The sequence below is a fragment of the Colias eurytheme genome, chromosome 1 (assembly GCF_061535395.1).
Source record: "Colias eurytheme isolate Ceu_HAF_F1 chromosome 1, ilColEury1 Martin Lab GWU primary, whole genome shotgun sequence".
NCBI lineage: Eukaryota > Metazoa > Arthropoda > Insecta > Lepidoptera > Pieridae > Colias > Colias eurytheme.
The window spans coordinates 9,682,735-9,794,082 of record NC_142980.1 but is presented as its reverse complement, the minus strand read 5'-3'; the positions used below and the strand labels follow the sequence as shown (position 1 = coordinate 9,794,082).

General features: G+C 32.5%; 7 protein-coding genes and 1 long non-coding RNA gene across 9 annotated transcripts; 3 read left to right on the top strand and 5 right to left on the bottom strand.

Moving 5' to 3' along the window:
* Positions 1-1,295: 1,295 nt before the first annotated feature.
* LOC149911188 (uncharacterized) lies at positions 1,296-4,052 on the bottom strand. 2 transcript variants are annotated; one of them, XM_090111671.1, is made up of 3 exons: positions 3,870-4,052; positions 2,539-2,877; positions 1,296-2,429 (listed from the first exon to the last, which is right to left on the bottom strand). In XM_090111671.1, the coding sequence occupies exons 1-2, from the start codon at positions 3,942-3,944 to the stop codon at positions 2,569-2,571; spliced, it is 384 nt and encodes a 127-aa protein (XP_089967797.1). In that variant the 5' UTR covers positions 3,945-4,052; the 3' UTR covers positions 1,296-2,429; positions 2,539-2,568. The 2 variants fall into 2 exon arrangements, with proteins under 2 accessions (XP_089967797.1, XP_089967873.1); XM_090111747.1 differs by lacking the exon at positions 3,870-4,052 and adding an exon at positions 3,365-3,613.
* A 1,139-nt stretch (positions 4,053-5,191) lies between these two features.
* On the bottom strand, positions 5,192-7,962 carry LOC149911187 (uncharacterized). The gene is made up of 5 exons (XM_090116307.1): positions 7,900-7,962; positions 6,724-6,894; positions 6,389-6,618; positions 5,678-6,308; positions 5,192-5,419 (listed from the first exon to the last, which is right to left on the bottom strand). Exons 1-5 carry the CDS (start codon positions 7,960-7,962, stop codon positions 5,192-5,194), a joined length of 1,323 nt encoding a protein of 440 aa, XP_089972433.1.
* A 673-nt stretch (positions 7,963-8,635) lies between these two features.
* Positions 8,636-12,063, top strand: Ubc7 (ubiquitin conjugating enzyme 7). Its single transcript, XM_090103943.1, has 5 exons — positions 8,636-8,860; positions 9,158-9,239; positions 9,321-9,439; positions 9,582-9,722; positions 11,492-12,063. The coding sequence occupies exons 1-5, from the start codon at positions 8,782-8,784 to the stop codon at positions 11,611-11,613; spliced, it is 543 nt and encodes a 180-aa protein (XP_089960069.1). The 5' UTR covers positions 8,636-8,781; the 3' UTR covers positions 11,614-12,063.
* Positions 12,064-14,238: 2,175 nt separating this feature from the next.
* Positions 14,239-24,458, top strand: LOC149911185 (autophagy-related protein 13 homolog). The gene is made up of 6 exons (XM_090103912.1): positions 14,239-14,639; positions 14,818-15,166; positions 15,328-15,523; positions 15,764-15,929; positions 16,613-16,747; positions 19,541-24,458. The coding sequence occupies exons 1-6, from the start codon at positions 14,457-14,459 to the stop codon at positions 19,763-19,765; spliced, it is 1,254 nt and encodes a 417-aa protein (XP_089960038.1). The 5' UTR covers positions 14,239-14,456; the 3' UTR covers positions 19,766-24,458.
* On the bottom strand, positions 24,349-40,416 carry LOC149911183 (uncharacterized). The gene is made up of 20 exons (XM_090103925.1): positions 39,908-40,416; positions 38,671-38,822; positions 35,402-35,588; positions 34,668-34,913; positions 34,448-34,576; positions 34,238-34,367; positions 33,728-33,867; positions 33,412-33,566; positions 33,045-33,229; positions 32,687-32,850; positions 31,986-32,211; positions 30,107-30,218; positions 29,355-29,471; positions 27,976-28,087; positions 27,783-27,901; positions 26,219-26,326; positions 25,941-26,071; positions 25,760-25,820; positions 25,030-25,257; positions 24,349-24,503 (listed from the first exon to the last, which is right to left on the bottom strand). Exons 1-20 carry the CDS (start codon positions 40,215-40,217, stop codon positions 24,420-24,422), a joined length of 3,096 nt encoding a protein of 1,031 aa, XP_089960051.1. The 5' UTR covers positions 40,218-40,416; the 3' UTR covers positions 24,349-24,419.
* LOC149911184 (uncharacterized) lies at positions 36,534-38,047 on the bottom strand. Its single transcript, XR_016456950.1, has 2 exons — positions 37,469-38,047; positions 36,534-37,342 (listed from the first exon to the last, which is right to left on the bottom strand). It is a non-coding gene; the product is annotated as an uncharacterized LOC149911184 (long non-coding RNA).
* Positions 40,417-40,517: 101 nt separating the features above from the next.
* On the top strand, positions 40,518-77,373 carry Nost (Nostrin). The gene is made up of 14 exons (XM_090103902.1): positions 40,518-40,696; positions 65,298-65,493; positions 71,805-71,890; positions 72,819-72,962; positions 73,041-73,122; positions 73,202-73,332; positions 73,531-73,725; positions 73,798-73,933; positions 74,006-74,170; positions 74,504-74,656; positions 75,085-75,237; positions 75,546-75,885; positions 76,396-76,548; positions 76,796-77,373. Exons 2-14 carry the CDS (start codon positions 65,374-65,376, stop codon positions 76,909-76,911), a joined length of 1,974 nt encoding a protein of 657 aa, XP_089960028.1. The 5' UTR covers positions 40,518-40,696; positions 65,298-65,373; the 3' UTR covers positions 76,912-77,373.
* A 4,449-nt stretch (positions 77,374-81,822) lies between these two features.
* LOC149911181 (transmembrane protein 198) lies at positions 81,823-110,910 on the bottom strand. The gene is made up of 10 exons (XM_090103890.1): positions 110,670-110,910; positions 105,417-105,640; positions 105,222-105,332; positions 103,885-104,036; positions 93,649-93,721; positions 92,755-92,846; positions 89,215-89,359; positions 85,524-85,660; positions 84,812-84,985; positions 81,823-84,241 (listed from the first exon to the last, which is right to left on the bottom strand). The coding sequence occupies exons 2-9, from the start codon at positions 105,595-105,597 to the stop codon at positions 84,812-84,814; spliced, it is 1,065 nt and encodes a 354-aa protein (XP_089960016.1). The 5' UTR covers positions 105,598-105,640; positions 110,670-110,910; the 3' UTR covers positions 81,823-84,241.
* Between the last annotated feature and the right edge of the window lie 438 nt (positions 110,911-111,348).

Sequence of the window (111,348 nt, the reverse complement as noted above, 5' to 3'; positions counted from 1 at the left end):
TCATGTATTGGCTTGTTTAAAGTAGATAGGTCGAAACAGTCAGTGATTGCTATAGTCCTTTCCACCTAAGATGATTTCTGTGACACATCGATTTTTGACACGTGTAGAGATGTCGGTTACTGAAATCGTATCAATTGTTTCTGATAATCGATAATATTCTATATGAAAATGAAATCGATTTGAATAAAGTACCAAAATTAGTTTTTTCGGCAATTCGCCAACAATTAACTAAGGAAACTTAGCAAACAACAGCAACAAAAAGTCAACAATAACAATTAGTAACAATAACAGAATACCACGTAAAGTATCAATATAAATAATGCAACTTGTATACAAGGCTGACGCACTCGTACAGACGATTGACTCGATTGACAAACGATCACAAGATGGGCGCCGATTATATGATTTTCCAACTCTATGATTTTTCAACGATCCATTTCATGTACACGAATTGCGTAGGTATTATATTTTTGTGTTATTTTATTTTATTTTTCATTATATTAAACTAAACAATACTGTTTTTTATTTATAAGCTTACGATGTTTCATTTTTATATTTTTGGTAATAATGCCGCCATAAAATAAAAATATTATGCACTAAAATTATTTTGACTTTTTAAACATAAAATACGTAATTCGGAACACGATGAAGTGTCACAGGAATCATCCTAGGTGAAAAGGACTATAGTTTTGGTAATATTAGTTAATTATGTACATACGTAAGTATTATTCAAGAAAATAACAATTATAATTTACTAGTTGTGTGGCGTGGTTTCACCCGCATTGCTCCGCTCCTGTTGGTCTTACCGTGATAATATAGGTATATACTTAGCCTACTAGATTTCCGCCCGCGGCTTCGCCCGCGTTTGCAAAGGAAAACCCGCATAGTTCCCGTTCCCGTGGGATTTCCGGGATAAAAACTATCCTATTTGTTAATCCAAGTTACTCTCTATATGTGTGCTAAATTTCATTGTAATCGGTTCAGTAGTTTTTACGTGAAAGAGTAACAAACATCCATACAAACTTTCGCCTTTATAATATATATTAGAAATATTAGATTAGATAGCCTTCCTAATTAAATGGGCTATCTAACACTGAAAGAATTTTTCAAATCAGACCAGTAGTTCCTGAGATTAGCGCGTTCAAACAAACAAACAAACTCTTCAGCTTTATAATATTAGTATAAATTACGTTTTAGGTAATTTAAATAATTTCCAAAACAACGAAGTCGAATGTAAGAGATTGCGTTAATAATAACTAATGTTTGAGACAAATAGGTTGTGCAATGAAAAATCATTATAATGTTGACACATTTATTAAGAGGGAATATATGAACTAGGTTGACATCCACGAGAGAGAATAACTTGGACAATTGAGCCGTAATCAAAATGGAAAAATGTCCCTATCGAAACGTCATGCAATCGGACTTGCCACGCAGACTTTCGACAATGTTTTTTTTTTCAAATCTAAACTTACAATCTAAAAATTATAACAATACAAATTAATTTTGAAACCAAACAGTTCGTTCAAAAGTTAGAAAATAAAGGAAAACATATCTTAATGAATGACCTAAACTTTTTGTTTAAATTATAAAAATATCGAAAGCTATTTTTTTTTTTTCATAAATTCGAATAATAATTAAATACGAAATTATAGCATAGACAAATATAATTTATTAGTCCATGATTATAGTAACGATGGTAATTTTCCGTAATTTTTATAATTAATAATAAGTGCAATAATACGCAAATGGCAAAACCAATTCTTTAACGCAATAATAATATGTATTAATAAAAAACCAATAATGATTGAATTTCCTTACGGATGAGAATATACCTCAACCCTTATGCAAAACAACCACTTTGTTAAAGGTACTAGGCATCGGCAGAGAGATCCAACTCCAATGGATCGATACATCGATGCCTAGAACCAATAACGTATATCTACAAATTACATCTTATCTAATTAAATACATATTCTTAAATACGCTTACAATAAAATTAATAGGTATACAAAATAATATTATAGGGATATTAGTCCTGAATCAGTTGCAAGCAAAAACATATTACAATTGCAATGCAAATTTTTTTTAAATATGGATCTAATTTCATGATACATATAATATACAATAATTCGCAAATATAATTTGGCTTACAATTTATAGGCGGAAGGGAATAAATATATACATACAGTATACATGTTTTAAAGATTTAGGTACAAATAGGTGCATACATAAATATATATATGTATAAATAATTATCATTTGTACTTACCCCTTTAAATATATACATACATATAAAAGAGTACATAATATGTATACCTACATATCAAGGTGTAAGTACAAATAATAGTCAGGGTATCTTAATCCTAAAGTTCTGAAGTTCAATGTAGTCTCTTTTCCAAAATGATATCGGCTTTAATCTCCGTACTCTGAAAAAGAAAAAAAGAAAAAATGCCATTTGCCATAGTATTAACAATAATAAAATTATATTCGCTTGGATGCATGTACAAATGCAAATAAAAGTAATTGTTTAGTTACCTGTATTCTTCTCTGATTTTCTCTGTCAATTTACTTGCTTCCGCAGGTCCTCTTGACACGGCGGTAAGCGTTATACTCTTGGTAGTCCTCCACGGGTTGATAAATTGGCACAAGAAAATTGTGGCGCCCACGGCGGGGTATGTCTTGCTCATTGTAGAACCTGTTGGACGACAAGAACGACCACTCATAGGCAGCTTCACGAACAAATTTTCGGAGCTCCATCGGAATGTTATTGAGGCTTGCCAGCCCGATCTTGCACATAGCGCATTCGACTTCATTGTTCGCATCCATTTTGTCGCGATTCATAGTATCTTCTGATTGATTTAATATCAGGCTACTCTGAAAATCACATAAATTAAATTTTAATATTATTTTTTAGGAAACATCAAGCGCTAAAATAATATCGACGTAAGTATAAAATGTTAACATTTTGACTATGATTTAGGCATGGTTATTTTTAAAGACTTAAAACAAGCTTAAAACATTACGCGCGGCATTTTTTTGTTTTTGGATTCAACCCTTGCATAGGTAGGTTACCCTTGGTCGGCGGATGTAAACAAATGTAAATCACGGCCAGATCGGCCACATGTGTTCTGGTCGAGGTTAAAAGTTTTAGTGGGCACGGTGATGAGAAAAAATGCTAATGTTTTACAACACACCCGTCCGCATCGGTCGATATCTGGGGTATCGGGTGTGAATTGCGCAGAAACAGAACGCAAAATTTATGAACAAAATTTTGTACGAACACATGTGTATTCTCAATTGCGTTTTTTTATATAGTTATTGATTTAAGGAGATTTAGGAAGATATAAGTTTTTAAAATTACCATTTCACTTTCACAACCACAAAAAGCGATATTAAATTTCTATCACAATTTACGAGATTTACGATATATATGAATTGACAATATATTTTTTTGAGATTAAATTAAAGGATGTCTGTTCAGGATACAGCCATCAGCGCGTTCCCTTTGTTTTCACTGCATCATCGTACTCGGTTCTAAGAAAATATACAAAAGACTGAAATGTAACCGCGTCTCGGCCACACGCTCCGTTGTTTTGACTACTCGTCATTGCATTACTAAAATATCCCCGAATAAACAACGCCCAGTCTATTGTGGTGGTTATTGATCGCGTGCCCTAGTACGACGCATGTCCTCTAAAGGATCCCTTTGTGTCGTCCGTAGATAAATTTGAAGGCCAAAATTTCATCTAAATTAATACAGTTTTCAATTCACATTATTCTATCTGAGATATGGGATAACTATTAAAGTAAAAATGAATACAATCAAGGATAAATTTATGTAAATGAGTGGTGTATGAAAAACTTACCTCACAGCAAACACCGGCAGGCTCAAGTGCTTTCAGTAGACTGGAATGGGGTGACTGGAAACGCATTGATTGCATCTACTGCGCCATCGCAGTGGCCATGCAAGCATTGGTTGCAAGTTTATTACAGTTCATCGATATTTCAGATGTCCTAGTAATAAAGAAACTAACCGGCCAACCCTCGCGTCCGACGTACCTTGGTATAAAACACATACTATTTTGTCCTACTCTAACAAGTACTACAAAATCTCTTTCCACCAAATGCGTGTTGCTATGCCGAATACAATTTTCAATTTATCCTCATTTTTATTTACAATTTATGCTGTTTTAAAATATGAATCCTGTATGTATTTGTACAATTCTACTTTGCATTTAATAACTTCATTTTTATTAATTAGGTACCTACAATGTCTACCAGCCATACCCAGAATTCAGAAGCATTATACTTAAATAGGTCTTTCGTTGTAAAAATTATGTTCCCATTAATTGATAGATAGGTAATAATAATTATTATCAATATATTATTTCTCTCTCGGCTCTCTTTTCAATAGTAAACATATAAAGTTACAAAATATAAGTTGATAGTGAGGATGTTTACTGAAGATATCGCAAACATTTTCAGTATATCCTTACTAATATCGCCAAAAATATTATAGGTAAATGTGTAAGTAACTGCCCGTAGGTGTGTTTGTCTGTCTCATTTTCGCGCCTTGAACGGACTTGGATGATATATTTTGTTGGTACAGATATATGTAGTTTGAGACCTAAGAAATGGCTTATGATAGGTTTTATCGCGGAAATCCCACCGGAAAAGGAACTATGTTTTCCAAAGTTTTCCTTCAAAAGTTTTCCTTCCGAAAGCGTGGGTGGAAAGCTACTTATAAAATAAAAAAAACATATTTAAATCAATATTTATTTAAAAAACAAAACGAACAGTTGTGGACAAGAAACTTGAGCAAAAAAAAATACAACTTACTAGAAAATGATTATATTATTAATTATTCTAATAAATCAATCCTTAGTGATATACTTAATCATCAAAAATCATTACTTGTGGGTCTTAAGCAATAGGATTCTTTATTCTGATACGAGGCCGGTAAGGACTCTAATTCTGCGGCGTAATAAATGGTTTCGCCATCTTGTACCGGCTCAACATTAGCAAAATTCAGAAAATCAATAAGATCCTGCTGCTCTACAGCTTGAGTAATTTGTTCAACTAATCAACATTTATTTTACAAAACATTTGTTGACAATGAAATTGAGCAAAAAAAAATTTTAACAGCTTACTAGATAATGATTATATTTTAATTATTCTAAATAAACCACTACTTAGTGATATGATCATCAAAAAACATTACTTGTGGGTCTAAAGCCATAGGATTTTGATACGAAGCCGGTAAGGACTCTAGTTCTGCGGTGTAATAAATTGTTTCGCCATCTTGTACCGGCTCAACATTAGCAAAATTTAGAAAATCAATAGGATCCTGCTGCTCTACAGCTTGAGTAAATTGTTCAACTATTAACCTATTGGTCTCGCCAACGTGCGAGCGCATCTGGTAGGTATTTTCGCCATCTTGTACTCCCTGAACTTTCGACAAATTTAGAAAATCAATAGGATCCTGATGTTCTACGGCGCGGGGGAACTGTTGAGCCGCCAATGTATTCGTCTCACCGACAGGGAAACGCATGTCGAAGACGGTTTCAGCATCTTGCCCAGGCTGAAGATTCGTTAAATTCAAAAAATCAATCGGATCCTTGTTCTCTACAGCTTGGTCGTATTGTTCTACTATTAAACCATTTGTCACGCCTACATGCGAACGCATGTGAAAGTTTAAGTGACTACTCTGTTTAAATCTCCTCCCACAAACTGGGCACTCGAACGGCTGAATATTTGTATGTGTACGCATATGCTGACGTAAGTGCACTGACTGAGAGAAGCACTTACTGCATATGACACATTTAAATGGCTTTACTTTAGTATGTGTACGCAAATGCTGATCCAATCCCGCCTTTTGAGTAAAGGCTTTTGAACAAAACGAACACACAAACGGACGTATGCCGGTGTGCATTCGCATGTGTTGCTGTAGCCCTCCCTGCTGAGTAAAGCGTTTAGCGCAAATAGAACACTGGTGTGGTTTCACTTTGGCGTGTATTAAACGATTGTGCTCTTCGTATCTAGTTCTTTCTAAAAAGACTTGTCCACATAAGCGACATGGAAAAGTTATGTTATTAGTCATATTAAACTGTGTTGGCACACATTGCCAATTAGTGGAAATATCTCTATCTAGCCGTTTCTCACATACTTGACAACGTAACGCAGCCTTGCGCCGCTTCGTATGTTTTTCACGGTAATGCAGGGAATATTCGCAACAGTTGAAGAAAATTTGGTGGCATTGCATATCTGGACGATACGATGAAGGAAGAGTACAAGTAAATGGGCCCCTGGATAAAAAACAAAATATTAATCAAAATGTCAAAAAATATATATAATACATAGTTATTTTAAAATGGATTGTTTAAACCTTAAATCTACTGGTGCTTTCGGAGTTTTCATTTGTGTTCTTCTAAGAACTCCATCTAGTCTAGATCGTTTTGCTGCAGATATACCAATGTCATCTGCTTCTAACTTCACTATGATATAGCTTGTGTCTTCATTAAAAGTACGTTTGGATAAGTTATTCTCGACGACACATGTCTCATCAATCAATTTATTTCGGGAGATAAATTTGAAATCTGGGCATTTTTCTAAAATCTAAAAAAGAAACAAAATTTGTTGTAACATTAAACAACTAAATTACCTATACGATTTTCAACCTTTCAAGTTTCAACAGAAATAAAAATTAAAATAGATACTTACTTGATCGTTTCTGGGGTCGTTAATTTTTTGTTCTGTTTCACTGTCTGAGACATCAGCATCATCATGCTGTAATCTCGTATGATTTTGTAAGGCTTTGCTGTTATAAAATGTTTTTTTGCATATACGACACTCATATATCGCCGTTACTTCGTCTTGGCCAGAGGGATTTCTCTACAAACCATAGGTAGGTATGATAAATCAGTAAACTATTAGATAGAAGACCTACCTACGAAAGTTTTTATGACAAAATTTTTATTCCTCGATTGGATAAAAAAACATGTAACTAGGTAGTTAGTTACAGTAATAAATGTCTAAAACTATGTATGATTATATATATTATACAGCTTACAATATCGATCGTAAGAAATTTTCATAAGGAATATCGAGTATTACAAGAAAGGAAAAGTTTCGTAATTCGGTCGGTATATTTGTTTTTCCATATCTATTGTATCGATTTTCATTAAGGGTACCTAAATAGGCGAATCAGCCTCCTATCCAACTTCCTACCAACTATGAAGAAAATCTCAAACATATCTAGGTAGGTACTTAGGTTATAATATAAAATCGGACAGCGGTCATGGCATCATCTAACTCCTGCAGTAATATTACCTAATTACTAAAAATTTATACTTAGGTAGGTAACTAGCAAACCGGGCGAACTCCGTTTCGCCACCAGAGACACCTTTTCTTTGCTATAAACCTCACGGACCTTTCCAACGAATGCAAAACCGTGGAAATCGGTTCGTGTATTCTGGAGTTATAGCGTCAGGAAGGGAAACCCGACTATTTTTATATAGTACTTATAGTTAAATAAGTTTAGATATAAAAATAAAAATATTATAATTATTATACTTAAATTAAGTACTGTCATTACTTACGTAGGTTATCTAACTAGGTAACTATTATAATAAGTCATGGCAATTGGGAACACTATGAATTTTTGAAGTGAAAACTTCTTTAGCGGCGTTGGGTATAAAATCTTAAACTCGCGTCAGGACACGTGGCCTGATTCAAGTTTTCACTTCTACCGGCACTCCCGGAGTGCAACCCTTCTTTTTTTATATTAATTTAATCCTCATCAACTATATCTATCTACGGCGCGGCGGCGTAAAATTACTTATTACAATAAATTAAAAACTCATATAAATTCATAATAATGAATCAAGGGGTACCTACCTGGTTACTAACATGATCCAAGTCATATTCTCTCGTGGAATGGTTAAGCTGTTCCCTGGCCATGTTTACAAACCGCGCTTTTTTGTAATTTTAGGTACCAATAGTTGCTTGTCGTACACTAATCAAGGTTTGAAAGGTAAACGATGTAGGTATTTTATAATATTTCTTATTTTTTACAAAATTTGATTATTATAAACAATTCGATCAATGATTATGTATATAATTATTGCAAAATATAGATTATAACGAAAATTTAATTTTAAAAATCAGTACAGATTATCTGAATATTTCTGCAGGACAGACAACAGATAATTTATTGTCTGTACATTCATATGTAGAGACCCATGGTAGAGACTAGAGATAAAAACACAGTAAAAATATATCACTATGCCTATTATTAATCATTCTTCTTCTCAGCTTAAAATATAATTTTATACGATACCTTTTCATCTAAACGCTTTGTTGCAGCCTGATAGAACGACAAAAAAACAATCAACTATCGCATTTATAACATTGTATACCAGAAAACACGAGTAGTCCTATATTAGTAACATAACACACAGGCTTGTTTTATGTTTATGCAGTTGATTTATGAATTAATGCCTTGATTAATGCTAACAAAATATGAACCTACGTGATAATAATTTTATGGTATTCTATTGATCTAATATATTTTTTTATCTTTTTTATTCAAATAAAATCAAAGTGTCAAGTGTCAATTTAACATCAAACTGACGTAGGTCTATTTTCAATTTCATAGTAAGGTAGCCAGGTACTTTCTCGTTACAAACCAATCAAGAATTATTAATTGTCAAACTTATTTATAACAATCTATACGATAAAGATAAAATTAACATTTGATCTTATATTATCATCGAGTTTATGGGATCGTCGGGTAGACACAACGCTGAAAATATGATGGCTGGTTCAGCATTGAGACGGCTTATGGCCGAATATAAACGTAAGCACTTCAGTGACCCGTTATTTTTCATTAATTTCTAATTGAATAAAAAAAACCGTTTTAAATCAATTATTAAACATATTTGGCAGTACAAAATTAGGTCTTAAAATTTTATTAAAACCAATGATATGTAAAACTAATTTACTAAGCAATACTTTGCAAATTCATCATTACTATCCATTCTTACAATTAAAATTTTGTGTTATAAAACTTTTTTTCTGCCTTATTCCATATATGCTATAGATAAAATATTTATTTATCAGTGTCATTAAATGGATCGAAAAATTTTATCGACAGAGCTGACATTAAATCCACCTGAGGGTATAATAGCAGGACCAGTGAATGAAGAGAACTTTTTTGAATGGGAAGCATTAATAACGTATGTAAACCCAATTATGTATTTCATCTTGCAGTAATAAAAGAATGTGATACTTAAACTATTAACTGAGAATTATTTCAGAGGCCCAGAAGGAACATGTTTTGAAGGAGGTATCTTTCCAGCCAAGCTACAGTTTCCCCCTGATTATCCATTAAGTCCACCAAAAATGCAATTTATCTGTGAAATGTTTCATCCGAATAGTAAGTCATTTAAACTTATTACCCCACTTCTATTAAAAAAATCTGTATATTCTTGATTCTCAATTGTTAGAGTTGCCAAGAGTCCAATTCAATGAACAATAATTTAACATTTTATATTATAAATTGTCAAATATTATTCCAGTTTATGCAGATGGACGAGTTTGTATATCCATTCTACATGCACCTGGCGATGATCCCATGGGCTATGAAACAAGTGCAGAAAGGTGGTCTCCTGTTCAAAGTGTGGAGAAAATACTGTTATCTGTAGTCAGTATGTTGGCCGGTAAGTTTACATAGTAATGGAATCCCAGTTGTCATCTTGCCTCCTTTTACCTGTGCAGCAAGAAGCTTATATCTAATACACTGGAGATTTCAGTATGAACATTAACTTGTTACCCACTTGCCAAGTTAGGTGTGAAAGGGATAAAAAAACATACAGGCGTCATTCAAGGTCATACTTTCTTGTTACAAGTTAATGTTCATACTGAAATCTCCAGTGTATTAGATATAAGCTTCTTGCTGTGCAGATAAGATGAGCAATAATAAACGCAACCACTACCGCCAGCCAGACAGCCTGGATCTAATCAAAAGATTGAATGAGCCAATATATCAATAAAAACCTACTGTTCTAAAATTCTTGTTTTTCAAACATAGCTAGCTTCGCATACCATTAGTTTCATTAGTTCAACAATTTATTCAAGCTGGAACATTGGAGGTTATTATATCCTGTATGGTCTAGAGTAATTTTAACTTATTGCGCATATGTAATTCTTTAACTTATGTTAAGAGGCTGACAAGCAGTGGCGTGCATTCCATAAAGACACTGCCTACCCTACCATTTACCAAACTCTGATCAATATTTTATATGCATAAATGAAATTCACAGCGTCATTAAATTTTATTAATTGCGCAATGTAGTTATGAAATAAAAATATATTTCAAATATATTTTAGATCCATCTATCGGTATTTTGGTAGCATTATTATCTAATTTCTATAACACCGGCTCGGCTCAAGTCACTATTCATGCGCTGCACTAGCGCCGCCACAGGACCCAGTACGTCACGGGACGGCAAAGACACAAACTATCCGTGTCTAAGTTTTTATATGTGTGCTCTGCGTGTCTACGCATATTTTATATGTGTGCGTGCCTATAAACACGGCACACTGATGTAATAAAACCACGCACACAAACACACAAGGTAGGCAGTGTCTTTTTACGAAGATATACGAATTAGGTACGAACCGAATTCGGATTTCGGAACTACATCGAAAGTCGAAACTGAAGTTGAATATGCGACCAATTTAAGAAGTGTGATAATGTATACAATTTTGTAGCGGTAAAGACCATCTGCAAATAGTATCATTATTCGTTTGTTTTGTTTTGGAAATAACAAACGTTTACTTTGAGGTTAAATTTGTTTTTTGAGAAAATTAATAATGTTTACTACGACAATTTGCAAGTGAAGTGTTTTGAGAGTAACTAAATAGATTATGTATATCATCAGTGTATTTTGTAAGATAATAAGGCATACCTAATTTAACGAAAAATTCTTATTTTTGTTTTATGAACAAACTTTTATCAAACAGAGAGTGATAGGAAAAAGGCCGATCTATAAATGGATCTATACCGGAATTTGTAATACACAAAGGTAAAGTTAATCATTAATTACATAATATAGAATACTAGTTAGGATATCATACCTACTTTGACAATTATTTTATAGATAATATGACCTATGTTCGTGATATGTTTTCCATTATTTTGCGGAAATACTATGTATCTCCAATCAAATATCAGTACTGCAATATGAAATATTAGTTTTTATGACTTATTATAATTGCAATATTTCTGCCTACCCTGTCCAAAAACTCTGTGCACGCCCCTGCTGACAAGACCCAATTTTGTTAAAATTGAAGTTATTTGAACACTGTCCAATTGTATGGGAGTAAACGAGAGTGCAATCACTGTTACTGGTATCAAAATTGGGTCTTGTCAGCCCCTTAAAGGTTAATTATAGGTTGCTAGTAAATTATTTACATTTTTTTTCAGAACCAAATGATGAGAGTGGGGCAAATGTTGATGCAGCTAAAATGTGGAGAGAAGATCGAAATCAGTTTAATAAAATAGCAGAGAGACTAGTCAGAAAAACTTTAGACTTACCCCCACCATAACACATTGAAATGAAACATTACAAGACTAGAAAAGGCACTGTCATTAGCTGTTGTTATTATATTTCTAAGACATACGTAATAGAAATGTGTACTTGATATTCATATTGTTAATTGTGTGTTTTATATGCCACCATATGTTATATGTTAAATATATTATCCTTAATTTTGGGTTGTATAGCCAATTTAATAATAGATTATATATTGATAGCATTACACAGTGTCTTAATGCAATAACTAATGCAATATTTTCGCCCAAATTAAAAATTTTTAAAGAACAGACAGACTTGAAACAGTTTGTAGTTATTAATTATTTGTAATGTACATAAGGTTGTAAAATAAATTTGATAAAATGGTTTTTATTGAAATGTATATATTTTTTTAAATAAAATACTAGATTAAAAGTCTGGCTGTTGGTCTTAAATAATGGTAATAAACAATTGAGCATTTTAATTTATTAGTTTCATTTGTTTGAAAATTTGAGCCACACTTCATACTGATTTAGTAGTCAGTAGTGTGATGATTACTAAAATTTACTATGAGATAGAACAAAAAGCAAAAAAATATAAAATAAGCGAATGTTCATAAATTTCTCTCTCGTAAAGATAATAATATAAAGTGCATAGTGTAAGTTGTAACTGTCAAGTTTTAACAAAATAAAAGGTCCACAAAAGGAATAGTTAGTTAAATTCAGTTCTTATAACTCGAAAAGTTTCAATCACACTCAGTAGCTCATCATAATCTGTGTTATCTTATATATAAATGACTAGCTTTCCGCCCGCGGCTTCGCCCGCGTTTTCAGAGAAAAACCCGTTCCCGTAGGATTTCCGGGATAAAACCTATCCTATGTCCTTTCTCGGGTATCAAAATATATCTTTACCAAATTTCATGCAAATTGGTTCAGTAGTTCAGGCGTGATTGAGTAACAGACAGACTGACAGAGTTACTTTCGCATTTATAATATTAGTATGGATCACGTATGGATATTCGTAGTTTAACTCCTCCGAAACAGATTGACCGATTCTCATGAAATTGTGTGTGCATATCGGATAGATCTGAGAATCATACATATATCATAATCATATCTATCTTTAATATCCATAGGCTCAGAGTATTATAAAGAGTAACGCAGAACGTTTTTCTGCCAGCTAGTTATTCTCTCATATTATGTTAGATGAAGTAAGGTACATATAAAAATAATAATACGCAATAAACAACCCCCTGTCTCCTGTAGACGTAGTACTTGTTTAAGAAATAATCTAATTTATGAAATCCGTTGATTTTATATTTTTGTGTAAGTTTTGTGTAGAACTGACAAGAAATAAATTCTTTAGTGCACATTAAACGGTATTAATAATTAAATTCCAAACTAACTCAATAAATTATTCTCTAGATCACTTTTAGACTTCCTATATATACTTTAGTTAAATTACCTAGTCATTATAATGTAATATAATATAGTAAAAAATCGTTCTGTGCATTTATTTTATAAATATTTTTTATCGAAATGCTAAAATATATTATCGTTGAAAATTATTTAAATTTTATGTATTCTGTACGACCATAAACAATTAAATACCACAGAGCCATCTGCCTTAAGCGTCTTATTCACGGTCAATCCTCGACGTACGTCGGCTCAAGGCCGCGGTGCTGGATGTATCCTACTGACGATCGTGCGCGCATCAAGCATGGCCAGGGTTGCCAACTTTTATTTGAAGAAATAGAGTATATCTGATTTTAAAGGAGGTAAATAAAGAGTAAATAAATATTTTTAAAAATGTTTTTTTTTTGTACTTTTTGCAGTAACTAAGAATTTTTCATTATTTTTAAATGAATTATATGAATCCAAACATTCCAAATCTAAATTTATATATTTCAAGAGCTCATTTTTAATTAATTTTTAATGAAGCTCGGTTTCTCTCTTCCCGCCACTTCACATTAATGACCGAAAAGACTCTTTCAGTAAATGCTGAAGTGGCGGGAACAGAGAGTATATAGCTAATCATTTTTTTTAAACAAACAAATTCGTCAAGACATTTTTTTTTAAATAAATTGCCATTTTTCTGCAGTGGACTTTTGCATAAAATCTGTGTTATTCAACAATTCGCCTTGGAGTTCTTTTAAAATAATAACTTCTGAATATAAACTGTCCATGTGTACTAGGTTGATCCAAAAGTAATGATAATTGGGTATTTCCTGTGTACATAAAAATATAAAATAACTGTTTCTTGCTTGTTCATGCACTCACTACTCACTAAGTTATCACAAAAAAATTATATCAATAGGCCACGTTTCCAAGTATTTACATTAATTTCTGTTGGCAACACTGATCTGCTGTACAGCAAGCCTATTCACTGTCCATCTGCACGACGTTCGCGGTGGTGGGGGTGCTTGCTGGATGAAAAGTTGGTCGTGCACATCCAGCAAGATAATAATAATAATTATTGACGTACGTCAACGCTATTCACTGTCGTTTTGCGTCGTGCATCGTGTATGACCTTGGCGGGACGTACGTCAAGATGGACCGTAAATAAGACGCTATACTCACCCATAGGCCCATAGACGAAAAATTGATTATGGTGATGTGATCGTGTCGTGATTTTACCTTTGGGTTCCTTCTGAGGTTCCTTCACATTAATGTAGGTTCAAAATATACCTTTAATTTTAACAAGAAATAATAACATCGACTATAACGATTTTTCAATTGTCTTTAATTGGAAGAGGTTGATATTATGGGTTAACATGTGCCACGATAAACCTTAAATATTGCGACCAATAACAATATGTATTCGATGCGCAGAAAGTGGGTTTTTGAGGGATAATAATTTTGTGAAATACATACAGCAATGTCCAGTTCAGAAGCTCAAGAAAGATTAAAGTTATATAAGTTTACAAAGATATTGACTTTGAAAGTTGCTCAAATAGTAGTGCAAAGTCGGCAAGGTAAAAAAATAAGCCATGTTTACAATACGTCTAAATTATCAGAAGATATAACTGATGCGGCAGCGTCGCCAAACAACTTACAATGGGTAATCACTCTTATACATATATGAAAACATATTTTATTTTCTTATGCATAAGTATTAAAAAACATAACAATGAAATAACATACATCATCATGTATTTCACCAAATGTTTAGTAAAAATTATCAATAGCTACATTAATATTACTCAACAAAAACATAACATTAAAATTTTCGCTTTCAGTTTAATCTATCAATACCAGATGTTCCCGAAGTAAACAATGACACAAAGCGAGTTTTAAATGGCGAAGTAGTTGAGGCATTATCAAATGTGTTGTGTATAGAAATTTCTTTGAGAACTAATGATGGAGATGACATGGTACTGGAGTTGTGGACCATCAAGATGTTGCCTGGCTGTGACGCAACCATTTCATCAATATCTACTATATACTATCGCATGAGCATAATGCTGAAATCCACCCTCAGTATATCAAGGATAACACCAGCCTATAAAATGTCTAGGCTACAGAATAAGGATAGTTATAAAATCTCACACAAAATATATGGTGGCAAGCCAAATTTTGACCTATTAGGTACGATCTGCCATTATTAGCTTGTTGAAACCATTTTCTGAAATAGAGTCAATAGAATTCATTAATAAATTGGAAATTTTAAAATTGTACAGATGCTATAGTATCCAATAAGGAAATAAAGGAAATTGTATGTTTAATTAAACATTGACAATATATTTCAGGTGAAAAATATAAGAACATCAAAGTGAGTGAATTACGCATGCCAATCGGTATGATTCAGATTGAAGTTGTTTATAGAACTGAAATGGCGATATTACCTGAGGCGCGAGGAAGAGCACCTAGTTATGGGGAAGTTCAAAATATATCTAACAGTGATATTATGGTTAAAAGCGATCATTTCCCCAGAGAAAGTCCAAGGTATGTCTAAAATTACAACAACCTTAGATACTATTAAATGTTGAAAATTATTATTGTTGGAGTAAAAAAATGTAAAGCTTTCTAGAACGCTATGTCAATATTTTTTACCTAAACTCATTATTATTATTTAAGCAAACTTCCCATGTCTCTAGAAGTTAATAATAAATCAACACACTCAAACTTAATTCATATTAATTAATTCAGAATATTAATAAATAAATGAATCATTGTTAATTTCAGGAAAAATAACAATGAAAAGAAGAAAGTAGATCTTTCTAAGCCTTTGACAGCTGGTGCGTTTGTAGATGCAGTGAAAATTAAAGAATTACATGATGCTCTCAGTCAACAGTTACCCCCTGAACCTCCTATGGCTTGGCTTCTTGCGGAGAAAGACAAAATGGAGAAAGTAAGTTAGCATTTAACATAGTATCACTAAAAATTACTCAATCATATAATAATAATTTTATAAGGCCATGGGCAGACGACAGACTATCCGTGACGCACTTTTTAGTCTGTGAAAATAGAACCTATGAAATTATATGCAGTAACGCACACGACGCGCAAAAAGTCCGGCGCACAAAAAATCCGTGTAATTCGGGCAGACCGCACCGCGCCGCTCCGCACAAAAGTGTGTGAAAAGAATTGAACGTTTGCTTCAACGCGCGCTAACGCAGACGGCGCACACTTTACACGATTTCCATAGCGTCTACGTCCCTACAGCTCTGCCGACAAAATGATCGAAGATGTGCGTCGTGTGCGTTGAGTCTGTGAAAAATCCGCGACCGACTTTTTGCGCGCCATGCAGACTTTTTGTGCGCCGCAGACTCGATCGCACAAAAAGTGTGCCGTCTGCCCAGGGCCTTAATGAGACTTAACTTGTAATGCATATTTTTAAGTGAAACTTCTTTACTCGCTTTGGGAGTGAAATTTCAAGGTCGCGTCATAGCAATACTGTCACTTTATGGAGTTAAGCGAGGATTTAGGTATCTTTGAATCTTGACAAAGAAGTTTCACTTCTGACACGTGTCCTCGGCACACGCTCTTTTTCGTATCAATTCAACCTTTACGAAAGAATATTTAAATTTTCAGAAAATGAAGCTTCTATCAATGGCTGAGGTGCTTGCTAAACCTGGGCCAAGTACAGAAACAACAAATGCCCTGGCACAATATGCTAGCAAAGCGGTTGAAATGCCAAAGCCTAAGGACAAATACTCAAGTTTAATGGTAATATTTTTAATACTTAGTAGACATTATTATTAATTATCTGAACCTTAAGAACCTCACATTAGCATAGCTATTTCCTATTTATTTTTATACATAAAACTCTACATTTGAAATTGCTTATCTTTTTTCTTCTAATATTTAATATGCTCAGCAATTGTAATATAACAGTGTATAAAAAAAGTGTGTATACAAGGAAATCTTTAGGTCACATAATTTGTATTAATGTTGTTACAAATACATACATTGTAATAAAATTAATACATCATATATCGTAATAGATAAATCGAAATTTGCTTATGTAAGATCCACTACTGTTTTGTTTTATAATACACAGTTATGTACTGAACCTGGCCTTTGTACTAGATGATTCACTCAGGAAGTTAATCTAATGAATAAAAACTTCTCTGTGGCATGTTAATTAGATCAGTTAACCTACAATTGCAATGCAAAGGAGGCTTTATTTCATACTAAACATCAAATTATGGTGATCCTGTTTATCTGTCACATATATACAATGCATGAAATAAAATAGGGCATTGCTTTGCGAAATTTGTGGTAAAATGCATATTATTTGTAAGTTTAATATTATAGCAAATTCATATACATGCAATTTTTTTTCTATCTTACACTTGTATTCATTAACTGATGCGAATTAAATCAATTCAACAATTTATGTGCCAAAAATAGTGAATTTCAACCATATTACTTTCATGACAATTATCTGCGCCAGTAAAAAATATATCTATACTAATATTATAAAGCTGAAGAGTTTGTTTGTTCGTTTGTTTGAACGCACTAATCTCGGGAACTACTGGTCCGATTTGAAAAATTCTTTCGGTGTTCGATAGCCCATTTATCGAGGAAGGTTATTATAGGCTGTATTTCATCACGCTACGGGCAACAGGAGTGGAGCCACGGGGGTGAAACCGCGCGGAGCAGCTAGTAAAATATATATTTGAAAAAATTAAAATTATAATATTGTTTACTTAACTTTAAAAATAACTAACTGCATTATATGGTATGTATATAAAAAGAGAACTATAATATAGTTCAGCTAACAAGTAGGCTGTATATATATGTGATTTGTTATATTTTATGTGTGGCGAATAAATATGATACCTATAAGCATAAAATGTTAATTTTTATCCTTATCTTTGCCATAATGTATATGATGTTAATATACACTTAAAACAATAATATTTAAGACTACAAAAAGCTTATGCGAAAGCTTTCTTGGCATGGCTTGCTTAGCAATTGTTTTAATCAAAATAATTGTATCCATACTACATGACTGTATTATATAATATTATTAATATTATAAATGCGAAAGTAACTCTGTCTGTCTGTCTGTTACTCAATCACGCGTAAACTACTGAACCAATTTTCATGAAATTTGGTATGGAGATATTTTGATACCCGAGAAAGGCTACTTTTTATCCCGGGAAAATGACGCAAGCCCGGAAATCCTACGGGAACCGGAACTATACGGGTTTTTCTTTGACTGCGCGGGCGATGCCGCGGGCGGAAGCCTAGTATGTATATAAAGTATTGAATATATCCTACATATCATTTAAACAATAACCGGGAGGTATAGTTATTCAGTAAATTCGTTCAACGAAACAAATGGGTATTGTAATATTCACATATAAGGCACAAAAAAATATAGTTCATAAACATTTTATGTTATCAAGCATGCACAACAATATTATAAATGCGAATGTAACGCTATGATATTTTCTTATCTGAACTTTAATTAATAAATTATCTGAACCGTTAAACTTATTTGGATTTTAAACATGGATGGAATGTTTGAGAAAGAGTACTTTTTTATTGTAAAACTTGAAGAGATATTGTAATTTATTATTTATTACGGAGCCGCGGGCGGAAAACTAGTATTTTAAAACATTTGAAAAAGCTGTACAAGATTTTCCTTAGCATATTCAGGTTACTCTATCTTAATATATATAAATCTCGTGTCACAATGTTTGTCCTCAATGGACTTCTAAACCACTTAACCGATTATAATAAAATTCGCACACCATGTGCAGTTCGATCCAACTTGAGAGATAGGATAGTTTAAACACGGGCGAAGCCGGGGCGGACCACTAGTAATTTATAAGATCTTAGTATATGAAAGGGCAAAACTAGGTGCTGCTTTGATTGTATGCAATTTTAAAGCAATGCGAGAGAGGTTTTTTTTTGTAAACAACTGAAGCGATGGAACAACCTTTAAAATATGTGTATGAATAGTAATTTAACTGCCAATAGAGCTACTGTACAATTATGCTATATTGCGAAATTATAATATGAAACATATAGAAAATGAGAAATTTTAATATGTTTAATATGTTTTTTTTTTTCAATTCTTGTTATCTATTTTGATAAACTTCGTGATAATAAAATCTACGACAAAGTTGTTATTTTATTATAAATTTTTTGTGTTTATATTAATTTAGGGAACAATTATGTGTACTTAGCGAATTTGTGGAAATTATCCTTAAGCAAACCCACCATGATGTTTACAAAGCAAACTATGTTTGCGCCATGATTGCTGTGCATAATACGATATGTATAAAGGCTGGGCAAATTTATTTACAATTCACGTTATAGTATGACTATATTATTATTCCAAATTAATGCGAGAATTTAAATATTTTCTTTACTGATCCGATCAAGTAACCATTTCTAACAAATCTGACTGTACTATCATATGATTTATAAACCTTTATATCCTCTAACATCTATTATATTAAATATTTAAGTCGTTATAGCGTATAAATCTCTGCTTTCCAGGAGTTTCCATTCGCGGACGGCAGTCCAATAACGGAGCTGGCCAACTTCTACCAGGAGTGTCTTCAAGCGCGTTCAGCCAGTGACGCCTGGGATATTGAGTCGGTTTCCACAGACTCGGAGACGCTCAGCCAACAACTGAAAATGTATGAAGATGCGGTCCCAGAGTTCGATAATATGGTCGAATCCATGTTCAGTAACACGGAGTATGGATCAGACCACTCTTAAAGCTAAGATGTGATGATTTGTTCAAAAAGTTGTGGTAAAATTGTTGTGAGATAAGTTTCGTGTAGTTTTCAATGGGCCGTTTCATTTCGTAAATGGTATTACAAGATTACATGATTGAGAAAATTGAATGGTAAAATTTTGTAGAGATCAGGTATCCTATAAAACATAGAATATAGTCGTTTTTTATCAAGCTTACTTCCGCTGTTGTTGACTGATAATAATTGTCAAATTATAATGTACGTCGATTTATTAATACAATGTAAACCATTTCAATTCATTATACAAAAGAAATAAGAATAAATTTTTAAGTATAGTAGACATTGAAATGTACCTCATACTACGCAGAACTTATAAAATGCTCTCTCACTTTCATGTGTTCATAAAAATCAGTCTCCCAAGTTTTTGTTGTGAACGTTTTTGATATAAAATAATAACAACAAATAATAACAATACAATACCCAAAATATATTAAATATTTTGAAGAATGAAATATATTTTTCGTCATTTATAATCATAATCCTATTGAATTTATCTTTTAGTACACTTTATATGATGTAAAGTGTATGGTAAATTTAAAATTATGAATCTTTATTTCTATCGCTTTACAAGATTTTTTTAACGAATTTTTTGAACTATAATTCCACCTTAAAATATTTTAAATCTTGTTTTGATACTATATTTTTAGTGAATACAATGTTATATCCAACAATTATTTGGATTTTTATGAATAAGTCTTGCTATGATAGATAATAAAATATGTTTATGATATCATCAAAACTCATGACATTTGTTAAGCGTGAAGAAGTAAGATGGGACTTCCGTGAATGATAATTAAATAACTACGAATGTAAATTAAAAAATGGTTTCGAAATAGAAATAAAAAAAGAGGCTCAAATCACTTGACCTTCCCTGCCATAAACTCTAATCCCTCCTAATAATCTCAGTGCTTCAGAATCACATAAAATAGCGACATCACAAAAGTCGTGTGTATTCTCGTAGTTTAGTACTGCTCATGTATACATTATATCAATTATTATCATGTTGGGTGTAGAAAATATTTTAATAAACGTAGAAAAAATGTAATCAAATTAAAATATATTTTAGTCTAGGGTGATCGCGTCGATCAAATATTACAATGTTGATGTTGAAATTTGATATATGTAATATGTTATTGCATTCCAATATTAGAAGAATTTTATGATCGACCTTTAGCTGACTGCAGAAAAATTATTGTAAAATATTTTAAGCAAATGCTATGAATGTTGATCAAATAAATGTACAACTATTATATTATATGTGTAAATGTACAAGTAAACAGATTGATATTTTAGTGTTACTTCAAAATTTCGGCTCATACGAAATCTTTACCTTATTAATACCTTTATTCATTTATAATATAATGAAAATTTTAAAATTGCTGTTTGGCGTTTAGCAGAAAATAATGAAGATATTGTAGCACCTGGGACCAGGGTATTACAGTCGAGTAAGGTTTATGAACATAACCATACAAAATAAATAACTATACTTCTCATATAACTTTTACTCCATACGGAATCTTAGTTTACCAGGGTAGCATATAAGTTCAACGGTGCATTACAACGGTATAATATTTAGTTTGACGATTGGCCGCTACTAGGTAGTGTTGATAATAAATTGTCTACTTCAAAGTTCCAATAGAACACTATTTTTGAACCTGCAATAGATATACATATTACAATATTAATTTGGCCATCATAATATGGTTTTTACTAAAGGTTGGTCTGAAATCATAAAAGGAATGATATAGCGAGATGATACGACTGAATTTCGGACTGTATAGGGTTATGAATAGACGGTAAGCAGTAAGGTAGGAAACGTTGCAGAGATAATAAACTAAAACGTTTTAGGAATCGGGACACAGGCATGAATTCAGTTGTATTTCCATTTATACAGATAGTTTACTCTAATGCATAATTATTATGAGACTGGGCTTGAATTGGGAGGTTAATTTATTTTCACCTTAGTCTGTAGATTTGTTTATTACGTTAGCTATTATTATTATTTTCAGTGCCTTATTCTAGGAGTGTATTCGGTTGCTTTGTTTACAAAAAGTGCCAATAAAATGAATGTAAGTTATAAAAAATTAAACAAATAGCGCTATGACTTCAGAAATTGGTTATGTTTAATGTAATGTTAGTTGTTAACCCGCTAATGTGTTAATAAGTAATTTATAATAATGTTACTAGTCAAATTTTAAAGTCTAGTGAAAAGGCCAATTGTCAAATACGTGCGTTAATTGTAATAACGAATTTAGTAGATATGGTTATGCGTATTTTTCTATCTAGCGCTTCTTTCTTACTATCAGTAGAAAATTCAATAGTAACTAGGCCTAAGTATCTATAACCTTTATATTTTACTGGTTTTAAATATTTGTTTTTAAGGGGACTGTTATACATATATAGTGATATAAGCTAATAGCATGTCTTCTAATTCCTTAAAGTTTACTGCAAGAATCAGAAAACTAATATGTTATGCTTCAACCTTCAGGATATATGTTTAGTTGTATAATTCAACAGTTTCACATGTTGCTTAAAATTTTAAATTATGGAAAAGAATATCACAAAAATGCCTCCAAACATCTATTAATTATTGGAAACCGTGCTAATAAAGGGTCAATAATACTTCATAAATTATTCTTCAAGAAAAATAGATTTCGACTATGTCGCGGATTTTTATTTTTGGGCATAACATGTACTTATGTGTGACCATCACGATGATTGTATAGATGCCTGCGTTTTAGCTCTTGTAGTCCCCTTTTAACGTTTTACTGCCTTGATAATTTACACCCTGTGGGAATAACAATTTGTTTTATTGTGTATTGTTTCCTTTCAAGTGTTTTGTATATTTAAAGTTTCTTTTATCGATATCGATTTGTTTATTGCATGTTATGAATATAAGAGCATGGTGATTATATTAAAACGCAATATATACTGTAGGAATGTTTGATATAACGTAGACAAACGCTTCTATCTTTATGATAAATGTGAAATTTCATACTATAATGAGGTCAGTGTTACAGAACATTTATGCTCACTAGTTATATAAAATAACACTATGAATTGGTTTCGTGCCAAACTTAGTCAATGTACAAAGTACAACAATAGCCGTAAAATGAAAATTTAACACGTATCGAGGTAGCATTGTGATCAGAAACGGATATTATAAATTATTCGACCTTTGATTTGATCGTTACACTTTCAATAAAAATAAGCAAACTTTAAACACTGATAACACTGATAATGACTGTTCAACTTGGTATTTTAGTAGATGTTATAGATTCAGTTTTTATTATTCTTCTGAATCGATTTTAATTTGTGTGTAAAATAAAATTATTCTTGTATACAAAAGTACAGTCATATTTTTGCGATTATTCGAATGTTCCAACTTGCGATAATAACTCCATCATATCATATAATTACCCTAAAATGATGTGTAAATAAGAAAATATGTTAATGTTATTAACAATGTTGAAAAATGTTATCACAGTTTAATGTAAAAAATGTTCTGAAGTTTTAACTCAGAAAGGAAATGTATACTCCGACAGTGCTCTATGTAGTTTGTAAATACACCATATTGTCACATGTGCTCTCGTCAGTAATTGCGTTTTGTTATGTACATAATAATAATTTTATGTTCTTTCTTTCGTAATTGTTTGTATTTATATTTTATCACACATTATGTAACTTTTACTGGATCGTATACAAACTTAAGCTTGATAACTGAACTAAATAATTATGTACAATATAATTTTAACACAGTGCGGCTTGCAGTTTAAGCTAATAAATTATTTTTTTGAACTTTCTTATAGATTTATATTTTTAACACAATGTTTTAGCGTAGTATTTAAGCCATGTTTTTTTTATAAACATGAAAAATATTTTGTACAATTGAAAAATGCTCCATCGAAGAACTGCATTTATTGAACCATTAGTTCCTAGTTGTAACTGAATCGAGACAAGATGTAACCACAAATATAGCCTGCAAGCATATTTTCATGTAATATTGTTGCTTTTCGCTGCGATTTTAGTAAGGTCTGACTATTTTTGGAACTATCGTTTTATTTTTTTCTGAAGTGCTGTTAAAAAAATCTGTAAAGGAAAGCGTCAAGCAATCCTATTTGTGAATATATTTTCGTTAGCACAGTGTACAAAAACACAATATTGCATTATATAAATATTACTCAACCAACTTATTTATCTTACATTACACATACCAAGGTATGATGCTATTTATACATGCTATTGTAACTATTTTTATATTTCTTACAAATTATTATGTAAGTACATACCTATATTTAATTATTACGATGAATGTTTCTTTGGTAAATTGTATTGATTACATTTTAAGCTTGGTTTATATTCAGTAGGCTCTGTATCCTATGATATATAAATATATTTTGCGTTTTAAAAGATGGTTTTTTTTACTTGTAGTAGCCGAATGTTGACGAACATCATGATATAAATTAAAAAATTCATATGATAAAACATTTTTTGGGAATTTTGGGGTACAAACTAAAACTTATTTTGAAAACAAAATGGTTTTTATATAATATGCAAGTTTTATTGACAACAAATATTATTTTTTAATAGTGATCTTATTACAAAAGTTCTACACTTCAAGCTGACGAATAATCTTCTTTGGGCCTCGGCTTGTTCTTGGGGTAGATACTATATACCTTTACGTACTGTCCAGTTATATTCTGAAAGAAAAAATATTATAATATTTTATGAGAAATCGAGACATATTGTTACTCATTTTTGAAGCAAATTTTTCATTTTTCTTTTTGTCTGCCTGAATTAACTACATAATATAATCAAAGTAGATTTAAGTAAATGTGCTAACTGCAAAAAATCTACCAAAGCTTATGTAAAATAAAATTACTATTACATAATGTGTATTCATTTTAATTTCAATACACTTAACGGTGCATTTAGACCAAACGAACATAGAGCTAGAGCAAGAGCATTTTTTCGTGATCTTTTAGTGTAAACGAAAACTCGTATTCAGTGTTGTTCAGTATTAGAACATTGCATATAATCTTTTCGAACACACCAAGAACACCTAAAAATTCTCTATGTCTGTTTACACTAAAAGAATTTGACATAGTGGGGTTAGAATGAGCATTCGCTCGTTTGATCGAATCGTACCATAACACGTGGTCGGTGGCCCGTTTGCGTGGATCCTAATACTTTAAAATACCTACTAAATAAATTATTGCCAGAAACCTGATCATCCAAAGTCGGTCCATACGTCCGCAAGACAACCGTTTGCAGGGCTTTAGCGGCGGTGTAACGTCTGTGGTGCGCCCGCACAGCATCGTGTAGCATGGCGTGCGTCAACTGCGCACGGTCCGCGGAGCGAGCCACGCAGCGGACCTCGTTTAGTGCGTCGAGTGCTATGTTCAAGCGCACGCGGGCTAGGAAAGCGTATAGGGAACTTTCGTCCTCTAGTTCCTGTGTGGAATAATTTATTTGAGAAAAGTAGACAGGCGATTATATCACTACATAAAATAAAGCTTCCCGCTGCCTCTCTGTCAGTCTGTCCATATGTAATGCTTTCTTCTTTAAAATCACGCGACGCGTGTTGTTGCGTTTTTTTTTTAATAGTCTAAAGATTGGTTCTAGAAGATGGTTTACATGTACCTTCAATACTTGAGCATTGCAGCAATTTGAAGCTGGTGCGATTCATAAATAAATTATAGATATCTAGGTACTATTTACACTTTCACTTAAAACATGTACGTGTATTAGATATAGCATTAAAACTAACTGCTAGCATAATAATAATAAGAAATTCGTATTCGTTACCATAAACGATTTTAATTTTTAATGTTGTTTTGATTGTTAGAATGTCTTCTTGAAAGTGTACACTTGACGCATGAGTAATCGGATAATGGTTAAAATACAAACGTAAATTCATAAACAGCATGATTTTGGTAAGTAAAACTTCGCTTGCCTTTTTTCTATCCTTTTCAATTACGTCCTCTTGCATTTGTTTTATTTCTTTAGTCCAACCTCTAAAATTAATTCAATATTAAATCTAAATTAAACACATTATAGCATAAATGAAGTACAATGCAATAGATATTTTGTATTGAAAGTTAAAACATCTCCAGTTAAATATTTTAAAAATTTACTTGCAAATGTGTAAAAACTCGCTCAAGACAGTTTCATCGTGAGGTAGGTATCCCTGACTTCGGACCTTTGTTTCATACCAACATTCATTCAATTTAATCGTCAAATAGTGTGAGCACAAAACAAGTATTGTCTGGGAATTAAATAAAATTATTAAGAAATGTTTCGCAATAATAACATAGATAACTGATAGAATTTTCTAGATCGGTTCCAATTAATTAACTAGTGAAGATTAAAAATAAATTTTATTATATTTATTAATAATTCTTACTGGCCTCACCTCATCTTCAGGTGTCAATTTAATGTTTTTATACAAATTGTAGGTTTCATCAGCGATGTTCACTTTATACGCTAAATCTTCTGAGAGTAATTGAAGTAAAGCGTAGGCCTACAACAAAATTAATAACCTTCAGCTAATCATCAATGACCAGAATTGTCTTCATTGAAAAGCAGAATTTTTTCTGTGTGCAGACTTATCAAACTATTTCTTATAAGTTATGACAATTGCTTCGTCAGTATATAAGCGTAGGTACTTAGATACTACTTCGATAGTATAGGTACGCCATTCATAAACGTTTATGAATTATGTGAGCTATATTTAATTTTAATGTCTGCAGTTTTCAGTACTAAATATAATTTAGACTGGTGGCATTGTAAGGTTGATAGGAACCTAAGCGTCAACACAATACTATACCATTAGGTAGCGAATGCTAAAAAATAACTAAGGGTATCATTTAATCTATCACCAATTTAATTAGTTTTGTGTTTCTTAAATAATAGGGTTTGTCCTCAAAATAGTAGATCTGTCACCAAAATGTAGTCACCAAACAATGCAAAATCAGTTCCACAATAAATCACCTAAAATCCTGAGATATAAGGTCTAGTACCAAATAAATGTTTTTATATGTATTATAATAGGTGTGTCCTAATAAGTATTTAAGCAAACTAATTTAAAGAGATCACCAATAAATCATATTATGTTACTAGAAAATTGCATTAAGTTCAAATAAAAAATTAGGGTTGTCATCATCGTTTCAACCAAAAGATTCTGCTACCTTACTAGACTCCCAAGGTTCTAAATTTCCACTGGTAGTATATATTATATTTAAATTTAGCAGAGTAGTAAATAAAACAATTAAAGTCAAAATAATTAATATTTATTGTTTAAAATAATTACCACTGAACAATCAGCGCTGGTTTAAAATAGCTGGCTTATGGCTAGCAGAATAGAAGATAAAACACTTAATTAAAGTTAAAATAATCAATATTTATTCTTAATTTTTAAAGCGCGCCAATTTGTCTCCGCCCCTTTGATCATTTTTTCATTAAAATTATAAATTGATGTATTAAATTGGTAACGAATACTATTAATTTCATATCTGAACGAAACAAAATGTTACTACTGTATTGGTGACAAAATATCAAATAAAAAGGAGTCGCAGTCAGGGATCGATAATCGATTTATTTGGTGACAGATCTACCATTCTGAGCACAGAGCTATTATTTAAGTAACAAAACTGTTATTATAAGAACGAAGTTTATATTCATGTAAATGCAATATAATTTTATTGGTTATCGATCTCTTATTTAACACATATATTAACATTAATTTGATAATTGATACCTGGGAACAATTTTTGTTTATCTGAGAACGAAAATATTTCGTGGTGATAGATCTATTTATTAGGTGATACAACTTGATGACAAATATAAATTTTGGTGATAGAAAATATAGTTCCCAATAACTAATAGCATGACTCATGAGGCATCTGGCCAATATACACAATAATAAACATACTACATGGAGGATACACATACAACTACATGGAGGATAGAGACATCACCTTGGACATCCTTGACCCTGCCATATCGACTGCGGTGTAGCAAACCGTAGGATCGCTGGCTAAATCATCCCCATCTAAGATATTTCTAAGAGTTGTAGATAAAAGTGGACATTCCAAATCTGTAAATTATTCATCGATACATTTAACTATAAATCGATTAAAATATTAAAAAATCATATAAAATATAAATTACTTTCTAAGACTCCATATTCGTTAAGGCGAACGCCGGTAGCCAAGCATTCGTCGCGAAAAATAGCCGCCAGCAGTGTAGCGATCGTCGACCCACGTTTCACAACATTGGGATACTATAATTAATTGAAAGCCCATTAATTCTCTTTATAACTTCCTTTCTAATTTAAAATAATATTTTTAGCTGCTATGCAGGAATCTGTTCCAGCCACGGGCAGATATTCAGGATATTCTAGAAAATTCTGACTTTTCCGTAAATACGATACTTCGTTAACTGGAGGCCTAATACCTATATGTTACTAAGAGGCAAATATATACATTAGGTATACCTACAAATTATGTGAAAAATGCAACAGTAAAAAAACAATGCAGGAAGATTTCGAGCAAATCTTCTTTATATTAAACTAAATTTCAATAAAAATGTTTAGTGTTTATATTAAGAAAAAAGCATGCCCTAGAATCTAGTATTATAAAACTGAGTCTTACGTTTGATCATTTTATTATAAACAAAAGAGCAGGTTCAGCTCATAGGGGTGATTTCTACTTGACCGTAAATTTATTTACATTCGATCTGTACAAAAGAGGTTAAATGCCTATATTCCTGTTTGTGTATCAGATCGTTTTTAATGTGACCTTCATATGGAAATCCCATATAATATTATACCGTTTATAATTTGTAACAATGCTGCGAATACTTAAATCAAAATATTTTCTCTCATGGAGACTAGGTGGCGCGTGGCGGCGATGAAGCTGTTCTAACACGCGCTAGCGATTTTTTTTTGGTACTAGTATAAGAAAGCCCTATGCCAATCATCGCACTGTCGAAAAATTTTTATGATCAATTTCATTGAGCATTTTTTGGCGAGCGATCTACGTTAGAGTAGCAGAGCTTGATAATTATTATAAGCAGAAGTAGGTAGAGAAAAAAAGTTTTCCGACTTTCTACAATGTTTTTCTAATTTCAACACGAAGCACTAAGCAGCGAAGGGCGCAGCTTGTAACTAATAACAATTCATAGGTTTCTGATAGAAAATTTAAATATTAGATGTACGTAAATAAGTTCTCGCCGTTTTGGACATATTATTATGGCAAAGTTTTCCGTTAGAATCCGTAGATGATAATCGGCATGAAAATTAGCTTTTTAATTGAACAACAACTTATCACTATTATATTATTAACTTCATGATAGCATTATATTTTTTTCATCTAAATGGTACATGTTTAATTAAAAGAAATGCTGTGGCGGCGCATCGATTACTTCTAGAAGCAGAAGAAGAAAAAATCATGAGAGCAACAGTAAAACCAAATATTCACGGGGAAATAATAGCTCATGCTGCGTATTGATTTATGCATATTTTTTTACCATAATATGTAATGGCTTACTGTGTTAGAGGCGCCAATATTTGCTCTCCACGTGATCAGCTGGCCCACAGCTTCTCCACTCCTTGCAATATCACAGATGACAGCCATTGTAATACATTGAATAGGTGCTCTTGTCAACTGTAACATAATTTGGGAGATTAGAATGCAGAAATAGATGCAATTTTTCCCATGGTGGACATTGGTATACGCACCACATTAATTTATGCTTTTACGCGTTTAATTTCACTTTGTTAAGTATTGGTTATTATTTCGAATAAACAATTTCAATTTGAATTTCTTTAGCAAATCTGAAATAAATATTTTAAGTGTGACTTGCCTTGTCTTCGAGTGTCTTGCAAAATAAGTGGTTTTAGGATAAAGAAAGTGGGCCTTCAAGAAAAAGAGTGTATTTAGAGAGCAACTCTCAAAACCATAGTATAGTTAAAGATTATAATTAAATTATTTTTGGTATGCTGGTAGTTTGTCAGTTAACGGATATATCCGCAATATTTGCTAAGCTTTATTAACCAAGTGACTCTTGAGACGATTGTTTGATGAAATTATTTCCATGTAGCGGATGTATTCACCCAACCATATTCGGTTGAAATTAATAAAATGACTTGCTTTTCAAATAAGATCATTGGGTCTTAAAACTATTTTTTTTAACACTATTAAGTAAAAATTTGTTTTTGAAATATATTACAGTTATTAAAAAAAAACTTCTTAGTTCTACGATGCTTTGACGGAAATGCAACTTTAAAAATAAAACATACTGTGATAAGATCGAGAAGTTTGTAAACTCCATTTTGTGATACAAAAAATGTTCTATATTCCTTTTTCCAAACAATTCCTTCCCAAATAAAATTTAATAACGCTATCATCCATCTGAAATAAAAAATTAAAAAAATTAAAATTGACTTTTATCTGTAGATAAATTATTATAATAATAATTACACACGATGCTAAATATGGATTTACTCTAGCGTCACTAGAACTTATTAGAATTGGTCGATTAGACGATATCGAGAAAAATGGTCCTATAATGTTGCCAATTTAGTGGTGTTTATTTAGTGGCCATGAAGGAAGGGAGTTAAATTATTCCAGATCGTCAGATATGGGGGGATTTATAGGTAAGGACAAGGTACCCTTATTATATCTGATCTAGGCATGGGAATAAGTAGATATAGAGGTTTTGAAATCACAATCATAATATTTATCAGGAATAAAAATACCTTGTACAGACAAGTTAGACAGAGAAAGAATGTTTAAAACTACACTTTATAAACCCTTTTCATTCATGTTGTCTTGGTAGATTTTGTGCAAATCTGCACTAACGTGAGTGATAGTGCAAACGTGTGGAGAAGATTTAACTAAAATGCGAAAGTAGACTAAATAAACTAACTAGAAAATAATAGTTCGTGCGCTAAATGCATAAGTGGGTCATGGAGATTTTTTAAATGGTACCTAAGTATCTCACATATACCACTAACCAATAGTATTATTTAAAAATACCACATACAAGACATACATAACTTACATAAAATTTACTCTAGCTACGTGTCGTAGGTACTGTGCACTCGATTGTGTGCAGGTATATATAAATTTATTCTACCATTAATTTAATACATAAATTCATATTATAGTAACATAAATATTATGAAAATGTACGCGAACATCATGAATCAATAAGATGTGTTGCAAATATGACTCCTCCTCAGTCCTCATTCCACACATTCCACCCCGTTGCCGATGCCCCCACAACCCACGATCAATAAATGCATCGAAACTGTACTTCTACCTAGGTCATACGTTCCTAGTACTTCAGAAAAACTTTTTTATAGTTAGTGCTATGTGAAAACTTTAATATTCAACTTCCATAAAGTTTTGCGCACAATTTTTTACTTCGCCGTTTGTTCTTTTTTGTGTCACACCAAAACTATTGAACCGATCTTAATTAAAAATGACATACGTACTATGCTTAACTCTTTTTCAAACTTCATTATATCATTTATAGTGAATGTTTTCGTAAAAAATCGTTATTTTATGTTAGTTATTTTATAACCCTTGATAGATTTTTGCAGTCAAAAGTTGTTTTGATCGGCATTATAATAAGAAATGCACATTTTTACACACCTAGTAAATATCTGGTATATATTGTGTACAATGTACAGTATGCTGTATTAACGTACCTATGTACTATGTACATATCCAAGTTCTATATTTTAACTGAGGTATAGAGTTTGTTAAGTTAGGTTTTAATTTGTTGAGTTAGACGCTTGGCTCTACATTAAATCTGCTAACTTTTTCAGATGGCAAGGCCCACAAAAGCCATCATTTTATATGAAAATGTTTTGGTGGAATTTCATTTCTTTTTGTAAGTTATTTTTATTTGTAGAGGTTTTTGCTATACCTATATTTTTTGTATTGTTTTCTTGTATATCGGAGAGGCTATTTAAAGTAAGGTTGTTTAAGGTAAGTTTATCCACTCATTCTTTCATGTTATTTATTTTTATCTCCGTCATCACTACTTACAAAAATACAAACTTATCCAACACGTCTGTCAGTCATGTGATTTTCATTCAGTTTTGTGGTTATTATTTTAGACTACGCGGGAAGCCGCGTACGGAAAGCTAGATTATAAGAGCATATTACTTTTCATTTATAATCAAATGTTTGTCCAAAGCGAACAAAATGTCATTTAGCATTTTCCTGGCGAGTCTTCCGATAGTGATGGGCCACTTTATGTCAGGGTACACGCAGCAACTGATTTTAGCGTTCAACTCCACTGCACTTGTTAACAGGCGAAGACATATCGCTATTATAGCTTGGCTTTTCTCCACTGGTGGTGTTTTTTGTTCGAGTAGAGTGTAACATAAATCTACAAAATATTATTTGGATTATCGTGAAGGTTATTGAATTAATAACCTACCCACATCTATATATATATATATATATATATATATATATATATATATATATATATACATAATACATATATATAAAACTTAAAGGTGACTGATATAGTGATCTATCAACGCACAGCCCAAACCACTGGACGTATCGGGCTGAAATTTGGCATGCAGGTAGATGTTAGGACGTAGGCATCCGCTAAGAAAGGATTTCCCGAAATTCTTGCGGGAACGGTGGAAAACGGGGATGCACGTACAAAGTCGTGAGCGGAAGCTAGTAAAATATAAATTAAACAGTCGTTGCAAGAGTCATCAGATAAATAATGTAGAGATTTAGCAGTTCCCAAGTAGCCTACTTATATTTTTATATAGGAGGATTTGTAATATTTTGAATTAAGCAACGTATGTATATATGTATTTTTAAAGTCAACATCTTAAACTAACGCATTAAAATTATTATCCCATGCGTGTCAAATAAATCTTGAATTGACTCCCGTCGCGTATTAATATTTCTGTTATGTATCGAAACTTGCAGCACTCTTAAACACCAGTAGAGTACTGATAATTCGTAGGGGTTCTCTGAATACCACTCAATGTACCACATTATTCTAAAAAACAAACAAATTTTGAGTTTTCCATGTTACCTACGTATAACCAATTTTTTTACACTTTTAAATTCATACGCAATTTTCAAGGAAAAATCTCTTCTATTTCAATTAACCCTAATGTTATCGAATGCTATTAAATTAGATAATTCTCGGTTTATTTATTTGAAGTATGAACTATGAAGTATGTTTATTACCTCATAATTAACCCATATCGTCTAATAACTTTAGGCGGCATCAACGGGATGGTACAAACGAGAGCTTGAAGAGCGGTTTTTCGAAGTTCACTGAAGAGAGCTGTGGACCACTTCGCTCTTAAACAAGAAAGTCCCGGATCTATCATATACATTAAGCCCAACAGCCAGTACTGGGATTCAATCATCTGCGGTAATTGAAACTATGAAAGCTCTGATTCTCCAAGAAAAGTTAATAAGTAATTGCTTCATGGTCTAAATAAACCTCATTAGATGGATTTTCGATTTGCACACGTAGGTTTGGTCTTAAATTAAGAATTTATCGTAAACAAAACGCCATCTAAAGAGAGTAGTATTACTATTCACTTACAAATTGATTGTACGGATAGTATTTTATCAAGTCGACAGAGAAAAATATTAGTATCTTTTTGAATTGTACATCTAATTGACCAGTATTAAAGTTCACTGTACGCGTCCAATCTCGCCTTGGCGGTACCTCTGTCAATACTGCCAAAGACATTACATCTGAAAAAGAATGATATTATAGTATTTTATATATTATAGCCACACCTTAAAACCTATGTTATCTAAAAGCTACTGTTTGAAAACCTCAGGTGTTTCACTTCACCTAGTACACTATAAGTCAAAACAGTAAAGAGAGAGGATAATAAACAACAGTAATATACCAAGCATTATCAACGAAGAACAGGCAGTTAATCTTTCACTGAAGCACTTAAACAGTGCAGTAGCGATGACAGTGAGCGTGATCCTCTCGTGCCTGTGCTCCCGGGCCCTGCACTCGTATCGGAACGCCCAGACGAAACATCTGGCATGAGATAACAACCCCTAATTGACACTGATTGATAGTAATTTCTAGAAGTCGGTTTAAAGCTTCGTTTAAAGTCCAATATGAAGGGTTTCCGACATCTTAAATTGATCCGTCACAATATGCAGAAAAAAAAATAAAACATTAGCTCTGGCTAACGTTATAGGTTTTTTAAGAAATGCTTACAGGGATACCTAAGTGCTCCACTCTATTCACTTACTTAATTAAATAAACGTATACAATATAATATGGAGAGCACACCTTGGAGAGTAGTTCTCTATTTTTAATAGTTTTTTCTGTGCTACCTACTCGTGTTTAAAGGAATTTACCAATTTATATTTAATACATGGAATATTATACAAGCACTTACTTTTGAGCATAGTTGTCAGGGCATGGCAATAACAAACGTTGCTTTGGATTTCTACTCAAAAAATCTAACGTAGTCTTCAAAAGAATGAGTAGTAATGATAGCGTATTCGACATATGTACGCTGCTGTCACCTAAGAATAAAAAAATCATTTATCATTTAATTATAAAAATACTAATAACAAAACATATCTACTATCGGAAGTCGATATACCAAGTTTCACGTTAATATCCTGTGGATTTAATGGATTTATATCATAATCAGGCAATGCTCTTTCCGGGAAGTAAGGATTGAAACGATAGAAAATGTTTTCAATTATATTCTCTTTCATCATAGAGATACCTGGAACACGGAATGATATCGATATTCAGTCGCAGTTCGCAGTCAGATGAACTTATGAACAATTGAATAACGTAGAATTGAACATCCTTACAGTTATCCACAGAATCACAGGCAAGAAGAAGAGCCATTTGCAGAAATGTTGGAAATCTGTGTGAGGTAGAAATAGCTAGCATTCTAACTATTGTTACATAAAGGAATGGTCCTGCGGCAGACAGCGTATGGCGGAGTTGAGCGGCCCCATTCCCTCGCAGAGAATCCGGCGCTGACAACTGCCACAGCAATCCCTTTGATACCAAATCAAATAAATCATCATCCTGGATTTGCATTAGAAGATAGCCTTAAATGAGAACGAAGACATTAAAAAATGGTATCTCTAAACAATGTAAACGCAGCAATACTGAAGTAGTAGAGGTCGTAAATTATACAATGGTGATAGGTAGTAGGTACATGTACACTGTGTACACCATAACCTTCGCATACCGTATAAGAAGTAAAACTCCCCCGTGCACTAACAAGGTGGATACTGTCCTATATGACCGTTTACGTTAAATGCATACGTTAGTAGAATATTAAAATTTATGCACCTTTGTTATGGAAAAAAAATACTTGGACTTAAAAGAATAAAATGTAATTTGTATACCTATCATTTCATTCGTTAATGACCTGGTAGTGTATATCTACGTATTCATAATTTTGACGATGAAAATATTATTAGTATCTCAAAACTACTAATATAGAAACTAATATTAGAAAGTGTTTCAAAAATATATTTATATTATTTTTCTTATTCGTTAAGTAAATAAAAATAAAAGCCTAAACTAATACCTAAAAATCCAAAATAATTCTGTAACGTCTCAAAATATTTTATAACATCAGAAGCGACTAATAAAAGTATCGGCTTTTCCACATTTCTCAATAACAAGGTTAGTCCTTCCCTTAATTGCGGCTTTTGTGGCAGGTTAGTGATTAAAAAATCCATTATCAAGCATACACTGCTCAGGCTGTCAATTAACTGCATCAGATTATTAAGAAAATTGTTAGTTTATAACAGAGTAATAAAATAACAAGGAATTATGTAACATTTTACGTATAGGACCTTAAATATTTGTTTTAGGGGGAATTATAGAAGGGCCTTTTGAAAAGATATAGCTCTGATTTCCTGAATTTCACGTATAATTATTTAAGACGATACACAAAAAAAAATCTACTGCTTGGCGGGCGGAGTCTAATAGCTCGCTATCGCGAACGCGGGTGTGCGCGAAGTCGTTCTTGCAAACTCGCCGCGCTGCCGCTGGCCGACTCGGGACAAACATGTATGGAGTCGTCATACAGTTATAATTTTCTTATACATATATTTAATTGTTGATTTATTGGTTTTATTTTCTTGCTTATAAACAAATAATCTTCTTTTTAACAACTACTTAGACATTATTAATAATTATTATTATTTCGTAATGTTTACTTTATTACAAAATAATACAGGTTATAAATAATCTTTAAAATAACAAAAAATATTGTTACTCTGAAAAAATGAAATGGTACTCAATAACGCGGACTACTGAATGGATTTAGATAGAATTTGATGCTGACGTAGATATTACGTCATGCCCAGAAATGAAAGGTAATATTTCTGAAAGAAGTTATAAACCCTAATTCTTCTCAGTCAAAGTCAAGAGTGGAAGATATCACTAATACAGTAAAACTGATGCGAAACTTTGGATGTTAATTTGTATATTTTTTTATTAGTTGTTACTTAATCACGTCAAAACTACATTACCAATTTTGATAAAATATAGCTAATTGCCTGGATTTACACATAGGATACTTTTTATCCGAACTGAACACTTCTGTGGGATAAGACAGGATTCACGATATAATCTAATTCCACGCGGGCAAAGCCGCGGTTGGAATGATATTTTTTTAAATAAAAAAATTGTTTAAAAAAAAACACAAAATATATTGACGCATGTATTTATTTTTTGCACTCTATTATAATTGTAATTATTCATTACAAATAATCAAAATAAAATAGCCAGAACAAAGTTAGGCCCTGGTAGGGTAGGTAGGCAGGTACAGCAATGTGAGACGAACACTGGCTTATTTATACCAATAATAATGTATTATAAACATTAAATTAAGTTTACTTTCTAACAACAAAAATACATAATATTAGCTAATGTGAAAGCGAATCAACCAATCATCCCACAAAAATGAAATGTGCACACAAATATTCATCCAAATCGGTTCATGTCATTAGGAGGAGTGACTGCAGCGCCATCTTCCGGGCCCAATTGTGTTTCCAGATCACCCAGGAACTCAATTTAATATACTTACACAAAATTTTTCGAAATGAAAACTCACATTACTATGTAAATATGAATATAAACCTGTTTTATTACTAAGCAATTTCCCGCACAGGTGTAGTAAGTATAAATGAAATAAATATCAACATCAAATTCTTTATACAACATACTTATCTACCACCTTCTAAGAAATGTAATTCTTGAAATTATTTCGTATTTTTTTAAAATATAGTACTACTCCAATGAGCTCCTGTTCCATATTATGTCCGCCATACTTCCACTAAGTTCACCATGATTTTTTATTTCTTTGCACTTTGTTGCTTTTTGCTAAAAATGGAATCATGCGATAAAACCAGTAGAGCTTTGATAACATACATTTTTGACTGAATAAAGGTACTTACGAAGGAGTGGATTCACATTGTGAACAATCAGTGGGTTTATTTTCCTTCTGGATTCCGGATTTCTGAACAGATTATTTATGCTATAAATGAAAAAATCTTACACATTCGTTATGTACTTAAAACAGGGGTACATATCAAACATCTTCTATAATACAATTATCATCAAATTTAAAATAAAACCAACTTACTTCATTAATTTGTTCCAATTGTAAGCATTCTTTTTCCTCCAACCTTTATGTTTCTTCTTCTTATTTTCTTTATTGTCCCCATTTGTCTCATTTTGTCTTATCGTGTTGTCACCCTTTTTTACGATTGCGCGAGCGACACAAGTTCCCCGTGTGACGGCCGTAGCGGGAATGACTCGTGCAGCGATCGGGGTAGGAAGGTACAGGGCGGCTCTCGCTATATTGGCTGGTCGCGCGCTAATTTCAAGTATTTCTTGTTTATTTCAAAACCATCGCATATTTCAAAATTCTAACACGGTAGACGTATAGGTTGTATATTTTATAGTTAATATCCAAAAAGTCGTAACTTTACGTTTGTTATTTTGAAGATGCCAGAGATTAAAAAAAAATAACAATGATAACTTTGTATTTTTTTTCTATCGAGAAAATATCATGGAATCATGTTTCTAAAACGGTAGACGTATTGTGTTACTATTGAACTTTCTTGTCAAGAATTTTCATCACGACAACTTTAATAATATAAAAATTACGAAGGTTTGAAAAGGGCCGTAAATGTTAGAAAAATTAATTCATCACCTTAAATTCATACGCAATATGTTCAGAGACTCTAGACTTGCTTTTTGACATCATGCAATGCATCCATGCTGCTACTGCGTATCTGCATTCTATAATTACTTTTTATTTTCATGATGATGCGATATTTTTGGTATTTGTTAATAAATGAGCATAAACAGTACGAAGTTTTTTTTTTACGAAGTAAAACCTAGGACAGATTTTAGAATGTATGTTAAAATAATCCGTTCGCTGCAATTCAACTTGCTCACGCCTGAAGTTTTTTGCAGTCTTGTCGTGCATTTTGAATATATAAAAGTATATTTTTGCATTTGGTTTTCCCTGTTTCCAAGGTAGTGAATCAACAAATCTGACTCGTTGTATGGTCATAAAGACAAATTAAATTATTAAACGATATTTAATAGACACACATGGTTTATTAGGATATCGATTAATAACAATGATTAAGCTGAGTTTCTCCTAGAAATCGTTAAATCTCTTTTAGGCAAAGATATCACTTTTAAGAATAATGATTTTTTTATATTACAACAGCAAATATTACCTTCAGTAAACTTTAAAACAACAGGAACTGCTACATGAAACTAAATAATAAAAATTAAAATGAATTTAACAGATTTATTCGAAAAGGATACAAATCCTCCACTGGTGGTCCTTGCAAAGTCACGCAAATGGGCTTCTAATCTGTCTATTTGCTCGCCGGCCACAGGGTCCAAGACCATAAACTCTAGCATCCTCACCATATCCCATCCTTTCGCAGGCGGACATTTGTCGTTCCAATTTCTATCTGATAGATGCGGTAAGGAGGTAATTAAAAAAATACACTTAAACACCTGCGCAGTTTACATGAATAAAAGAGATTTGAGTTTAATAGTAGGTAATGAATATGAGGTTATTTGGTCAGTAGCGCGTATCATCCAGTTATAATTAAAATTAACTAAAAAAAAACGAAAAGAGACAAGAGATATTATGATGAATATAAGCATATTCCACCAAAATTTAGCCCAACAACTTGCCGGCGATATGGATTATGAGCATTTAAATTATAAATAATAATTATTACACGCTCTCCCGGTCTTTAAACCCTCAAAATACGTAAATAAAATACCACAGTTGGCCTTCAAGCTTTAGGCCAACGACGCGACGTTAAATTTATTAATGCTGACCTATATAATAAATAAATAAGTCGTGAATTCTGCGTTTATTTTGAAATATGATATTGGAAGAATGGTTTTATCATGAAGCCCTGAAAATATGACTTAATTATATTACGTATGACTAGCTGCGCACTCCGACTCCGTCCGGATAGAGTTGTTTAAGTTGAGTCCAAGCGGAGACAAATCACACAATAATTAAAACCCTTCGAGCCATTCTTAAGTCATAAGTAATGCATCTAACACAATTTCCCATTAAAATAAGAGATGGATGGATATAAACAAAGAGCAATAATAATGGTAAAATTTTGCATTTCTACTAAAACCAATAATGACGAGCAAGCGTCTAGCACCCTATCTAAATGGCCATGATGACAAATTGCTATTGGTGCTGGTAAATAGTTTCATGGACGTTACAACCATTGAAACTATTATAAACTTCAAACAATGGAAAGGTTTGCGGGTCAAGATAGTGGCACGCGAGAAATCGTAATAAAAATATGACGGTAGAATTAAAGGGTATGTGGGTGAGGGAAAGTCTAATTTCCAATGCAATAGAAGGAACAGTATCGATCATTTTAGTATTGTTTACTTTCTATTTATTATATAGTTCATACGTCTTTAAATGTCGGTACTACATTTAATACTTCGGAAACAGTAATGCCAGGAAATGAAACATCCTAATGCTCATACAAGACATGAAATACTGTATACTTACCTAATGGTATTGGATCCAACTCTTTAAGAAGGTTTCTTTTTAGTAGACCTTCCTCAGTATACAATTTACCTTCTGGACCATGAACACAATGAAATGTATCGGATGATCCAGAAATTGATTCGGGAATATGGAAATATTCATCTTTAGTTATTTTATAAAATGTCTCGCCATGTTCTTCTTTTGCAAAGAATTGGGTATGTGATGAGCTCTTAGAATCAAAGCAATCTCCTTTTGCTTTTTTAGATTTATCGAATTTAGATATAGTCTTAGCTTGCTTTGGCGTAGTAAAAGCTGATTTCTTTTTATCCATACTACTTATCTTCTTGTGAACAGTTTGTTTGATACTGTTTTGACAAACTTTTTGATGACACCTTTGACAGTGTCGAGTTTCATTGTCATATAGGCTGTAAAAAATAAAATAAATCAATAAGGAGTCGTGCTTACTCTATTATGTACGAGCAAGTGTACAAGATTCTGGAAACAATGTGTTGTCAGAACTCTTTTAAAACAACGGGCGAGACGAATCGGTCAACTCCCCTGCGCGGGCGCAGCATAGAGCATGTTCCGGCGCAAGTTGGACCAACGCAGTGACAGCCGCGCAGTAGCTCTTCGGCGTCGCTACGCGGCGGTTGTTTTATTTTATTCATTCTCTCTCATTACCACGTACCACATGTTAATTCATTAGTTTTCCTTGCGAGAAAACCAAGTGAAATAGTTTTGCGTTTACGCATTTGTGAGTGAGTTTATTTCCTGCGCTTATCATAAACATTCAGCGTCAGAAGTTTTTTGGTAAGTTGTATTAACGTATTTTTCTGTTTGTTTATTTATACATTCGTATTTGAAGCATTAAATGTTTTTTAATTACAATTTTGTAATTTAAATGCATTCACATTCCTTGATATTAAGTTGTATAATATCTGTATCATTAGCAATGAACATTCATACCGATGTAAGAGCAGCTCTATTGGATCGTTATATTTTAAAATTCAATAATTAAATATTATTATTGGCCTGCTCAGTAGGTACAAACTACAAACCTATACCTAAATATGAGGTCACATTAGTTGTTTGAAAAGCTAGTTTTGAATTGTATAAATTGACAATAATATAAAAGTAAACATTGAACTAGTTGTATCGTTAATAAGGGCACAGGTGAACAATTATATGCTTCGGTTGACAGGTGTATGAGTGAATAGTGAGGATAGTATAAAACGTGACTTGTGACGCACCGCTCTGTTAAATGCTTTGTAAATTAACTGAACGATCTATAGTTTTACTTGCTGTATATTTACAATCAATTATTATTGTAATGTGAAAAACGTCATGGGTTTTGTTAATAAATACAATCAATTTATGACTCTATAGTTAATACAAATTTCATGTTTTTTCTAGTTGGTCACCAAAACAAATAATGATTAAAATTGATTAAACAATCCATGCTATTACTAGATCCAAAGTAATGAAAATAGAAGTTATTTTTCTTTAAAAACATAATAAAAATAAAGATGCTATTTTACCGACCAAATTTGTTCGATCGTCGTTATCGACTATCAAATATCAATAACAAACATTCGGCTTTGTTATTACCTTCTATTAGTTGTACTATTGTTAGTACACACCAATTTTTAAACCGTTTTATTCTATGTTTTATTTGTGTACTATTTTCGTAGAAAGTTGTTTTAATTAACATTATTTTATCGATAACAATTCAAGTAGGTAGCTACTCATTAATCAAACTTTAACATGTCACATGTCGCCATAAGATGACGAATTGACATCATTAGTGAAATCAAGTGAAATGATCCCGATTCAACATCAGTCTAGGGATTTGTAGATGAATAAATGTTAAAAAAAATATATATATAGTTTGTCTGAACCAGTACCTACCATGTTATCTAGCCTTCTTTGTGTGCGCTCACTTATAAAGGTCAGGCTTATGGACGAGGTGGCAAACGAATTTTAGCTAGCATTTCTTCATAATTTCGATATATCTATTATAATATATAAAGTTACGTAATATAGTACGTAATTATGTATAATCACAGAATAATAACGAGTACCTAACTAACTATCTAATGTAATACATTTACATATGTATAAATGTAGAGCTAATTTTTTTCATCGTCGCCGATGGTTGCGATATATATTAACGTCGACGATGATTTAATACAGTTTGCCAAAATTTTTATTTTGGTAATTTACGTACGTTCTCATTTTTGTGATAGTGAGAGCTGATAGTGTCACTATATCACTGTGTCTAAACTATGTTGTTAGCCGACTTTAATATTTTATATTACTGATCAACATATATTATAAAAATTTAAAAACAACAATTCCAGTAATCCGGTTAAGTTATCAAGTACCAAAACAAACAACCTCGGAAGCTGAAAATACTTACAAAAGCATCAAATTATACAGTTCCACGTGATGCAGTAATGAAAGTATTATTATCAAAGCCTGATAAGTACCATCTCCGCATGATTGACGTGTTGTTCTAAGATTATATCGCGATAGTGCTGAGAATCTGTCATTGATAAAAACTTTAAGATAAATGTGGAAAAGTCTGCGAACATTGTGCATTGTAGTTTCCTCTAGTTACTATTTGAATTAACATGTAAAGTGAATATAAGTGATCATTATGCCGAATTTGTTAAAACGGTACGTGACATTTGATTTTTAATGCCATTGTGTCTATTCTATATTAAGTAATTTCCTCAAAAATAACCTGTTCAGTCATATATTTTTTATTTTATTGTATAACTTGGGGGTGACATCATATTCATACATTTATAATTTTATTAATTAGGTACTATCTAAAAAGAAATATTCAAGAATTATTAACTTTCCTCGTGCATTCTGCATTTCACTTAGGAATAATAATGATATTTCGTAAGATTAATTGTATAGACATAAAAAATATTGCACGCCTTTTTAACGAGGATGTTGTGAAAGTAGTGATTTTAATTAACATTATTTTAATTGTAATAAAGCACATTTAAATTCGATAGTAATGCAAAAACAGAAAAGTATAACAGCTCTTTTGGTATACATGTTAAATAAGAGTTTTGACTCAATAATGAGTGTAAAAGAAAGTGTTAACTATTTGTAGCTGGTTAAGTAGCGAGCTGGGAATGTGTTGAATTATTTATATTTGACGGGACTCACGGTCCGAATCTGCGTGGGGAAGATTTGCGACGCATTTAGATTTTAGACAATGATTGTGCAATTTTATTGTTGTATAATTGCATAAAATATTTTATGAATATAACACAGACTCGACTACTTGTATAAATATTTTTAAAGACTTCTTTATCTACTAAGTTGTGCATACGCAAACAATATTAGGTACGTATTGATGATGAAGAAGGAGGAAAACTGAAACTGTACATAAAACAATTTTGTTTAAAAAAATAAAAAAGAATCGCGTAGGTACACAATGTCTACTTCTATCTTCTCAAACGTTGTCTTATTTTTAAGTTCAATAAACTTACAGACAGGCTTTTTTCTCTATGGTCACAGATTAGATAATAACGACACATTGTGTCAAATACACTTTCTATTACCGACTTTCATTATGTAGCATTTTTTTAATAATATGAACTTAGATATGAAAAACGAAATGTATGATATATAGATACGTATACATGTTTTGTACATCAGTATTTAGGTTATACCCAACAGGTAGAATAATTAAAATAATGAAATATTTTATCGGTTTCCTACATGTAATCCCACGTTTGCCTTGGCTGCTTCAAAATAATTAACATTAGCTAATCGGCCAAGTCACTAATTGATTTACAGGTACTAGTTACAAAAGTAACTTATATTAGCTAGTAATATATTTCACAAGCAATTTTTTATATCGTTATTTAGTATTATTAAATTTAAAAGACATATCATTAGAATTCTTTACGTTGTTGTTTCGGGTTTCCTGCAGTTATCTTTCCATCATGCATACATAAAGTAGATAGCGAATTATTTTAAATTCTCCAACATTACATTATTTTTACTATTCAGTGAAATATAAGAGAAATTTTTATGTTTATTTAGTAAAACGAGATGGAGAGATGGATAAAAATGTAAATGTTAGTTTACAGTGAGAGCCGAAGTGCAAATTAAATTTATAACTACTTTTATGTCACACAGTTCAAAACGTGAGAAACATAACGCATAACCAGGAAAGCGGTATGTTATAATTATTCATTTTATACCACCTCACAATATTTCGAAACACTTGAACAAATATCAATGAACCCTTTTGTTTGAAGCACTTGTATCGGAAGAATAATAACAATATTCTAATCTTTTCCCATTGGATGTGTTATGTATCCAATTCTCATTACACCTTTCTATCACGTATGCGTCGAGTTTAATGATTCTTATACGGAAGCTAGACTTTCTGTCACACTATGCATATTTATTAGTATTATAAACTGTATTATTATGCCGGTAAATATTGAACGTTGACTATCGAATATTAATAGGAAATTAACTGTTCAAAACGGATTAATTTTACATTTTGCATTGTAGGTAATTAATTGTAGATAACTACATCTTATTACAAGTTAGTAGTAGTTTGGTACATTTATACATTATGTTTACAAGTTATATAGCAAACGTTTATATAACAAAAATAATAGAGATATCACAAATGCATCCCATGGGTCATAACCAACGACTAGGTATAATATAATGTCTTCGAGCAGCGATCAAGCAATAAGCCATAAATACCAACGATCATTATCATGCATACTGACATTTAATTGAAACTATATAAGTATGTAAAATCACTTTTGCGGAATGTAGAACAGTCATTATCCTATACAGTTGTAAGCTGTGTGCTTATTATAGGTACGTGGTGGTATCTACTTTACTCTGGCAAGAGTAGCAACTTAAATAATACAAGACTTAACCCGAAAATATTCTAGGCCATCAAATTTCAAATCCTACAATCTCATGATGTGCGTCGTAGTTTATGATAAGGAAATAGACGTAAGGGTGACTGATTTTATGATATATTGTAACTTACATTCGAAGCCTAGCGTCGTAAAAATAAATGTTTGGTTTTGTGACTTGTGCAAAATTTTATCGAAACAACATACTTGCATTTTTTTCTTAAATATGTATCTACTGGTATAGCTAATTACGTCAGGAACAGTAAAGATAAAAAGTATTTAACACGACACCTATAAGTTCATAAAAGGTTTTCGACATAGTCACGCGGCAATGACGACGTGTCAAAACGACTGCAACTCTCTTGTGTAACATTGTGTCAATAGAAAACTCGTTAAGGACGCTGTCACAAATCTGCGTTACTCAAATTTAGGTATCTAACGACGTAACTTTGTTCGCGGCAATATCACGCTCACGTAAACATAGCGCATTCCATTTTATAGACCATCTTCATACTTGATATTATTTTTAATTTTTGATATTATGTATTTTTATTGAAATTGATTCCAGAAGATTACTAGGAACTTTAAAAATTCATTTTGTTACTTTTATTAGTAGGTACGATCCTAATAAGTATGTTAGTATATTCAAACAACTTAAAAAAGTGTGACTATTTTACATCATTATTTCATTGAATAATAATCTATGAATTGTATACAATATCAAAGCTTTTTAAGAAATGTAGAATTATTATCATACATACTATGATGTTACCGGCACTGTATTAAATCCGGCATTGTATACAATTCTTAGTAAATGTATGTTATTCCGAAAAATAGTCGGAATGAAATAAATTATAGGTATTCGTCACATAACACATTACCTAGGATACTCTTAAATCTGAACTTTTCCTACGTAGCAAACACATTTGCAAGTGTGGGTAGTTTTTGGGGTAGCTATTAACCAATATGAGGTCAAAACTAAAATCCAAGATGGCGCCGACGAAAATTTAACATCTTTTCGTCATGGGTGTCATTTTCAAGGTTTTGGAGTAGCTCTTAACAAATATGAGGTCAAAACTAAAATCCAAGATGGCGCCGACGAAAATTTGACTTTTTTCGTGATGGGTGTCATTTTCATGGTTTTTGGGGTAGCTATTAACGAATATGAGGTTAAAACCAAAATCCAAGATGGCGCCGACGAAAATTTGACTTTTTTCGTGATGGGTGTCATTTTCATGGTTTTTGGGGTAGCTACTAACGAATATGAGGTTAAAACCAAAATCCAAGATGGCGCCGACGAAAATTTGACATCTTTTCGTCATAGGTGTAATTTTCTTAATAATAAAGAAGTAAACTAAAATAAAATAACAAAGATTTTCGTCGGCGCCATCTTGGATTTTATTTTTGACCTCATATTGGTTAATAGCTACCCCAAAAACCATGAAAATGACACCCATGACGAAAAGATGTAAAATTTTCGTCGGCGCCATCTTGGATTTTATTTTTGACCTCATATTGGTTAATAGCTACCCCAAAAACCATGAATATGACACCCATGACGAAAAGATGTCGAATTTTCACCGGCGCCATCTTGGATTTTAGTTCTGACCTCATATTGCGTAATATCCACCCCAAAAACCATGAAAATGACACCCATCACGGAAAGATGTAAAATTTTCGTCGGCGCCATCTTGGATTTTATTTTTGACCTCATATTGGTTAATAGCTACCCCAAAAACCATGAAAATGACACCCATGACGAAAAGATGTCAAATTTTCACCGGCGCCATCTTGGATTTTAGTTCTGACCTCATATTGCGTAATATCCACCCCAAAAACCATGAAAATGACACCCATCACGGAAAGATGTAAAATTTTCGTCGGCGCCATCTTGGATTTTATTTTTGACCTCATATTGGTTAATAGCTACCCCAAAAACCATGAAAATGACACCCATGACGAAAAGATGTAAAATTTTCGTCGGCGCCATCTTGGATTTTAGTTTTGACCTCATATTAGTTAATAGCTACCCCAAAAACCATGAAAATGACACCCATGATGAAAAGATGTAAAATTTTCGTCTGCGCCATCTTGGATTTTATTTTTGACCTCATATTGGTTAATAGCTACCCCAAAAACCATGAAAATGACACCCATGACGAAAAGATGGCAAATTTTCGTCGGCGCCATTTTGGATTTAAGTTTTGTCAAATTGCTTTACCCCACCAATCCGTTCAACAACCCATAAAAAAAGAGGATCTCAGTCAACATAATTTTTAAAACATAATTTTAAATTACAAATAACTGGAATATGAAACTTATACAGTTTACCCTTATAAAGTATCAAATATTTCAAATCACGAAAACGACAGTATACGCACAATAATCTTTTTCTAATTCGTTTTTATTTTTGGGACGAGGAGCGATACACCCGTCCTTCCAAGAGCGCTTCTGAGCGCGGTCTGACGACCCGCGAGAGCAAAATGTATGAAGAAATCGACAAGTATTTTTAATTTAGCTTATAATTGAAATAAAATTTTGATTTAGATACAAAAAAAATATCACAATCTATAAAGGACTATATATCCCTCAATAATTTATAGGTAAGAAGATAGATTAGGCTTTTAATTTTCTTAAAAGTGTACCGGTTTAGACCCCATTTTTTTGCATTTTATGCCATCATTGTGCTGGGAAAATAGTATTTCAGTGACAATTTTGTATGACGTCGTACAATTTTTATAAGATGATCGTAGAACTGAATATATTATCTTTAAATTAAGATATTACTTTGTTCTCACGTGTAAGTGCTTTGAGTTAAAATTGTACCGTAAAATAGCGGTTTTTGTTAAAAATCTGTTATAGCACCCTTAAAATGGATAAATGCATATGAAACTTAACTATGTAATCAAGGTTCCTTGTACTTACGATAAGTGGCCCTAATTATGAATAAATTTTGAATATCAACGATGTATATTTAAATTTTAAATATTGACGAGTACATACATCACTCTTGTAGATCGCATACTAGCACTTTAAAACTAGAGAACTATAGAGCATAACATTTATTTTTAATTTAAATTTACCAATGATTTTCTTTACAAATAATGTTTCTTAAAAAAATAGTAAACACGATAGTGAAATAAAATTAAACAATATATAAAGGCACTTACTGTTTGTAGGTACTAAAACAGCCGAAATACCAAAGGAAAACCGTGATGAAATCTTCTATTTAATTGCCTCTATACAAAACTAGAACGCGTGAATTTGGTTATAATTAATAATTTACGCATCTATTACGTTTTTAAACGGCAGTTATTATATAACGCTATTTGTCTTATAACGATTGTGTAATGCATGTATGTTTGTTCCGTAGTTTCGTACGCAGTATGCGCAACAAATAAGGTACTTCACAATATACAATAGTCGACTAATTTTGCTTCTAAACATAAATAGAAAATAAAAAAAACATAAACAGAAATCTCTTGGCAGGAAATACGTCTCATAGATAGTATTTTTTTACTTTTCTCCAATTCAAAAATAGTATTAATAATTTATGGATATTTTAACATTTAACAAACACACTTTTGATTAAACTAATTAAGGAAAACAATGCAATAATATTACAATCAAATTACAAATATGATATTGTATAGATCAAATTGTTAAGTTAAAATATAACTTTCATGATTTTTACAGTTATCTTATAATATTTTAATATAAAATTATTCTAATTATAAAATCTGATGATATTGAAATTATTTAAATTAAGTCACATGCTGTTTCGTAACTATATTTATTAGTAAGTATACGAGCCTATTTTGTATAGGTACATATTTTTATCACAACGTTAACTTAGCAAAATGCAAAATTAACTTTCTACTTTCATCTCAGACATAGTAATGAATTAATAATAAATTTAGTTACTTATAAAAACGTTAAAAACACACCTGCAATAGTCTTTTGGGTCTGAGAAAAGTGAATTGATTATATTTAAGTTTCAAAATTCACTTATAAGTTATAACAAACATAAAAGTAATTAAAATTAAGAAAATAAAAATAAATGCTGAATACATTTTATACAGAATTGCAGTTCCTATTCCTGAAAATAATTATCTTAGTATTATATAGACACTAGGTTTCCGCCCGCGGCTTTGCCCGCGCAGTCAAAGAAAAACCCGCATAGTTCCCGTTCCCGTGGGATTTCCGGGATTGCGTCATTTTCCCGGGATAAAAAGTAGCCTATGTCCTTTCTCGGGTATCAAAATATCTCCATACCAAATTTCATGAAAATTGGTTCAGTAGTTCAGGCGTGATTGAGTAACAGACAGACAGACAGAGTTACTTTCGCATTTATAATATTAGTATGGATATATTTTAGTGATTTCATTAAGTGTCTATGTCGAAGTCATCAAGCAACTGTTTTGTATTTACAATTACCGGCAGCCCATTGTCTACATTTTCGACTATTGTTACCGCACTCAGGAAGCGATTGTCATTTTTCGCTGTATTTCGTTTATCTATGTACATGACCTCATTAACGGCAGATGTTTAACTACGCTATGTAAATTCGGCCAACTAATACATAAAACATATTTCTATTCAATGTTCGTTTAGCTGTTCTCGGTAGGTACCTACTTAAAAGTTAAATTCTTACGAAACATTGCGCCCTAACAGTAAATTAGATAATATTGTCAGACCGACCTATCTCAATAGGCTTATAAGGCTTACCTTCTATAAATATTCATACAAAATATCAGAACCCACTATAAATAAAATTATTTATTTACCTTAATAAATTTATGTTACCTCCATTTTCTACTTATCTATTGCGAAGCCTATAATGGTTACACACAGTTCTATCTATACTTCACATGTCTATAAGGTGTTAACCAGCTTTAGGTCGTATTTTTATTTGTTCAAGTTCAAATAAGTGTTAGTTCATCGCACTCATTGCTTCTACTGACCTCGATTATGGCATTAGCGCTACGATGGCTATTTGTCAACTAGTACAGCCGTACAGTTACTTTGTAACCGCTAAGGGATCTGATCCAGGTGTCGTGTATCTGTTCCGCTTTCCACGATTATCTCTCTTGGAGTAATACGAGCTGAATGCCTTTAATCCATTCCTAACGACCACATGAATGCGTTACAATGGTCAAGAATAAGTCTTTGAAAGTTATATTTAATACATTTTGCATTATATATCACTATTGAGAAATTACACAGTGTACTCATGTAGTTAATATAATATAACTAGCGGTCCGCCCCGGCTTCGCCCGTGGTACATATGAAAAATAGATGTTGGCCGATTCTCAGACTTACCCGATATGCACGGAAAATTTCATCAGAATCGGTCCACCCGTTTCGGAGGAGTATGCAGACTAACATTGTGACACGAGAATTTTATATATAAGATGACGTATAACCCAGTTGCGTTCAGTCTATTACCATCTATTTCGCTCGTCACACTATTTCACATTAGGACACCGCTGCTAATTAAATTACTGCGACCTTTCTATTGAAGTCAATTGTCAGTCAGAACAAGCGGTACATTGAAGAACCTTTCCCATTTACCAGATTGCAAAATCAAACCACATAAAGGCACACTATATCTTCTATCACTAAATCGTGCGACCTGGCAATCAGCGGACAAATTGCTGGTTAGGATAATAAAAGACATCCAACAGTCATTGAATTGTTCATTGATTAATTAAGACGAACTGTGTTAGTGCGACGGCGGTAACGACTGCAAAGAACACGTTTTAAATAACATTTTCACGTTGTGTAGGAATTTGCATGACTCGAGAGAAACAACGGTTTGTAATAGCGAATAATTGGCCGCCGTTGGAAAATAATTATGTGCGTTTACTTTCCTTAACGTGGATGATATATTTTGTGGTATCTGGAGACAATGCGTCTGCGAACGCCGAGAACGCAGTGAAAGCGTTTGTGGTTTTATAATTTATTTGCATCTACAGATGCTTTTGTAAAAAATAGATTGTAATTTAATGTATACTGAAGCAGACAAATCTAATTGGATTGGTGTCTGGATTATAAAATAACGGTTAATACAGTAAGTCAAGTTAGTAAGTACTTAGGTAGGTACCTAGTTATTACCGATTTTTTTAATAAATATAATAATAATTTTATTAATAATTGATTGGTTATTTTATTCAATTTTATATTTGGTGCGATACGATAAATGCGACGAACACATTGCCATTATATTTTAAAGGCTTTTATGGTGACGACACAAGTGAATTGTATTTAGGTACAAGAATTTTCACGAAGTTTTTCGTACCAATCGATCACATTTTCGCGATTAACGAGGCCAGCGAAGCTGTTATTTGCACAAACCGGCGGCTATAATTTTCGGCTCCTTATCAGATGTTCGCGAGGTCAGATCGGAGCAGCAAAGGCGAGGCTTGTGTGCTTATTTTTAACGTTTTCACACTGTCAAGGGCACGCCTTGCAATTAGCGATATAAGTAGGCAGAGTTGTAGGCGAAATTCATTTCATGGTATGTTGATTGCGTATGCCGATGTGTTATAATTGATGAACATATATCCGATATGATTGATACTTTCTAAAGCATTTTTATATAATTATGTTTCTGTTTTTTGTCAAAAACGTATCCAGTTAATAATATTTATTTGAATTAATATACATATATGTAAAGAGGCAAATTACATTTTTTTAAATAATTATTTGAGTTTGAGATTCAATTAACTAGATCTCATAATAGCTTTATTTCACTAAATCAATACAAACTGACTCTATCGAAGGCAATGAATCGAAGGCATCGTATTTTCCTAAACTCATCTTGTTCTATCTATAAACAATCCATACTAATATTATAAATGCGAAAGTAACTCTGTCTGTCTGTCTGTTACTCAATCACGCCTTAACTTCTGAACCAATTTGCATGAAATTTGGTATAGAGATATTTTGATACCCAAGAAAGGACATAGGATAGGTTTTATACCGGAAATCCTACTGGAACGGGTTTTTCTTTGAAAACGCGGGCGAAGTCGCGGGCGGAAAGCTAGTGTTAAATAAACGGACTAGAGGTCCATTATACCGCAAGATTTGTGTCACATAAAAGTACGACAATCGAGACAGTCACGATCACTATTAAAGTGGCCCTCTTTCGCACTTTCCTATTACATATATACCATTATATATAACATATATATATGTCTATTGGAATACACATTAACCTTGAGAAGAAAGATGTGTCGAATTTATGATGACCATACAGTCAATGCACATAAATCAGTCAACCCAGTTCATGTTGTCTATAACGCGGTCAATGTAGAATGTGATGAAAACATGTTCTAATAATTAAAATATAGGTTCGACTGAATTAATACCATATTAAAAAATGACAATAATTTTTAATTCCAGGCCTGAATATGATACTTATAAGGGTAAAGCAGACCGAGGCTCTGTTCTGACCTACATATTAAAAAGTATTCAAGTCCAAATTAATTAGTATCTGACAGAAAAAATTTATTTGACTCATACCTTAATTGTCGTGTGTATCATATAACATGCATTTATTGTTTTTTTTAAACTAAAGAATGGATAGAGATATAGAATATAGATATACAGATTTGCTAGTCAATCTGCGCGAACCTATCGCGACTCGCAAATTCACGCGGTTACAGTAACTTTTACACCTTCACTGCAACGCGTTGTTATGAAACATACGTAACACGAACTTAAACCAGATTACCATGTTGCAAATGCAATATCTGCCGATCTTACCAAATCTCTCTGTATTTGGTAAGAACAAAGTCCACAGCCACACAGCTATCGCCGTACCAATGACCTCAAAATGTTAAAAGTTAAACTGTGATTTAATTTAACTATAACTTTTTATATTCGCTGTTTTTGTCACAATGTATTGAACATAGGAAGTTATTACTTGGCAGTCGTAAAAAAGCTAAAGTATTGCTCATAATGAACTCTTGTTGGCGAAGGTCATCGCAAAATTTTCGTCATTATATTGAAAGATTATGTTTCTCGACATATTTTATACAACCTTTCCAATCTCATTATATCAAGGAGATAAATAAATATGTAATGAACTTACCCTTGTGTTTGTTTAAAACAAGTTTGATTTTCGTAGAAACAACGTTATTCCAATTAATGATTTCTCTTAAAGAGAAAAATATATTAATATTATATTCCTCATTAAAAATGAATAATACAAATGTGATAAAAAATGTTTGAAACATATAATGTAAAGTTTTTGTTTCTATAGCATATGTTTCATAAACTCGTCCTGAGTGCTCGATATCGTCTTAACAACATCCCGTTCTCACGGTCTGATCCAAATGACTTTCGTTTTTTATCCATTTATACTTTTTGCTCAAATAATTACTCCATATTGGAAATTCACGCTACCAATTCTCTCCTCGTTCAAAGATTACTTGAGTTGTTTTTTTTTTGTCTTTTGTTTATACAATAGATGCCCATTACTAGTTAATCCATTTGTTTTCTAACTGGCTTAATAGATAACCTTTCGGACTCGGAGAACACGGCCGAACGCTGCTTACATAAATTATTATCTATTGTCTTGCTCTTAAAATATGGAGTATGAATCTAATTGCAAGAGAATAAATTAGGTCATAACGATTTTCTACAGTCAATTAAAGTTATTCAAAGAGCGCCCAAGCAGAAACAGACAGACTCACTTCAATATTTATAATTTGCGAAATTCCCCTCCTCATAAATCCAGCTCATTCGATCTCAGAGCTAACCTCAATACCCATAATTATTATTGTTATAAATTTCCAATATTTATGTGGTAGTAAAATAAACAACGAAATTGTAAATCGTTCATTTTTAATTGCAAAAACATTCACGGATACTTAAACATTATTCGACATTATTAAAAACGTTTTGATAGAGAAAGTTTTACTTATATTATGTAAATTGTAAATATTATACATGGTATCATCATTAGGTATATTATATAACATAGTCAAAAATAAATTCAAATAATTATAACTAATTTATGCGTATAGTAATTAGTATATATTATTAAAATATGCAAACTAGACATTATGTTTACCATAAAACGTCAACATAATATTGTATGAGTTGATGCCATAATTTAATTTACGAGATTTTACTCCGATAAAGAGTGTAGTTTACTTTCGCACTTCTAATGTCAGTACCTATGTATGCTTATTAACTAACTAATTCAGATACAAGGGTAAAAATTAAATAGGTTAATATGTAATAACAATAATTACCTTGGATGCAAATACGCAATGCTCGGTGATAAGGTTACTTAACCGTTAATAAAGACATAAGTAACAGGTACCTACTGCATTGGTCGATAAATATTTTCAATACTTTTATCGATACAGATCTGTCACTTATCGATACAAATGTAGAGATAATAGGTACAGAGTACTGGATTGACTTGAAAATTTTGTATCTGATTGAACGTGGCCCGACCTTCAGAACTGGTGATCGTTTTCATTTTTATTGTGAAATCCTATATGGAAGGTTGTCGCCTGTCGGACACAAATTTTAACGGAATATTTTAAACCTTTTCAATATTCTTGGCACCCACATTTCTGACTCACTAGCATCTGTCACTTATTAAACTTACCTACTATCGAAATACAGCCTCAATAACATTAAATAATTTGGAAAATCCAAAAGTGCACGCCTCATATTTTTTTTTTTAATAAATAGATATTTATTAATTATTATTTTTGTTTATTTGATAACAATTAAACCACATCGAATCAGACCCTGAAAAATGAAAGGGTTCTATTCCTGAGCATACTCAAGCGTAAGAGAAAAAAAAAGACTCGATTAGTAAAGTATTTCGGTCGCTATCGTGTTAACAAGAAAAAGGATCCGCACATACAGACACACGGACGTCCAAGACAGAACTTTTTTAAACTGTTTTTTAACTAGTTTAAATAACAAAAATGACATCAAAAATATCATGAATGTTAAAAATAGTGTTTTTTCTTAATATGTGTGTGTATGTATTATCTTACAAGTGCAATGTATGATACATAAAGACATTTTAAGTTTGAAAAACCGGCCAAGTGCGAGTCGGGCTCGCGCACAAAGGGTTCCGTAGCAGCAAATATAATAAATTACAGTTAAATCAACCTATCTCAAAAACTATAAGAGATACTTTGATCAAACCAAAAATCGTTGAAAGAGTTAATTAGCATGCATCACCTCTATTTTTTTTAGAATTTTATACCCCGTAGTTATAAAAATAGAGGGGGGGGGGACATACTTTTTACGACTTTGAGAGCTGATATCTCAAAAACCGTTCACTTTAAGAAAAATGTTTTTTAGAAAACTTTATATCATTTTAAAAGACCTTTCCATTGATACCCCACACGGGTATGTACATCGAAAAAAAAAATTTCATCCCTCAGTTACATGTATGGGGGGCCCCACCCCCAATTCTTTTTTTTACTATTTAGTGTCATATTTTTGTAGCGGTTCATACAACACATATTCCCATCAAATTTCATCACTGTAGTACTTATAGTTTCCGAGTAAATCGGCTGTGACAGACGGACAGACGGACAGACGGACAGACGGACATGACGAAACTATAAGGGTTCCGTTTTTGCCATTTTGGCTACGGAACCCTAAAAATCAGATGTTTTGCGCGAAGTGACAGTAGTACCCACCTCAACGCTTCGCTTATGAGGCGTGCAAAAAATAAATTTTATTGATTACTGTAGGCAGAGTAAGATTTCACGATAAAAACCACTCGACACGTATATAGATATCCTAGAATTATCCTGTGAGTACCAGGAGTCCAGAAGGACTAGGAGCCTTGTTATAGAGTCTGGCATTGCGGCGCGTAACACAAATACGGCGTGAAGGGAGGGTCACGCTGGAGGTCAGTACCTGTTCGCGGGAATTAAATAAAAAGTGTGACAGGTTGTGTACAGGATGTCCATGAGCGTGCATCTGTAGAGCATGTGTGAATGACATTTGGGTCCTGTCTCATTAAGGTCCTGAGTCCTGACTCGTAATATAACCTTTCCTAATAACAACACAGTCTATGTACAATGTACATATAATCGCAAAGCCTTATTTTGATATGAATTCCGTATTTGAAACTTTCCACTTACACAATTTTATAATTCTTCATTCGAATGTGCTTACCGTTTTCAACTGATGTTTCTATATTCAATTTGAATAAACACAATATATAGAAAAGAATTACCTGTTTTATCCCATAATTTAATACTCCAGATCGATCTCAAAGAACCTTAATCCCCCTCTTAACTGGTTGAACTATAAGAATTTATACGTTAACGAGCGATTAAACGTGACCTTGATAAACAAACGCTGCTGGAAAACATCCGCAATAACTAGTCGCGGATGGGCCGCGAATACAATTCAATATTTAATTAATAAATTCTAAAGGGACTTTATTTCTCCAAAAAGTATTGTATGAAAGATGAATAAACTTAACATTTCGCTCTTTTAAACATCATTTGAAAAGATGAATAAACATCATCTGAATTTACTATCACAATAAGATCATAATAATATATACATATAATACTGTAATAATGGCTTGTTCGCAGAATTTTCAAAAAGACTATCTAAATAGTACCTAAACATTCACGTTACAGCATTCCATTCTAATTTTTATTTAAAAACAATATTATAATGCCGATTCATAATATTATTGTAGGACACGTGCACGTTTACAATACAATACTTTCAATAATTACCCATAGTAGAGACTATAGGCACCTATATATAGTCCCCGTCAAGGGGGGACGCCCTTGTGCATGTCGCTGCCAGGGTGAACCTTCAGTTCACCCCCGCGTCCGCGTTAAAATGTAGAAGCCCTTCTGGCTAACATTGAGAGACACCACACAAAAAAAAAACCTATATATATTTTAAAGTCTGTACTAAGTTAACATTAAATACATATTATATGCAAACCATTTATATATTGGTACAGGTGAAAATTGTTGTATTATCCAACACAATGTTATTGTGTAAAAATAAATGTTAAGACAATTGCAGAGAAAAATACACAATTTATGTAGTTGTTACATTACTCATAACATAATAATGAAACTATAATCATATAAAATGCATAGCGTGATTTTCTCGTACCTTACGACTAAAAAATGATATTGAAACATGTTTCTCAGTTTGTTGTTAAGTATTTGATTAGGTATCAGTTGCATCAAACGTTTTATCACAATTGGATTATAGGAAGTTAAGAAATGCCAGGTTAGGTTAGAACATTCATAACGAAAGAGGTAAAGAGCAAAATTTGCCGCTGTGGTACCATTTCCTTGTAATAGCTTCGATATTTCTAATTTTATATTGTTTATATCCTAGTATCAGTCAAAAGATTTGGTTCACCTTTTTTAAATCCTTATCACATTAATTTAGTAAAAATAAAATCTTTATTAGATAGGTACCTGAAAGATAGTTATAATGGGTTCAGTTTAGAATGAAAAATGATTTATGATTTTTAGTCTATAATTGATATTTATTAAAACCTGTTATTATGAATAATTTTCAGTTAATCACATTAACCGCAAATTATATATTTTTAAAAGCGGTGTCGATTAAAGCTTTGCATAAAATCGTGTCTTGTTTTAAAACAGCATATAAAATTAAAAGATTGATTTCGAAAGGTAGTCAAAAGGGCAGCCGCTGTACGATCGCGGACACGGCCTATATTTTCGAAAGTATATACCTATATACATAGTACCCAGTAGGCATGTTTGTGTAAATGAACATTCTCCTTAAACTTATTTCACAATGTAATCGTTGAAATTATTTCATTGTGCAGTTCGAACAATGCATTTATCAGATTTTCTTCCTACTTCCAAGTTCTATTACATTTACTTTTACGTTTATCTAAACTAATTTGTTCTAAAACCTGACATACAATTAAAGAAAAAAATTAAAACATGCATGTTTTCTTATGATGAGGATACATCTCATACATGATTAAAGTGATTAAACATTCCAACTAGATGAGAAAAACTGAATGATTCATATTATATCCTACTACTAATAAAAAGGCGAAAGTTTGTAAGTATGGATGTATGGATGTTTGTTACTCTTTCACGTAAAAACTACTGAATGGATTTGAATGAAACTTTACCACAATATAGCTTATACATCAGAATAACACATAGGATAGGTTTTATCCCGGAAATCCCACGGGAACGGGAACTATGCGGGTTTTTCTTTGAAAACGCCGGCGAAGCCGCGGGTGGAAAGCTAGTCTTATAATATATATAAATCTCGTGTCACAATGTTTGTCCTCAATGGACTCCTAAACCACTTAACCGATTATAATAAAAATCGCACACCATGTGCAGTTCGATCCAACTTGAGAGATAGGATAGTTTAAACATGTAGGTTATAGGTACCACGGGCGAAGCCGGGGCGGACCACTAGTATTTGTATAAATACTAGAGGAAGTAAGTGCAATCTGCACTCATTTATTTCACTAAACAAACAATCCCGTCTGCCATTAGCGATTATTAAAATAAAAAAAAGAGTTGGTTGTGCTATACAAATAGTCTTCCTCGCTTGGCATTAAACTGAGAAATCATAACCTAGCCTAAACCACCCGGAAATGTTTGCATTTACAAGATTTACACACTGTTAACACAAATAAATTATTAATATCACATATTGCAATGCTGATACGCTTCAACTAGGACCGTTATCGGCCCGCATCGGTCCACTGCATCTGTGCAAGATGAACATAATATCTTTAAAAAAAACAATGTTTCAATAATTAATATCCACTGAGCGCATACATCCGGTATAACTTATAAGTAAATATGAAAAAAAATATTATCCGATGATGCCTGTAGTTTGTTCGCGATAAGATTAAATTTTCTGGTAGGTACTTAAAAGGTCCTACACTGAATTCAGAAATAATGAACATTTAAAAAGATGTATATCTATTGTATAGTACTAAAAGTTTACAAGAGTTTATTTTAATTTAAATAATACATTTGAGTTAATGTTTTAAGTCCTTTGTATTTTTAGAATAAACTAAAACATATTATTATAATGATTTAATTAAGGTTGTGTCACTCAGTCAACGCGTATCGAGTAACAGACAAGCGGTTCGTTTCCGCTACGCATCCGCCAATGCCAAAAGTAATTGAAAAATAATTTAAAATATCTAGTAGGTAAAATAAACCTTCCAATAAGGAAACAATGATCAACTTATTATTATATAACAAAGCATGTGCTGTTACGTGATAAATGTTTGTGTTCGGTACTTTGTGGTATGACGATAGATGGCGATAGCGAATATGGTGGAAGGACGAAGAATTAAATGGGTGATTAAAATCATAATAATAAATTTCAGATCCTTAAAGGAATAAGGATATTTATTATATAAATTAAAATAATTATAATTTATATTTTATATTATGTGTATGTAGATATTTATGTAGTGTGATTACGGCCTTTTCGCCGCGTAAATTATGACGTTCGAAAGGTCATCCTTAAAGGATCAAAGGACGATTTATTGCGTATCCTTGGTACTAGGAGTCCATAGTACTGCAAGAGGTTTAAAGTTCGATGCAGGTGATGTTGTGGGTGGTTGGGAGTGTGGGGAGCGGAGGTGTAAACTGCAATCACAACAAACTCAGTGCATCTATCGCGCGCTTTCTATTTAGCCGGTATGATCGAGAGCGATACAACAGTATGGTCGTTCGTCATTGAAAACTGGGGTGAGGCAAAGGGTGTAGTACCTCCCAACTCCACATGAGGATGGCGGGAACACAGTCAGGATACAAGAGATACCTAAATAATTATCCTTAAATTAAGTTTACTGAATCGAACTGGATTTTATTTGCTTGCACAGTAATCACATTAATGCATTTTAATTTACAGATTAATTCGGCTTATACATACATATATTTTCTTCTGTCAGGCTTTGTCGCGTATCAACGGGTATATTGAGTGCGCATTTCAACGGTCACTATCAAATTAATCCGACTTTTTCGTTACCAATAAAAAGCTTTTATAATAACTAATATTGAATTACCAGTTTAATCACTTTCAGTTTTAATTATGAATGCATATATGTGATAAATATTTATGAGCATAACAGGTCGAGGAAATAAATTTATATAAGGACTTTAGCTAAAATAAATAAAAAGGGGTCTATTGAACATGAATAGACTATTTTCATTTTACTGATTTTTTAATAAAAAATCGTAATTTCATACAATACATACAGACTTTAATCCGAAATGCTTCTGATCTCAATAGTTTTTTTTTATCTTTTTTAACACCAGGATGTTTCAAATTTTTTTACCTATAACATACGTAACAAAACAATAAAATAGAAGAATAATGTTACATTGTATAATGTTTCTTCCGTTTATATTTCATTGACATTTATCATTTTATTTATCACACAGTTGGATTAAATAATAATTGGTTATAGTCTATTCTCTCTCGTTTGATATTGATTAAATTTCACCTATCAATTTATGGCTATATGCATAAAATTAAATTAGATTACAGAGACGGAGCGGTCACCTATCAATCAGATAATGGTAGCACGCGACCGTGGTGACGTCATGTGACGTCACGGTCGCAGTGAAAGTAACAACTGATCTATAAGTTCGGTCTTCCACTTTCCTCAGTGCAATTTGATTGTCATTCCAATTCGATCCTCGTATACGATTTCGCTCTGAACGTGCCGCTCACTCGAATCGACCATTTCCAAGCTGCACAGATAAAAAATATGTTTCCCCATTTTCCCAACATTTTACATTCATACATGTCATCATGTCATGAAATCAAATTATGTTTTGTACATTAATCGAAATAAGGCAGTTTCATATTGATTCATTTCAGCATCTTAGTGTCTCAAGGTCGATTATTGAGACGGTTGATTTCTACGTAATCATAACCGAGGTTTAATTAAGGTAACACTTCCTGTAGACAAGTTCGTAGGAAGGAAACGTAATTGTGTTAAGTATGTCTTAAATTAAATATGATACAAGGTCTTTTTTTGGACTTCGTTTTTTATAATAGCATTTTATCGAACTGTTTAGGACTTTTTTGAGTCGCACTCTACAATTCAATTCAATTGTCTAACTTCTTTATATTTACTTCTAGTTTTAAATCATTACAGAAGTTCACACATAAGATAGTAAAGTAAATAATTTATTATTTTATTTTTATTTGACTAGATTTGTGATCAATGTTACGAGTATTATGTTTACTAATGTTGTTAGTGTTGTTCAAATGAGCGAATTGTTATTAAATACTCGAAGTGGTTATGCGATTAGATCTTTATGTTGATAGAAAAATATTCTTCGTCCATTAACAGCCATCATGTTGTTTATTACAATTTTTATGTTAAAATTCTCTTCACATTGGCATATGTTTTTGAATTTGGATGTGCACTTATAATTTGGCACCTTCCCAAATGAACGTTTCTATTTTAATGTTTAGAGGTATAGCTAAAAGAAACTCAGATAATCCGCTTTTTGTGCATCGATTTTAAAGCAATAGTCAAAATATTTACACAGAAGATCAAAGGTCACTACAAATCGCTGTCCGTCGTTTAGAACGGATGGTAACAAAGGATATGAAATGATAGATTTAAATAAGGTAGTACGTTTGTAACGGTCGCGCGTCGGTTATATAACGGCCGACCATGCAAATCATTTTACCGACTCCGACTTCGATCTAGCAATTTCAACACAACGAAATGCCAGTTTAGCGGCACTTTATGTAATTGTTAATACAACAAACACTCAGCTGGGCAAATCGAACAATCAGATGTTAATGCTCGCGGGTGGTAAGATTCAAACAACTCTAAAGTTATACAAATAATATCGTAAATATTATTATCTAGGTATACGATCTCCAGTCGTATATAAATTTCAAGCTTATGGTTTAGGTAAGACGAGAATTGTGTCGTAGTAGAGTAAATAGGTACCTACATTACACAGCGTGCACAACATTACAGAATCAATTTATTTACATGTATAATTCATTACACGTAGATACCATAAAATATTACTAAACCATCTCCAACTGTCCTTTAGTTTAATTTAAGATCCAATCGAATGTTCATTCATAATTTATTTCTAGTAATTAGAACGACTATAAATCAACTGTCTTCCGCGTTAAGCTTGCGACATTTTGAGGTCTGGACAATTCGATCTAAGCAGAATCTTATTAGCCTTTAGCGAAACCTCACAAGCCCTCTCGCCGGCGGTTTCAAATATCGCTTCATTATTCTTCATTTTATGTTAACGTTGGTTATTACTGCAACTTCGATCGAGCGGAATAAACATCATTATATTATTTAAATGTAAATATCCACATTAATTTCTATACAGATTTAAGTAGTGTCATGGTCCAAACATAGGTACATACTAGCAAAACATCGACCTGAGACAGAGGGACTTTCTTATTATTAGTAATATTATGTGGAAACGAGGTTTAAATTATTAAAAGTTAAGTAGCTTGTTACAAATACTAAAACTGGTTTAGGGTAAATAAGACTTTAATTATAATTTATAATGCGATGAAAACATTTCAAATTCAACAGTATGCTTATCTTTATTCATCTCCAGTCAAAGATTAATCATTAAAGAGTTTATCTCACATAACTTAAGGCGTTGCAAAACAAATCTAACCAGTTTACGAACATTAGCACCGTAGAGCTAATTTTATTTACTGAAGCTGTTGAAATGTTTGGCATTCACAAGTCTCGAAAGATATTACTTAAAAGTAAAACTGTGTGATTGCTAAAGAAATATATTTCTTATTTGAATACGATTAACGAATGTTATTGTTTGAATTTAATAAGTTCGTAGAACACGTATTATGACATCTAATGTTGCTTATAAAACGTAATGAATTCATGATACAATGTCGTGTTACTAATGATGTTTTAATGAACTTGCGTTTAATTCGTTATCATAATAGTTTTATAAATTTAACACTAATGAATAGGTAGAGTCACTGAATATACCATACAAACAGTAGATATAAATTAGATACTAACCTATCCAGCAGATACAAATATTTAGGAACGGATTATTGGCGATGACCAACTCGATATAAAAAGTAACTTATGACTATATAATATATATATAAGTAGAGTAGATGACTGACTCTACATCGAAAAACCTTACAATAAAATAATTAATTTTCTATTTTTTTAAACTTTGCCTTACACGTACGATCGAGATACGGCTACTAAAATAAAACATGTAATGATTAAAAAAAGACGCACCAAAAATATATTATTACAACCTTTGAAATTAGTAGGTAATTATCTATAACACTTTTTAGTTTAAATATTAAAAATGTTAATGAAGAACTCCAATAAATTGATATCAAGTTACTCATCATACGTTACAGTTTGATAAACTTTATCAAAACGAGTTCACTAAAATACCGTCAAGGGAGGAAAGCAGGAAGCATTTACGGAATCAAAATGGTTTCCGGTTTAGTTGTTAATTAGATTCGATACAATTCACAGACCGGTTCAAATGATGGATGAGTAAGAAAGAGTTACGCATAGGAAACGTGATTCATGGTTTTGCTAGTATTGACGATCAGCTTCTTAGAAACAATTATTATTAGAGTATTTTTTAAGGTAAATTTCATACTCCTTTAGTACCTAGTTAAGGTCTACGCAGAAGAACTGCATGAGGTAAACCGTAAAGTACGTTTTAAGAAGCATTAATTTTACTCTTTCTTAATAACTATCTGATACAATTCATATTGAATAGCTTTACCGTTACGTATAAAATATATATTAATAAATAATCTAAATTCTAAATCATATCAGTTTTTTTTTTCATTGATAAAATGTTAGTGACGTTGTTTAATTTTAGTTATTAGTTATGTTTATTGGTATTTGACGTGTTGGTTTATTGATTCATGTTTATTATTAGGTACAATTAAATATTTGACCTACTTGAACAAGATTGAAAAATAGATGATTATTTTAAAATTATTTTTTGATGACTCAAAATATTTAAGCGTTTTATTAAAGTCAAATTAATACATCAATTCAAACGAATTAATATGTAATAAATGATATAAAGTACTGCGCATCGCAAACAATAAAATACTTAATAATATATCATCAATTTATCGGAACAAGGAAGATCACATTATTTATAAGCACATTACAGTCAACCTTCATCTTATAGTTGCCATGTTTACAATACCTATAAATTGAACAAAAACAAAAATTGTGTAATGGCAAACGGTTACCCAACTATTAGGATTATCTCTCTATCAAAGAAATAACTAACATGTCCAATGTTAAGTATATGTATATGTTTATATCTTCCCACCACCCATGCTGGTCACGAGATTTGACTTCAAGTCTTATTTATAAAACAATATTTTTAGCTTGAAGGGATTACAGTTTGAATCGTCTGCTATCCTCTTAATTAGGGAACTTTCGTATCGCATACAAAAAATATTCATTTCGAAGAGCGAGGACGCAAAAAGGGCAGCAAAGCGGATTGGCCACTTGGCTGGATGTTAAAAATATAGGTGGTATAAACTATAAACAAAGAAACGTGTTTTATCTATGTCTTTTTCACGTACGCACCGATATGCGTATATTGCCTTCGTTTTGGTTTTATCGGATTATAGGCATTATGTTAAAAGAGTAAATATATGTTTTAAAAAATACGTTTATGTGTCAATTATTCCTCGGTATCTATAAAAAAAACAATGATCATGTATGCAAAATTGTTTGTATATTTTGTTCTGATATTTAAAAAGTATCATTTAAAGCAAGATAGTCGCGAACGTCAGTCATATAAATAAAACTACGATGTAAGCTTGGCTGATCTCTGAGTAATTATAGAAATATGTCACTAACGGAGAGCAGACAAGATCAAATCTATTCAAAGACCACATTTCGTAGTCGTTAGCTGCGTTTTAATAAGAAATTTTAATAATAGCTTTTATCGACGATTCAATTCACATCTTGTTGCACAAAGAGACCGTTACGCCTAAGACCGGGACCTTTGTACATATATTGTTTTATAAATATAGAAAAATAAAACAATATTGCGTACCGACACATACCTATTATATAAATTTTGCGATGCATGAGCATCTACTTTCGTAGTACATATTTTAAATTACTACAATAGTAATATTTTGTATCGTAAACTGTTGTTTACAATTCTATGACAATAGAATAACATTGTATTATTTACTTGAGCTATTTTGCAATTTACACAACATTTGCTGTATCGACTAGATGCAGTACTATTCTAAGAAGCAAATACTACTTACTCATTGAAATCATCAATTTAGTAATGCTATGCGATTTGCTAATCAACACAGGAAATATCAATTCATAATACAGAAGGACCAGATATGTAACTTGGCTCTTTCTATTGCATTTCGTAAAGCTCTAAAACTTGTCTAAACAGCAAAAACATTTATGTTTCTTTTTGTTCTAGAACGTTCAGTGGCGGCAGTAGCAAAGAAAGTGTTGGTAATGCGTCGTCGTCCCACGAAGATGATGGTGGGGACACCATGAACCGGGAGAACGTCACCAACAAGATCGCGGCTGGTATGGACCGTTGGCAAAATACGATCGAAGATATGATCAATTTACGTTCTTCTAATAATCACGCTTTTAAAGACAACTATTGGGTGAGTGGCTGTTGTTTGTTGTATGTTAAGTAAAAGATTGTATCGTTGTGTTTGCAGTGAGATGTTCATTCTTTAGATTAGATAAAATGGAAGATAACGAAATTCGTTAATGTTTTAATTTTAAATGTAAATAAATACTTACGTATTATCACTTATATTATATCTAAGTAAGGGAATTCCAACATAACAAAGCGATATAACAACCATATATTTCTTATAGAGAAACATAATAATCGAGTGTAGTGAGTGCAGTAATAGCAAGCATCACGTAAGAATCCAAAGAAAGCACAATCACTGTTAGACAAATATTACGTTTCAACATTTACATCATTTTATGATACATTGTCGACGTAATGTGAAAAACAATTATAATGATTGTTGTCGAGATTCCACGAAACGGTTCGCTAGAAGACAGTGAAAGTGTTTCGTAAATGGGCCAGTGGATTAAGTCAATCGAAAATATAATAAGTGAAAGGTATTCCCTATGGCATTAGATCATTTTTGTATTGAACGCACTCGCGCTGATAATGTCACATGGTCATGTCATACATACTTCAGCTATATGTAGCCGTTATTATTATTTATAAGTCGCTATATTCTTATTGGAATTGCAACTTCGTCATATCGTAGTAATTACATTGAATAAAAACTAAATATCATAACCGATATAGAATTGTAAATTATAGCTTCATTAAATAGGTAGGTAGGTATGTACCTATATATTATATTGTAATCATGAAGACAATGCTTTGAAACTTCGTTATCAATGACTGCAATCAGGTTTTCTCAATCGCAGTCTTTCTTTGTCTATATTAATAATATTGCAGTAATAAATACACATCGACCCGGTCATTGTAGACAAAGAGATTAATAAATTAAAAGTAATATGACTTTGTCTTGAAACGATTCTCGTTTTTATGAAATCTCAATTCAATCTGGGTTAATCTAGCTATAACCGTGAGATATTTTGATACATGGCTTATTGTATAGTATTTAGAACTAGACGCAACTGTTGATGTCGTGAAAATAATACGTAATATATTATTTAAAACTAGGTGGTATGGTTTTATATGGCATAATATGTTACATGCTCTTACACTTTATTGTGGTACATTGCTTTCAAACAAGACTTACAAAACAATTTCAGTAACTCTTTAGAAGTTATGATTTATTTTGTAACACTTATCATTAGCGATAACATTTATTATTGAATCATATTTTACCAATTAGAATTAAATTATTCGTAGCTCATTAAGTTTCAGTATTGAGTAACGTTATTATAATTAGTATTATGGTAGGTATAAAAATAGCTATCTGACCCAATTTACTTGGAAAAGAACTGTACTAAAATCAATCAAAATAAGTATATTTTTTTAAACGACTTTTCTTTTTAGTTATTATTAAGAAAAAAACATATTCACGTCCTTCTTCAAGATGTAATCTACCACTTTACCAATTTAGATTGTAATAGATATTTTAACTGGTTGTGCGCATAAAGGTATAGGTTATACAAATAGAAATACAGACATACTTTCATATTCATTATAATAGCATGGATAGATATGAACCGCTTAAATGGGTTATGCACCTACGCAAACAAATGTATATTAGGTATATTATTTCAAGCTATCTTATTAGAAACAGCAAAATGTACATTATAAGTTACCGAAATATTACTTTAAATAATGCTATTATATATAAAATATGGCTATGATGGTATCTTGTCATGAGCTCGGCCATTAACCGGTGAAAGTATATGATACAATCAAAATAATTGGAAATCAAAACGAATTCAGGAAAGTGGTAAGCATTATACGCAATTGTAGGTAGGTAAATTATGAACTTACATCTTTCACCCGCGACTTTTTCCGTGTTTTATGGGAGCTTTTAACGTCAACGTCTCCATTAAATAGGTTCGCATGTCATGTCCTACTTTTCTATGAGAGCCTCCTCTAAATAAATCAAGGTAGTACGAAGATAATTTTTGAAGTGAAAACTTCTTTAGCGGCGTTGGGTATAAAATCTTAAACTCGCGTCAGGACACGTGGCCTGATCGAAAAAGCGTAAGACGGATTTTTTTTAGCCCTTAGGTATATTCCATGCGTAAGACGGATATACCATTCCAAAATATCAAACATGCTGAACGTTAATAATCAAGTTTTCACTTCTGCCGGCACTCCCGGAGTGCAACTCGTCTTTTTTTTAGTATTTTGTGTTGTCTTATAAAAGTGAAGTGACTAGTTACAATTGAATATTTCGAAAATAAATAATATGTCAATAACAGTATCGTCAATATATGAACATGAAGAGTGAACGCCTTATTATAGTCTTTTTTTTAATAGGTATGTTCGCTTTGGAACAATGAATAACGAATTAATGTAGATTTTCTATTAATAATAAACATCCAATAAAAATACCTGAAATAGATACTTATTTTTTATAAATATAATTTATGTATAATGCGGTTGGGAAAACTCGAAAATAGTGTAGACCAATACTTTCGTTTTGCGAAAGATAATTTTGCTGAATAATATAATTAATTTTATTTCTCACGTTACATTCAGTTCACAAAGTATACATTATTATTTAATTGAAATAGAGTCGGAAGTGTTGTATAATTATGACATTAATATTTAATAGGTCTCGTATAAAAGAAAGCGTGTTTTAAATACTAAGTAAACAGGTAACGTTTTTAATTGAAATCTAAGCTGGATAGAAAAAGTAGAAATCTCGTTCCGACTGCCTGCACTTGCTTTTCAGATCAGCTTGATTTTGCTCTATTAAATCGTGATTTACTTGTACTGTTATGAAACAATATTACAAAGACATTAATGTTTTGGCGACGGCTGCCCCTAAATATTAATCGGATACATACGAATGGTATTATCATCGTATTGTAAAACGCAAAAATAAAGTTTTATAAATTATAAAAATATTCGTAAATATTGTATATTATCTAATAAATTATCTAAATGATCCTAACAGCACCAACACGTTTGACATTTATAATAAAATTCGAAGGCATATGTCGAAAATCATCAAAACATTTTCTACTTCATAAGCAGGAAATCGTATCCATTGTTGCAATTGCAAATTACACGTCCACTACTTACCGCCTTATTATATGTTATGTAACGGCTCTTGCCTCCAAATGCTTCAGGCATCGTCGATCAAAGTGACATCGTTAAAACTAAGTATAACTTAGTTAACCTATGATTCACAAGTCATCAATTTAAGTAGGTGCATAGTCAGGTTTTTACCCGATCTACTAATTAATATAATAGCCTACTATTCTTTACTCATAATTCATTAAAAAATCAAACGAAAGTAGCAACAGAACAATGGATTATTAATTTAGCATTCGTAGAGAAAATAACCGTGATGTTATCTATTTTATGAATGATTTGGCCTCATCAATAATGATCTGAATATTAATTCGTGAATTCAATTGAACTAGCTGCAGACTTTGAAGGATAGTCATTTGTTTTATTTTGCTGATTGGGTAATTTTTTCATATTTAGTTTTGGACAAGTTAAAACCGAAACCTTTTTCAATTATTAATGATAGATATTATGAGTTGTGACCCGTTTGAGCGCACTATAATGCAGCCTATTGCACTAAAATAGTATTGTTCGTATGAACATGTTCGCTATTGTTAGAATTATCTTTCATTGTGGTAATATACCGTAACAATATCTTTTGAATGTAATTTAGTATCTGTTCTGGAATTTGTTTAAAATACCTAAGTTAATTCAGTTTGTTTGAAACATGATGTTTGAGAACTTCCTTCCAATAAGTAATGCAACTGCAGTCTGCACCAAAGGTGTTGTAAAACATAGATAAAATTTGTTACACGGAACCTTGTGTTGGTAGTGTTGTGAAAACGGGTCGGCAAACGTTAATTTAGATTTTAAATTGATTCTAGTAGACATTTCGGTTAATCGGTTAGCTTTAAAAGCTCAACAGAAATCTCGATGTAAATTAATTTAAACATAGTTTTACACATTTAACTTACCTACAAATTTTAAGCACCAACAAATTACAAAGGCCTGCAAATCCTTTAAATAAGAAACTATACGTAATTCAATAATAAATATTATAATTAATTAGTTTAAAGAATGTATTTTGTAATCGTATTTTCAAAATCATAAATGCCTCGGCGCTTCCTCGCGAACGGAAACACGCGCCATCATCACTATTCAACACGTTTTACTCGAAATCGACGCAATCAATCCAAGTACATTGAACAATAGACTTTATGTATTGAATAAATAAAACCTTATATTATGTGAGACATCCCTGGAGTGAAGAAAGTCTACATACTTCTACCTATACGAAATGTAGATTGACGAAGGTAATCTTCAATAATTATTTAACTATAAAATTAATATAAGTTTACATGTTAAATATTTGTTTCACAAGATTCAATGATCATTAAGGACCAAACAATTGTAATAAAAGTGTCAAGGAAGAGGAGGAGGATATTTTATTTTGTTATCATAGGAGTTATTTTTATATTTATAAGTGACTAGCTAACCGCCCGCGGCTTCGCCCGCTTTGTGTAATACCTAATAAATAATATACTAAAACCTTCCTCTTAAATCATTCTATCTATTAAAAAAACCGCATCAAAATCCGTTGCGTAGTTTCAAAGATTTAAGCATACAAAGGGACATAGTGACAGAGAAAGCGACTTTGTTTTATACTATGTAGTGATATATAAAAATAACTCCTATGATAACAAAAATAGGAACAATTAAAAAATAAATGAACAGTATTAATATAACTTACCTACATGTCCAAGCTCTCTATGATATGTGAAACGCATGAAAGACATACACAAATATGCGAAAGTATCCCTGGCTCGGGAAAACGTAAATACGAGAGACACATTACACTAGTTTCACTTACTTTATTTGTAATCAAATACTTACATTAATTAATTGAGATTGCGACCGGTTTCATAGTGCAATTCCATCGAATAGTCAGTATTAGTACATTGATTGTACCAATGTTATTGGGAAAGTGTAGGTATGTCAAAGACTAGTCAATAGAAATTTTATGATCTTACAAAGAAAACCTCTTATCATGATTGGCCTCGTTACTAGCCTTCAGCTTAATATAGGTTAGATCTGCTTTGACAACATTGAATGATACCTAAAAGTAAAATAAATATATAGGTAGTTTACTGTTAGGCCTCGTAAAAGCATCTATAGTTTGATATATGGCAACTGTAGTGGGCACTGGGCACAATTTTAATCCATTGATATACCGTTGTGGAGCGTGACCAGTGGATAAAGAATTGTACTAGCGGACGTGAATAATTCATTTTGCGCCTAGTGAAATGCTATATTGAATGATTTCTATTGTACGCTTGACATTATCACCCTTTCCAGAGAAATATCTTTTTTTTTTACTATGATTTTTATTTACTATTGCTTAAATAGGTACAGAAATAGTTCAATATACTATGCCTTTTTACCAGATATTTATTTATATTAACGAATCCTCTGGGGTTTCAATTTCTATTATTTCTTCAAAAATACATAATGTGATTTTTTCGTATAATAAGGCAATTATGAAATTACTTACGTTCCAATCCATCTTAAGTAATAGGTTAAAAATGTAAATAAATAAAAAGAAATCGATAAAAATCAATACAAAAGGAGATCAAGTATCATAATTATGACAGTGACTATTAGTTGCACGCGAGATTAGTGCGGTAAATGCTAATACTGTTTAATTATACGCTGAGATATAAATAGAGATGTAGTTTTGTATTGATAGATATTGTCAGTGGGTTTGTAGGCTTAATTCCACGTTATTTAATTAAACTTCAAGTGTAGTGCTGTAAACAACGCGTCGGTCTTTTGTGCGCGTGACCCGTGTGTATCTCAATGTGCCTAATATCTTTATTGAATTATTATATTATTTGGATAAATAATATGCTAATGAAGTGGAATTATGTTCAAAATGTCTTCACCATTAAGACTTAAGAATTTGGAATACAAACTTTAATTGATATCGTTAGAGAAGAAATGCTTATTCGATTCTGGATATCGTTGATTGAGGTAATTTAATGCCTACCTTTTCTTTTATTTAGATATTATAGGTATGATGTGGTTTTGTAAATTAAGTACTATCCCTTTATCCACATAGGTACGCAGATTATTCTACAATGCTAAAACGTTCTTTATAATATTTATAATATAACAAAACCTAATACCTACCTATATCGACACACCTAGTTTTAATACTTCTATTATTGATTGATTAGAATCGTTTAATAAATGCATAAATTCTTGTTACAGGCACAAAACGGATTTGACGAGCTACGTCGCTATGTAAAACAAGGCAGCGACTTTAGTAAGGAGCTGGCGTGTATTCTACAAGAAAGGTAAGTAATAGACGCTCGTTACCTGAAAATAACATTACGTTCTAAAATACTACAATATTATGTGGAATAGATAATGGGGGTATAAATTATGTTGAAGCATACACTTGTTTTACCATATCCCAAGATAAACATACAGTAAAGCATGCTATTAAAGTTAACTTCTCATTTGTTTACACTCCAAATGTAGGTAAATTACCTAATACCTACTAAGTACGAGTTGTGTAATTGTGTTATCGTTACAAAAAAAAATCACCAATCACCATATTATAAAACTTTAGACTTATTACGTTCACGTTTCCAAATTCTTGTTAGTCTGAAAACATAAGTATCATATACAAGATCGATAAGCCTTCATATCGACATCTGAATTCGCTTTCTAGAGACGTGATGATCCAACAATGCAGTATTGTTTACAATTGCAAGCGAAGGCTTTGACGACTATTTTCACTTCTCGCAGTATATATATAAAGGTTTCAAACGACCTTGTCCGCTTGTATGCGTTTAAATTACAAGCAATTAGTAACTAAAGAGCTAATAGCCGTTCTAAAACATGTTAGAGGCAAAAAGTTACCTCATTTTCATAAACAATACCTTTATAAAATTGGTATGTGATATAACTATGTTTCTAGTTTTATATAAAACGCTAGCGGCAGTCGAACGTAAGGTTACGACAATGGCCACAAAATCATAAATAGAATGTCGCGTGCCAAAGCCAAGTGGGCCAAGACGATTCAAAAATAACGCATGCAGTGAACTCTCGCATCGCTTATTACCTTAAATAAGAATAACATAATCGTAATCCATGTAACATTTATAAAAACATAATTACGTTACGCCACAACGATTGTATTGGTTATTAACTCTTCCGCAACCCTTTTTATGTTAATGCATTACGAGAGCAGAGATATAAACTATAGAAACTTTCCAGGGTTGAAGCAGAAAATTATTACTCAAAATGTTTGGCAAAACTCGGGACGAAGTTGAGCAAAGCGTGCAAAGAGAGTGTAGGCTCTTGTGCAGATGCGTGGAAACATGTCGCAATGGAAATGGAGAAACGTGCCGAAATACACAGGTATTAAGCATGATTGAATGCATCGTTTAAATTGTTGTTACGTTTTATGCACATTTTTTTAATTAACGTGACTTACAGGAATTACTCCAGCGCACTAACGGAGGAGTTGGTTAAACCTATGAAAAATGTAATCGACAATCAGTTGAAATTAAGAAAGAAGGTGTGTATTGCAGTGCTAGGATTTAATTCAAACAAAAAAGGAAATACTTACTTAAAAATAAATTTAATTAAATTTTCAGATCGAAGGCAATGTTGATAAAACAACAAGAACGCTTTCCGATTGGAGATCAGCAGAAGTCAAATCGAAGAGGCAATCTCATGCCGCTGCAAGAGAAAACGAAAAACTCCAAGACGCTTCTCTAGAGATTAGGTTCGGCTATTTATCATGAACTTGACGAAACAGATGGTAGATTTTTTATCAATGTCGTCATCTGTTTCAGTCAAATCTTTCAGAAGGATCCTTCAAACTAACTAACTTGCCTTGCGATTAGCTATGCGATGTATAAGCAATGCGATTGTTGCCATGGGGGCGTCGAGGCCAAATCATTATTTTGCATTTTGTTTACAGCCGTATGTCGCGAAGTTCAAGTATGGGCCATATTCCGCATTCCATCTTGAGCGCCGCTCGCGCAGAGCGTATAACAAATTCGGCAAATGAACGAGATGCTGCTAAGCTGCAAGTCAAGAAAAGAAAGACTGAAGACGCCGTCAAAAAGACTGAAGCGGAATATTATAACGTATGTGTTCATGCGGAACGAGCAAGGTAATATCCTTCACAGTAATATAAATATTAATGTTACTATTACAGCATTGGTAACATATATTTGCTATCCAGGCTGGAGTGGGAGACGAGCGTAGTGAAAGGAGCGGGTATGCTTGAATCTCTGGAAGAAGAGAGACTCGCGCAATTAAAGAGCTCAGCCGATTGTTATCTCAGGTTGACGGCCGCCGTTCCACCGCAATTAGCGGAGGTAAGTGATAAAACATCGTAATAAGTAGAAATTTAAATGGTTGGAAACTGATTGTGTAACTGTGTTTCCCAGGCAACGAATGCTTTAGTGGGACCGATAAAGAATGCGAACGCTAACTTGGATATGAGAGTGGTGCGCGGCGTGCGGTCTGCGCCGGCGGGCGCGAGCGAGCAACTTCTTCCCGACTTCTATTGCGAACACACAACATTGGCAATGAATCGAGAGCGTCGTAAACAAGTACGCATCACTGTTATGTAATTACCCTTGAAATTATCGCAATGTCAACGAAATCTGTGAACGCTTAGTGAGATTGTAACTACGTCATCCATATATAAATGCAAAGTAAACTATAAAATTGATGTTGTATTTCGCAATATACTTAGTCAATTAAATTCTTGTAGTGATTTATTTATCTACTTATTTCAATCATGTAAGACTCCTTAATCCTTATACCTTTAACATATGATTAGAAAATATACGAAAATACAAAGTATATAGTATATAGTCATTTTTTTAAATACTTACTGTAATATAATAAGTACTTATTAACAAAAATTTATTAACTTTCAGGCTTTACTGAAAATACTGCAACTAGTTAAGCAAGATATCGAAAGAGAAAGGAAATCAAAGCAAGGATTAGAAAAATTATCAATGGCTATGAAGCAAACGCCGACGTTTGGAAATGACGACTCTCAACAAAATGTCGCAGATAAACTGTACCATGTAAGTATTATCATTGTATTATCACTGTTTAAACATTAACTTCAAATTCAATGAATCATACTAAAATTTCCTAGGAAGTTATGACGGTATAGGTATTGCATAATTTAGATGATGAAGCCGTGTGATTTGCAAACTCAAAGAAAAAGTTTGTACATTGTTACAGATCAAATACAAAAAATAGTTTTGCAATTCTTATACTTTTTATCTTTCAATATTTGAGTTAAGTTTCAATAGAAACGCTTCAGTGCAAAAACCTACTCATTTTATTATCTATATATGCTATAACGTTACTTTCCCAAAATAATTATTAAAATTGAAAAGTACAAGCAACAATATCAAATAATATACAAATCTTTATTAATTAACGTAGTGGGTGTGTATACTCAAATCACTTTCACCAATAAATATTTTCAATTATATCATTCCAGATGCGAGCAATGCTCACATATTTAGAAGCGATCAGATACAAAATAACGTCGACTTTAAGCGAACTGGACAGCAGACAAGCGGTGCAGCACCCTCTGGCAGCGCACATTCAAGTTATAAGAGATAAACAGGGCCTCCAACAAAGTATACTTAAAGTAAGTACAAAATTATATTAGTGAAGAAAATTATAAGACGCCCAGCGGCACCTAGCTCGTTAGAAATGACAGCAAATTGGATATTTCCTATTGCGTGTTTAGGGTGTGGTTGACGTAAACGAGCTAAACAACACCTGGATATTTACGTAGTCTGAGAACATTATAGATAATATTTACTTTCCTCGTGTTTATTCTGAAGCTCTCCAAGCCATAATGCAAATCAATACTTATTCATAAAATAAGTAGGTATTTGATCTAAATAATAATGAGCCAAACAGGTTTTGATGACAATGTTTATATATTTTCAGGTCCCGCCATGGTTGCAAGCGGACTATCAGAACGAAGTCAACAAGAACTTACAACCAAATTACACTGCTCTCACCAAGAGCGTGAACGGCGGTGAAGAGAGAGAGAGGCGGGACTCTATCATGAGTCGAGCGTCTAGCAAGTTACGCATAGAGCACCTGTCGTTCAGAAGGAACACAGAGCACAAGAGTGCGCCGACCACTCCGATATGCTCTGAGCTTCCATCGCCCACTGTGATACCGCCGCCCACTCCGGAAGCCCCTCCTCCGCCAGACAGCCCTCTGGACTGGAGCGAGCGCGGCGCTGGGGATGGCCTGTCCAACCAGCATGATAGCGACTTTGGTAAGGCATTGTTTTAGTCCTCCAGCAGTACTCATACTTATGTTAAGCGTTATAAGATACACTGAATGCTGATTAGTGATTACTAACGCATAATTTATTACATGCTTATGGAGGCTATTAGCTATATATGTATAATGCTACCCCCTCCATTTCTAATAAATATGGTAGTATCGGTCTATATCCATACTAATATTATAAATGCGAAAGTAACTCTGTCTGTCTGTCTGTTATTCAATCACGCCTAAACTACTGAACCAATTTTCATGAAATTTGGTATGGAGATATATACCCGAGAAAGGACTGCGAAATACCTATTTACCTTTTATTGCGAAATAATATGTACCTACGACGGGCGAAGCCGGGGCGGACCTCTAGTAATTAATAAAAAAAATGATATGTGTTTTTGCAGGTATTTTATACCACCATAGTTACCACCATATTATATGGCAGTTTTTTTCAATATTTGAAGAATAATAAAAACAACATGCTAATATTTAATGCTGTTTTCAGATGAATTCTCGTCCCAGAGCGATAGTTCAACAGATTTGAATTGTTTGGGAAAAAATGATGGAAGCGATGAAACACCTCAAAAATACATTGGAAAGTGTCGGGCTTTATACACTTATGAGGCAAGATTAAATGATGAGCTGACATTAGCCCCAGGTAAATTTTGTAATGTTCAACATGTAATATGTATATACTATTTAGTAATTAAAGTATTTATTGATATTAATGTAATAAGGTGCAATGCGATTTTGTAATATTAGCATATTTTAAATAATAATTGATATTATGTACTATGTATACTTAAATAAGTGTAATGTATATATTTGTGTGACATCTGACTAATTGCGGTTTATTTTACGATTATTCTAATAACAAATAACATCCGATGAATATTAATTTACAGGTGATATAATAAACATATATGAAAAACAAGACGACGTCTGGTGGAGCGGGGACCTTAACGGAAGTTTCGGTATATTTCCCTCGTCGTACGTCGAAGAAATAACATCTTGTATATAAGCGGGTATCATTACTGCATTTAGCAACAAATGTTATACAAAAAATCGTTATTTTTGTACATATAAGTATAATTAAGCTCACATCGAACCCAGTTGATTGTTTACTAATTTATTTCATATATCTTTGTTGTAAGTATTGTGAATAAGAATTCGACTGCACAAAGTGATACTTCAATAAAGAAGCATTAAACTTAGTTATATTGATGTTTAGCTACTTTATTTGTTGTTTTTATTTGTATCATATTTATTACATCTTACACGCATTATTTTTCTCAATAAAATAATCATTATATATCAATTTTATAATTTATACATGTATAATATAGTATGAAGTATTCATCAATTGTATAAATTATGATTAACTCGAAAGTGTCGACCTTGTGACATTGTTTTATGTTTACTTAGATATACATAGTCTTTAAATAATACCAAAGTATTGTATGTAATAAAGTTATGAACGCTCGTTAAATATTATTATTTCAATATTAAGTGGGAATCGATTAAAATGAAGTAGAATATAGGTACGTAAGAACGTACATACAATCCCTATGAAGCTCCTTCCTCTCTGTCTACATATCTTAGATATTAGAATAATACCAAACCTACTAGAAAATAAGCTACATGGTTTTATAAAATGAAAACACATTTGAGATGACAACACATCATTTATTAAAATATTGTTTATACATTAGGGTGTTGGCAAAATCGGACTAGTCCAAGGATATCTAAGGGTAGAATACAATATTCATATTAAGTAAACCAGCAATATTATACGGACAAGCAGTGCTACGCTTATATAATATTTAATTATCTGCTTCGTTGTCCTCATAGCACTGAACCGAATCGGCATTGATTACAAGAACGGACACTGCCTGTCCATGTGAGACCAATAATAATAATATTCTTATCATTGCGTTTTTCTTGGGAAGATAGCAAAGTGGTTAAAGGTTATGCGTTCGGGGCATCAAAATCACAATCCATCCTAGAGATGTATCTAAGTTTAAATTTTTATACGAAGAATAAGTAGCAAATGACAGTATCGCAAACTTAATTTCATATAAGCTTAAACGTAGAGTAAATTATGGTAAGATAAATGAAGCAAGATCGTGTAAATGGATTTTTGGCAAAAATACGTGCTATTTATTTAATTTTTAATTTTGATGCGGACGGCCGTAACATATTCAGCTTTTATAATTTTGATCAGTGTCATTCTAAGTAGAAAAATATGTGTTATTAAATACTGTTAACATTTCAAGTTGATAATAAAATAATCTACATGCGAGAAGTTATCATATGTTGCAAAAGCGTCATCATAAATTTACTTGAAATTTAATCCATCTATACAATCGTGCCCCGAATACCCAAATTTATAGCGTATATAATTAAAATTTTATTTGAAAATAGACACAATAAATCAATGAGCAATTTCACTATACTTAAATAATAATAAAAAGACGCATTGAAAATGCCTGCTCGCTATGCCCATTTCAAAACGAACACTTATCATTTTTGCCCAATTTCTAAAAAACCTGACCGTGTAAACGACAGCCAATCTAAGGGCAAACACTTCTTATTTTTACATTATAATATAAAAAGAGATGGTCTCAATATCAGTGGAACAACAGCGTCTTTTTCACAAAAGACATTGTAAAAAATGGAATAATAAACATACTTGTATCTATAACTACACATCTATTACATATTATACATACATGGATATTATGGCAAAATTGATTAAACTGTTTTATCGTTAACTACAAGTATTCGTGCTTCTTAAAAATAATATTATATTTGCTGAAAGAATTTGAGCAACGCTTTTCCTCGAGCGAATGATTAAGATTTTTTAAGAATAAATACGGATAAATTTCACGTATTTGTAGACTGGATCAGGAAATAAGGACCATGCATGATCCTTTCAATTATACAAAATAGTAAGTATAATGTTTATCATTAAATTGATTTATGCAACAAAATACCCCGTTGTATGTGGTGGAACTCTCAGAAGATATATTATTGAATAACAAGGATGTAGGGAATTAAATTGTTGCTATCGTTAAGGACATACCTATTATTAAGTAGAAAGCTGGTAAAATTCTGTTCTTCATCCATACTTTTGAGATAAACGTATACGCAAAAGAATTGCTCAAACCATTTCACTTATCACTTAAAAATGGCCAAATTACTCCGACAACAATTCCATCAAACAATTATCTCCTACAACATTAACTTATGAATAATCGTTTATCGGATAAACGATTAAATTCCCACGATTATTTGGACCGGTCCATGTTACTGTACAATCTAGCTCAAGCTAACCATACCTAATCGTAATTTAAAAGTACATTTAGTTACACTGCCACAGATTGAAAATATTAAATCCAAATATCAAGAACAAATTTTACTTCAAGCGTATACATACAAAATATGGATTAACAATAATCCTATATTTAAAATGTATATAAGTATCTGTGGGAGTGTAAATAAATTATTCTTTATGGTGTAAGGTGCATTAATTATTCCCGTTGTATTCTGTTATATTTATGATTTTAGATTATTAGAAAAGCAGGGATCTGTTTAAGTGTTTTATTGGGATTTTCTTCGCTTATGTCATCAGAAATACCCATTCCTATCATTATAACTTTACATTCATTAACACCTACATTTTAACTTTTACATTAATATTACAATTACTTATTAAAACATAGTAAAACAGACAATGTTATCCCTGCTTATTATGTCGCATTTACTTATAAGAAAAATAAGATGTAAAAATAACATTTCTGTATTTAAAGTGACGTAAGCACTCTGAAACATCGTTTAATCTCTTACAGGATAAAAGTCACGTTCGCGAGCAAAGCCGCAAGAAAAACTGCTAATGCGTCACACCTGTAGAATAATTATGTTATCCTATTATCCTCGTCTAGTCAACCAGGCAATATTGTATTATTTGTGCGTATTTAATATGATTTATTAAAGCAGTTGTGTGCAAAGATTGGTATTGAACAATAATAGAATTCCATTTTCTTTACGGCGCCTATTTTAATGTAATAGCAACACGTGGTTTAACCACTGACAGACGCGTTAAAAAACACAACCAAAAATTTTAATACAATCGCAAAAGCAAAAGTTAACATTGGAATAAAAAATAATATTTTATTGTATGGTGTTGAGTTAAAAGTAGAATACACACTATTAAACGGTTGAAGTTTATAATAACCAATAGCGGTATAGTAATATGGTCTCTGTAATAAAACCATTAAAGAACTCTTTACGAAACAACGAGAACAATCCGTGCACCTTGCAATACCGTATGTACACCTTTCATCTTCGCCATCACTGCAATAATAACCATTATGGCTCAAGTCCAGAAAATAGAATTCTTTTAAACCTTATATACAAAAATATGCATTACCCTACTACATGGCATCTTTACTGCAACTACTTTGGATACCCTACGATTCCAAACAGAACTGAAGACTTACAATCTACGTTATTTTATGCAAATCATGCCGGATTTTATTCATTTTGAATTTGATGTCCAAAGCAGTTCCGCACTATGATATTCACTAAACTATTTAGTACCATCATGCGCGTACATAAAATAGATATAACATTACGAGTAATACACACCTACAAAGAAAAGCTACAAGTTACGTAAGTGAAATACATACTACATATAATACAAAAGACACGATGAAGCAAATGAATGCTTCATCTTCATTTGAAGTGAATTTATTCACTGTGCACTGGTGAATGCCATTAAATAATAATATACATTTAATATTACTTTTCGATTATTATGCGGCCCGAGCGACCGTAATGTAGGCGTTAATTGTGTCAAGCGTGTTCAAAAAATTACACAGAGGACACCAAATCCGAGTCACTACGCTTCGCTCAATGTCAGCCTACAAACATTATATAATCATCTAGCAGTACATACTTAATCATAAAAACTCAACATCAAAAGCCGCGATCATATACTTTTTCCCCCGAGTAAAGTAAATGTATAAATTTTGAACTTTTCTATCACGAAATTTTTACTTTCATTAATAATAAGTAATATTTATCTTGGCAGTGACTAAAACCTTAATTTCTATTTGGATTTATAATTTGTGTAACAGTTCTATAATAGAAACCCCATACAATAAAATGAAACATTGTACTTTAGTTATATATAACTTACATGCTTTAAACTATTCTATATCTTATAATAACCATTATATTTTAAGATATTGAACAAAGTGATAAAAGAATATTCGTGAAAATTATGACTTATAGTGGAGCCAATTTAATAGGCAACATTTGTTGTCTATCAATTTTTTCTTCATAGGGTGGTAACCTGCATAAAAAGATCGATTAAAGTGAATTAATCGATACGGACTTGAAACATTTGTCAATCGAACTTGAAACACATGTCAATAATTTATGATAATTTTTATTCCCAAGTAATCAATGCATTCGATTCTAGATGTCAGATTTCGATTTTTAGAGTAACGTCTCTGGTATTTTAAAAGAAAAAAGGTTTATTGACACAAAATTGTAGCGACGTCAGTTCTTTAAATCAGAAATTGTTTATTATGTTTAGAATGGTTTATCAGTAAAATCAAATCCTAAAATTACTTATATCGGTTATTATTATAATAAATATGTAATCGTAATTGAAAAAAGTTAAGCAAATGTGCAGTTCTAACAAAACGAAATATCATGTTATTCTATGTTGTCGTTACTAGGTTACGTTGTTGAATTTTGTTGAACTGTCAAATGTTGCCTATTAAAATGGCTCTACTATAATCATTTCAACAATGTACATAAAAAAGGAAAAATTTAATAAATAAATAAACGATGAAAATTATGTGTGATGTGATGTAGTGATGCGGTTAAAAAGGGTGAGGAATTAAAATAAAACAAAAAATATAAATAAATCAAGATTAAATTTGTAAAAATACAAATAATCAAATATTTAACATACAAATGAGGAAATAAAAGTGTGCCTGAACAGATATAAGTATTGGAAACATGCATTGGAAAGAACATTTTAAAATACAAAGTCATTTAAGTATTAATTAAAATCTCTTCAGGGACACATGTAAAAATAAATGCGAAACTAAATTCTTTTCAAACCACGAAGGGAAGGAACATAGGTACATATAATATTGCATTATTCATAAAATGAAATTTAACGTAGACATATAACTAACATACCCAAAAAAATTAACATAGTCGTGTGATGCATTGAAATTTACAAATGGACGAAGGAACTTAAAATTATTATGAAAATATATTATGAAAATATCTAAGAAAGTATAAGACTAGATATTGAGCGATTATATGGAAATGTAATGATAGATCAGTTAAAATTACCTCGACCTCGGCTAAACTTATCCAACTAATACCTATATACAACACATATATGAGCTGTGCTTTGTTTCAATTAATTTTCATCAAATGACACTTAAAATTAGAGTTACAATTGAAAATATTTACACGTCTATAAATACGGTCACAGTATATTCTTAGTCCAATAAATATATAATAATAATCAACGTAATGTAAGAAGCGTCTGACTTTTATAAGCGTAGTAATAAGCAAAGTAACGTATACGGATCTTATATAATTAATAAATTAACTCTGTTGTGCTTTTAGCGCAATACCAACTAAAATAAACTTTGGCTAAAAGTAAAATATCACACAGCGAACAGAATGTATGTTCATCGACTATGAGCAAAATATTCCAACCGCTCGAGGCGAATAAATCAGAAAACAATATAATAATTATATTTACACGCATGCTATATGAAAAAATAAATATTATTATGCTTAGCATTCGAAAATAAACATTTAATGCAGATCAACCAAATAATAGTAACGTTTGCGTCGCACGGTAGTACAGCTTATGATACGTTTACGTCCATTTTAGATTATTATCACTTCTAAAACTAATACCCTTCATAAGAGTGAACCCATCACAATCGCATTGTGCTACCCTCGCTGAAACTAATTCGCAAAAATATATACCTAAAATAATAAACTGGCAAGATTTGTAAACGCTACTAAACATTTCAAACTAAACTTTAACAATTCGTTAAAATTCGTAACACAAGTAAAATAATAATATATAAAAAATTGTATCACATGTTTTTGCTCCAACCGGATATAAAACCCTAACTACCGATCAAAAAGACAATCCACAAATTTGTGTGCAACGTATTGTCGGAATCATTATTACGATCGAAACGATTAATCGATTCGAATATCACTGTATCGATTTCAATACCATGTACGAGAGAAAAATATTGAACATCGAAGTAATCGTTTTAATCGAAATTTATCACTATTTAGTCTGATACCAAATGTGACGTCGGTATCATCGTAAGGAAACTTATACTATTGGCAGTGTACTAAGTCAGTATGAACCGCTATACGAACCGAATTATTATGCGTCACGAGAAACATTATTACAGCAACAATATCGTATTAAGTAATTAACGCTAATACAATTAAACATTTTTAAAAAGTGGAATATATCATTACTATTGAACTTCTATTTTAAAATGGAATGTACACGTTTCATTTTTGTTTTACTCGAGTCATCAACCTTGTAGTACTGTGGCACTTTTAGGCATTTTTTTTAACTTAGGCCTTAACAATATGCAATAATTAAGACCTTTTTTAACTCCGAAATGAAGACAGAAAAGGTTTTTCATAAATCGATACAAAATTGATGAATCGAGTTACAACATCTCGTCACAAAAATATGTATAATTAAATTCTAGGCAGTATTTGCTGTGTAATACATATATAAAATAGTCGAATGTTCGGACAGATGATCGATGGAGAATGAATAATTAATAGTTATAGTATAATTTAAGACCTAGAGACATAGGTTGTTAGGTACAATATGTAAGTAAGTTTTAAACGCCAAAATATTAATTATGTTATCATGAATTATCATCATATTATACAAGTTTCTGAATTAAATATTACTAGGTATTGGCGATTAAGCGAGATTTTCTATTATAATCAAGTTGAACCAATTTTATTTAAAATTAGTGACTTGAATATTTTATTAAGAATTAAAAGTACAACCGAGATCTGAAGGTTTATATTGAAATCATATTGTATTACCTAACGACCTATCCTCTCATAGATTTTAAATACGACAGCTTACACTTAACTTACAAATAATAAATTCATATCGAAGAATATGCGGTTAATTATAATAGCTACACATATAATTATGTAATAATATAAGAGTGAAATTCTCTTAGGATAATACTGGATAATTATGAAAAGAAATTTAACTCCCCTTGAAGAGCACGTCTTTGAGATACCTGAAATAAACAATGACACTTAGCTAACACTCGAGTTTGTAGACAATGAGCGGTACTCTAATACAATTTCTAATAACTTATTAAAAGAATAAGTTATTTTTGTTATTGTTCAAATAAAATAGATGTAGGGGTCAGCGCATACGGGCCACCACGAAACATATAAAAAAATATGTAAAGTGGTTGTCGTTGTCCACCGGCTGTGGTCGGTGTTAAGAAGCATTTTTGATAAAAACTTCAAAAGTAAAATTTACATAAAATCACAGCTGCACAGCTTCTCCTGCCCCCATTGAAGTATTATCTTCACAAGTTGATAAAAATAAAAAAAAGACGGGTTGCACTCCGGGAGTGCCGGCAGAAGTGAAAACTTGATTATTAACTAAGATTAACGTTGAGCATGTTTGATATCCATCCGTCTTACGCTTTTTCGATCAGGTCACGTGTCCTGACGCGAGTTCAAGAATTTATACCCATTACAGAAAAAGTGCTCAACGCCGCTAAAGAAGTTTTCACTTCAATAAAATATTTACAAAAAACACAGCTCCACAGTTTTATCTATTCCCCTACACTCACCTAGTGCGCGCGAATCTGGTTGAGATCGTCGTCCGAGTCAGTCGGCGGAGCGTGCTCGGAGCCGGCGAGCACAGTGAGGTGGGTGGAGTCGCTCTGCAGTGTGCTACACTCGCCGCCGGCGCTGCCGCCCCAGTTGCCGCATTGTGCCTTCTTCTGTAGCGCTTGCACGTATGACTGGAATGGGAAATTTATTTATTAAAATATAGATATCACAATAGAAATACATGTACTTAATGGTTTTTAAATAAATCTATATTCAAGTAGAAATCTCATGTCTCAGTCATATAGCTAAAAAAGGAAGATTACAAGAAATGCGATTTCTGAACTCGATTAGCATCGAAAGCCTGTATAGAGAAGATGCGCTCTAATCTGTTTTACTTATCGTTTTTCTTTACGGTCAAGTATTCAGCCATGTGTCTTTCATTTAATAAAACCGATGAATCACGCGTTCACCACTGTAGGTACCAAGTCTCCACAATCTGTAACTATTAACTAAAACTGACCTGCGATATGACGTCACCATGCGCCGTCCGCACCTCGTACAGGTATCTTATATCTTCATCTCACCAAGCGAGGCGGCTGCGCCTTAAGACGACGTTTAAGGCGCTTATACCTGGTTATAATATTTCAGGACAATTTTCACACACGGCACGATCTGATCCCATACTAAGCTTTCGCTTGTGTTGTTACTAAAAATATTCCCGCAACTGACCTGCGATATGACGTCACCGTGCGCCGTCCGCACCTGGTACAGGTAGCGGTACTTGCGCTGCTTCATCTCGGCGCGCTGCTCGCGCGTCACCGGGCGAGGCGGCTGCGCCTTAAGGCGACGCTTTTGGGCGCTTATACCTGGTGGAAATTATACACGTGGGGTAAATTGTAAGAAATATAAAATTCTGTTTGGATGAACGGTTCTAGATTCAATTTTCAAGTATCTTGAGTTGGATGGACAATTTATCCAGGGAATATTTAGGCTATAATATGTGTACTATGCTGATCTATGTATAGGTTTTTGCGGCCTGTAGTTTTAAAATTTAAAAAAGGAATTAAAGAACGGCAAAAGTCATCGCGGTCCAGAGAAGTAGATAGCAGAACTTATAGCAGTCGATAACTCGCCGTAAGCTTTAGGGCTTTTACAGATTTCAACTTAGCCATTATTACACCAGGAAAAAATTAACTGACGCACAAGCTCAAGTTTATGACTTATAGACAACGCTGATTGTCCGTTGACTAGGGCTTCTAGACAATTGGCAGAAGAATTCGCTATCGTTATTCATTGACATAAGCTTATGACCTTCTTATGACGTTTTGCTAAGTATTCGAATCGTTATGAAAAAATACAAATTGCGGCAGAAAATCAATATATATGAATTGGACACCACTGCTACGTTTTCTTGTGGGGTTCCGGGTTCACAATCCATGGATTCTCTTAAGATAGACGTATCAGAGGCCACGGATCAAATTCAACCGGATATGCAGCCCTTAAAATTCGATTACTCGGATGCGTGCCATCGTAAGTAAATCGTAAATCAAATTCTATACTAAATGGCATATGGAATTGTCTTTCGAATAAAAAAAAAAGAAATTTGTGAATAACTCACACAGCCCGTTTTATTGTATTTCATAATTTACCCGTTCTTACTGAAAAACCTTTTATAAAAAAAGCCGTGTTCGTTTAACAACACTAGGTATTTATAAAGAAACGACTGAACAGATTTTATTAATCTTTGATTTGTTGGATTTATCTCCACCTGGACTAGGATGATAACTTGAATTTTATAAAACTAAAGGAGAAACCGAATCTATCCCGAAACATAATAAGACAGAACTGTTCCTTTAGTTTTTTTTTGGGAATTAATGATTCGAATTTCGTTTGAATTTATCAAATTCATTATTATGTTCAACAGGTCATTTATAGAGTACGGCTTTAGGCCATACACTAATGCTCCGCTCATATTTGAGCGGGGAAGAAATGAAAATTGTAGCCTAAATATTCCTTTTGAGAGCAGGCGAAGTTCCGTGACGCTACAAATTGGACGCCACTGTTTTTGGAAATGTTGCTTAAAACTGAATTGATAATAGTTGCCCTAACTTTGTACAAACTGTCCAATAAGTTTGTACTTGTGAGCGAAGTTAAAATAGTCGTTAAGTTTTTTGGAAGTTGTCACTAGAATGAGAAGTCGTTAAGTATTCTGAAATTTTCCAATTTGTGGAGCGATTTTATTTAAGTTGTTCTTTCCGTGGAAGCAACCGCAATTACAATTTATGAATAACGATTTATATTAAGAAAAAGCCGATTGTATTGGTTCTCATGTTATGATGCTACGAAAAAGATGGATTCCTTTTTGTATCCATAGACTTTTCTTCTATATAATCATTGATATGTTCAATACAAATATTATAAAGAGGAAAGGTTTGATTTTTTGTTTGTTTGTTTGTTTGTATGAATTGAATAGGCTCCGAAACTACTTGGCAGATTTGAAAAATTCTTACACTGTTGGAAAGCTACATCATTTCTGAGTGACATAGGCTAGGTTTTATCCCGGAAATCCCACGGGAACGGGAACTATGCGGATTTTTTTTTTAAAACGCGGGCGAAGCCGCAGGCGGAAAGCTAGTGTTCAATATTTATTCAAAACTTTATAAAACATGGCTATTCAGTACTTCATTTCATACTGCTATTCAGTAGTTTAAAACACTGATAATTATCTATATTTGAAAAAGTTACTCAGAATCAAAATCGATCGATATACAATTAGATTTTTAATTAAATCTTTATAAGAAACAAGACGTTGGTCTGATAAAATATTTTAAACATATTTACACATTATTTAAAACGGCATTTTATTTTATTCTCAAACAAGCTAAGATTTTATGAGAACTTAGAAAGAGTTTCCTGGAAAACATCTATTTCTTGTAGTCAAATGGATCGTATTTATTCTTCCTCTTCTGAAAGAAAATCTCTATTTTAAAAGCACCACTTTACGTCTTCATTAAATATTACAAATAAATATTGCAAACCCTTTATTTCGCAAAGGTATTTATCACACCGAATCCATTAAAATTCCAAAAACTGCATTGAAAACTCAAAAACAGATACGCGAGAAACCGTTTCACATTATTTATAGTAGATATAAATGACTACCGCGTATCAAATCCTCCGAAAACTATTACAGTATGAAAAAGTTCTAATATAAACTTCACTGAATTTAGAGAACTCGCGACTCACGACCGTCGATCCCGAAGCGAGAATACGAAATAACCCTTTAATCTCGAATCACATCTACTTATATTATTGTCATCCTATAGAAATACATGATTAAACAGCGCGCGCACATACTATAACATATTCCAATAAAGGAATAGAATCTATAAAATTACTAGCTACATCTACATTTTAATTTAATATGATGAAAAGGTAAAATTTGTGTTATTGTGTGTACGGAATGAAATCAAAAATTACTCTCGATTTTATAAATTCTTTTACCATTTGAATATTAAATTTTGTAGTTATAGGTACAGGTATTGAGAAACTAGATATTTGTTCGTGGATTTTCTCTTGTGTATAAAAATATCGACTATCAACCGATTAGATTCTCCCATGACTAAGCTACATTAAATTATAGTGAAGAATATTCTATAATGTATTTAATAACCGTAGCTCAATCGACAATTAATGAACTATACCAAATTTAATGTACTTCAAAGAAAGCGTGGTCATTGGGTATTGTACTTTTATTAAATACTAGCATTCCGCCTGCGGCTTCGCCCGCGTTTTCAAAAAAAAAACCCGCATAGTTCCCGTTCCCGTGGGATTTCCGGGATAAAACCTAGCCTATGTCACTCAGAAATGATGTAGCTTTCCAACAGTGAAAGAATTTTTCAAATCTGCCAAGTAGTTTCGGAGCCTATTCAATTCATACAAACAAACAAACAAAAAATCAAACCTTTCCTCTTTATAATATTTGTATAGACATGTACAGATTGATAAAAATGCTATAAGTATAAATATGTATGAAATAAATTTTTAATTGAATATATCTGGGAAAAACATAATTTTTTTTTTTTTTTTTTGCCATTTTTTGGCAATTTTGCACTTCTAACTCACATTGCATCTAGTCTATTCCTGTTTCAAACTTCACCAAAAGTGGTTCAGTTGTATTGGCAAATTAATGATTCATACACAGGCAGTTACTTTCACATTTTATGTACTAAATTTTTTAAGATTATTTTAATTATGATTTAACTCAAAAACTACCTGTAAGTATTTCAAAAGTTCCTTCATCATTAGAAAACTACCTACATATTTACCTCAAAACATAGGAAATTTTTCATCCCGTTCACCCCAAACAAAGCCGGAGAAATTGGCTAGTTAAGAACATAATGTATAGTGTAGTACTCACTCTCTTCATGGTATATCCCCGTGGCGGTGAGAGCGCACTGTGCGGTGAAGCCAACTATGGCCACCGTGGGCCAAGCGGCCAACGTCAGCCAAGAGATGGTACACGGTGGCGGAATAGCTGGCTCTAGTTTTGCACGTTCCCATACCTTCAGAAACGTTGAAACTTCATTTATTTGCAAATCAGAGATATTTAAAATACGCAGAAGTGTAGGTACGTAATTATTACGATTGAACGTAGAGATAATTTGCAAGAATAAAAATCAAGAAATAAAAACATTGTATGTATACAGAATATACCTAATACATATAGCTTTCACTTATACATAGTACGAAGATAAGTAATGCCATAAATAAACGTTTGTTTGTTGTTTTTGCAAGCGATAGCTAAATAAGTTAAGGCAATTACACGGTTCAACGACCTTAATGATTCTGTCACTACATTTGAATTTGTTTTTTTAACCGCCCTCTATAAATATACATCGTTGTTGAAATAAAAGTGACCAAAGATTATGGAATTGTATACTGTATCGTATTGTATCGTAATGTGTTAGTGGTTTCTACCTAATTTATGTTTTCTCTGAGAGGCAGTAACATATTACATTTATGAATAGTAAATATTGTGTACTATGTATGTTGTAAATGTAATGTAGGAAGACTCATCTTTCAACATTAACCGTTATAAGCAAAGTCTCTACTACATGACCCATTCTGGAGACCTTAAAATGACTAAGCAAGTAATTATAAGTTCTAGAGTGGGGAACAGTTAAGAAAACATCGATTTAGAAATTAATTTTATTCAACACGGACTCTACTATATTCTGGAGACCTGGTGATGGCTAGGGTGGAGAACATCTCACCTACAGAGATATAAAAGATGGAATACATTATTTGACGTAATTCTATAGAACGGCCTCTACCATGTCATGGTGTATCGAATGGTAATGGTGACCAGGCAAATGTATTTAGCGTTCTCTGTATATCTCTTCATACCTAGTAGGAATATATGCATGCAACCTACACACACCGAAAAAAATAGGGGAACGGACAAGAAATCACGTTTTTTTCGACTTGTTATGTATTTTGTAGTTAGTTCGGGGTTAATTTTTTAAATCCCTTACGTCTTTGAAATGATGACGAGAAATAAAATGTGTTTCGATTTTTAAACATTAAAATATTATACCCCTTTAAGAGTTTGGTGCCTATTTATCGACTATATAGCAGCTTCAAATCAAAAATATTATAACGTGTTTTAAACTGAGTTTTTTTTTCTACTGTTTATCTTTGAACACATTACAAAATGAGTGATTTTCCTGCGACTGAAGTTACCAGAGCCTATGACTATGACTGATATGGGTCATACCTTCCGTACAAAGAATACAGTGTTAGTTGTGTCGGTATCTATAAAAACTCGCATAGTTCCCGTTCCCGTGGAATTTCCGGGATAAAACCTATCCTATATTACTCGTGGATAATGTAGCTTTTGAATGGTGAACGGAATTTTTAAAATCGGTCCAGTAGTTTATGAGCCTATTCATTACAATCAAACAAACAAACAAACAAAGTTTTCCTCTTTATAATATTAGTGTAGAAGAAATCATCGGTTCACCCAGTTAAAAGTGCGGAGGTAACGGAACCAACAAAAAATTCAGTTGAATTGAGAATTTCGTCCTATAATGGCGTCGGCTAAAAATGTTGCTATACGTTTATGTCAGTTTTGACTTTCCTACGATTTTATACAATAATATAAAATTAAATGATTTTATACAATATAAAAAAAAATTGCTGATTTTCGGCGGTATGGCGACCATTTGGAGCAGTCTGAAAAGTATGGCATGGCGATTTTCGTACATGGCTACTGGACGATGATTACCTGTGCAAAAATTAGCCTGGTACAAATGGTCGAATTTTTTTTTAAATCAACGCATTCACGTCGGTATTGTGGGCTGTAAATTACACCGGAAAAGTATGGCATGACACTACCGCCTACTTCTTTTTTATGGGCTATCGGTAAATCCTAAAATTTTTGTGTTACAAATCGTTTGCCTTCCGTAATTTATCCGACGAGTTCGACTAACGCCCTCGCGACTAGTCTGCCGGTACCACTGTTCTGACCATGATTTTTCTTTTTGTCATTGCGTACTAAGACCACTGTAGAACCGCCATCCGGTTACAAATGACCCAAAATTTTGTGTCAGTATCTCCCGGCTTTGGATTGTTTTGGACCCTTAAAATATACGATAGAACAGCAATTAATCTTTTTTAAAAAATATTCAAGGCACAGGGAAAGTCTGGTTACTGTTTTATAGGTATGTGTTTTCTCATAATATTTTACTGTCAAAAATTATCAACACTGGATATTATTCAATGACGCCTTTCAAAAACAAAACTAATTTACAAACAGATTTTTATATCTTTACATACCTATTTTTAACTTTCATTTCATGAACTGCTCATGTAAATACCTATTACAATCTGGTTTAATTTAACAAAACATTCAATTCGGTGAATTTTAGCGTTATTTTGCAAAAAAAACCGCACGTACAGTCCCCCGTCCGAGTCGAACTGACACCGTCAAATTTCGTCGAAAATATGCAATAGAGGTGAGGTTTTATGTGGGTTTTATTATAAATTCGAGTTTTTTCTTGATAATTTAACGATAATAATGAAAATTGAAAAAACAATCAATACAAATTGTTACAAATATCATAACATATTTTTTGGTATAAATTTCATGTATAAATATGTAGCCGTTTTCCTAACAAAATGCGTTTTATGTTCAAAAAGGGGTTGATTTCTATGTATTTTTTTTATGTTTAGGCCGTTCTAAACTGAAAAGTAAACAATACACTTTGTTAATTATATCCTTGAGTATCACATATATTTTTTTTAAGACAATCGTACCAACAGTTTCCTCAACAAAATTCAATATGTATAAGGTGTTTTCCGGTTTTGACCATAGTAATCCCCTTAAAACAAGGTTAAAATTATCTTGAATAATGTTATAATAAGTATAATTTATTAACAATATCTATTAGGAAAGTGTCCTATGAGTATCTTTGTGTCTATGCCAATTTATACGACAACGGTTCAATGATTAGGTAGTGCTAAAAATAGAATATAAGATTGAATACATATTGCAAAATTTCGAAGTATTATGCAGCCATTCTCATGGTTACGTGTGGGCGTCACTAAGTCAAAGATTATATTTATATCTTCCCCATAAATGTTCAACGATGTGATCAACTTTTCGTATTTTTAATCGCACGATAACAAGTAGGCCAAAGGTCAAACGAGAAAAGAACAAAAAATTCAAATTTATGCCCAGCACTCCACGGCCTTGTTTATGTAAATAATGATAAAACTATATTAACTGTTATATTTATAGCTTTAATGAAAATCTTCCAGAACTATACCTACTAAAAATACTTAAGTTTTGAGAATAATTTCGTTTGTTTCTTCATTTAATACAACAACCACAATAATAACAATTATTTATTTACATTTCGAAAAACAAGTTATCATTTTTATCACAATTACTTACCCATTTTAACATCACCATTCGTTCAATGAAGTAATCCAGAGAAGTGGCTATAACCGCACCTCCATACACACTAGTACCGAATATTGTTAGAACTGCAAATAATACAAACAACTATTTACATAATAACTGTAAAAATATAAAATTCTGTGACTTAATTCTCCCGAAACACGTTGACAGATTCTTAAGATTTTGTGTATATGGCCCATGATAGGTCTCATATTATTACGACTTAAAAATCGTCATTATTATTGGAATTAAGAACTCTTATAAATAATTGGGGATTTTTGGGAACCAGTTCTAATATAATACGTGGAGATGAAACTTAAGTGTCTTTGAGAGACGCTTACCTATACGCTAATTTCATTCTAGACCAAGGTGATAACCGCGTTAAGCCTCAGTGTAATTTAATTATTTGATAAGCTTAAAAATGTTCTAGTATTTACATAGAAAATATTTTACAATTAAGAACTTATAGATTGAAATTTTACTAAACTATTGAACACGTGATAAATATTAATTAACTGAGAATGCTGCTCTATGAAATTGGATAAAACTGTACTTAAAATTCGCCTGGTTTTAATCCGCACAAAATAATGAAGTTTTCATCAATGTTTTGGAACATCAACATAGTTACCTATCCAATATAAGTTGGTCCAATAATAGTGTAACTAAAAACTTTTAATTGAAACGATAGCCGGGATCATAGAACATAACTAAGCTAACTAGGTGGACTAAACTAACAAAGTGTCGTTGCAGATAGCAATAAATATGATACAATATTATATATGATAGCGACAGATGAGTCAGTCCTACAACCCGATTGTGTGATAATGCCTTATCAATATCGAAAGATGTAAACTAAACACGAGAACTGCAATAAAAGATTAAATTTACCTTTCTTCCAGTACAGGTTGAAAACTGCAAAGCATATTCCAGATAAAAGCAATACTACCACGCAAAGCCAGTACTGAAACAAACAAATACGTTTTTATTATTATATAGCACCAGAGTGATAATTAATTATAATTAATGTCACCTTTTTTAGGCTTTAATTAATATTATAATTAATCTATCAACAATGATCCCACCTGTTTTGCTTTATATAGAGATTTTGATTAGCCTATATAGATATTAGACATAACACAATAAGAGAATATGACGTTTCAATTAATACAAGTTCTATATTTCTCAATAATTGGCTATTATTATTAATATCGCCTAAAAGTTGCTATAGTAACTGTTAGTTATGATATATATAATAGAGATTATTCTGCGACGTGCATCGATACAGCGGTATTATCAATAATAATATACATTTAATGTTGTAGCAAACATACGACACAAAGTGAAATATATTTCAATCTAAATAAATAATGCTATCCGATGTACTCGAAACATTCGACGAACCAGCCATTTCCATAGAGATCGATTCGCAAAGCCTATTGCATATTGTATCAGACGTAAACAACAGCCCTACTTTGCCCGACTAGACAATTTAAACTCACTTCCATGTATTAGACACTAATTAGGTATTTAGTCGAATGCAAATGCCACTCCGTGGGCGGTACGGTATCTGAATATTATAGCTGTTGTGTATTCACATACAAGTATAGTATGTTACGTACTCATTATACACGTCACATGCAGTCAGTAGGTGTATGAAAGGGTGCAAACCTAACACAGCGCATCTTTTCCCTGATCAATAATACAATACATCCGAGTGATGCAGTCACTAATGGGTGTTATTCGTAACTTTCGGCTTACGGTCTACTCTCCATCTTCATAGAAACACATACATAGGTGACAAACAAACTTTGCACCAGCACATTATACATACATGACTTCGCTAAGCTGGAAAGTGAAAAGAATTCGCAAAGGAATAAAATAATTAAGTACATTGAAATTACATTTGTGACTCGTCTGGTCGAGTGATATTTTATTAATTACAACATATTATAATAATAGCATTGTGTTTGTATCACCATATGCAATATTGTATTATATAATTGTAATAATTAGTACAATACTAATAAATTGTCAACACTACATGGTACATTGCAATCAAGGAATCAAGGACGGAAGGAAGGTGTTTCAACTTTCAAGGAATCGCAATAAAACAAATCTTTAGAAAATATAAAGCGATTCTCGCAATCGCGTGTCCTATATAAACAGGATGTTCAGAACAGCACAAACGTGCCAATTAATTGATCATTAGTAATTACATTGAATTAACAGATTCCGATGAAAAACAGACTACCTTGCAGTGTACACGAAAGTATCGGAGCACTAATAATAATTATCGTGAATTATCTGTAGGTACATTATATAATCATCACTAAATTTAAAAAACAAATATTCGCATAGCAAATTATCATTGAAACGATAGCACTTTTATAGATAAGTGAACACACGTCAACGCCTTTCACGTATTACTTTCACCTTTACTTTTACATCTGTAGGATTGTTAACTTTATATAGTACTAGTGGTCCGCCGGCTTCGCCCGTGGTACATATTTCTCAATAAAAAGGAGCCTATGTCCTTTCTCGGGTATCAAAATATCTCCATACCAAATTTCATGCAAATTGGTTCAGTAGTTTAGGCGTGATTGAGTAACAGACAGACAGACAGAGTTACATTCGCATTTATAATATTAGTATGGATAAGTGAACAATTAATATTATATTGAATTAACTTAATTATTATAAACATGGTTAATTATGTGTGTAAATTTGTAATTATATTTCAGTTCACCAATTATAATTCTATTAAGTACTTACTTGGTAATAAAGAACTATGCATATGATTCACCCAAATATTAAAGAAAATATTAAAAAAGTTTCATAAATATTAAAGTATTCTGCCTTTTCCATTTCATCTACTACTTTGATTGCTTAAAGTAAAAATATTGTGAAGTAGTATATTGAAATTATAGCATAAAACTTTTCAGTCCGTTTCACTTTTTAAATGGAACTTTTTTAATTGAAAGCTCCGTTTCGAGAAAAACATTTCTTGTAGGTACCTAGTTACGTATCAAATACAACTGATATTACAAGCGATAAAGATTCGCTATTCAATATGATATTTAATAAAAGATGCAGTCAATAATTCACCTATAGGTGTTAAATCATTCGTAAAATTTCACAGAATCGACGAAGAAAATATTGCATTTTCAAGAGCTTCGCGCGCCGGCCTGAGTGCTCCTGTGCGGATCTAATAAATATTTTATTATTAAATTACTTCCAAGCCACCGCGCCGCTAAGCTAATATAACCCGTAGAATTTTTTTTAATGTAAGAAAGTCATTAAATTTGTTGTGCCGTAAGTAGATTATATCTGAGGATCGTTTTAAATATATGAGATGTATATTTCGAATCATCGTTCAAATATTTGATGGCTAATAGAGCCGACTGTGATTTATGAGTATACCTATACTATGAATATGGAGTGAAAAATCAGCAATACATCTCAATATAACCAGATTTCCATTCGACTGAGTTATCCAAGTGCACACTCTATCTCAATAATTCAGCGTCCGAACGTCACTTTTGATCGATGGGAAACAAAGTGCAGTAATGTGTCATTAATTAATAATGGCATCAGGCAAGACAATGGATAGATTCACGTGAATATAGTAAAAAATGTAACAGACAAAAAAACCACCAGACCTAAAAAACCATCCCTAATAAATTCCGAGCAGTGAAAATGGTTGCTCGAAAAAATGTAGGTACGTCGGAACTCAGCTTATTAAAACTTTACTTTTCATGTCCATCGTGTAACTCGGGACATTTAAACTGCACTCGGTAGAGAATTCGTATGCTCTAGACGTCTAGATAGTATGATAATCGTTTTGACAATCGTGAATAATTTACTCCACGAGGTAGGCCGTAGGATGGAATATAAAGATGGCAGTCAAAACTTACGACCTATTTAACAATGCAAGAAATGTATAAGTATTTGAGAAGTACCTATGTTAATTAAATATTTAAAACACATCACCTACATTCTTTCGGTACGTTGAAATCGGTTTCAAAAATTTATTTCATACCAGTCAAATAGGCGCTAATTGCAAATGGTTTACGCCCGTAGCACACCTCCGCTGCGATACCATGACCGCGGAACCGCTAGATGAATTCCGCTGTGATCAAGTGTAGTTTGATTAGTGGAACCGGCATCGGCGAAACCTCATGTGAGTCAGTCAAGAATGTGGTCAAGAAGCAACGATCGAAGCGAAATGACGTCGTTATCGGAGTCAGAGGAAGAAGATATATTATTGTGGACTTTAACTTTGAAAAGACATAAAACTCGTAGAATTTGGGTGCATGAGATTAATAAAAAAGACAGAAATTAGGAGAAAACCTACTATGTAAAGAACTCGAGTCCCATGAAGATCGTTTCTATACATATACATATGTATTTTTAGAATGACCCCTCAGAGTTACATACTCTTTTACAATAACAATGTAGTTCCGCGTTTTATTTTTGTCGGTTTTGACAAACACGCGCGAAATCAATGCGGCACCGCAAACAAATAGCGGCGTGAGCGCGGTAATGTGGCTGGCGTTAGAAGAGATCTGCGAAACCGCGCGAAGAAAGTGATAAAAAATAGTTAGATGTATGTGTTAGAACAGGCAGTTTCGCTACTGTTCCGCTTCTCGTACACGGGACAAGACAGAGCGAAACTACTGCGGTTCCGCTGTTACAGTTCTGCAGCGGAGGTGTGCTACGGGCGTTATTCTATTCATACTGTAACCGTTAACTAGTGCTATTGTTCTACCTGTATAATATTATCAGTCTTTCAGTCTAGTATATGTATAGTATATCACTAAGTTATTAGCTATGTAGTGCACGTATCATTGCAATTGAGCACGTTATTACGTAGTTACAGCTCCTTCTCAATTGCTTCTATTCAATAGCTGTGACGATCATTATCTAGATATCGTATAACTATTATCTTATGCTGTAATGATTTATTGAAATAGAACTAAATAATAAACAAATTTTGTCTCGATATAATGAACTTATAAGAAGCCAGGGTTAACAAAATTATCTTAATGAAAGCATTGAACCCATCAATTTACCAATTACATGAATTGACTTTACAATTAACTTTAAAGAAAATTCAACCATTCCATTGAATTGCCTTTTTTCTTTTTACTATGACTTATTATTTTAGTTTAGGTACAAACTATTAATTTTACTCAGATAATACGATAAAATATTATAGCTACTTACGCCATCTTAACATTATTGTCGTTTATAAAAATTATATTTTCTTATACTTCAACATAAGCCGATTTGCGTCTAATTAAAAAGGATTAAAGTTAGAAACGATTGAAAACCAAGCTTGACCTATAAAAAGACTTCTAGAGGTATTTTATTTCAAGGCGCACTAAGCCCTTTGAAAAGCCTCTCTTCGTTATCAACGAAGCGATAGGAAAAACAACTTCAGACATATATTTGCCAAATGCTCTGCAAATGTTTGTGTAAAAAATATTCTTATTTATTTTTAATTTGCAGAGTAGTTTCTCAAATAAAACCTAGTATTTTCTTTAGTCAAAACTAAGGTCATAGAATTCGTAAGTAAAATGGTTATTAAATATGTACCTACTAATTCATCTATAACGTAAATAAAATGGAAATGTAGCAACAAGTTCTACAGACGTAGACTTAATCAATAATTTAACATCTTTTAAGCATAAGCAGTCTTCTGGTCGGGATTATGGAGCTAATCCGTCTCTCTAATTAATAAGACTTGAAAATGAAACAAAGCGTGACTTCGGGAGAAAATAATTTACAAAGGACGAGTTCGATCCGAAAATAAAAATCTATAGTCGTGGCGTACCCAGACCTCGGTGTACCTCACAGGTCATCGACTGTCCTGACCCTAAGGTTGTAACCTGGATGAAATATTTTAATAAAACATTTATTAAACTTTCTCCCACACGTTGAAATAGGTTCGTTAGACACATTATTTTAATTCCAAGAAACACGCAAGTAAAACTTAGCTCGAAAGACGCATTTACACGGCTTTCTTCTATTAAAGCCATTGGTTGGTAAAATACAATAGAAGCATAATCGCACCGACGCCACGTAGAAACAATAGTGGCCACACATCTTTCAAGTGTTTATGAACAATCAGGTCATCGCGATACGAGGAGATACATTGAACACTCTGCAAACAGTATCTAAACGCCGGTGACATTTGCTTCAAATAAAAGAAAAATCTTTTGTAAAGAATTTCTTTGTTCGCTCTATGGGAACTCGGTCTATAAAATTATAAATAAGAGTGGGTATAGTATAATTTTCAATTTCCATTCATAATTAGGTATCTAAAAGTCGGCGTACCCCAACTTTACTATTTCGGTAACACATGTCGTCGACAACTTTGCTAATTAAAGCCGCCTTGATCAATATCAATTGTGAATTCTTAGACTCGTCTTTTTGGTGTGACCTATTTTGTCAACGATGAAGGTAGGTAAACGGTTGCAACTGTACAAAAATTGATGGGCATATCTTTGTAACACATTTAAATAGAATACTTTTCTCAGTTTGATATTGAAAGTACCGTTCATGTACTTCTCTTTAATTTTCTATGAAATCTAACAACAAATAAACTTTTCAACTCACATATTAGGTACCTATTATATTAAAAAAAAAATCGATCAGTGAAACAGATGTATGAATAATGCATCTGCCCCCTACCCCACTACGGGGACACGGGACTTCACTTTATATTAATACGAAGAAACTAAATTAATTATCTTAGAATCAGACTCTGAGTTATTAAATTCATCAGTGATGTAGCATAATTATTATTTTATGTGGCGTGATTAAAAGTATAATAAAATACGTTTATTATTATTGAAAGTTTTACAATCTATGCTAGATTTTTCCGATTTCGGCTCTGCGATGCGTGCAGTTTCGTGTTGGGTAAATATTTGTTGGATTAGCAAATCGAGTTACGCATTAGAAACCAAACTGGGCGTTCGAGAAAATTCAATGTAAGTAATATTTTCTAGTAAAGTATCTATACTTTGATAACATTAAAGATAACATCAAGGTTTTAATAAATTCCCTGAATGTCTTTGCCCTACGAAACCTACGCTAGTCTTTGATCTTTTCATCACATCAGCCTATTCCCGTCCACTGCTGAACGTAGGCCTCTCCCAGATCTCGCCACTTTTCCCGTTCTTCTGCATATCGCATCCACCCAATGCCGGCCACCTTCTTTAAGTCGTCAGTCCAACGCGCCGCAGGGCGTCCTACACTACGCTTGCCTGTACGTGGTCTCCATTCGAGTACATGCCGACTCCATCGACCGTCTGTTCTTCTACACACATGGCCAGCCCACCGCCACTTCAACGTGCTTATTTTGCGAGCTATGTCGGTTACTTTGGTTCTTTGTCGAATAACCTCGTTGCGAATTTTATCAGACAAAGAAACTCCTAACATAGCTCGCTCCATAGCCCGCTGCGCAACGTTGAATTTATGGATGAGTCCGCATGTAAGGGTCCACGTTTCGGCTCCGTACGTCATTACAGGTAGGATGCACTGGTTAAATGCTCGCGTTTTTAAGCTCTGTGGGATTTCCGACTTAAATATGTAACTAAGCTTGCCAAATGCTGCCCAACCTAAACGAATTCTTCTGCTAGCTTCCACGTCGAAGTTGTGTTTGCCTAGTTGAATGTTATGGCCAAGATAGATGTAGTTTTGCACAACTTCTAGTACGGATCCACTCACGCTCACGGGTCTAGGGACTATGTGTGCGTTGAACATGACCTTAGTCTTGTCCAAGTTCATCTTGAGACCAACCCGCTGAGAAGAACTGTTCAGATTGTTTAACATTTCATCGAGCTCTTGCACGGATTCTGCTATGATAACTATATCATCTGCAAAGCGCAGATGCGAGATGTATCGGCCGTTAATGTTGATTCCCCGTTCTTTCCAATCGAGTGTCTTGAAGATGTCCTCCAACGCACTTGAAAAAAGCTTTGGCGATATGACATCGCCTTGTCTTACTCCACGTTGCAGTTGAATTGATCTTGTACTCTGTCCTTGTACTTGAACGGTCATCGAAGCGGTTTCATAAATACATCTCAGCACCTCGATATAGCGGTAATCAATTTGGGCTCGCTGCAAAGAGTCCAATACAGCCCAAGTTTCAATGGTATCAAAGGCTTTTTCGTAGTCAACATATGCCAGACAAAGAGGTCGGTTATATTCTTCTGTTTTTTGAATGATTTGTCTCAGTGTGTGTATGTGATCTACGGTACTGAAGCCTTGTCGGAATCCTGCTTGTTCAGGTGGCTGAAATTCGTCAAGCTTACGAGCGACACGATTTGTGATTGCTCTTGAGAACAGCTTGTATACATGGCTTAAGAGGGATATAGGACGGTAGTTTTTCAACGCTGTTCTATCACCTTTTTTGAAAAACAATACCGTTACACTCCTACTCCATGTTTCTGGGATTGAACCGCTGTGGAGGACAGAGTTAAAGAGCTTAGCGAGTTCCTTTATTAGCGGAGATCCTCCAGCTTTAATGAGCTCAGCTGTAACTCCATCTTCCCCAGCAGCCTTATTATTCCTAAGCTGCCCCAGTGCTATCTTGATCTCGTCCACGTCGATATCCGGCAGTTCGTCTGTATAGTGGCGAGTTAGCTTGGCTCTTGGATCAACCGCAGTAGGCATTTCAGGCCTTTGTGTTTTCTGTCCATATAAATCGCTATAGTATCTTTCGATTTCTATAAGTATTTCTGGTTTCGAAGAGACTATGTTACCTTCAGATGTTATGAGTTTGGTGATGTGACAATGGGAAGTATATGGCTTAGTGAAGACTTTAGAGCCTTTGTTGTTTTCTATGGCCTCTTTGATGGTTTTTGTATTATTTTGGCGGATGTCATGCCGAATACGTTTTTTCACTTCCTTATTCAGCTCTCGGTATTCTGAGGTATCTTTGTTACCGCATTCTCTCCTCTTGCACATCAGATCTAGAGTCTCGCCAGAAAGCTTCGATTTATGCTCTTTCCTCGTTGGTCGAAAGTATTTGTGTCCCACCTCACGAATTATCCTTACAAGCTCATTGCTAGTGGTATTAACATCGTCGTCGTTCAATGGCAATGCTTCAAATCTATTTTTTAATTCAAGCTGGAACTTTTCAGAAACATCCTGGGTATAAAGTAGCTTCGGACGTAGAGTGGACTTCATCAGGCGCTTACGCTCTAGCTGCACATCAATATTAAGCGTACCTCTTACCATTCTATGGTCACTTCCGGTATTAAACCTACTGATCGCAGAGACATCGGTGAATATGTAGCGCTTGTCGGTAAGGATAAAGTCTATCTCGTTCTTTGTTATGCCATCTGGGCTCTGCCATGTCCACTTTCTTTGAGGCTTCTTTTTGAAAAATGAGCTCATACTGTATAGCCTCTGGCGCTCGAGAAAGTTTACAAGCATTCGACCCCTTGCATTTCTACATCCATAGCCGTACGGACCCACTCTTGTTTCACCCCATTCTTGAAGTCCAACCTTAGCATTGAAGTCACCCATAACAATCTTAAAATGTGACTCAGAATTAGACATAGCTTTAGCTATGTCGTCGTACATAGCTTCGACCTCATCGTCAGAGTGCGCAGACGTTGGAGCATACACTTGGATAATCTTCAAGGAGTACCTTTTGGTTATCTTTAGTACTAAAAACGCAACTCTACTAGACACACTCCCGATTTCTACTAAGTTGTTGACGAGTGACTTATGAACAACGAAACCAACACCGCCTTGGGAAAGTTGGTCTCCCTCTCGATAGTATAGTAAGTGGCCTGACTTTAGGGTCACAGTGTCCTCTCCCTGTCTTCGGACTTCAGATAATCCCACAATGTGCCATCTGATGTGGCTAAGCTCGGTCTCAAGTTCCGTGATGTGTTCGTCTAGTCGAAGAGTTCGTCCGTTATACGTAGCCAAGGTCAATCGTTTACGGTAGCCATCGTTAACCCGGGGATTCCTAGCACCCCCTGCCCCGCCGTTACCTAGGTCGCTACCATGACCAGGAATAGCGGAGCGACCGGGAACTGGGGGCCGTTTATTGGATGCAACTTTCATATTCTTTTTCTTATGATATGGGATGTAAGGGGATATCGACAGACATCTAGATAGCCCAATTGCCAACCTTACCTGCTCGTGGTACATCCTGCTATACAACGGACAAGGCACTGGCGACCGACAAATGGCGGTATAACCATTTCTAAATCTGAGACTTACAAATCTAAATGATCGACAATGGGCAGCAGCATTGCCGATTAAAATAAGTCTCACTGCGGTCACCAACACGCCTGCCCAGCGCGGTGACTAGGGCATATCCTCCCAGATATCATAAGAAAAAGAATTTGATCTTTTCACTTACAAGTAAATCGAATCGATATCAATCAGCCGTGTAATATTGTTTAGAGTGCACACAATAGATTGAAACTATCCAATGCATATATGCATTTGCCCGTATGAAAATTTAATTTACCCTTTTTACAGTGTGACTCATGTTTACCGGAATGATAATGTGATTTTCACATAGCATATTTACCTTCAATATACTCTAAAAGCTCTAAAATATAAAATCAATAATTTACATCTTAATAGTTTTAGTTTTGTTTATTCAAGGGTTTGTTGCAAATACTCGGTAATACTTCGGATTCGTGACTTATTATTTGGTGATTCACTGCAGAGCAAAAACGTTGACGCATCCAATTCTTGCCATATTCATATGTAATTTTAACGTATGACGCAAGATATATCTTAAGTATTTCTTAATCGTCCTTATGTTGTCGGCAAGCCTTTTAAAATATATTATGCAAATATGCAAATCGTATCGTCACACTTTTAAATACAATGTGAACATCTGATCCGATCTTATACTTATAGCATGAGTGTCATGAATCCCAACCCACTTGTATTATAAATGTGAAAGTTTGACGGCGGGTAGTGAGTCAATCGTTCGAAAGCCATGAACCAATCATTTTGTAAGAGATATAGTTAGTGAACCACAAATAAATAACTTGAAGAAGGAAATCGCAATATGAAAAATAGTTCAAATAGCTGGAAAGGCGTTCGCAAATCGAATTAATAACGTTAATTAAAACTCACCGTATTGGGTCTGTGGTCGAGGAAGTGGTCATATATCGCGAGGCCGGCGACCGCGAGCAGCAGTCCCGTGTGGAATCCCGTCATGAACAGACCGACGTACTGGATCAGCATTGTTATGAGCCCGAACAAAAGACCGGCACATAACGCCACACCTAGCACAAATAAATTAAATTATTCAAGGTTTCATTTTGCCCATGATATTTGAAGAATAGTTTAGCAATACTTCATAACAATATAGCTAATTGTATAGGCACCACTCACGTAGTGGCCGTACCCTATACAGATGACATCTCTTACTTGAAATTATCATTCCAGACACATAATTCTTCGAGATCCATATTTCAATATACTAACATTCAATCAAATCTTCAACAAAGCAGACTAGATATTACAAAATTTAATAACTTGCGTCTGAAAGTAATAACATGTGTACCTATTCTAATCTTATAATATGAAAATAAATTCTTATTGCTGACCGGTGAACTTTATACCGAATGAATTACTTTCATATTTCATCATTTCATTTTTTTGTATAAAGGACCACTCACAGTACCGACATCATAAGATTTCATCAGAACGAGGAAATAATGAGTCTCGGTTTATTGGTAACAAACATTTCTTTGGATTCAATGTTGAAAATTCATTTATTATTCGAAAGAAGCCGAAATATAGGTATGTTTGAGTAAACCTACCTATAATGATGTAAATTTGAAGTTTAATTAAAGTCCACCCTTACCCAAACTAAAGGTCTAGGCTAAATGCGGACTACGCCGCGGCCGTCGGTGCAAAGCTAATAATATATTAATCTTTACGGCGTTTATAACGTTAATTAGTATGGCTTATTACAAAATTTTCAATCATTTAAGGCTCGTTTACGAAATTAATTGGTGGATTAGATGGATAAAATATTTAGAGAATTACTGAACGAGAGTGAGATGACAAAGCCGGAATCTCGAAAATGTCTGTTTTGGCAAATACATATTAAAAAGTAAAGGCTGTATTAATGCTTTGAATCTAATTATTCAAATATAACGACTATGGCAAAAATACTGAATACATATCATTTGCAAGCTTTTTGGCGTCACACAAAATGTCGAAGAGTCCACAGTAACTCGTTAGAAATATCATCAACAAATAACAAAGTGATGTGTGAAAAATTAAGTTCAACAAACAATATCCGTTGCCGTCGTCGATTCCAGCATATTCCGCCGAGTAATATTATTGTTCCTCGTCGTCATATACAGCGTGCAAATCAATTTACCTTTCGTATTGTGCAACCTTGCTGAAATTACAAGTTTCATTGTCATATAAATAACTTAATTTTGAATTATACATACCGACGTTTCCATAAGGTGGCATCAAGTACTCTTGAAGACAGATGAGATATACAACAGCAGTACCAAATGTGAATCCAGTCAAAAACATGCTTGCTTTAAAACATCGATAACCTAAAAAAATAAAAATGGTCACTTTACGAAGCTACAGAAGCTTACTCATAAGATTTTTTACTTTTGGTATAGAATGATACTTACCGAAAAGAGAGTAAACAATACCAAAAACGATATACATCGCGCATATAACGCTTATAACTGGATCATAATTGGTATCTATAGAAGTGCAGAATGAGCCTTCTATATGGGGCCCATTGAATTTGTATGTCATGTTGGGAGGACCCCGTGTCACAGGTGGTACTAGCTGCCCGACTGAAGACATGATGAGTCTTTTGGTATCGATGGTAGTATTAAATGTTTGATGTCTGAAAATAAAATTCTCTTAAGTCTTCTCTCCAAGAAATTCCTCTCAAGGAAGGGTTGCATCGTTTTTATAAAATAAATAGCAGGATGATAACTGGTAAGGCAAGGGATTATCGTGAAGACTAGAAAGATTAGATTACTATTAATCTGGATTTATTTATGATCCGTTACTTGGAAATCCTTTGTTCACGGTAATAACGGTTTAACTATTTTATTTTGCCTCATTTCAACTGAATTTAAATACCAAGGCTGTTTCTAAACTTAGATTAATATATTATTATAAATTAATAATTCTTATAAATTACCATCTATGGCGTCACAAAATCAATCCAATCGTCACAAAATCGCGGAGTAAGAAGAATTGATAATGTTCATTAGAAGCAGTTAATGTTATTTACTTACTTACCAGTAATAACATTAACTACTCATACCCAATACATAATAGTAGTGATAAATCAATTACCTGATTTATCACTAATATTATAAATGATAAAGTGTTTGTTTGTCCATCTCAGACGTCGCAAAAGAGCAATTTTGTGGTATATTTTATAGAGTATATTTTTATATTTTTAGGGGTCTGTAGAGTAATATAGGCTACTTTTTAAATTCCTTTGATTACGTGGGCGAAGCCGCGTCTTTCCAAACTATACAAGGCCAGTACGCAACGGTGTGAAACTAATCACGTATAGTTTGGAAATAACTTTTTTACAAAGTTCTTCCAATCTATACAACAGCAGTACGCAAATACTCGCGTATACTTTGTAGTGAAGTTAGTAAGAATAGCGCTCCAAAATATACAGCGCCAGTACGCATGCGGACTAATCGTGTATGTTTCGGAGTAAGCGCGGCGTCTTTCCATTGCTCGCGTTTATATTATTGTATTGCTGTTTTGAAATCTATTATTAAAATGCATCTGAATTGTGTATATAATGTTGCGTATTGATCGTATATTTTTTGTATCGAGGATGCTTGTGTCTTCGTTCCCGACTATACTGCACGACTTACAATTGACAATAGTGCTAAAATGTAAGAAGCTAATAAGTCCAGAAGAAGACAGTTGCGAGGCAACGGAGCCCCGCTTCGCGGGGCTCCTGTTTTTGTGTAGTTAAAAAAAACACGAACCTAACCTAACCCATAGGTAACCCTTATATCTGTTACCCATTTATTTTTCTAAGCTTACCTAATAATATTTTTATTCCATATTTTACTGAATCAATCAAGAAGAATAAAAGTAGATAGATATAGCTGTACAAGTATTTGATTGCCTATATATTTATTATTTCTCTCAAGCGTAAGTAGTACTATAGTAGCTATATTTAGTTATACATATTTTGCGTACTGATCGTGTATAGTTTGGAACGAAGAAGCAAGCATCCGCGTTACAAAGTATACACGATCAGTACGCAAAATTCGTGTATATATTGTAATAACAAACTTAAAAACAGCATTACAAAGTATACACGAGCAGTTTCCTATGGTTGCGTTCTGGCTATGTATAGTTTGGAAATACGCGGCGAAGCCCTATTTATGTTTCAGCTAGATTTTTGGATTTCTATAATTATTCAAAATATAGGTAATTTCAATATGATATAAAGGGCATAGGTATTATCATTATAAATAACTCTATAGTACAAGCTTGAAAACCCGTTTATAGTTCTCCACATACATCTCCCAAGGTTTATATGCGTACAATGCCAAAATCCATATCGATTGATTTGTTTTTTAAGGATCATAAGATAGTCGATCATAGTTGAATGTACATATAATATATTATAGTACTAAACGCGAATTTTTTTAAAGATGTTTGTTTGTTTAAAGTCCATCAACCATTTTTACGTATTGTTCTATGTTTTAGTTACATGGAAATCTATTTAAAATGTTTGTAGGAGTAATATAACGGTTTTAATTATGATAATCGGCTTCTGCATAGAAAGAGATAAACGACGATCGAGTGAAGTTAAATTAATAAGAAGTTATATCAATTCTCTACATTTATTTTGTACGATTAGCGTAACTTTCGCGTACCTATTATCTAGCATACGCTAGTCTTTAATTAAGAAATCCATTGATAAGTAAACTAAAACCTGTGATAATCATTTTTGCATCTCAAATATATGCTTTTCAAGGTACATGTTCTCTTAAAAACTCTTAGTTTTAATTCCACCTGATAACATGATTTAATTATAACTTTAGTTATAAGTTTATAACATTATTTTTAAAATTGCACGTAAATTAAATTGTAATCTAGACAATTCTTTACGATTAACATTATATCTCTAGTCAAGCGAGAATCGACCCCAGATCACATTATTGTCAATGATATAGCATTGAAGTATGAAATTACACTTAATTAGAAAAATATATCTACCAGTTTTTAATGAGAATTTAATTTAATAGTTCCGATATAAGAAATTTACTTCCGATATACAATACTCTAAATTGTATTCAAGCACTAAGATTATGTTGTTATTGGTCTAAACTATTTACTCTATTTTGGTGCTGTTTTTGTTCCTTGAATTAGTTACTTCTGTCAATGCCATTTATTTGTTGTTTGAACACCTCAAGAGTCAGTGAACAGTTTAACTAAAGTAAGATTCGTGTATCTCACATTTCATATCATCATGAATATATGAATATAAATAATTAATTGCAAAAATTTATCATATTTAATTAATCTCATTAATTTCAAAATTTATTATGAATTGGGTTATGTTTCACAGCTCAATAATTACTTGTAATTACAATTATTATGCATCAAGTAAATAAGTGGTAAAATTATGATACACCTTTATACAAATTTATTTTATAAATTTATATCCTCCAACAGTATGTAGATATACAAAGTAAAATTGTGACTAAATAAATAATTTTATTATTAATGTAAATTATAACAGCCGTACAAATAAACGAGTTATAACATTTTATGCAAAGAATAAACTAAGAATAAGGAAAAATCATACAAATAAACACGAAATAAATGTAACCTAGTATAACTTCGTAATAAGTATTCATACTAATGCTATTCCGACCTTATTACGGCTACCACCCTAGTATAAGTCTGACATAACCGAGTTATAACATATCTTTTAGTACATTGTGCTGTGTTTTACAAGTTTTAGAAGCAATTTTCAATCTAAATTTGAGATAATAGCAATGAGAGTAATACGAGAAGTAGAAAAAGTTGAGCAAATTAATAATTTCATTACGTACCTATTGAAATGGAAAATTTTGTATGAAATGTCAAAATATACGAAATTATGAAAAACCCTTTTGATATTTATAATGATTTATTTATTTACAACATGCGCCAAACCATACATACATAAAACTTATTTCTAAACTTATCACAATAATATACACTTTAGTTGAAAATATAAATCTTCTAAGCCTGGAGTTGTATGTTTTGAGTACCAGTTATTTGGCAACTCTCTATCTCAAGGTGGGTTTATCTTCTGTTCTCCAGATATTGGATAGCGTTATCTATCATTTGCTTGCATATTTAATGATATATTTAAATTATTTCCAATAAATATTTAAAAAATAAATAAACAGAACATCGTATGATGAAACTTCACAACAAATTCGACGAAGTCAAACGAGCGTCAGCAAAATGACAGCACCAAGGCTTAACCGTAGACAATTTCAATGTTTTTCATAATTTTGTGAATGAATTGCGACGTTGCCGCTTTGCGCCTATTGCATAGCGTGAGCATAGTTACATCGACGTTATTCCAAATTTATTTGTAAGAAATTATGACATCCTTATTCTTTATTTGTTCTTATCATATCTATGCATTGCATAAGGTTTGAATAAGCAAGTTTTTATTTGTACGGCTGTAAATCTACCTACCTATACTCGGATTTTTCATTAGACAAAGTAAACTGACATTTACTGTGTTGTCAGTTTTTGATGAAATAAAAAAAGGCTTGTCACAAAGTGAACTATTTAAAATCGGGAATGAATGAAATTTATTATAATTAATATTTAAATAAAAATAATCGTTAAATAGCTTTTGTTTTAAAAATTGTAAATATATTTAAAAATGAAACTATTTATTCATCATAAAGTTATTTAGGACACAGCATATTAGGATCAAACTCAAACTCAAACATTTATTTATTCAATTAGACTTCTTTTAGAAGCACTTTTGAATCGTCATTACATATTTTTAACATTTACCACCGATTCGGAAAGCAGTAACTATGGAGAAAAACCGGCAAGAAACTCCATATCAATGTCCAGATCAAAATCCTCTCTTTAAAAAATATCTTAACTTACTAGGTACAAGATTATATTTTATCCATTAATTAATGTTTAACTTCATTTCTACATTTTACAGCAGTTCAATTTTTAGGACCTTCTCATAATATGAATTCATAATAATTAAAATATTTGCTTCCCCGCTATGACAATTAAAATTGGTGGATTTGGAGTGTAAATAAATTTGGAGTATTGAATGCAATTGTATTTTTTAAACTTTTTAATTAAGTAGGTATATAAAGCTTTTTTATAAGATATAGCTACTATTTCTCTTTGTCTACAAATATTAATGTTAAATTTATTGTGAACTCTTGATACCTACCAGATAAGATTTTTTTGGAAAGCGAAAGGGTTTTTTGTTTTTCAAATATTTACTATAAATTATTAGTGAACAATTAGGGAAAAATAGGCGGATTAAAAAATATTTGTGAATACTGGTTTCCTATCTTCTTATCGTCGCTTTAAGTTTATAAAAAATATTTTACGTATGTAACGTAAAAGTTAATATAAAACTTGTAAAAACTGAATTAGTTTGCGTTTTTTAACTTTTGGTTTGCTTAGAAAACAATTTGTAAGCAGGTTTCCTAAGCACATTATTTATTTTAACATAGAAATAATAAAACCATTAAAAATGAATAAAATACGTCGTAATATTCTATCAATAATTGAAAAACCCTCCGCTTTATAAAAATACGGACATATCCCAAATCACTGTGTTTATTTACTTATATGTCTGGAGTTTCTATCCAAAAAAAAGTATACGCACTCACCATTATTACTCGTCAGTCCGTAGATTTCACATTGTAAATTAAACAATTTGTGTTTATTCGCAGCCAAAGTTATATCGAAAACAAAACTCGATTTTAGAGTCCATTTACAAAAACATAATAAACACGTTTGAGTTCGTAAAATGCGACAAGTTTTAATATTTCATCTACAAAAAGAAGCGGACCGACTAACAAAGATTTCCTTGAGTTTTCTCGCGAATTCGCAAACCAGTGTTGTTCTGACAAATTTAGTTATTAGTACTGCCATATTAAAAATCTTAAAATTGCCGTTTTGTAGAAAATAGTCTTGCTCTATTAAATGGCAACATTCGTTAATTTCTTTTATAATTTTCTTTAAAAATTCCACGAATAAGTAGAGCTTCTATAATTTGCAGGAGCATATACCATTGTTATATATTTATCTTCAAATACAATTTTACAAATTTTAATGCATTACTGGTAAAGTTTAATTAAATTGATAACAATTATACTCTTATAAAATATTATCAGCGGTCATTGCATAAAAAATGATTAAACAGATGTTAAGAAGCTTTTATTACGAGAAAATCAATACTTATTACTCTGAATTTGAATAGGGCAATAAATTTTGATTATAAATGGAGTACCAACATAGAAAAACTACCCACAGACAATAAATAAAAAATCCAATGAAGCGTAGTGC

Excerpts from the sequence above, each read along its gene's own strand:
- LOC149911188 (XM_090111671.1), bottom strand. The coding sequence starts at position 3,944 with ATGCAATCAATGCGTTTCCAGTCACCCCATTCCAGTCTACTGAAAGCA. Across the intron at positions 2,878-3,869 it reads CTGCCGGTGTTTGCTGTGAG|AGTAGCCTGATATTAAATCA; the intron begins GTAAGTTTTTCA and ends TGTGATTTTCAG.
- LOC149911187 (XM_090116307.1), bottom strand. The coding sequence starts at position 7,962 with ATGGCCAGGGAACAGCTTAACCATTCCACGAGAGAATATGACTTGGAT. Across the intron at positions 6,895-7,899 it reads TGGATCATGTTAGTAACCAG|AGAAATCCCTCTGGCCAAGA; the intron begins GTAGGTACCCCT and ends TATGGTTTGTAG. Across the intron at positions 6,619-6,723 it reads ACGACCCCAGAAACGATCAA|ATTTTAGAAAAATGCCCAGA; the intron begins GTAAGTATCTAT and ends TTTCTTTTTTAG.
- Ubc7 (XM_090103943.1), top strand. The coding sequence starts at position 8,782 with ATGGGATCGTCGGGTAGACACAACGCTGAAAATATGATGGCTGGTTCA. Across the intron at positions 9,240-9,320 it reads GAATGGGAAGCATTAATAAC|AGGCCCAGAAGGAACATGTT; the intron begins GTATGTAAACCC and ends GAATTATTTCAG. Across the intron at positions 9,440-9,581 it reads TGAAATGTTTCATCCGAATA|TTTATGCAGATGGACGAGTT; the intron begins GTAAGTCATTTA and ends ATATTATTCCAG.
- LOC149911185 (XM_090103912.1), top strand. The coding sequence starts at position 14,457 with ATGTCCAGTTCAGAAGCTCAAGAAAGATTAAAGTTATATAAGTTTACA. Across the intron at positions 15,167-15,327 it reads GCCAAATTTTGACCTATTAG|GTGAAAAATATAAGAACATC; the intron begins GTACGATCTGCC and ends AATATATTTCAG. Across the intron at positions 16,748-19,540 it reads ACAAATACTCAAGTTTAATG|GAGTTTCCATTCGCGGACGG; the intron begins GTAATATTTTTA and ends TCTGCTTTCCAG.
- LOC149911183 (XM_090103925.1), bottom strand. The coding sequence starts at position 40,217 with ATGGATAAAAAGAAATCAGCTTTTACTACGCCAAAGCAAGCTAAGACT. Across the intron at positions 29,472-30,106 it reads AACTTCTCGATCTTATCACA|TTGACAAGAGCACCTATTCA; the intron begins GTATGTTTTATT and ends ATTATGTTACAG. Across the intron at positions 25,821-25,940 it reads GAGTTTTTACACATTTGCAA|AGGTTGGACTAAAGAAATAA; the intron begins GTAAATTTTTAA and ends AATTAATTTTAG.
- Nost (XM_090103902.1), top strand. The coding sequence starts at position 65,374 with ATGAACCGGGAGAACGTCACCAACAAGATCGCGGCTGGTATGGACCGT. Across the intron at positions 65,494-71,804 it reads CTTTTAAAGACAACTATTGG|GCACAAAACGGATTTGACGA; the intron begins GTGAGTGGCTGT and ends TTCTTGTTACAG. Across the intron at positions 75,886-76,395 it reads CCAGCATGATAGCGACTTTG|ATGAATTCTCGTCCCAGAGC; the intron begins GTAAGGCATTGT and ends TGCTGTTTTCAG.
- LOC149911181 (XM_090103890.1), bottom strand. The coding sequence starts at position 105,597 with ATGTCTTCAGTCGGGCAGCTAGTACCACCTGTGACACGGGGTCCTCCC. Across the intron at positions 105,333-105,416 it reads TATTGTTTACTCTCTTTTCG|GTTATCGATGTTTTAAAGCA; the intron begins GTAAGTATCATT and ends TTATTTTTTTAG. Across the intron at positions 104,037-105,221 it reads GCCACCTTATGGAAACGTCG|GTGTGGCGTTATGTGCCGGT; the intron begins GTATGTATAATT and ends TATTTGTGCTAG.